Consider the following 144,179-nt stretch of genomic DNA (forward strand, 5'->3'; position numbering starts at 1 on the left):
AGACAGGACATTGAGATGCCTTCCTCTGGGCTACTTATCCATCAAGCACTGAAGGCATTCTACCTTCAGCTTCTAAGTTTTTAATGGAGTTTCAGAAGTGTTTGAGACCTGAAAAAAAAAAATTGTCTCTCAAATACGAAAAGAAAATTGTGTGCTTGATACGCTATGAAGTAGGGTAATGGGGCTCCAGAGGAAAAGTACTTAGAACACACGCAAGTCCTAAGTCAGTCTTGAACCTCTTGGAAATGGACTACCACCTACTTCGGTTTTAGTTTACAGCTTGTTGATTGAGACCACTGGCTGATAGGGCACCATGGAGAATAACAGAGAATTAGAATATTTAATTAGACTGTCTATTCAGATTTTCAAACTGTGCATAAGAAAGGTTGAGAGAGGAGGGCTCTGGTTCACCCTGCTTTTGAACCTCCACCTCCTGCAACTCCCTGCCCTGACTGCTATCAGAGCAGCTCCACTTGGATCTGTCCAGTGTACCAGGATTTGTAAAGTTTTGTTTGGAAAATGAGTTCACTGCTTAGAGTTAGAAAACCACTGATCTATTTTGACTCCTCCATTTTACAAATGAGTGCCCTGAGGCTCAGAGAATTTAAGTAAGTTTTCCAAGGTCTCCCAATAGCTAAGAAAGGGAAATGTCCAACCTCAATTCAGGGCTTTTTCTTTAAGCAGAGATTGAGGTGAGAAATGGAGTATTTCCTGCCATATCAGTAAACAAGGATGTAGTCATCAGTGATTCCAGCCCTCCAAATGTGAATTTCTGAGCACTGAGGGGACCTGGGATGGAGAACAGTACCTACTATCTGGCAGCCGCAAGGCTGAAGCCACTCCCTGTGGTAAACACTGAGGAACTCAGACTGTGAAAAAAATGTGAGATACTGGCCCCGGGCAGCTGAGATGCATATGAAAGGAATGATCACAGTGAGCCCAGACTCTTGCATCTTCCCATACACAGAAACTCAGCAGCTGAAGCTCCAATACTTTGGCCACCTGATGCAAAGAACTGACTCATTGGAAAAGACCCGGATGCTGGGAAAGATTGAAGGCAGGAGGAGAAGGGGACAACAGAATATGAGATGGTTGGGTGGCATCACCGACTCAATGGACATGAGTCTGAGCATTCTCCGGGAGCTGGGGATGGACAGGGAGTCCTGGAGTGCTGCAGTCCATGGGGATGCCCTTGCATCAGACTTGACTGAGCCACTGAACTGGATTCATAGAAAAGTGCTAAATTCCTTAACTTGAGATATCCGGTTTTCTTTAACTGACAATAATCTTTTGATGTTCAGATTACTTGCCCTTTGTTGTAAGACTTCTATATAACCTAGCTCCTTTCCTTGGCTCCTTGGAGCAGTTCTCTAAAGGCTACTTGAGATGCTGTCTCCCAGGCTAAGTCCTGAAAATTTCCATTGAATAAAACTTAACTCTCAACTTTCAGATTGCAACTATTTTTTAAGTTGATAGAGGAATCCCAGATACAACAAGTTTATTTCACAGTTTGGTCCTGACCTTGTGCTGAGAAGGTGTTACTGCCATCCTGGGAAGCATGTGGGTTTTGCTAGGGCAGCTGTGATATGGCTCCATCACCATTTCCCATGTGCATCTTTCAGACCAAGGTCACATTCTGAGTCTTGCAGGAGATATTTTGAAGGACTCAGAAAGCATCTGTGAAGCTAACCAGGGAAATAAAAATCATTTTATCTCATATTTACTACTTTTGAAAGGCACCTCCAGTGAAACCAAACTTAAATAAATATTTATCTGATTAAATGTTTATTTTAGACAGGACAAAAAAGAAAACTTCCAGAGATTTCTGTTAGGCAAAGTCCTGAGCAACATAGGGTCTATCCTATGGGTTATCCTCCGACTTTCATTAAGAAGTTCTTGATTCCCACTGGGGGGAAAAATTTTTTTTTAATCTCTAGAAACAAAGATTTGTTTTTCAAAAACAAAGACTTACAGCTAATAAGAAAATCAATAAGTAAAACTACAACAAAATCAGAGATGTATATGAAGGAGTAAAAGAGTGTGTCTTTGATGGCAAAGTGCCACTATTGACTAGTTTTGTTGTTTATTTGCTAAGTTGTGTCTGGCTCTCTGCAACTGTATAGACTGTAACCTGCCAGGCTCCTCTGTCCATGGGATTTTTCAGGCAAGAATACAGGAGTGGGCAGCCATTTCCATCTCCAGGGGAATCTTCCAGACCCAGGGATCAAACTCATGTCTCCTGCATTGGTGAAGTGAAGTGAAGTGAAATAAACTCGCTCAGTCATGTCCAACTCTTTGCAACCCCATGGACTGTAGCCTACCAGGTTCCTCCCATGGGATTTTCCAGGCAAGAATACTGGAGTGGGTTGCCATTTCCTTCTCCAGAGGATTTTCCCCACCCGGGGATTGAACCCAGGTCTCCCGCATTGTAGGCAGACGCTTTACCATTTGAGCCACCAGGGAAGCCACCTGCATTGGTAGGTGGATTCTTTAGCAATGAGCCACCTGGGAAACCCAAAGTTTTGTTAGTCATCCAGAAAGATGAACTAACCCACATAGTAGCTGCTGAGCATATTAACTACTGAACACTTGAAATGGGGCTGGTTCAAACTGAGATGCTCCAGAGGTATGAAATATACACCAGAATCAAGGCCTAGTATAAAAAAAAAATGTTAAAAGAATGTAAAATTTTGTAATGATGATTGATTGATTGGTGTTGAAATGATATACCCAATGGTATATTGGGTTAAGTAAACTGTATCATTAAAATTAATTTCACTTATTCTTTGTGCTGTTTTTAACATAGCTTCTAGAAAAATGTCAACTACATATTTAAATAGAATGTTTGTGTTATATTTCTATTTGGACAGCACTGGGCTAGAAGTAACTAATTCATGTCCATGGCAACTGAGCTGAGACGTCTGGGGTTCTTTCTAGGAATAGCTTCCTCCTTACCTGATCTAGGTCTGAAACTAAAGGTCTCCATCAGAGAGCAGCTCCAGGCTCTGCACGCAGGCTCTCAAATTATGTGCCTTCAGGGAGCTATAATTACAACTATTTCCATCAGAAACTTGACTTAACTGGGGTATATGTGATTGAACAGGTATTCAGGGTTATGAGATAGCGGCCTAAAGGGCAAATTCCACTTAAGTTGCTTTTTAAGCACCACAACTGTGAAGTTTCAAAACAGAATAGCAAAAATCTCGCTACCATAAATTTCTCCATTTTAAATAGGTGGGACTAGATCTGTTAAGAGCAGAAACATTGAAACCTATGTTGCTCAGGACTTTGCCTCACAGAAATCTCTGAAAGTTCTCTTTTTTTGTCCTGTCTAAAACAAACCTTTAATCAGATAAATATTTATTTAAGTCTGGTTTCACGGGAGGTGCCTTTCAAAAGAAATGCCTGACAGTAAACAAAACTGAAGTGTTTTGTTGGTTTCGGATATACGTCCTCTTTCTTATAAAAACAAAGTTGTGGTCTATGAGAAATGAAGAAAAGAATAATTATGAAGAGCCTGTTAGAGTTATGAAAATAAAGCAACTCAAACAAATAAAGCACTTGTTTTTTTTTAAGAGATAACATGATAAAAAATTCAAATTTGAAGTGGACCCATGAGAGACTGGGCTTCCCAGCAGGCACTGGTAGTAGACGACCTGCCTGCCGATGCAGGAGATGAGAGACGCGAGTTTGATCCCTGGGTCGGGAAGATCCCCAGGAGGGGGGCATGACAGCCCACTCCAGGATTCTTGCCTGGAGAATCCCATGGACAGAGGAGCCTGGCGGGCTGCAGTCCTCAGGGTCACGAAAAGTTGGACACGACTGAAGCGACTGAGCGAGCACACGTGGTGCACTGAGTGATGTCCCTCAGGGACACAAACTTCCTCTTCCCTGGAAGCTGGAAACACGGCCTTCTATTTCGAAAGGGACTTTGCAGGTGTGAGTGAGTAAAGCTCCTGGGCTAGGGAGATTATTCTGGATTATTCGCACAGCACTTAATGCAATCACGTGTCCTTGCAAGAGAAAAACAGAGGGAGATTTGATCACAAAAGAGAAAGTAATGTGACCGCAGAAGCCGAGACCAGAGTGATGTCAGCAGGGGACAGATGACCTAGGGATTCAAGGGTAATGGCAGGCATAACAGGTCCCTTTTCTCCTGGTGAACAGCCAGGAAGTATCAGGAGGTAGAAAGCCTCTAGCTAAGAAATATGCCAGTAAGTGAAGCCTTACCAGTGGAGATACATTCCTTTCGGTTTGGAAATTTTATCTAAATATCTTCCATCCTTCATGGAAGCATTTTTAAACCATTATCAATTAATACTTCAGTTGTTTGTTGTTGTTCAGCCGCTAAGTTGAGTCTGAGTCTTTGTGACCCCATAGACTGCATCATGCCAGGCTCCCCTGTCCTTCACTGTGTCCCAGAGTTCACTCAAATTCATGCCCATTGAGTTGGCAGCGGGGTAAGTTTTCCGGACTCGTCTCTCTCATTCAGCATTCACTGCATGCCTTCTTGTGCCAGACGGCTCCGCTCAGTGTGCTGCCTGTGTGTGGATCAAGGCAGAGGGCCTCTCCCTGCTCTCCTGGAGCACAGTAGTGGTCAAGTGCTGTGAGGGGAAATCACAGGGAGCAAACAAGAGTGGTTCATAGGGTTCCCCAGAATGATCTGGGCAACAGAAGAAGGCTTCAGGGAGGAGGTGGCACTCAGGCAGGAAACTGAACGATAAACAGGAGTTGGCCAGTTAGTGTGTATATAGGGAGGAACTGAAAAGGTGTATTCCAGGTCTGTCTAGAGTCCTAAGGAATTAGCATGCTAGAGGAACTGAGAGAAGTTCAGTGCACAGAGGTTGAAAACGAGGATTGGGAATTTCCCTGGTAGTCCAGTGGCTGAGACTCTGAGCTCTGAATGCAGGGGGCTCAGGTTTGATCCCTGGTCAGGGAACTAGGTCCCATAGTGTTATAACAAAGGGTTCATAGGCACAACTAAAGATCCTGTATGCTGCAACTAAGACCTGGGAGCAGCTATATACATACATACATACATACATATATATATGTATATATGTATATATACACACACACACACTTTTTTTTAAAGTGAGGCTAAAGGAGAGAGGACCATATGGGTAGTAATCTTGGAGGCCCTGGTAAATGAATTTTGACTCTACCCTAAAAACAAACAGAAGCTGTTAATGGATCATAAGCATAGGAGACATAGGCTCAAGTTTGCATTTCAAAAAGATCATCCATGTTTTTGTTTAGAGAGTGGGATTGGAAGTAAATATGAGTGAAAATAACAGAACATTCAGTAGGTGATTACTGGCCTTTGCCAACAAAGGTCCGTCTAGTCAAGGCTATGGTTTTTCCAGTGGTCATGTATGGATGTGAGAGTTGACTGTGAAGAAGGCTGAGCGCTGAAGAATTGATGCTTTTGAACTGTGGTGTTGGAGAAGACTCCTGAGAGTCCCTTGGACTGCAAGGAGATCCAACCAGTCCATTCTGAAGGAGATCAGTCCTGGGTGTTCACTGGAAGGACTGATGCTAAAGCTGAAAATCCAATACTTTGGCCACCTCATGCGAAGAGTTGACTCATTGGAAAAGACTCTGCTGCTGGGAGGGTTTGGGGGCAGGAGGAGAAGGGGACGACAGAGGATGAGATGGCTGGATGGCATCACCGACTCGATGGACCTGAGTTTGGGTTAACTCTGGGAGTTGGTGGTGGACAGGGAGGCCTGGTGTGCTGTAATTCATGGGGTCGCAAAGAGTTGGACATGACTGAGCAACTGAACTGAACTGAACTAGCCTTTGGCAAGAAATGATAGTGGCTTGGATGAGGATGAAAATTTCCTAATTGCAGAGCCTACTTAATCTTTGCATTTACACTTATTTATAATTTACATTAAATATCAAGTCTTTAACTTTTATTCCTTTGGAAAGAAGTAGCGTAATATTTTTATACAAGTAAAGTTAATTTCAGTTTCAAGCTGCATTCTTATAGAATTTGTAAATTTTACTTCAGTGTCTTTAGGGGGTCTTGCCATCTCTTCTTTGGTATGGATCTGAACGTGGAGGGGTGGTATGCTGAGATCTTGCACAGGTGAACAATCTTGTCCCCTTGATGGTGTTCCGCTCTGAGATCCACTGACACATTCTTGGTCTCATCTGACCTATGGTCAGAGGTTCACCCAGGCTTCTGCTGCACCCCCATATCCATATTACTTTACAATGTTGTGTTGGTTTCTGCTGTACAACATGAATCAGCCATAAGTATACGTTTCCCTCCTTCGTGGGCCTCCCTCTCATCTTTGTACCATACTGATATCTCCTTATGCCCACTGATTCTTACACTGTGTCCAAACTGTTCTCCAAGGGAAAATGTTCTGCTTCTTCCCAATCTGGCTGCGGACGACACTCGGAGGCCTCTCGGCCCTGCTATATCAACATGCCACTCTCTTCTGCTCGAGTCATGCTTAGTGTCCAGGACCAGTAGTTTCTTGTTAGGTATTGGGGACAGATTCAAAAGATAATTAGAAGGAAAAATGTTTGTACTTTATGATTTATATATGTTGAGAAAGAAGCTTCAAGAATGACTCCCAGATTTTTTTTTTTTTTTTTGCATGAGAAACCAGATGGTGCAGGAACCTTGGAAGAGAAGCAGGTGCAGAGCAGTGGACTGGAATCACACAGTCACTTTAGAACATGATATGTTTGAAATATTCAAGATAAGAAGTGATCGGTAGTGGGGAGTCTGGAAATCGAGCTTGAAAAAAATTCTGGGGTTGAGAAAATACACAGTTGACTCAGTGGTAAAGAATCCACCTGCCAATGTAGGAGACCTGGGTTCGATCCCTGGGTCAGGAAGATGACCTGAAGAAGGGAATGCCAATTCACTCCAGTATTCTTGCCTGGAGAATCCCATGGACAGAGAAGCCTGGTGGGCTACAGTCTGTGGGGTCACAAAGAGTTGGATTATGACTGAGTGACTGAGCCAACTGGTCACTTGCTGGCCAGAAGAAAGCTCCAGCACTAAATCCATTCTTGCCTTCTATCAGTTCAGTTCAGTCGCTCAGTCGTGTCTGACTCTTTGCAACCCCATGAATTGCAGCACGCCAGACCTCCCTGTCCATCACCAACTCCTGGAGTTCACTCAGACTCACGTCCATTGAGTCAGTGACGCCATCCAGCCATCTCATCCTCTGTTGTCCCCTTCTCCTCCTGCCCCCAATCCCTCCCAGCATCAGAGTCTTTTCCAGTGATATCCAGCTTCAAATAAAACATACCCATCAGCACATTTTCTCTATGTGCAAATCACTTCATTGAACAGAAAACTTCTCTGCTAAAGTGATGTCTCATTATCAGCTTGTATTTTGATATCCAACAGTCTGGTGCAATAACTTTCCACTATACGTTATTTCAAGAGACACCCGTCTCCTTGCAATACAGTGTGTTTTTATATCACAAACATACACACAGCTGAAAAGAGCAATGATAAAAAATAAAAACTTAGGGACTTCCCTGGCGGTCCAGAGGTTAAGACTCTGCACTTCTAATTCAGGAGGCACAGGTTTGATCCGTGGTCAGGGAACTAAGATCCCATATGCTGCACAACACAGCCAAAAATTAAAAAGCAAAACAATACCCCCCTAAAACAATCCAAAAACATAAACACAAAACAACTTAGGTATCTTTTATCAAATATCTTTATTGTCCATTGTATTATTTTATACCATAGACATTTTGTTCCGAAAATCTCTTCTTTCACTTACTTTAGTTCATTATTTTATCCTCAACGGACGTAACTCATGTCTCTACCCTGGGAAGAAGATAGTGAGGAAAAGGCAAGCTGGTCACTGGGATGCTATAAATGGCAATGACACATCATTAGGAACACAGTCATGTAACAGACCAGGCCGAGAATACATCATTAAGAACCCAGACAGAAGATCATCATCTTTCATCATCAAGTGAAATTAAAAAGTACCTCCGCAGGAACTGTTTACTGCTTTGTCTGCAAAAAGTGCTCCGAACAGTAAACCAAAGAGACAAAACATCCTTTAGCGGATTGTTCGAGCACTTAAGGAGGCGTAAATTGTAATTAGCCATATGCTAGACTTTCACAGCCCAATAAGAGAGACGCCTGATGGTGTAAGATCTCTGTGGCCCAGTTTTTCAGGTCAAAAGCAAAGTGGCTGTTGAGTAAGGAATAATCCACCAAGGAAAGTTACAGCACTATTCCATTCTCTGGCTTCAAACACAACAGATGAGAACTCCTTTTGCACGTGTTAGAGACTGCAATCACGTTGCTGAGTTATTATCGATGCCCAACGAGAGTGTCTGGCCTCAGAGACAGGGAGGGAGGGCCCTATTCAGTTAAAGCCCCAACCTTAAAATCGTGGATCCAGGGACACATTTACTCTGTTTACAAAGGAATCAGAGTGCAAATGTGTTAACAAAGATAATATTGTTCTGTATTAACATTTCCAGGTAAGAAAAAAGTGGTTCTGAGATGGGACCTGTACCAGAGAACGGTTTCTGTGAATAAAAACAGACAAAAATCAAAACCAAAAAAATAACCCACTAACTTTGGAGAACGTTGTTTTATGTCCTGCTGTGCCAACTATGCGACTTTCAGTATGTCCCTGAACCATCTTAAACCTATTATCTAACCTCCCATAGCCTTAATTTAACATTTTTATAATGTGGGGAGTGGGCTCTGTGATTTCTAAAAAATGACATTCACAATGTGTGTGTGAGTGTACCTTCTCCAGCGCGCTCATTTTCCTGAGAAAAACCATTAATTTCACTGGGCTTGCACAAGGCCTTGTGACTAAAAAAAGGTAAAGGGGAAAGAATGAAATAATGCTATTTGCAACAACATGGGTTGGCTCAGGGATTATCATACTAAGCAAAGTAAGTCAGACAGAAAAAGACAAACACCATGTGATATTGCTTAGACGTGGAATCTAAAATACGACATACTTGAACATATTTGCAGAACAGAAACAGACTCACAGACATAGACAACAAATGTATGGTGACCAAAGTAGAAAAGGTGCTGGGAAGAGATCAACTAGGAATTTGAGATTAATAGATACATACCACTAAATAGAAAACAGATAAACAACAAAGATTACTGTATAGCACAGGGAACTATGTTTAATATAATAACCTATAATGGAAAAGAATCTGAAAAAGAATATATATATATGAGTCATTTTGCGGTACACCTGAAATGAACATAAAGTTGTAAATAAATTATAATTCAATTTTAAAATTTCTTTATGAAAAAAAGAAACGTGAAGAGAGTTTCCTTAGTTGAAGAATCCACCTGCCAGTGCAGAAGGCACAGGTTTGATCCCTGATCCAGGAAGATGCCACAGGCTGCAGAGCAACCAAGCCCATTCGCCACAACTACTGAGCCTGTGCGCTACAGCCCATGTGCCACAACCCCAAGCCTGTGTGCCTAGAGACTGCTCTGCAACAAGAGAAGCCAGTGCAATGAGAAACTCACGCACTGCAGCTAGAGTAGCCCCTTCTCTCCACAACTAGGTAAAGCCCGTGCAGCAACAAAGACCCAGCTCAGACAAACAAACAATTTTTTTTTAAGGTGAAGGAAGAATCCCAGGGCTAGTGAGAGGGGCGAATAAAACTGATAATACTCAAAATCTTGTGCCGGAACAGATAATTAACAGGAGGATTTGATTTGCTCTGTTTGGCTGAGAATAATATACTCATCTCATTCAAATGAAAACTGATGAAGAGTTGTTTATATAATTTAAGATGCAATATGATCTTCTGGCTCAAATAGCTAGATGCCAGTAATTTAAGGATTCACTTGGTTCTGAAAAATCATATGAATTTATGCACTAATGTAACTTTCTAAGTGACTTTCACTACTGCAGGGAGATAATAAGATTTGGCTAATTCTTCTGAAGGCACATAAACATAGGGAGAAGAGCCTTTAGACTGAAGAAGACATAATGAATGCCATCATTCTTTATAATCTATTTGGTTCACATTGTTATCTTTTGATTTGGAGTCCATCTCACGATCAGATAGTAAAGCAAGGATTCAATTTCCATAGACTACAATTCCTCCTCCTTGCTCTCACCCCACCCATCCCATCCAGTACTGCAGCCAAGAGTAACGTCTTCACTGGAAGGCAAGGGCCACTAGGGAGAGGGAGAGGCTTTGCTGGTTTAACACTGTATTCCTCACACCTTGAACGATGTGCTCAATACAGAGTGGTCGTTCAGAACACATTTGTTGAATGAATTCTCACGCTTAACGATTTTCAGAATGGTTTCAGGATTGGTGACTTCTTTCTGAGACGGAGTAGATTCAGTGGATCACACTTGATTTGCTGAAATCTACTTTGGCTTCCTACTTTCTGAAAACAATGTAAATTTCTGGTTTTAATTTAGAAAGCCCAGTTGGGGGTTCAGGCTGTTAATCTGCAGGTTAACATCATGTTTTTGTGATATTCAATCAACTCTAGTGTTTCAGGCAATTCCAATAGCATCCAGATTTCAAGCCTGTGGAACTTTGGGGCAACTGGCAAATTTTTATCATTCCTCCTGAGTCATAGCCTCAACTGATCAATCCCCATGAGTATGGCAAATTCATCATTTCAGTCTGTACTGCCTTGTTGTAGAACTCTCCTATGTAAGCAGCAACGCGACAATAACAGCAACAACAACCCTGACATTTTCATTAGAGTTGGGCACTCAGGAATGAATCTGTTGAATTAAATGAATGTCCTATTATCTAAGCTCAGTGCCTCTTGGGACAGCATGTAAAACTGGGACTCTTAGCAAGCAAAACACTCCACAATCTAAGTTCAAACATAATTAATGGCTAATTTCCCTCATAGTTCATCTTTCTCTGCCGTAACCTCCTGAATTTTAGTCCTAACTCTATTCATATTCTTTTATTGCTAAGGTCTGAGACATGGAAATGGCCAACTCCTCCATATTAAATTTAGATCTATTTTAGTATACGCTTTCATCCACTTATGGATGGTGTTTGAATGATAGCTGTTGGTTTGGGAGGCCAGATGACAGAGATATGTCCATCTCACTGTTAATTCCGTTTTCTTTTTGCTTTTCCTCCCTTTGTCTTCTTGCTTCTTTCTCCCTCAACTGCCCTCAAAATCTGGATTCCTTGTGATCTGGTCACTCCCATCATATTCACTGTGTTTATACCAACTTAATGTTGACAGAGGTATTTGCCCTTTAGCTATCTTTATTAAGGAATGTTGCTGTGCAATACTAACAGTAGCTATCCAGCATGAAGGTTTAAGTAAAAGGAAAAATGTTCCTCAGATTTTTAAAAAAAGACTCATTCTGGGTACGTTTAGGCTGGTAAACATTAGGCTGGCAACACTGATTCCAAGGATTTGAAGCAACACTTAACACACTTGAAGTCTACTATCTTGCAAAGCAAATTTTAGTAGTCTTCTGGGACATCCAATTACCAAAGAAGCAAAAGGCATGACACAGTGGGTAAGTGTAACAAAAGAAAGAAGGTAATAATATCTGGATATATTTGCTTCAAGGCTTTCTGCAATTTACCGATAAGTTACCTTTCTTCCTCACATTCCAACAACTGTATATTTGATAGACACAGTATTTTAAATATTATTTTAATTTTTTATTATTCAAAAACCCCTAGATGTTCATTACTTCTGAGTTATAAAAGGAAATACAGGTACTATATAAAATTACGGTAGAAAAGAACTTGAGAAAAAGAAAAATGAGTAAAGAATGGTCAGATGGGGAAAATATGCTCTCAAAATGGAACTCTTTGCTAAGAGCCACAGATGCAATACCTTGAGCCTCAGGAGAGCCTTAATTAGGCCAGCTCTTCTTTCAGCGCATGCTCAGAAGCTCTGGCACAGACTGTAAATTAGGGCAAGGAAATCCAGCAGGGGCCTTGGTGGGTTAATGTGGGGGAAGGGCAGGATCTTAAAGGGGCAATGGCCATTTAAACGAGCAATGCCTCTTGGCCCCACCATTTGTCTGTGGCCTTTAGACCTATCACCTCTGTCCTATTCCACCTTCTATTTTCCCTACCTCAGTTAATAATAATACCTCCATTTTCCCAGTTATTGACTTCAAAAACATAAGCATCCTTGCTGATTCCTCTCATACAAGTCTGCAAAATGAATGACTACCAATTTTTGCAGATTTTACCTAAAATTTGACTTCACTTCTCAATCACTATTATCACTGGGTCCTGCCTAGGCCTTTACTACATGCATGCTAAATGGCTTCAGTCGTGTCCGACTCATTGTGACCCCACGGACTGTAGCCCACCAGGCTCCTCTGTCCATGGGATTCTCCAGGCAAGACTACTGGAGTGGATCTTCCCAATCCAGGAATCGAACCCACGTCTCCTGTGTCTCCTGCATTGCAGGAGGATTCTTTACCGCTGAGCCACCAGGGAAATCCCTGGGCCATTACTACACTGTCTCCCCTGGTGTTCTGTGCATTTTCCACTGCTGCCAAATCATCTTTTAAAAATCACACCACCCAACCTTAAAAAACACTTCCGTGGTTGCCCGTCACCTGCAGGAAAAAGTTAAAGCTCCTTAGTACTGTATACCTGGTCTCTATCAACCCACAGACCTCATTTCTGATGCTCCCTAGGTTATATCTTCTGTCCGCACAATAACCAATTGCTTTTAGCATATATGTTCCAATATAACGTGAATTAACACTGAATATATAGAAAAGTTTCTGACTCATTTAAAATATATACAATTTAATTAAGATAAAATAACCCAATTTTACTTAACAATTTAATTTAGCTATGTATCATAAATATTGATTTATAATTTTCATTCTTACACATCATAATCTCAAAAGAAAATTTCAAAAGTTAAAAATATGACTCTTGTACCTATATAGAATGAACCCTTGTCAATGATTTTATTTTAATTGATGAAAGAACAGGTAGGATGGTAAAGCTGGTTCCAAGAGCATTTGACAAACTGGTTATTTCCAGGGGAAAAAAAAAGATTGCTAGGTTAGATATAAAACAAGTTAATGTTTTACAGGGCAATGAAATAATAATCATTATCTTTCCTATTAGACATAATTATTTACATCTCTACCAAACAAAAATCTACAAATTTACATGTAACTGCACAGTATCTTGGAGAGGGAAATGGCAACCCACTCCAGTATTCTTGCCTGGTAAATCCCATGGACAGAGGAGCCTGGTGGGCTACAGTCCATGGGGTTACATAGAGTCAAATTCATAGCAAATAGCCAGGTTAAATACAGGTAAATTTTCCTACTGAATTAAATAATTAAATAATTCTGGGAGTGGGCTTGTTGAATACTGCTTCATTACTACATTGAAAGGACATATAGTCCTCTTCTTGCTTTCTTATTATTTCTAAACACAGGATAATCTTCCTTAACAATAGAAGTTAACACGAACACTTCACATTAGTCTTCTTTATCAGTGTTCTGGCACCACAATAGTCACTTATTGAGTCACCTAACAAAGTTTTCCAAAACATAACATTTTATGTCTCCTATGTTTTCTCAGATAAAGCATTCTTGGAATCTCGGGTAGTTTAAAAAGAGAATAGATATATTAAATAACTATCAACATGGTAGAACAGTATTTCAGTTCTGTAGATGTTATAATGTTGAGTAACTACTAAAATAATAACAATAACTGTGCAATCGGTAGCTCCCAAAAGTAGCAGAAAGAGAGAAGGATCATAAAAAAAACTGTCTTTAAGACTCTAATAGATGGCCAGGAAGTAAAAAAGAAAGAAGATGGTAAATATAAAACAGGAAATAGTAGAAATGAGTCCAAATCTATCATTCACAATAAATATACATAGATTTAACTTACCTGTTAAAAGACCAAGATTACAAAATTGTATAAACAAACAAATTTTAAAAGCTTTCCTTTCATAAACATGTCTAGAATATAACAAAACTGAAAATATGAAATAAATAAAAGGATTACAAGGAAAATAACAACAACAAAAACCTGACATAGCAATATTAACACTAAACAAAACAAAACTTAAGACAAAAAGCTTTAAAAGTAAAAAGAGGTATTTTACCATGATTTAAGAGGAATGATTCAATTGGTACTTTTTATAAACTTTCACAAGTAAAAAGACAACTTGATAAAAACTCAAAAATGATAATCTCTAGGTCACAAGAAAATTCAAATGATTTCTAAGATTTCAGATCTTCATACACAAAGCACTTAAATTAGTAATCAACAATAAAAAGATGGTTAAAAAAGAGCAACAACCTTTAATTGGAAACTAAAGAAATATGAACTAACAAACAGCTCATTGGTTAGAGAGGACATTACAATGTCATGGAATATTTAAAACTAAAGACAATGAAAGCACCGCACTACAAAATTGTGGGATAGAGCAAAGCAGTACCGAGAGAGAAATGCTTAAGTCTTAATTATAGACTAGCAAAAATAAGTAACAAAATTAATTCATATAATCCATAAAACAGAAAACAAAGACATAATTTTTTTTTTAAATCACAAAAACTGGTTCTTCAGAAAATAATAAAGTAGACAAACTTCTAGCAAGACCCATAAGAAAAGGACAATAACAATGAGCAATAAAAAAACGGGGCATAAATACAGCTAGAGCACAATTAAAAACCCTATGAAAACAAGATTAACAAGTTTATTCCAAAAACAATAGAAAAAGTGGATAAAACAGTAACACTTCTAGAAGAAACGAAAAGTGATTCAAAAACAAAAGTCCAAAACATATGTGACAAAAATCTCTCTATCCACCTCTGTAATAAAGAGACTCCCCCTTCGAAACAAGCCAAGCCTAGATGGCTTGAAGTTTTACCAAACACTTGCAACTCATTTCACTAGGCTACAATAATCTTCCAGCCAAACCTAGACAAGGACAGTAACAAGAAAATTATAGGCCTATCTCACTCTCTTATGTGTAAAGTTCTAGATAAAGCATTAGCTAGTCACCTTTCTGTTCAATATCGTATTGGGTGGCATGGCCTGCAGAGTGGAATACTATGCAGTCGTTAAAACCAACCTAGGGAGGTGGAGAAATGAGGGGACTTAAACCAGGTGACCAGTGTCTCTAGGTCCTGTTGCATTTTTCTCCATTGCCAGCCTTTCAAACTGCTGTTTATCCTTCAAACATTTTAGCAGCCATCACGTCCTGTCCCACAAATTAACCTTTCATATTTTTTACCTTGTGTCTATTTACATAACCAAATGTATCTCAGGCTTTTGCAAGAATTTGGTTACCTGTGGCCTGACCACATAGCTAGCAGGGAGCAGGAGGAAAGAAATGTTAAACAGCACTCTTCTCCGAAGGATCTAGAAACCATTTCCACTTCCTGTATTTAACCGATTTGTACAAAAGGACAAATTTTACCACCGGTCACCGGGTCTCCCAACCGTCATTGTGCCCCACAGCCCCCGAAGCAGGCGGCGGGCAGGCCGTGGCTTAGAGGAGAAGGCTGCCCTTCACCTTATTTCTCCATCAGAGAGGATGCCTACACCGGAACCCACTTCCTCTTTCCTCTCGTTTTAAGCCGCTTTAAGCAGCGTTTTAACCCACCCTCTCAGAAGGAAATCTTTAACGGAAAGCCCAGAGGCCCGGGGAACCCAGCATCCCGCCCCAGACTCGCGAGCTCACGCGGCCCTGGGCCCCGCCCGCGCCAACGCGCCGCCCGCGCGCCCCGCCCTGCCCGCGCTCTCACGCCGCTCCTCGCTCCCCGCCGGCTGGGCCGGGCGGGTGCCCAGCGCACCGGGCCGGCCGGGGAAGGCCACGCCGGGCCACGCCGGGCCACGCCGGGGCGGGGGTAGCCGAGGGCGGCCCGGGGCCGGGGCCGCAGCCGGGCTCCAGCTGGGTGCTGGGCGGGGGCCGAACGCTCGGCCCGCCATGGAGGTGGAGGAGGCGTTCCAGGCGGTGGGCGAGATGGGCATCTACCAGATGTACCTGTGCTTCCTGCTGGCCGTGCTGCTGCAGGTGAGTCTCCCGCAGCTCCCACCGCTCCCTCTTCCTGGCCACCCAGCTTGGGGCGAGGCGTACCCCTCTCCCCCCCGCCCCCCCGATTCTCCAAAGCCCGGCCCAGATGCCAGGGCTCAAACCCCCAGGTGTGGCGAGCCTCCCCCGCCTCCACCTGCACCCCGCGCGAGGGCGGCTGTGGGCTAGGCGCCACGCTTTGGCCTGCGCCCGCGAAAGCCAAGGTCGCTGGCCGGCCTGTCAAGCTTTGTCCCCGCCCAAGCCTCGGATCCTCGCCCCATAGGCGCCCAGCTCCCCGCACCTGGAGCAGGGAAGGAATCTGTGGGGAATGAATACTTAATCTGGCGAGCTGGTTAGTAAGAGATGCAAAATCCCCTTGTTAGCTGGAATACGCTGTGACTATGGAAAGGGAATTTCTAACCTGTGGCGCTGTCCCCTTGAAATTTTGAACAGAGAGGGCCCTGATCACCCGCTAACCAAAGGGCTCTGGTGTCGACTTACTATCTTTTCCTAGATTTGAGGGGGCTTCCTGTTCCAGGGGCTTTCAATGCTTCCGGTTTCTTTCTTTCTTTCTGGTTTAAGTTCTGCTGGGTCATTCTGCCCAGAGCCACTTTGGGCTTGACACTCTTTTAAGTCCATAGTACCATGTACAACGGGTGGTGAAAGAGGGAATCAGTTCTTCATGGTATAGAATTCTCCCAGACTGCCTGCACACCACATCCTAGAAATGTGAGTTCTGTATGCTCAAGGTCACTACAAATACACTTTGCCATGCAAAAGTTACTCTTTCTTTGCTTTTTAAAATGGCCCATTTGACATTAATTACTACTCTTATTCTGGTGGCATTTTATTCATAGATCCTTTTTAGTATCTACTATGAGTTGGCCATTTTAGTTTTTCCTTCATTCACCATATAGTGAGTGCCTGCTGTATGCTTAGCAGGGGCTGCGTTGTTTATAAATCGAAGTCTCTTTCCTGTGAAGTTTGCATTCTTGTGGCCTTGGGGTGAAGCAGTGTGTGCTAAGTTGCTTCAGTCTCATCCCACTCTTTGCGGCCAGACACCTCTGTCCATGAGATTTTCTTGGCAAGAATACTGGAGTGGGTTCCCATAACCTCCTCCAGGGCATCTTCCCCACCCAGATATTGAACCCTCTTCTTTCCTGTCTCCCACAGAAGGCAGGAAGTTAAATAATTGCAGTTAACCTGTGATGGTTAATTGAATTAGTTATTCTGAGCTAAGGACAGGGTGGTCATGGATATAAGTATCAATCCACCAGTTGCTTAAACTTTGCATAAGTCAACTGCTCAACAGGAAGATTGGGAGGGTTAGAGGTGAGGACTGACTAAGTGATTCTCTTTTCCACTAAAATGTTTGAAAGTTCAGTTGATTTCTTCATCTGGCAGTAGAACCATCTGAACGATGCTCTCATAGATTAAGTCAGTTCTTTCTCCCGCAAAACAAGTTCTCAGTTCACAAATATGCAATTTTCTGAAGTTCCTTTAAGTGTGTTGTTTTAGCTTTAAATGCAGTTTACTGTGGAGAAAAAGTGTTTGTGCTCAATCATAAAAGAGTATTTAATGCCAACAACAGAATTGTAAGCATGATGCCTGATGGGTGCTCATTGGGTTGGCCAAAAAGCTTGTTCAGGTTTTTCATAACATCTTATGGGAAAACCCAGTATAATATTTTCTCTTTGAGAAAATTCTTTTCCTGTTCTAACCAAGAATTTCAGGAACATGACTCCCTCTCTGAGTAACCTTACGTCCCCATCCCTGCACTCTACCTCCTATGTCATTATCTTCTCACCTGACTAGCCAGGTATTCAGTGACCTTGAATAACTTTGTCTTGAGTGGAGTGTGGCACTAAAAAGGCCACTATTCTTGTGTTCAGGACCTGTTAAATTTCCACCACTTACCTTTTTTTTTGGATTCCCTGGTGGCTCAGATGGTAAAGAGTCTGCCTGCAATGCAGGAGACCTGGATTCGATCCCTGGGTGGAGAAGATCCCCTGGAGAAGGAAATGGCAACCCACTCTAGTATTCTTGCCTGGAAAAACCCATGGACAGAGGAGCCTTGCAGGCCACAGTACATGGGGCTCGCAAGAGTCAGACACGACTGAGCCCATGACTGTTCATTGAACCCTACTTGTTGTGTGGTCAGCATTCATCATAGAAGAACTAGCTCTTAGAGCATTAGGCATGAGTACCTGTTTATCTTGTGAGTATGGGCTGGGAAGGTACCCTGTAGCTGTGCTGATCACAAAAGAGATTAGATGCCCATCCAAGCAGAAGTGAATTATTCATAGCTGTTACCTCTTTGTGAGGACTTAACTACTCCATAGAGCTATATCATCCAAATGGTCCTAGGGTCACTCACTGGATATGAGAGTGGAGCTCCCCAGAGCCTATTCTACCAAGTCTACTTGGTAGACTTGATGATTTGGGCTAGGGGAGCTGGCCTGCAGAGTGTGAGAACTGGAGAGCCCCTTAACACAGTTGTAATGCGATGCTTTCATCATTCAGGTGGGGGTCGCTTTCTCTACCAAAGGAAAAAGCCATTTTTAGAGTTGATTGGCTTTAATGGAAGGAGCTTGATGGCTTGTCTGCTTTTAAAACTGAAGCCCTTGTCTTCCCAGTGCTCAGTGAGGGTACAGACCAATGGTTTAGCAGCCCTGCCTGAGACGGGGAGTCCTGCACATTAAGACTGCACATTGTGGACTGCCAGGGAGAGGGACTGTGGTGGGGGGGGGGCGGGGACTGCCTCAGCAGGAACCTTTTCTGTGTCTGTGGTTTGGTGATGACCAGCTTCATCCAAGAAACACCAAGCTAGAGGGACAAAGATGGAAACCTTACAGACCCTTTTGCATTTTCTTCTTTCTAGGGTCATTAAAAAAAAAAAAACACAACTCCCTGTACTTCAAACACATCCAAGTTAAAACTGAGAGGACAAAACCAAATTATAAGCCACATCTAAAGGTCTTTAGGTTAACTGTTTTCTTAGATTGTAGATACCATCATGTAACTCCTCAAACATTTTCTCAATATCCAATTTCTTTTGGCCAGGAGACCTACCTTCACTTGCTTTGCAAACGCAATCTTTGGAATCCTCATAGTGGTCAGCTATCTGATACCTAGAGAATAAACGCAGGTTTTGTAGATTTCTTATCATCATGATGGGATCACATGCCCTGATAGTAAGGAGGCTTGGTTTTAGTGTCTCCTGCATTGCAGATGGAATCTTTACCCTCTGAGCCATCGGGGAAGCCCACTTTTTCATAAGCAGAAGCCTAGAGGAGAAAAATTGCCTTCTGTGAAACTAGCCGTGTTGTAAACAAGCAATAAGATTTCTAAGTTTTTAGTCAGAAAAATTCTTACCCACCCCCGAAATATACATACCCTCCTTTGTGTGTGCTCAGTCGTGTTCACCTCCTTGTGACCCCATAGACTGCAACCCGCCAGGCTCCTCTGTGCATGGGCTTTTCCCGGCAAGGATACTGGAGTGGGTTGCCATTTCCTTCTCCGGGGCGTCTTCCCAGCCCAGGCTCACATCTCTTACATCTCCTGTGCTGGCAGCTGGATCCTTTGCCACTGTGCCATGTAGGGAGCCTCACCCTCCTTTGGGTAGGAGGTAAATATCTGTAATATTGAAATATGAATAATTCTATTTATTACCATTTCTATTTTCTAGTCGTGATTCAGAATTGATGCTGTCATCACTGTTTTGTGTTTGTGTGTGCTTATTTGCCAGACCATTTGGAGGAAAGTTGGAGTACACATCTTTGCTTCTTGATCCCTTTGGACATAAAGTGGAAAAGGACCCTACTACTTTGTTCTGAGTCAGAGATTTCAGCTCCCTCATTTTGCTCAGGATTATGAATCATAGGTTGTGGTATAATTTGCACAGAATTTAAAACACCCATTAATTAACAGAAACATGTAACCTGTAATAAGCCTTTATTTCACCTGCAGAATTGAGATGCTGCTGTGAACCTCAGCTTAAGATACAGTACTCTAGTGTTTTGGAGTGCAGTATTTTTATATAAACTCAAAAACCTGAACAATACTTTTCAGCTCCTAGAACTGCCAGTATTTTCATATTGTTCATGCAATAAATATCTTTTCATGGTGCTTTAGAAAGTGGAATGACTGAACAGATATTTTGCAGAAGAGGAAACTATAGTAGTCAACATATAAAAAGATGTTTGCCTTCAGTGGTCATCTGGGACAGGCATATTAAAATAACTATGAAATATGATTTCACACTTATTAGGTTAGCAAACATTTAATAATCTAACAATACAAGTGTGATGAAAATGAGAAGTAGAAAGTATCCCACTTTGGGGATACTTTGGCACTGTCTTTGGACTTCCCTGGTGGCTCAGATGGTAAAGCTTCTGTCTACAATGTGGGAGACCTGGGTTCGATCCCTGGGTCGGGAAGATCCCCTGGAAAAGGAAATGGCAATCCACTCCAGTACTATTGCCTGGAAAATCCCATGGACAGAGGAGCCTGGTAGGCTACAGTCCATAGGGTTGCAAAGAGTCGGGCACGACTGAGCAACTTCACTTCACTTCAGTAAAATTACAACCAGTGTTGGACTCCTTGGTATATGTGTGATATCTCTTGAGCTCCTGCATAAGCAGATACGTGTAGGATTTTTATTGCAGCATTGTTTGTCATGATAAAAACTAGTAACCACCTAAATGATTGGTGGCTCAGAGGGTAGAGCATCTGCCTGCAATGCAGGAGACCTGGGTTCAATCCCTCGGTCAGGAAGATCCCCTGGAGAAGGAAGTGGCAACCCACTCCAGTATTCTTGCCTGAAGAATCCCATGGACGGAAGAGCCTGGTAGGCTACAGTCCACGGGGTCCCAAAGAGTTGGACATGACTGAGCGACTTCACTTTCTTTCTTTTCTTTCTAAATGGTTCCCCAAAAGGAACTGGATAATTAAAATGTAATATAAATTTGATAGAATAAAACAGTTAACATGAACACAGTAGGTCTACACAGGACCACATGGATGAATCTTTTAAAGCACAATGTGAAATGAAAAAAAAAACTGATATATACAACGTGAAACATACTCTCATAACAAATTTTTTAAAATTAGGAAACAATACTGTATGTGGCTTATGAATGTATATGAACAGTGTAGAAGCATAAACATGAAGTAGATTGACACACAATTCCTTCCCTCTTGGGAAGGAAGGGAGAGGATGTGAGAAGGGATGGATACAAAGGAGATTTCCTCTGTATCTGTAATATTGTATTATTAGAATCTAAGACAAATATGATAAATTGCCACTAGTTAATTGTGGTGGTGGGTTCATGAATCATTTTATTTGTTCCACTTTTCTGTGTTAAAAAAATTTTTTTTTAGTTAAAATGGTAAAAGAAGATGTGCATGCCTTGGAGACGATGCTACAGTATGAGAATAACAATTCACTCTTTTATTGTTCTTCCTTTAATCCATTATGACTGTGAGTTGTGGTCATTTACTACTCAGGAGTGGGGCTTCCCCTGTGGCTCAGGGGTAAAAGAGTCTGCCTGCAGTGCAGTTCGATCCCTGAGTCAGGAAGATCCTTTGAGGGAGGGCATGGCAACCCACTCCAGTATTCTTACCTAGAGAATCCCATGGACAGAGGAGCCTGGTGGGCTACAGTCCATAGGGTCACAAAATAGTCTGATACGACTAAAGCAACTGAGCAAAAAGCAAATACTCAGGAGGAAGAGTAGGTTTTGTTCGGGATGCTTTATTGAGCTTTGTGTAGAACACCATCCCATCTCATGGCTCCCACCTGCTAGTATTTATCTTTATGTCCCTTCTCCCCAGGAGATTCATTGGAAGACTGCCTTTCCATGAGGTGTCACTGAGGTGGATAGCTTATGGTTCTAACCTCTCAACCATAAGTGAGTGATACAGTCCACATCATAAACCTTAGGGAAGACCTTAATGGACTGCAATCACTAAGACTGTCCCTTAGGCCCCAGGGAATTCTCACCACCCTCTGGCGTTCAGCCATGACGAGAACCTGTGGCATTAGTTAGAGCTTTTGTCAGGACTCTCAAGACGTGGGACCGTCTACCAGGGATCTCTGCTAGTCTGAGCCAGTTTTATAACACACGTACCCTCAAATTTAGTTCTGTCTGCCTTGAGATAATAGCTGAGAGCTTGGATGATAATCTGGGGAAATTTGCCTTCTGTTCCTTCCATCAGTTTAGGGGAATGGGTGCCGGTAGGTCAAGGAGACCGTAGTTACTCTTGTCTCCAGTATGATCCCAGGAAAAATGTTGTCTACAAACAGACACTGCCCCCTGGTGTAAAGCAGAGGAAGCTGCGGATTATCAGACCCTCCTGTTTCCATTTGGGGAGGGTATGGAGATACCAGGAGGCTTCCAGAAGGTGTGAAAGTAAAAGTCGCTCAGTCATGTCAGACTCTTTGCTACTCCATGGACTATAAAGCCCATGGAATTCTCCAAGCCAGAATACTGGAGTGGGTGGCCTTTCCCTTCTCCAGGGTATCTTCCCAATCCAGGGATTGAACCCAGGTCTCCTGCATTGCAGGCAGATTCTTTACCAGCTGAGACACAAGTGAAGCCCAAGAATACTGGAGTGGGTAGCCTATCCCTTCTCCAGGGGAACTTCCCAAGGGAGCTCCTTAGAGCCTGGAGGGTCTCAAGAGCTAGGATGCGCCTTGGGAAGCAACTGACATCATTGTAGCACCCGGCCCCCAGCAGCATGCTGGCCAGGGCTACTTGCAGCTGATTGATACACGCCATGAGAGAAGGTGTTACACTCAAAGACAGCACAGAAAAGTCATTTAAAATATGAAGCCGGGCAGTGTGGATATGACAGTATAGACACTAGACTTGAAGGCTGTGACTCTGCTGAGAGGTGGCTGAGTCAACTCATGCCGCTGACCCCTCAGTTTTCTTTGTGCTCTTGGAAATGGCTGGATCATGAAAGTTCAATTCATTTGTTTTGCAAGGTCAGAATCTCTTAAAGTTGCCCTGTGCCTATCAGTTAGTTGGCATTGTGTTAGTGTTGACTTTGGGATTGTCACAATACTGACTTGATTCATCCCCACAGCTCGAGGCTGCCTTAGAAGAAGGAGCCATCAAATCCAAAGACACACACAGCTCAGAAATCTCCGTTCTCATTTCCTTGACCAAACACTTAAACAGAAACTAATGTCTGCACTAATGGGAATTGTATGGTGCTCAACAAATAGTATATGGTGGCTGTAAAAAAAAAAAGAGAAAATATAGGGAAAAAATTACCAGAACTTCTGCCACCTGGAAGTAAAATATGCTCACCCTTTAGCATATAGATGAGCTTCCCTACTTTGTATTTTATAAATATGTACATTTGTCTTTTGTGCAAAAATTTTTGTCTTGACCTGATTTTGTCTGTCAATAACATTGTGAATATCATGCTGCACTCACAGATTAACAACTCCATATTTTTTAATGGCTGCAGCGCGGTGTCCCAATGTGTGGCCATATCATAATTTGCTTATTCCAGTTCTCTTTTGTTGCAAATGTAGATTGGTTGGTTCCTCTTTTTCAGTGTTCTGGAACTCATGACTTGTGGGTCATCCTTTGACTCAGTCACTTTTTCCAGGCAGTTTTACCACTTTTTTTCAGCCCAAATTTCTGATGATTTGGTTCCTCTCGTTTCCCCCAGGTCTTCTTTGTCTCAGCTTGATGGATGAAATAGAGGTTATGGATGTAAACTTCCTAAGCATCCTTTCCTTTAACTTCAGAATTAATTTTTTATTCTTGTCTATGTTTCTCCACAGTGTCCAAGAGGAAAACATACCTCTGCTTTCTTTTCATGGATATCCTCTCACTTTTGTTCTTGATTCTATATTATTCTACATCAGCTCTTTCTTTTTTTTTTAGCATAGAATTATGTAGACTTTATTTTTTAGAGAAGTGTTAGGTTCACAGCAAAGTTGAGCAGAAGGTACAAAGGTTTCCCCTACATCTCCAGGCAAGAATACTGGAGTGGGTTGCCATAGCCATTGCCTTCTCTAGGGGCCTTCCCAACCCGGGGTTTGAACTCAGGTCTCTTGCACTGCGGGCAGATTCTTTACAGTCTGAGCCTCAAGGGAAGAGCTGAACATACAGCCTTCCCCATTGTCAGCATCCCCCATCAGAGTGGCACACTTGCTACAACTGATGAGACTAGACTGACACATCACCGGCGTGTCTCCAGTTTACATTAGGGTCCCTCTTGGCGTTGGACATTCTATGAGCCTGGGCAAACTCACAATGACATGTATCTACTATTGTAATATCGTATTTAGTCTTTCTACTGCCTTAAAAATCCTTTGTGCTCTGCCTGTTTCTCCTTCCTAAGCCCTGGCAACCACCACATCATTTATTTCCGATCTTGCAGCTTTCTGCATTCTCTGACATCGCAAGGAATGGACTGTGTGGTAGATTTAGGTGGTGTATGGAAATATTATTAAATAGCATTAACGCATAAAATAAGAGGGTTACTCTCTTTTGAATCCTTTTGTTTATTTAAGAAGAAAGTGCTAGCACTTCTCAAAACATTAGCAAATACCTCTTTTAACAAAGGGACTGAACCAGGATTAAGGAAGGTTCAGACTTTGTATAAAAACATTACCTGGTTAGGATTGAACAACATTATTCTGTTTTTATTGCATTTATTATTCATTTTCTTTTCTTTTCTTTTTTTTTTTTTTTGCCATACCACATGGCTTGCAGGGTCTCAGTCTTCCATCAGGTATTGAACCCAGGCCACAGCAGTGAAAGCCTAGGATCGTAGCCACCAGGCAACCTGGGAACTCCCCTATTACTCATTAAAAAAAAAAAAAACTTTCAAAAATTATGAAACATTTCAAATGGAATACAGAGAATAGTATCACAAACACGTATACTTACTTCCAGGTTTAATAAATGCCTGTATTTTGCCATGTTTGTCTGAGGTTGTGTTGGTCATAGTTCAACCAGAGAAAGAGGAAACAGAACTCCTAGAGAGAGATATATGTTTGTATATATGTGTGTATCTGTGTTGTATATATGTATACGATTATATATGTATCAGTGAATAATTTGTTCTGAGGATTTGACCTTATACCATCGTGGGAGCTGATTTGGCAGTCTCTGTAAGGCTGTTGTCTCTGTGTTTGAAGCTGGAGCTTGAAGTCTGCAGGGAAGGCAGCCTGGAGCCCATCAGAATTGATTGGAATCAGTGTCATTCTCACTGCCTGCAACCTTGATGAGGCAAATGCTATCATGGAACTAAACACACGTCTGGCCCAGGAATCAGAGCAGCTGAAGGAGGGTCCAGGGGAGTATAGATCAGAAGCACGTCCAAATGAGGCAAACAAAGATGTAACAGTGGCTGTGAGGCACAAAAGCACTGACCCCAACCCTCTGAGCATGCTCCCTTGCTTTCATGCCTCCCTGCTAAAACTTGCCCCAAAATATCTCTTGTGTCCTACCTTGAATAAAAATATTATAGCTAACACTTACATTGTAACAGGGTGTTTATAGTTACACCTGGATGGTTATATTTGTATTGATATACAATTTTATTTCTCTGTAAGTTCACTTAAGTTAAAAAAATTTGAGTCAACTTAAAAGCAGACCATTAAGTAAATAATAAAAAGCAGAAATGGGCGTGTAGCACTGTTGCAGCTGGGGTTACTCAGGTGACTGAAGTTTGGCAAAAGCTGAGCCTGCCCCGTACTGCTTCTTCAAAGAACACTAAGAATGTGTTCTTTATCTTCCTGGCTCTGACTGGACTTCTTCTTTGGCTTAAGAACTCTTTCCCTGATTTTTAAAAAATAATTTCCTTTTCTATTTTGGCTGTGCTGGGTCTTTGTGGCTGCTCGGGCTCTTCTCGAGTTTCGGCACGTGGGCTCATGAGCTGTGGCTCCCAGGCTCTAGAGCACAGGCTCAGTGGTTGGGACACTTGGTCATAGCTGCTCTGAGGCATGTGGGATCTTCTGGGATCAAGGATAGAACCTATGTCTCCTGCATTGGCAGGTGGATTCTCTACCACTGAGCCACCAGGGAATCCCCCTTCCTTGATTTTTGTTTTGACTAAACCCCTCCCAGTCTTTCCCTGCCTAGCTCAGATGTCACATTTGCAACCTTTCTCTTTATTCCCTGAGTTAGAATTCACATCTGCTTTCTTTATGCTCTCATTAGTTTAATTTCTACTCTGGCTAATAGAGCATTTGCTAAATGTGCCTTATATTTATATTTTTGGGCATATTTGTTGTCCTCACCTGAATGTATGTGCTCAGAAGAAAACAACTGTTTCTTATTCATCATTGTGATCACCCGAGGCTCGTAATACACTGTGTTGTGAAGTGTTGGTGCTCACTAAATTTTTCTTAAAAAGTAAACTAAAGTAACAGAAGGGGGGTGGTCAGGTGGTGGCATTTCCGTTTAATTTGGGAGATTGAGAGTGAAGCAGATGCATATCAAATATGTGTCCAAAATCTTAATTACTGGCTGGTCCCAGAATTACTGGGTTTTAACCCATTGTCATTTTCTGTGCCAGATTATGCAAGGAATTCATTAACAAAATGTATCTTAGACCGTTAGACACACAGTAGTGTGTTGGTTTTCTTAAAAGGATATAGAAGTACAAGTCAGGGTTTCTTCTCTTCAGAAGATGATCAATCATTAGCAAAGGAAAAAGTAACTCTATCTATACTGTTAAATAATGATGCGAAATAATATTTTCCCAGTAAGTAATGGAGAAGGCAATGGCACCCCACTCCAGTACTCTCACCTGGAAAATCCCATGGACAGAGGAGCCTGGTAGGCTGCAGTCCATGGGGTCGCTAAGAGTCGCATGTGACTGAGGGACTTCACTTTCACTTTTCACTTTCATGCATTGGAGAAGGAAATGGCAACCCACTCCAGTGTTCTTGCCTGGAGAATCCCAGGGACGGGGGAGCCTGGTGGGCTGCCATCTCTGGGGTCACACAGAGTAGGAGACGACTGAAGCGCCTTAGCGGCAGCAGTAAGTAATAGAACCATTAAATGCTTTATACATTAAAAAAGAAGGGGACATATGTATACCTGTGGCTAATTCATGTTGATTTTGGCAGAAAACAACACAATTCTGTAGAGCAATTATCCTTCAATTAAAAAATAAATTAATTAAAAAAGAGATATCAGCGTGGTCCAGAGTGATTTGTTGAAACTTCAGAAGAAGGACTGAGCTCGAGCTAAACTTTGAAGGTTGGGTTTAGAGAGAAGCAGGAAGGTCATTTCAGGTGGGGAGACATAGCTTGGGAGAAAGTATAGAAGAGGGCATACCCTAGACCCTTGCTACACAAGGTGTGGCCCAAGCCATCAACACTGACACCACCAGAGCTTGTTAGAAAAACAGAATATCAGGTCCCATCCCGGCCTACAGAACCAGTCTCTGCAAGGTAGAGTTTGGGAGGCTCTGATAGGTGCTATTTGGATGGAGCTATATGATTTACTCTACATTGTTGGCTAAAGAAATATCCCCTTTGACCTTCAGAATAGGCTAGCTAGATATGAATGAGTTAGATAAAGATGTAGTGCCAATGTCCGGTCTTACTAGAAGGAAACATGAAGTTTAGAAAGGTTTTGATTTGCTGGAAATTTACTAGAGCTGCAGTTCAGACTCAGGTGTACAGATTGCATATGCTTTTCACAGCACACCGTGAAAAGTCCTGTTTGGGGAATTCAACAGGCTGGTTCAGAAAGCTCGAATGTGGATAAGGTAGCCGTTGTGCCAAGTGGTGGAGATCTGGATGCTAGGACATCTGTTATTTACCCAGTAATATGATCTAACCAGAAGGGTTTCATGAGGACTGCATCAAGGAGACCGATCTGGTGGCATTATGTAGATGAGAGTCGGGGAGGAAATGGGACTTAAAGACACCAGTTATTTAGAGCATAATTAAAATTTTTGAACACAAAAAATAGTGTCAGTGGGACTTCCCTAGTGGTGTAGTGGTTAAGAATCTGCCTGCCAATGTAGGGGACACAGGTTCAACCCCTGGCCCGGGAGGACCCCATATTCCTCAGGGCAGCTAAACCAGTCCACCACGACTACTGAGCCCGCGCTCTAGAGCCCACACTGTGCAACAAGAGAAGCCCCCGTAATGAGAAGCACACGTGCAGCAGTGGAGACCCAGTGCTGCCAAAAAATAAATAGTATCAGGAAGTTCCCTGGTGGCCCACTGCTTATGACTCTGTGCTTCCAGGGCAGTGGGTACTGTTTCGATCCTTGGTTGGGGAACTAAGATCCCACAAAGCTGTGTGGTGTGACCAAAAACAATATTATCAGTAAGTCCCCCACAGATATTTATTGAACACCTACTTTGTGCCAGGCCATGGGCATTTAGTGCTGCCTTCGTGATGTGGTCATGCTCATATAATGCTTTTGGTTGAGTCAGTTAGATGACTGAGTACTAAGTGCGTAAAATATTCACAGTGATGACCACCATGAAGTTGCCTTTGTTTCCCCTCTCCCAACTTTTTCTCTGAAAAAAGTTCTGGCCCCAAAGTTAGGTGGCTCCCAGTCTCATCCTGGTTTTGCCATTAGTGTGTTACATAATTGCCCTGTGGCTCATCTTTCCTACTTACAACATAAACATCACATTTACCATGATGTCACAGCACAAGATACTCTGATGAGATAATTTATGGGAGACATTTTTCATTTCCTGAGCATGATAAAAGCTTATAATGCTGTTAGTATAAAATTACTTCTAAAACGTTCACTTTTTGAAACTTTTAAAATTTCAATCCCCCAGTGCATCTTAGTCACTTTTCTAATTATAATTATACCGAGAGGGAAACAACAATCCCACCATCTGTGGCGCTTGTTTTCCTTCCCTGGAGGTAGCACTAGTGAGGATAATGATTTATTTGAGACGTTGTTAGTCCCACTCCGAAGGAGAGTGGATGGTGGTTTTTCATCATGGCTTTAAGGCCCATCTGCAGATGGGTGTGATTCTCTGGACGAGGCTATACGGTGAGTGTGCACGGTGTCACAGCAGCGGGAGGGTAGGAAAGTGTTTGTCCTCGGTGGAAGAAGCAGGATGAGAGCTCTGGGACACTGTCACAGCTGAAGAAGGCAAACTGGGGAAAACCACCCTGTGTTGTTGTGTAGGTGGCACATCCCTCTGACTGGCTAAGGGCTAAACTGTCTTTGACTTCATGGGACCATGTGTCCCGTGTCTGTGGCTCTGGTGTAAAGGGCCTAACAGTAATCTGCATGCAGAGTTCAAGCATCTCCGCTTTTGCCTAACCCTGGTCTCCCTATCACCTTTCCTAGTTAGCTTGCATCGGGCAGTAGCATAGTTGCCAGGCTACCCGGTCCGTTTTATCCTTAGCAAAGCCAGGTGGCCATCTGTGTCAAAGACGGAAAGGCTGACACCGTGCTATGCATAAGGATAGTGCAGTGAAGCAAATGATATGGGTTCCAGGAAGGGTCTAGGTGGATCTTTAGGGGGTGAGCAGAAGCAGGAGGGGCTTCCGGAGGAACTGGAGGGAAGACAAGGTGGTGGGAGGTGGGGTGTCGGCAGTGGCACTGAGGGAAGAGCTGCAGGTTTCTGACCCCTCTGGTGACACAAAGCCGTGGCCCTGTGTGTTCCCTGAGGCGGGTGTATGTGTGCGCATGGGGGTAATGAGAACATTGCGGCGTGGTAGGAGGAGGGCAGAGAAAGTGGGAAAGGACGAAGTATTTAATCAACCTGCAGAATGGTAAGAATGATACGGGTAATACCAATTATCTAGGTTTTACTGCCCCCTGTGTTATTTTCCTGTGTTATGTATCAGCTCCACCTCTTTTGTTTTTTAACTCTTTTCTAGACATTGTAGTTTCTTCCAGGAATGATAGTCTCCACAGTGAAATATGCCTCAGATTAGAGGATCCTTTGGAGGATTTCCTCCTTTACCTAGAACATTACTTATACTAGAATGATCCAGATAAAAATAAGATGCGTTAATATATTTTCAACAAACACTTATAATGGTGTCTTTTATATAGTTAGAGAAGTGCTTGCTGCTGTTATTAGTATTCCCATTCTGGTCATTCATTCATCCATTGACTTGTTGAATGTGTGATATCATCTATTTGGGCCCTTAGTTTCTTGCTTCGGGAACCTGAAGGTGAATCTGATGTAGATCCTGCCCTCAGAGAGTATATTTCAGTAGAAAAACCTAAAGCAAGTAAATACATAAATGTATAGTGCAGTGAAGAAAATGATATGGGTTCTGAGAAAGGTCTCGATCAAGTTTTCAGAGTGAGTGGAAGCAGGAGAGGGCTTCTGGGGGGATGGAGGGAAGGTGGTGGTGGGTGGGGTGAAGGAAGGGTATCTGAGTTACATCTCAGAGGTGGGGAAAGAGTCAGACATTGACAGCAGGAGGAAGTGCTTTCCAGGAAAAGTCAGTGGTACAACCAAAGCAGAAAAGAGCACCTTTAGAGAGAAAACACCATTAGTTAGCTTTGCTGGGTTGAAGGCTGTGCGTTTACCAGAACGTGTGTTCTGCCTCATCTCCTGAGTTCCCTTTGCTGTATTTTTTTCATTTCTTTACCCATGAATTAAATTTCAGCAGGTTGTAATCAGGAAGGGCAGTTACTAAAACGGGTGCAAGTGGCTTTGTAATTATAGCTGCTGCTAAATGCTGTTCTTGCAATTATTAAGGTTTTCATTTTTGTAAGCTGATTGCCTCCTGTTCTGAAAACGTCCTTAATAATATACAAATAGAGGCCAAGAAGCAATATAAGTCTAGAAACATGTTTTCTTTTGCATTTGACAGTAAATCACACACACAGACTGACCTGTGGCGACTTTGCATCTCCAGAGGCCCACAGTCATTGGACTCACAATAGGTTGGGACTGCTTACATCCTTGCAGCCTTGGCAGACAGGGGAAAAATCACATCTTGGGTTTTAGCTTTCTGTTATGACACACACAGTGTCATGACTTCTTTTCTCTTTCCTTGACAGTAATTCCATCATCTGCTTGTGATAAATTACTCTGCCTTTGGTGCTTCAGCTTATCCACTTAACAGCTGAATATGCCCCTCCAGAATGGTGTGGAAGGAGCTGGGAGTTCCCTGGCAGTGGAGATAAATCTGTGAGCAACTCTTTCCACCTTTTTATGCCTTGGTCAACTCATCCATCCAGTTAGGTGTTACTAGGTACTATACAGAAATCATATACTTTGTGTTTTTTAAATGCTTAATTTGTTTAAAGGTATTTTAAGACTTTAAGTTCTAAGTTAATAGCAATAATTTTTTAGCTTAAATTTTTTTAAGTTGTGTTAATTTCTTAGAATAAGATTGTTTCACAATGGAATAGACTTCCTGTATTTTCCTAATAAAATTTAAACGAAACAATCATCACAAGAGTAATATAAAATGGATCTATAGTGTCAGGTAGAGAAGGAGAAATATAAGACAATCCTTATATGCAGAATCTGAAAAGAAATTATACAAATGAGCTTATTTACAAAACAGAAACAGACTCATAGAGAATGAACTTAACGGTTGCAGGGGGAAGGATTGGGGGGAAGAATAGTTAGGGACTTTGGGATGGACATGTACACTCTCTTATATTTAAACTGGGTAACTAACAAGGTCCTACTGTATAGCACAGGAACTCTGCTTGATGTTATGTGGCCTCCTGGATAGGGGGGGAGGTTTGGGGGATAATAGATAGATGAATATGTATGACTGAGTCCCATCCCTGTCCACCTGAAACTATTACAACACTGTTAATCAGTTCTACTCCAATATAAAATAAAAGGTTGTTAAATGGAAAAAAAATTAAAATGGATCTATAGCATAAAAAGTTTGCACAGGGCTCAACAGCTTACAAACCCAATATGGCTTTGTGAATAGCCATAAAGCCCAAAACATTCAGTGAGAAATGTCATATATGCTCAATAAATAATCATTGATTGAATGAATGAGATATTTTTTCTTTAGAGGGAAGCTCTGTTTAGATTAAACAACAATTACAGCTAAAAGCCTGGGTGAGCAGCTAGGATTTTGAGTTGTTTACATCTTGTAAGTTGTATACCTACTCAAGTGCATATAAAGCTTCCTTGCTTTAACAGAGCATGCTTCCTTCCTCCCCCATGTGTGTGTATGTGTGTGTACACACACACACATAGACAACAGCTTATGGTAAACGGTGATCAGTGCTGCCGGATTCGTGGTCCCAAGGAGAAGATTTAACTCCAGGACCAGAGGCAGTCTCAGTCACTCAGAGCTTTGTGTAGATTTTATTAAAGTAACAGGGATAGAGGCACTGGAAGTGGGCGGGAGAGTACCTGCCTCACTAGTTTAAGTGGAGCCTTCTATACTTTTCTGCTAGCTGCTGAGAATAGAAAAGGAAATACCTCAAGGCTGTGAAAATTTTGCCCAGACCTTCTCCCATAGCGTGGGATTCCCTGGTGCCTCAGAGGGTAGAGCGTCTGCCTACAATGTGGGAGACCCGGGTTCGATCCCTGGGTTGGGAAGATCCCCTGGAGAAGGAAATGGCAATCCACTCCAGTACTCTTGCCTGGAAAATCCCATGGATTGAGAAGCCTGGTAGGCGACAGTCCATAGGGTCGCAAAGAGTTGGACATGACCTACCTACTTCACTTCACTTCTCCCATAACGTACATCCAAAGCTCAAAAAAAGGCATGTACTTGAACAAGAGATACTGCTGCCCATGAGGCCTACTTGTTTAAGGCAAAAGAGTGTTTACGTCCTCATTAAAGGGGCCTTAGGCTTGGACTTCTTATCAACCTGCCTGAGTTAACTCTCTCATATATATATATATATATATATATATATATATATATATATATATACACACATACACACACCCACCACACACACACACACCATCCACCTGGAGTCACTTGTTGTGTGATCTAGTTGATTTATATATATGTACACACACATACTGTTTTTGGAAACATTAACTATGCCACAACATGTTTTCTTGTTTAGATCATGAATCCAAGACCAAGACACTCCTGTGCCCTGGAAACTGCTTATCTGAACTAATGTGTGGTGTTGAGAAAATAACTAGAATGTTAGTTTAAGTCAGAGCAGGTAATACTCCCTGCGAGTCTGGAACCGTTCTATGCTGTGCCCTCAGATCTGATGTATCTCAAATGCAGGAAAAAACCTTTGAAGGAAGTACAGGGTGCTTTACAGATGCGATAGCTGGGTTCCGTTTGTGGTAGATCAGGAAGCTTGCTTCCATTTTCTCCTCTGTTTCTAAAGCGTCTCATTTCTGTAGCTCCTACAGACACAAAAGCGAGACTGCTCATTGAAGGTTTGTAAGCTTGCTAATTGCATTTCCAGCCTAGATGGCTCTGTGTGTTTCCTCTTTCAGCTCTACGTGGCCACGGAAGCCATCCTCATTGCGCTGGTCGGGGCCACACCGTCGTACCACTGGGACCTGGCCGAGCTCCTGCCCAACCAGAGCCACAGCAACCAGTCGGCTGGTGAAGACCAGGCCCTCGGGGCCTGGCTCCTGACGGCCAACGGCAGCGAGATGCACAAGCACGTGCACTTCAGTAGCAGCTTTACCTCCATCGCCTCCGAGGTAACTGCAGGAGGTGGGAGCGGGCCCTCGTGACCACTGCATGATCCACCCGGAGCCACTGTGTGGTCTGCTTGATTTAAATTTCAGCCCACCTTCAAATCACTTTCTAGTAAACTTGAGAGTTAAAGAACATCCTTTGAAAACACTTTCTTCTTCCTTCTTACTACAAATGGGAGAAGCGTGAGTCCTAACCAAACTAGTTGGGTTAAGTAAGACACGAACAGAAGGGGCCTCCCAGGTGGCACTCGCTAGTGGTAAAGAACCCACCTGCCAATGCAGGAGACATAAGGGATGTGGGTCTGAGCCCCTGGAGGAGGGCACGGCAACCCCCCTGTATGCTTGCCTGGAGAATCCCCACGGACAGAGGAGCCTGGCAGGCTACAGTGCATAGGGTCACAAAGAGGCGGATCTGACCGAAGCAACTGAGCATGCACACGCGAACTCTAGAAGAACCCCAATTTGACTAGTGTGTCCCTTAAAGAAAAGTGAATTAAAACTTTCATGTCTTTTTCTTATATCCACAAAAGCCAACAGAGTACAGACAGGAGTGCGGTGACTCACCTTTAACACCCACAGTTCATGTTTAAGTGCAGTCCTGCGTGTGCACCACCTGGGGGCTCCTCGCCTGTACAACATCAGATACATACGGTGCCACCCAGTGTGGGCAGGAAGCCTCATCTTCAAGGGGATTTTGGTAGCCAGAATGTTCTGGTAGGCAGAGCGCCTTCTGGGCCAGCCTGAGGTAAATAAGCTGAGTCTACATAGGTGGGTGAGGGCTCCCCTGGTGGCGCTAAGTGGTAAAGAATCACCCAGCCCATGCGGGAGATGCCAGAGATATGGACAGAGGAGCCTGGTGAGCTACAGTCCATGAGGCGCAAAGCGTCGGACATGACTGTGTAACTGAGCCCACAGTCTGGTGCAGAGAAACTCCGGAGTAAGAGGCGCAGGGCCCGGACACAGCTGGTTGTTACAAAGTTGAAATCCTCAGTGTCATTTGCCTGGTCCCCACCAGCTATCCATTTGCCTGCTGACACCCTGGCCTCGTGGGGTTTTCATCACAACAGTCCAGCACCCCTTACCCAAAAACCTCCAGTGGTTCTCCCCCCCCACACAGTGCAACCCTATATGTTTCATTCAGGCCCTGTACCCTCCCCAGCTTGGTGCTGGGTATGCTTTCCAGCCACATTGTGTATTTCCCTCCGCCTCCCCTGCTTGCCACACATGCCCCAAGCTCTCAGACTGCACCTCTTACCTCGGTGAGGACAGCCCCACCATTCACCCGCTCCTCTCCCCGGGGACATCTTGGCTTACCTCTCCCGCTCACGTGACCATCGCCTTCCCTGATAAGTCTTTTCTGGCCAGCTGCCCAGAAGTAAATACACTTTTGTTTCCACCCCAGTAACGTTTTGTTTGCACTTACGTGACACACTGTAGTTTATGGTTCATCTCTATGGTTTTAAATCCTTTGAGCTTAGAAACCTTATTTTGGTCACCTTTGTGTCTCCATGGCTTCCTCGCCACCACAATAACTACCATCACCACGTGTATCACCGCTACTCACCTATAACAATAATGAGTAGCCTTGTGCAGTGACAACAATGAGCCAGGCATTGTGATGTTTTACAGACCTTGTTTCGTTTAACTCTCAAAATAATTTATGAAGTAAGCATTATTTCTCTCATTTTATAGATGAAGAAATTGAGACATCTTGAGGTCAGCTAATAAGGGCAGAGCTAGGATTTCAACCCAAATTTGTCTTAACCCAGAAGCCTATGCTCTTTTGTACTTTTGTACAAAAGCCTATTGTACTTTTTAGGGGCCTGTCCAATTTAAATCACTGCAGATGGTGACTGCAGCCATGAAATTAAAAGACGCTTGCTCCTTGGAAGAAAAATTATCACCAACCTAGATAGCATATTCAAAAGCAGAGACATTACTTTACCAACAAAGGTCCGTCTAGTCAAGGCTATGGTTTTTCCAGTAGTCATGTATGGATGTGAGAGTTGGACTATAAAGAAAGCTGAGCACTGAAGAATTGATGCTTTTGAAGGTGGTGTTGAAGAAGGCTCTTGAAAGTCCCTTGGACTGCAAGGAGATCCAACCAGTCCATCCTAAAGGAAATCAGTCCTGAATATTCATTGAAAGGACTGATACTGAAGCTGAAAATCCAATACTTTGGCCACCTGATGCTACGAACTGACTCATTTGAAAAGACCCTGATGTTGGGCAAGATTGAAGGTGGGAGGAAAAGGGGATGACAGAGGATGAGATGGTTGGATGGCATTACCTATTCAATGGACATGGGTTTGAGCAAGCTCTGGGAGTTGGTGATGGACAGGGAAGCCTGGCATGCTGCAGTTCATGGGGTCGCAAAGAGCCAGACATGACTGAGTGACTAAACTGATTGATCCTATCTAAATTAGTCTCCACATCTTACTTCTTTTTGATTGGTTAACAAAAGCTGAAGGACTTTAAAATTATTTTATTTGGAAATAATTTCAAACTGTCAGAACTTTCAAGAGTAGTGTAAAGATTACCCTTATATCCTTTAGTTTCATCTGTTGTTAGTATTTTACCTCACTGGTGCTATCTGTTTTTCTTAATTTTTAAAAGCCACTTGAAAGCTGCACGTATTGGTGTTTTTTTTACAATCAAATGCTTCAGTATGTGGGCTTCCCAGGTGGCTCAGTGGTGAAGAATCTGCCAGCCAGTGCAGGAGACACAGGTTCAATCCCTGGAGAAGGAAGTAACAAGCCCCTCCAGTATTCTTGCCTGGAAAATCCCAGGGACAGAGGAGCCTGGGGGGCTGCAGTCCATGGGGGTCCTAAAGGGGTCAGATATCGGATGTAACTTAGCAACAAAACAGCGACCACTTCAGTGTGTGTTTCCTAAAAATAAGCACGTTCTCTTCCAAAGCCATAGTGCACTTACCAACTTCAAGAAAGGCTGATGTTTTCTCACATCTGCTGCCCGTACCCAGTTTTCCCACTTGACCCAGTAATATCCTTGATAGTGCTAACTTTCCCCTCTTCCACTGAATTCAGTTTAGGATCACATAGTACATTTAGTTGTCATAGCTGTTTAGTATCTTCAGCCCTTCTTTCATTTTTATGATATCGATACTTTTGAAGAATACATGATACCTCCCTTTTAAATAGTTAGGGTGTTCTTCACTTTCAAACTTTCTGATGATTCCTCATTCAGGGTGCGCATCCACAGTTAGAAAAACACAGAAGTAATGTTGTGTCCACAGGGGATCACATATAGAGATACACAATATTCATCTGCCCTTTTGGGGTGATGTGAAGTTTGTCCATCTATGCCAGATATTACCTGATTTCTCCCCAGTACAGTTACTGGTTTTTGTGTGTGTGTGTGTGTGTGTGTGTGTGTGTGTGTGTGTTTTCATTTCAAGAAGTAAGCAATCTATGCAGAGCTGAGTCACTAAGATTATGCTAATTTGCTATTCTGTATCGGAACCCCTTCCCTCCAGTTTAGCATCCATTGCTCTAGCTTCATAAGCCAAGCTAGAGTATGATGGTTACAAAATGATGAAGTCTTAACTCTAGTGCTTCTTCCATCTTTGCCAGTTGGGTTTTTTTTTTTTTTAATTGAGGTACAGTTGACATTTAACATTATGTTAGTTTCAGGTGTGCAACATAATGATTCACTATTTCTATCACTGTGAGAAGATCGCCGTAAATCTTTTTGGATTCTACTGTAAATAAGCCGTTTTCTTCTTCCTTGTCCATCTGTCTGCTTGTCTATCTCCATTTCTCTTTATCATTAGTATATACTAATGGCTTCCTGAAAGAAAGTGAAAGTGTTAGTCACTCAGTCGTGTCTATACTCTTTGCAACCCCATGGAGTCTTTTCAACTATTTATAATTTATTATAGCCTTCAGTTATTTTGGTGCTCAAATTATTCCCAGTTTACCAGTGGGAACCTCTTTGAGGTGGCTCTTTAGTAATTAAAATTTTTGAGATAATTGTAGATTTACATGCTGCTAAGTTGCTTTAGCTGTGTCCAACTCTGTGCGACCCCATGGACATGAAGTTGCAGAAAATAATACGGAGAAATTCCATGAACGCTTTACCCAGTTTTTCCCAATGGTAGCATCTTTTAAAATCATAATATAATATCACAACCAGGATAATGATGTTGATATGGCTAAGACACAGAACAACAGACCCCACAAGGGTCTATATATATATTTATATATAGACATACCGACTTTCCACCCTCCCCAAATGCTATCCAGTTTCCCTGGTAACCACTGATCTGTTCTCCTATACTTAAATGTCCTCATTTCAAGAATATTATAAAAATGCAATCACGCATGTAGCCTTTTAGGATTGGCTGTTTTTCACTCAGCTTACTTCTCTGAAGACTCATCTAGGTTTAGTTATATTACTTTGGTTATATGATAAGTCTTTTATGCAGATAAATTGGTTTCTCTCACTTTATTCTTTTTCAAAGGTTGCTTTAGCTATTTTAGTTCCTTTGGCTTTCCGTGTAAATTGTAGGATAACTTTTTTTCTGTATCTGCAGAAAATCTTGCGATTTTGATAGGAGCTGCATTAAACCTGTATATCAGTTTGAGGATAAATGGCATTTTTACTCTGTTACATCTTCCAATACATGAACACTGTATGTATTAGTTAGGGATTCTTTGATTTCAGTGTTTCGTAGACTTTAGCTTATAAGTCCTGTACATGTTTTGTTAGATTTATCCTAAATGCTGCTTTTGTTTTTGTTGTTGTTGTTGATCGATTGTAAGTGGTATTGTATTTTAAATTTTGATGTTCGTATGTTCATTGCTGGTTTGTAGAAGTACGGTTGATTTTTGCGTGTATAATCTATGTAGTTATGAACTCATTAATTCTAGGAATATTTTGAAGATTCTTTGGCGATTTCTAGATAATTTTATAAAAAATAAGGACAGTTGTATTTTTCCCTTGCAGACCGCATGGCTTCTGTGCTTTGTTTTGTTGCTTTATTGCTCCTCCAGGACTTCTAGCACTCTTGTGTATATGGCATCCATACACTGTTCCCAGTCTTATGGGGAGGCTGCAGTCTTTTACCATTAAGTTTAATGTTAGCTGTTGGTGTTTGTAGATGTTTTTTTTTATGTTGAGGAAACCCCTTCATTCCAATATAATTTTTTTACCTTGAGCATGTATTGAATTTTATCAGATATACCACTTTGTAATTTTCTACATAAGTTGCGGTGATCACGTGGTTTTCCTTCTCCACCTTGTAACGTGGTGGGTTGCACTGTTTGATTTTCAAATACTGAACCAGCCTTATATCTCTGCGTGGTAGATACTTCTTTTTGTGTATTGCTAAATTTTAACTGCTAGTAATTTCTTAAGGATTTTTGCTTCTGTATTCATTAGAGATATTGGTCTCTAGCTTTTTCTTGTTTTGTACTGTCTTTGTCTGGTGATGGTATCAGGATGATACAAGCTTCATAAAATGAACTGAAACACATTCTCTCCTTTTTTGTTTTCTGGAAGTGAGTGTGTAGAATTCGTGTTAGTCCTTAAAGCATTTGGAAGAATTCTTCAGTGAAATTATCTGGGTCTTTAGTTTTCTCTTTTGGGAGTTTTAAAATTACAAATTCAGTTTCCTCAAAAGATACAAAACTTTAATTAAATGATCTACATCGTATTGTGAGTTGGGGCAGCCTGTTATTTTCAGAGAATTGATCCATTTCATCTAAGTTTTCAAATGTATGTGTATAGAGTTGTTCATTGGATTACTTTATTACCCTTTTGATGTCTGCAGAGTCTGAAATGATATCCTCTTTTGTTATAGTATTGGTAACAAAATATCAGTATTGGTGATTTCTGTCCTTTCTTAATTACTTGTCATGATAGGATTTTGTCAATTTTATTGATCTTTTTAAAGAACTAACATTTTGTTTTATTGATATTTTTTTCTGTTTTCACTTTTATTAATTTATGTTCTTTTGTTTGCTTTGAGTTTCTTTCTCTTTTTTCTTTTTTCGGTTCTGGAGGTGGTAGCCTATTGATGAGAGCCTTTGTCTTTGCAAATATAGGCAATTAGTAATGGAAATTTCCCTCTCAGGACTGCTTTAGCTATGCCCCACAAATTTTGATGTATTTTCATTTTAATTTAGATCAGTGTTTTTTTTATTTTCTCCTTGAGATTTCTCCTTGAGGTTTGACCCAATGATTATTTAGAAGTATGCTCCTTAGTTTCCTAAATGTTGGGAGATTTTTTTGTTAGCTTTCTTTTTTTGATTTCTAGTTTGATTCTTTTATAGTCAGAGGAAACTCTCTGGATAATTTCAAGTCTTTTAAATTTGTTGAGGTTTCTTTTATGGCCTGGGATTTGGTCTCTCTCGGGTGTATGTTCCATTGTCACATGAACCAAATGTATATTCTGCTGCTTTGGGATGGAGTACTTGATAAATATTATTGAGATCCTGTTGGTTGATGATATCGTTGAGTTCTTGTGTATCCCTGCTGATTTTCTGTTTTGTTTTTCTATAAACTGTCAAGAGAGGAGTGTTTATGTCTTCAATTATAATTATGGATGTGCTGAGTTCTCCTTTTACTACTCTCAGTTTTTGCTTCATAATTTTATAGTTCTTTTGTTTCTTGTATGTATGTGGATTTATGATTGCTATGTCTCCTTGAATCCTGACCTGAAAGATTGAACTTTTTATCATTTTATAATTTCCTGATCATTTTCTTGTTCTGAAATGTGGTTTATTTGATATTATTATAGCCACTCCTGCCTTCTTTGATTAGTTTTGGTATGATGTATATTTTTTCCTCCTTTCACTTTCAATTTGCCTATATCGTGATATATAAAATTAGTTTCTTATAGATAGCATATAACTGGATCAAGTTTTAAAATCCAGACTGTCAATCTCTGTCTTTATTTGTATATTTAAACAATTTACATTTAATGCAGTTCTTTGTAGGGTAGGGCTTACCTCTTTCTCTTTATTATTATTTTGTTCTCTGAGTTATTGTTTATTTTTCTCTTTTATTTTCCTTGCCTTCTGGTAGATTGCTTGAACATTTTTTAGGATTCTTGTGACTTATCTACAGTGTTTTTGACTGTATGTCTTTGGCTAGCTATTTTAGTGATTGCTGTTTGCATTACTGTGTGTGTGTGTGTGTGTGTGTGTGTATACATACACACACACGCTAAAACTTACCACAGTCTACTAATGTCAGATCACCAGTATGAGTGACAAACAGAAACTTTACCTCACCTTATATCCCTTTGCCCTCACGTTTATAATTGTCTTAAATATTTTTCTATATACTTGTAGAACCATATTACAGTGTTATAATTTTTGCTTCAACCATTAAACTTAATTTAGGAAATGCATGATGAAAAGAAAAGTCTATTATATTTATCCCCATCTTTTGTTACATTTTTCTTTCTTCCTGATGTTTCAGAATCCTTTCTTTTGTGTTTTTTTTCCTTTCTAGAAAATTGCCATTAGCTGTTGTTTTAGGGTAGTTCTGATGGTAACAGATTTTTTTTTTTCTTTATCCAATACTATCTCTTAGAACAATTTCTTTTTAATTGAAGGATAATTGCTTTACAATATTGTGTTGGTTTCTGCCACATATCAGCATGAGTGAGCGATAGGTATACATATGTACCCTGCCTCTTGAACCTCCTTCCCACCTCCCACCCAATCCTACCATTCTCTGTTGTCACAGACCCCTGGTTTTAGTTCCCTGAGTCATATAGCAAATTCCTACTGGCTGTTTTATGTATGTTAGTGTGTATGTTTCCATGCTACTCCTATCCAAGACTATCTGGATTTCTTCTTCATCTGTTATTTTCACTGGTTAGAAAACTCTTGGTTTAGAATCTTTTTCTTCTGCATTTAAAATTTCCTGTGCCACTTCCTTCTAGCCTTTATGGTTTGTGATGGAAAATATGGTATTATTTGAATTGGTTTTTTTCCCCTCCTGTATTCAGTTCAGTTCAGTTGCTCAGTCGTGTCTGACTCTGCAGCTCTGTGGACCATAGCACACCAGGCCTCCCTGTCCATCACCAACTCCCAGAGTTTACAGAAACTCATGTCCATTGAGTCGGTGATGCCATCCAACCATCTCATCCCCTATCATCCCCTTCTCCTCCTGCCTTCAATCTTTCCCAGCATCAGGGTCTTTTCAAATGAGTCAACTCTTAGCATCAGGTGGCAGAAGTATTGGAGTTTCAGCTTCAACATCAGTCCTTCCAATGAACGCACAGGACTGATCTCCTTTAGGATGGACTGGTTGGATCTCCTTTCAGTCCAAGGGACTCTCAAGAGTCTTTTCCGACACCACAGGTCAAAAGCATCAATTCTTCGGCACTCAGCCTTCTTTATAGTCCAACTCTCACATCCATACATGACTACTGAAAAAACCGTAGTCTTGACTAGGTGGACCTTTGTTGGCAAGTATCTCTTGATACTTTTAAGGTTGTTTATTTTGGGGGCTTTACCAACTGAGCCACCAGGGAAGTCAATATTTAGAAGTTAGACTGTGATGTTTCCTGACGTTGATTTCTTCAGACTTACCTTACTTGGGATTTACTGAGCTTCTTGGATCTTCAGATTTTTATCTCTTGACAGCTTGGAACATTTTCTGCTGTTATTTATTCATGTACTTTTTTTTTTTCTTTCTTTCTTCTTTAATATTTCCTCCTTTCTCCTTTCCTTCTAGAACTCCAATGACAGAAATATTAATTCTTTTGTTTTAGCCCCAGAGACCCCTGAATTTTTGTTCGTTTTTTTTTTAGTCTTTTGTTTTCAGATTGAGTGTTTCCTATTGTTCTGTTTTCAAGTTTACTGATTCTTTCTTCTATCTCCTCTATTCCTCTAGTCTGCTGTTGAATCCATTCATTGTATCTTTTAGTTTAGTTTGGATTTTTTGGAGGCTTCATTACCATGACCAATTAAATCATTGGCTGTTGGTGATTAATTTAAATTTCATCCCCTCTCCTCTCCCTGGAGTTTAGGGGGAGGGATGGAGGTTGAAACTAAAAGATCTAACCCTCTAATCACAGGGTTTGTTTTCTCAGCAACCAGCTTCCACCCTTGTGTGTGTATTAGTCACTCATGTGTGTATTAGTCACTCGTATGTCCATGTATGGAGAAGGCAATGGCACCCCACTCCAGTACTCTTGCCTGGAAAATCCCATGGACGGAGAAGCCTGGTGGGCTTCCGTCCATGGGGTCGCTAAGAGTCGGACATGACTGAGTGACTTCACTTTCACTTTTCACTTTCATGCATTGGAGAAGGAAATGGCAACCCACTCCAGTGTTCTTGCCTGGAGAATCCCAGGGACGGGGGAGCCTGGTGGGCTGCTGTCTATGGGTTCGCACAGAGTCGGACACAACTGAAGTGACTCAGCAGCAGCAGCAGCATGTCCAGGTAAGTGGACAAATCTTTGCGACCTGATGGACTGTAGCCTGCCAGGTTCCTCTGTCCATGGGATCTCCAAGGCAAGAATACTGGAGTGCCATTTCCTCCTCCAGGGTGGGACCCAAAAGTCACCTTCCCTGAAGCATTTTTCAGGAATGAAGGACAAGAGACGATTACTCCATTACTCTTATACTAAGCTCAGGAATTCCAAGGGTTTGAGAGCTGTGAACCAGGAACTATGAATGAAGACCGAATATATGTGACAGATATACCCGCATTTGGTCATCTGAATGACCAAATATATGTATGTTCCTATAAATCACAAAATCACTCTTTGTTTACTCCATCTTCCTGGAGCTGAAAATCCTGTGTCCTTTTGATGTGCCCACTTTTTTTCTTTTATGAGCACTTTAAAAATTTTTGGCATAACAAGATAGTCTGGGTTTATCTTGCATCTTCCTAGTCTAGTGGTGGGACTAGGCATTTCTCCAAAAAGCTCTGGTTCTATTTATTGCCCTCATAGGATTTTGAAATGGGTGAAAGCCATAAGTCTGCTCTCCAACAAATCCATTAACCACATTATAGTGAAAGTAGATCTCAGACCAGATTCACCACAAGTATAAATGAACTTATTAACTTATTAACTCAATTCTTATTCTCAGAGAAGTTCAAAATAATCTTTCTTTCAGGCTTTAAAAGTCTGAACTCTGGTTTTATAGGTGTTCTGTACATTGCTTACATGGCAGGTCACTACAGGCAAACCCCAATTTTCCGTAGTTTGGGTACAGATACCCACCTTCCCACAGTTCAAACATAGAGAACTTTCCAGAGTTCATACTGGCTCAGGACCAAGCAGGGGTTTTAACCTAGGGCATCACCTCTATAGAGTACAAAACATACTGGGTTATCTGAAAAATTCATGGAAGGTTAGTGAGTATTTTTAAAGTATGTTGAGCTAATCTGTGTATCTTGACTGTCTAATTTCACTAGGGATGGCCCATTTTTTATATTCATCATTGCTATTCAACAGGCCACTATTTTAATCAAGAATAAGCAAAGCACCCTTTGTTGATAGAGACAATGATGGAGAATGGGCTTTCTGAAGAGAAGGCCAGCTGACCACCACTGGACAATGCAACCTTGATGAGAATGCTCGTGGTACCAGGGTGAAAGCTTGACCTAAGTAATACTGATGCATAATATCCCACTGAATGTGCTTAATACTTTAAAGTAAATTAGATAACAAGACATGCAACAAATTTCAGTGGAATTGAATTAAATTACTCCTTAGGAAATCTGTAATTAGGAGTCCTTTTAGGTATCACTTGAGGGACACCATTCTTAGAAATGTCGTTGAGCAACTACTGCATGCCTGATGCCAGAGATACGAAGAAGGAGAGTACTGTTGGACCGTATCCTCTAAGACAGCAGCAATGGCACTTAGTCAACAGCTGGTCTCCTGTGCTGGCACCTTGGCTCTTGGGAAGCTCGCCTATAGCACAGCTTGACTAGAGACCGAATAAGAAGGGAAGGGATCCCAGAGGGCTACGATTCCCAAGACAGAAAGTTGGTAGATGCAGGAGAAATGGAATTACATATCTTCCCCTGGAGAATCCCAGGGACGGGGGAGCCTGGTGGGCTGCCGTCTATGGGGTCGCACAGAGTCGGACACGACTGACGCGACTTAGCAGCAGCAGCAAAGTGCTGAAGGTCTTTAGAGCAGCTTGGAGAAAGAGGAGATAAAGAGCTGACTGAGGTGGCCCTTTACTTTACCTTCCGGTGATAGCAGCTTCAGGTCCCTCCTCTTATCACTGCTTGTGTCTGTGAGTCATTATCTCTCCTGCCATCTGTCTTTGTCATACTGTAACTCTGTCTGCTTCCTGCTTTCCTTCCTTCCCGTCTCCTTTTCTCTCTCCTGTTTCCTGTATCCCTCTGTCTCTGTCATTTTGTCGTTCTGAGTCCCTCGGTACCCCCACCTTTCCCATCTCAGTTTCTGTCTCTCTGTGTGTGTACCATTTCTTCGTCTCTGCCTTTGTCTGTGTCTCTGTCTCACCGGCTGTCTCTACTTGGCTTTCAGTCTCTCTCCCTGATGTCTCTGTGTCTTTCTGTGTGCATCTCCATGTGTCTTTCCCTTTTCACTCTTTCTTCCCTGCCCTCTCTCCCTCTCGCTGGTCACTCACCAGTCCTCTTTCCCATTCCCACCTATGTAACTCCACTGAGATGTACATACTAGCATATACCATTACCCATCCTGCTTGTACATATATCGTTGTAGATTTATACACAGTACTTTGCCCCATGGTATAGAAGCATATATTTGTTCCCATGCTGTTGCCAAGCTGATAGAAGGTCAGAACGGTTCTCTACCTCAGAAATGTGTCTCAAGGCACAAACATCCCCTGGGCAGAAAATGACCTTCAGTCTCCACCTGGTGTTCCAGAACTATTGGGTGGGGGGTGGTTAGGCAGGAGGTCTAGCCAGCTGCATAGCTTGTTGGTACCAATATACCTCTCCATGTGATTCCCAGGGGATGTTCCATGGAGACGGTGGGGTCATGGTTTAGGATGAATTCTCTGAGAGCATCTCAGATGCTCAGCCTGTGCTCCCAGCCTATGTGAGTTTGTGATGCTTTCAAGGGTGGCTGTGGCCTGCCTGCCCTGGTGATGGAGCACAGGTGGCATCTCTGGCTGCACAGTGAGACAGAAGTCCACTGTCCCCACAGGCTCCTCAGCTGCAGCAAGACTGTTCATACTTTGCAGGGAGTTTGTGGGTGAGATGATGCGTCTTACAAGGTTTAGTAGGTAGAGGGGAGTCAAGAGGCAGATAACCCTGACTACCTTCCAGGGCCGTGTCGTGTGAGAGGCTCTCTCCCAGGAGCCTTCCCTGTGTGCTGCTTGTTTACTCCTGCCAACAGCCCCACCCTGTGGATTCAACAGCTGACATGGAGACAATTTTTTAAATTAGCCCTGTTTAATAAGCCACTGATCTGGGGACTCAGTGAGCCAGCCCATATTCTTCCCATTGTACCAGTGATCTCCAGACTCCTTTTTTTTCCCCTTACAAAACAGAAGGCTTTCATTTTTGAGTGGCATCTCAGTTGACATTTCAAGATTGAAAAGAGCTGGGTGCTGTGCTGTTGCATTAAAGAGGAGCAGAGTCCAGGGCCCAACGCTCTGCCGCCGCCAGCCAGCCCTGCCAGTGCTACAGGCAGCGGTGAGCAGGGCGAGAGCTTGGCTGTGTCTGGGAGGAGGGGTGGGAGTGTGGGTATGTGGGGCGTTGAGAGAGCAGGGGGCCCTGGGCGACAGCACATGGTCCACACGGGTGGGACTGAAAGCAAAGTAGATTCTCATCTCCCCCAGCTGCCAGTCGCCCACTTGAAATGGCCTCTGACAGAGTAAATTCTAGGGGAGAGAGCAAACAGTTGTAATGTTTGTATTGTGGCTGGCAAATTAAAAATGAGAGTGCACAGGTTCAGAGTAGCAGGGCGACTTAGCGTCACAGTGGTGAATGGAGGTGTGTGGCCACTGATTTTCTGTGGTCTTTCTCCAGTGGCATGTGACAGAGGCAGGGAGTCAGCCCACTTAGGAATCTGCCACGGTCTGGCTTTCCCTGAAGTGATTTGGCTATCGGGATATTTGTATCTAGTTCATGAGGAGCCTGGCGAGTGGTCCCACACAGACAAATCACACAAGTACTACAGAAGTAGTAATGATCCCACTCAGCTTTCATAATTGTCAAGCCCCAGTAAACTTACAGGTGTCCTGATCTAACAAAAAAATCTTGAAGAATCAAATAAAATGAGCAACAACTCCCGTGCCACTCCGCCATTCACCTGCATGCTCAGAACTCAGCGCCTGCTGCCCTGGTGTTCACGGGGTCACCCCATCTCTTTGCGTGTGTCCACATAGTACCAAGATGAGGCATGTCTGCTGTCTATTTTTAGTGCAGAATCTCCTATTTTTCCTGAAGTCATTTGTTTCGAGGTCCAAAGAAAGTGCCCCCCATGCACCCTCATCTCCAGCACCCAGAGTGTGTGAGTTCCATGTGGGTTCACATGCTCCACTTCTGCCTTGGGCACCGGAGCCCTAGCCGGGTGGTGTTCCAAGTTTTGGAACAGGAGCAGGTGGTATGGGTGGCGGCCAGTGTTCTTGCTTCCTCTCCCAGCATGACGAGAGTTAGCTGAGCAACAGCAGCAGGGGCAGAATGATGAGATGATGATCGGGGGCAGCGGTGCCAGGAGGGACGGCGGTGGCGACCACTCTTCAGCCAGCATCCTGTAGAAACTGCTGTTCTCTGCACTCACTCCGAGGTTCATCCACAGTTACAGTGGTGGAGTGCAACCCCAGCCAAGCACTCCACATAAAGGCTTAAAATCACTTTTTGTTCTTGACTGCCAGTTGGCATGTGGGATCTTAGTTTCCCTCTTTAGCATTACTTTAGTTTCGATTACTACTCTAGTTTTCCAGTTATTCTTCCCAAACTCCAAAGTGATAATATTAAAAGCAGCACCCAAACTTTGCCAGTTAGTTGGTAAATATCCTTGCTATACAGTCTGTGTTTGTAGACAATATATAGTACATATTGAAATTATTTGGTATAAAATGAGAGTTTAAAAAGCAAATAGAGGTACTTCTCTGGTGGCTAAGTCCAGTAGCTAAGACTCGGGGCTTCCAACGCGGTCCCCCGCAGTTCAATCCCTGGTCAGGAAACTAGACCCCACATGCCGCAACTAAAGATCCTGCATGCTGCAACAAAGATCAAACATCCGTGTGCCTCAACTGATACCTATAGCTCAGCCAAATAAATAAGTAAATAAATATGTAAAAAAGCAAGTATAAAGTCTTTTTGTCTTTTCATATAAAATACTTGAAAATAAATACCAAGGTAGAGTCTGCAGAACTCGAGTTTAGGGAGATTGTCTTAAAAACACGCACCTGAAGACTCCTACCCTTATTACATTCAGGTCAGGCTTTGCAGAAGTTATTCATGGAGGATTTTGAGGAAGGGTGAATAAAAGGTTATGTAGATGTGATTAACTTGGTATTAATGCAAAAAAAAAAAAACCTCTAATCTAGGAGTCTTGACTACTTTAAAATGAGCTAATAGCCATCGGGCTGAATTTATGTAGCAAATTGCTGTCTGCTGTATTCAAATTATTCCCCGAGCTCTGACTCATTCAGAAAGCGCCAAATATCACGGAGACACACAATTATCATGCTTAATTAATGTTTGCCACCAAAAAGAGTAAGGTTGGAATCTTTAATATCATTGTAGATATTGAAGAACTGAAATTGACTGATTATTATCTGGAGATTAATATATTTTCCCCAAGCCATACCCTGGGGTCAAAAGACAGAGTGTTAAAACTATTGGAAAAATTCACTGCAATAATTGCTTTAGGGGCTAATTTTTTTTTAATGTCTTGCTTCCTTACGCCTGTACTACTGATTGTTATCGGCTACACACTTCACCCATTAAGTGGTAATTCAGAGTGACAACTACATTGAAATGAAGCAAGTTAGTTAATCACCATGAAACTGTTCCTGAACTACCCTGTCCAAGCACTCCCTAATCACAGGAGGCCCCTGAGGACCTGACTTCCTACTGAAAGGAGATTTTCCTGTGTACACAGCCGTAAATATTATATTTTTGTGGGATATACAGGACAGCAGAGGGCTGAAGTTTGGTTGGAATTTTTACCAGAACGGTTAAGAATTTTTCTCAGCATGGTACCCAGCACACCAGTTGTGCTGAGCCCTGGGGGACGTGCTGTAATGATGCAGGGGAAGCCGCTGTCTGATTCAGCCCCACAGCCTGGAAATACTGACAAGTGAGGGGCCAGTCTGGGTGGGGCTGTGGTGCTGGCAATCTGACTTCTTTGTTCTTCAGTTGCTAGGTCATGTCCAACTCTTTGTGACCCCAGGGACTACACCACACCAGGCTTCCCTGTCCTTCACTATCTCCCAGAGTTTGCTCAAACTCATGTCCATTGAGTCAGCAAGGCTATCCAACCATCTCATCCTGTTGCCCCTTCTCCTCCTGCCATCAGTCTTTTCCAATGAGTCAGCTCTTTGCATCAGGTAGCCGAAGTATTGGAGCTTCAGCATCAGTCCTTCCAGTGAATATTCAGGGTTGATTCCCTTTAGAATTGACTGGTTTGATCTCCTTGCAGTCCAAGGGACTCTCAAGAGTCTTCTCCAACACCGCAGTTTGAAAGCATCAATTCCTCGGTGCTCTTCTTTATGGTCCAGCTCTCATATCCATACGTGACTACTAAAAAAAGCATAGCTTTGACTCTGGACCTTTGTCAGCAAAGTGATGTCTCTGCTTTTTAATATGATGTCTGACTTGGTTTCACCAAAGCAGGACTTTGGGTGCCAGGAGCTTGTGCCCGGGGGGTGATCAGTAACATGTGCCCAGTCTTGTTTGGCCACCCAGTCAGCCCGTGGAAGCTGCCTTAGTCTTAGGTTTTCTTTATGGTCAGGCAGGCTGTGTCCCCAAGTAGCCATGGGTTCATTTTCCTTTCTGGGGAAAGCTACATTGGACTAGTGATCTCCTCTGGGCTAGTGAGTGAGTGTGCCTTTTGAAAGGGACAAGCAGCCAGGTGGGGGGCTTGAGTGCCTCTCTCTGTCCTGCTGAGGCCCCTGCCTGGCTTGTGGGCTCGTTGACTTTCTGTGTATTACATACGGCACAGTTCTAATGGCTTTGTGATCCATGTGCTTCTCTCAGAGGGGTATCTGTGGACCAGGGAAAGTGCGTTCAGGGCTGTACTGCTTCAGTCGCTCGGGCATTGGGAAGTAGATGTTTCAGTGGCAGATTTTGCCTTGACAGCTTTTTCAGCCAGGTTTCCAGTACACTGCCATGCTTACATTTCTCCTTAGCTTTCTTTCTCGTTGATGTAGGGCTAAGCTGAAACCAGACTGTTCCCTGTGTCAGATTGGTGCTAGGAGAAAAGAAAACCCCTCAAATCCCAAATCTCTCTCATACACCAAATCTTTCCTCCTACAAGAAAGCCATTCATTCAGTGGCTCCAAGGAAACGATGACAAGCTAGGTGGTTCCCCACCTGTCCATCAACTTAGAACTTGATGCTTGAAGTCATGACTTTGAGACAGTGTATATGAAGATGCCTATAAGATTATAACATTTCATGAGATAGTGTATACGAACTCCTATTATATAGATAATTCATCAGATAGTTAATTTGTGCTGGTACTGTCAGTTAAGCACTTGGGATATAACTATGCACTTAGGAGACTCACAGCATCATAGGGGAGAGACAAGTAAACCAGTAACTCACCATACATCCATCACATGCTAAGTTGCTTCAGTCATGTCTTGACTCTTTGTGACCCTATGGAACAGAAGCAAAAATAGGAAGGAGATGGCAGAGGGCTAGAGTGGTCAGCCCTGCTCCTACAAGTCAGGCACGACTTCCCAGGAGGGAGGAAAGATGAATAGGAGCCCACCAGGGGACCAGGTGGGGCTGGGGGTGGGTATACGAGGCAGGGGCACAGCCCGTTCTAAGGGTAGTCAGTTTCTCTAAGGTGGCAGGCTTCTCGGCAACAGTGGAGTGAGTAATGTTTGTTTCCCCTTGGAGAGCTGTGCCCTCCCTGGGCACCTGCAAGGCTCGGTCCTACATTATTCATGTGTGGCTAGTGCAGAGTCATTCATCCACCAATGGCCAAAACAAGGAGGACCGGAAGGTCACAGCCTCCTCGGGGAGGTATATGACCCACGCTCCAGAAAGCTTAGGGGAAAGGGCTGTGTTTACCATGCACCGCCCCTTCCATTAGAGTGGTCTGTGGTTTCAGCACGTTTCTCAACCCTTGTTTCATGAAACGTCACTATACATTAGTGGGGAGAAAGGGGCAGCCCAGGTCACAGGAGGAAGGCGGACAAACTCGGGACATTGACAGCCAATGAGAAGCCTCAGAGCAGAGGCTGGTGGTGTGTCTAAAGATCCTTCTTGCTCTAAAGTCTTCCTAATATGTGTAACCAGTTTAAGAAACATCTCTTATAATCTCATTCTAGGCCAGTGAGGAAGGTTAAGGCAGCACAGCACTATTCCGAGGAGGGAAGACAAGAAGGCAACCTGGGGATGGTTGGTTTGTATCCCTGTGGCTATACCAGGATGTCAGACAGTGTGTAAAGGGTAAAAGTTCAGCTAAAAGTTAGAAATTTTATTAAGTATCTGTATTTAAAACATGCACTATAGAACGAGCTAAATCTAGTCTTAAAAAAATAAACGAATAAACAAAACCAACTTGGAAGTTGATTTTAAAATGAGCTATTCCTATCTCCTCACCCCCAGCCTTCTTGTCATTTCCCAAGTAGCCAGGCCACAGAACCTCCACTCCAAGTTTGACATGCCATCTTCCTTCTCTACCTTTTCCCTCTCCTTTCTGCCAACCCCTGGTGCTGTTACCCTAAGCCACAATGACCTGCTTATTTCTAGTATTCCTTCTAATGATCAGTTTATTTTTTCCATAGTTTCTGGAATGAAACACATGCTAAAAAATAGCCTTCACCCAGCATGTTGTAATCTCTGTACTTGTCATTTAACACGCTCAAATGCATCATTTTATCACTAGTTAGCTCCAGAATTCTAAAACTTGTAAGTAATTTGAGCATATAATGCTCAAGGAAGATTTTGAGGCAGATATCTTGGCATTAGGACCATAATCCACTGCCCTCTCTAATAAGATTGTGTCTGAGCTGCAGTTGGGTCATCTATAAAATGGAAATAGCAAATACCTATTTTAAAAGGTGGTTATTTGAGATTAGAGGAGAATATTATATAAAAGTTGGACGGTTACTCATTATCTAGTTGTAAGCAGCATGCCCCCATTTGATACATCTTTTTTTAATTGAGGTATAATTGACCTTCAACATTATAGTAGTTTCAAGTATGCAATGTAATGATTCAATATTTGTGCAATAATATTGTGAAAAGATAACCACAATAAGTCTAGCTTGCATCCCTCACCATATATAGTTATAAAAAAGTTTGTTTCTTGTGATGAGAATTTTTAAGATATATTCTCAGCAACTTTCACATGTGCTGTCTAGCGTTAACTGTAGACATCATGCTGTGTATTACAGTCCCGTGGCTTCCCTATTTTATAGCTGGGGGCTTGAGCTTTTTGACTCCCTTCACCCATTTTGTCCCCCCCTCCTCTGCTGTCTCTGCAACCACTAATTTGATCTCTGTATCTATGAGCTTTTTTTCTGTTTTAGAGTCTTCGTATAAATGAGATCATACAGTATTTGTCTATCTGTCTTTCTCTGTCTAACTTACTTCACTTAGCATAACACCTTCAGGTCCCATCCATGTTGTTGCAAATAGGAGAATTTCCTTCTTTCTCGTAACTAAATAATATTCACACGCACACACACGCACATATATATCTCAGATTTTCTTTATCTGCTCATCTACTGATGAATATTAGGCTGTTTCCATACCTTAGCTATTATAAATAATGCTACAGTGACTATGGGGCTGCCGATGTCGTTTCTAGTTGGTGGTGGTTTAGTCACTAAGTCGTGTCTGACTCTTGTGACCCCACGGACCGTAGCCTGCCAGGCTCCTCTGTCCATGGGATTTCTAGTTAGTGTTTTCATTTTCTTCAGAAAAATACTTAGAAGTAGAATTACTGGGTCATATGGTAGTTCTGATTTTAATTTTTTGAAGAACCACCATACTGTTCTGCACAGTGCCTGTAGCAGTTTACATTCACCACCAGTGCATAAGCGTTCCCTCTGCTTCACATCCTCACCAACCCTTGTTTCTTGTCCCTTTGATAACAGCCATTCCAACAGGTACGCGATGATAGCTCATCATGGCTTTGATTTGCATTTCTCTGATGATTAGTGGTGCTGAGCACCTTTCAATATACCTATTGGCCATCTATCTGTCTTTTTTGGAAATTTGGCAGATTGTCTGCCCAGTTTTTGACTGGATTGTTTGGGGGTCTTGCTGTTAGGTTGTATGAGTTATTTATATAGTCTGGATATTAACCCTGTATCAGATATATGCTTTGCAAATAATTTCTCCTGTCCAGTACATTGCTTTTCACTTTGTTGGATTGTTTCCTTTGCTATGCAGAAGCTTTTTGGTTTGATATAATCCAACTTGTTTATTTTTACTTTGGTTACTTTTGCTTTTGGTGTCAAATTCAAAAAATTATCACCAGGATCAATGTCCAGGAGCTTATTAATGTTGTTTTCTTCCAAGAGTTCTATGGTTTCAGGTCTTATGTTCAAGTCTTTAATCTGTTTTGATTTTTTGAAAAGATCTTTGTATATGTTGTAAGATAGAGGTCCAGTTTCATTCTTTTGTATCTGGTTTTCTCAACATCATTTATGTAAGAGACTGTCCTTTCCCCATCAAACATTCTTGGTTCCTTTTTTGTAAATTACCTGACCATATACATGTGGATTTATTTCTGGGCTGTCATTCTGTTCCATTGATCTGTATGTCTGTGACATATCTTTGATATATATTTTATTACTCAGATATTAATTTTGTTCTTAGGATTATGTAAGCATGCAATCCATTTTAAAGCAATAATTTATTTTTTCAAATTATATTTCTGCCATGTCAAAAAAAATGATTGATGTGATTTGTGATGGTCCCTTAAGGCATAAGGTTTGATGATTTCAAGGGAATTTCTTAAAACATATTTTGTTACCACCTTTAAAACTTATCTCTAGTTCCATTCAGTTTGAGGTTGATCTCATTCAAGCTAATGGTATCAGATAATACTTGTTCATGGATGAGTCAGCCTAAGCATTTCCAGCTTGAATCTGTTCTCTTCTCTGAGATCTCCACCTTGTCCAGACTGGCCTGGACCACTGCAATGACCTTGACAGGTCTTTCCATACCCATGCTTACTATCAATCTTCCATTCTTTGAATTGCAGCTAAAACAATTTTTAAAAAAAGCATTTTCTTGAAGTATAGTTGATGTACAAAATTGTGTTAATTTCAGCTGTATAGCAGAGTGATTCAAAGTGAAGGAGAGTGTGCATACTCCCCTTGATATTCTTTTCCATTATGGTTTTTCACAGGATATTGACTATAGTTCCCTGTGCTGTGTACAGTGAAAGTGAAGTCGCTCAGTCGTGTCCGACTCTTTGCGACCCCATGGACTGTAGCCCACCAGGTTCCTCTGTCCATGGGATTCTCCAAGCAAGAATACTGGAGTGGGTTGCCATTTCCTTCTCCGGGGGAATCTTCCCGACCCAGGAATCGAACCCAGGTCTCCCGCATTGCAGGCACACGCTTTAACCTCTGAGTCACCAGGGAAGCCTGTGGCTGCCGTATACAGTAGGGCCTTGCTATTTATCCATTCTGTATGTACATAATAGTTCAGCTTTTCTTGATGTACACTAATACTTTATCCCTTTTTGAAAGGTGCCATTCTCAGTCTCTAATTAGTAGGAATCCTAATATTAAACACAAGACCTCCCAGACGCTTCCTTAATGCCCAGTCAGTGGTTACTGTCTCAACTCTTCACGTCTGTCTACCTGCCTTTTTACCCTCTTTGAGAGCTGGAAGGCCTTGCCTGCCACCTGGCCCTGGACTTAAACCCATACTTACTGTATTTTTGTTCCTTTCAAGGCACCTGCTGTTGGTGCCTGTCCCCAGTTGTGCCCAGTTTTCTCAGGTCTGCTTTCTTTAGATAAGTGAATGATTGTACCAGTGCTCTTAATGCCAGGCCCCTTAAGTCCTTTTTCAAAATACAGTGTTATTAACTTAAGAATGCAATATAGTGATTGTGGTAAGCATATGAACAGAAATACAGATGTTGGTTATGAAATAAAAATAGGTCAAACTGATGAACTGAAAATGTCTTAATTTTACATTCTTCCTTTTCTGTATGATAAAAGAAAAGTAGATTTCCTGCTTTTTCAATTTGCAAGTGATTTTTCAATTTGAAATGAATTAGTATAGAAAGGAATATTCTGTAGCTTTAGAATTTGGCTTGTCATTAAAAATGAGAGGAGAGTCATCACTTATAATCTCTAGCCAATTAAGGGTTTGAGTGACTTATAAATTTATGATTTTTAAAATTTAAAGCCTCATAAAGAACACATTTTTCAAGAATGTCACAGTCATCATATTTAGGATTTTTATAGCTTAATTTCTGATACCTTGGTTTGGGTTTTGCCTTGGTACTAAGTATTGACCAAAGGGCAAGAAAATAACCTAGTAATTTAGTCTAATTTGGTGGGTGACCTCTTTGGTCAGTGGTAAAGAATCCACCTGCCAGTGTAGGAGACACAGGTTCAGTCCCTGATCTGGGAGGATCCTGCGTGCCATAGAGCAGCTAAGCCCATGTGCCGCCACTGCTGGGCCTGTGCTCTAGAGCCCGGGAGCCGCCACTGCTGGGCCTGTGCTCTAGAGCCCGGGAGCCGCCACTGCTGGGCCTGTGCTCTAGAGCCCGGGAGCCGCCACTGCTGGGCCTGTGCTCTAGAGCCCGGGAGCTGCCACTGCTGGGCCCACTGCTGCAGCTGCTGAAGCCTGAGCGTGCCAGAGCCTGTGCTGCACAACGAGAGAAGCCAGCACAATGAGAAACCCGCGCATCACAACCAAAAAGTGCCCCCGCTCTCCACAGCTAGAGAAAGACTGCGCAGCAACAGAGACCCAGCACGGCCAAAAATAAATAAACAAATAAATAAAACTGCAAAAGGAGGTCATCTCCTGATAAATTTTCTCAAATACTGCGGGGATCACTCTCCCAGTGTATTTTGTCTGTGCTTTGACAAAATAAAACTCTTTAGATTATAGAGTAGGTATGTAATAAGCATGTAAACTATATTTGGAAAGTTTTTAATATTGAAAACAGGACCAAACATTCAAACCAAGATTGCGTAAGTTCAGGGGACAGGGAATGAGGAAAACTACACAAGTTTATAAGTCGTCCTAAGCGCTTGAGTTGGCATTCCTGAGTCAGCCACCCCTAGTTCACCTAGATTTGTCAGTGGGATTTCCCAGGTTCCAGTTGTCATGTTCTCTAATTTGCTTTTAAAAAATCTGGCAGTGCTTTTCAATTTTTCTGTTGGTTCCTAACTGTTTCCCAGAGATGTAGGAAGATGCATTAGTCTAGCCAGCATTGACCTGAAGAAAAATTACTTGAAATTACTTTGACAATTAGAACTAGCAGCCTGAGAATTAGAATTTGAAATTTGCTGGTGAAACATCCCTTGGGCCATGTCTTCCTAAAACTGCCATTCAATCTGATAGCTGTCTAGTGGCTAGAAGGTTAGTATTACAGCCTTTTTGATGAGTTTGAGAAGTTCTGCAAATGTGGTTGGCAGCCATGTTGGTCTCTCCTTATTGATTAAACGCAAAACTGATCAACGAAGTCTGAACCTCTTGGCCATATAAACAGACCAGCAGAATTGAAATTCAGGATAATCAAAGCTAAACTTGCAGGCCAGATTTTAAAGGCATGAAAACACCAAAACAAACACCGAGCATATGAAAGACATAAAAGCACGTGTTTGAACTCCAGGGTGTTAACAAGACCTGACTGCACTTGTTTTTTATTGGCCATTGTAAGAGAAGAGATATTAGCCCTGTAACAAATGCAGCCCTTTCTTCTCTAATCAACCAACCTAATATTTAATATTTGATTCATTTTTCAACTTGAAAATTGTCCCCCTATGCATTCCTTATAAGTTGAGAATTCTACCACAGAACTATCCATACATCCAAAATAAATTAATTTTTCACAAAACAGAATTTCTCCTTCAAATTCCAAAACTTGTAGTCATTTTATGTGAAGCTTCAAAATGTATTTACTCATTCCTTACAGATCCTTAAATCAGAGTTTCTTAACATCACTTAATTTTTTTTGATCAGTCAGGCCATGCTTCCTAAAGTATTTGGCTAACTGGAGGTCTTGAAGAGGCTGAAGAATGTTTGAAGTAGGGGCACTGGAGGAAGTGGCTGGAAGTCTGGGGAATGGTGGTCTGAGACTGGAATGTGCATAATCAGGATTTTAGAGGTGATGCTGTTGCTGAGGATGACACAGTCCAGATGAGGGGGTTAGGGGATTCTTAACCCAATTGCCTGTGAGAATCATCCGGAGAACTTAAAAACGTGCAATGCTTGGGCTCCACCGCAGTGTTGTTGGGGGTTCAGCTTTTGACTTCACCATCACTAACATGCGACCCTCTTCATCATGGACTCAGGTAGAGTGCCAGCTTTCATTTCTTCTCCTTCTTTTTTGCATACACACATTACCTTTTTTATTTTTAATTGTAGTTGATTTACACTGTTGTGTTAGTTTCAGGAATACTGCACAGTGATTCCGTTATATATATACACACATATATATGGGCTTTCTAGGTGGTGCTAGTGGTAAAGAGCCCCCTGCCAATGTAGGAGGCATGAGAGACATGGGTTTGATCTCTGGGTAGGGAAGATCTTTTTTAGATTATTTTCCCTTGTAGTTATAACAAAATATATAGCATTCCCTGTGTTATACAGTGGATCCTTGTTGGTTATCTGTTTTATATATAGTAGTGTATATATGTTAATCCCATCTTCCTAATTTATCCCTCCCCCTTCCCTGGCAGCTCAAACAGTAAAGAATCTGCCTGCAATGTGGGAGACCCGGGTTTTATCCCTGGGTCAGAAAGATCCCCTGGAAAAGGGCATGGCAACCTACTCCAGTATTGTTGCCTGGAAAATCCCATGGACAGAGGAGCCTGGTGGGCTATAATCCATGGAATCGCAAAGAGTTGTATACGATTGAGCGACTAACGCTTTCTTCTTCCCCTTTGGTAACCATAAGTTTGTTTTCTATGTATGTGGATCTATTTCCGTTTTGTAAATAAGTTCATTTGTATCTTTTTTTTCAGATTCCACAAATAAGTGATATCATATGGCATTTGTCTTTCTCTGTTTGACTTACTTCACTTGGTATGATATCTCTGGGTCCATCCATGTTGCTGCAAATGACATTATTTCATTCTTTTTTATGGTTGAGTAATATTCCATTGTATTTATATAACACATCTCCTTTATTCGTCTGTCAGTGGACATTTAGGTTGCTTCCGTGTCTTGGCTGTTGTAAATAGTGCTGCAGTGAACACTGGGGTACACGTGTCTTTTCAAATTATGGTTTTCTCCAGATATATACCCACGAGTGGGATTGTGGGATAATATGGTAACTCTACTTTTGTTTTTAGAGATCTAGCTTTCAAATAGACATTCTAAGTAGACTAGTAGAAATAAAGAAGGGACAGAGGACAGATCAGCCATCTCTTGAGACCATTTCCTGGACACAGCTACGTGATGCTTCCAATTATGTTCATTGTGCAGAACTTGATAGTGTGGCCATCCTAATTATCAGGAGATTGGGAAATTTAGCCTTTCTTCTGGGGAGCCACATGCCCAGCTAAGCATTCTCTTCCTATGAAAGAAAGGAAGAGTGGCTGTTTCAAAACAGGCTAGATTCTCTGCCCCAGAAAGCTACACAGTCTAATGATGTGGTCTTCAGACAAGCTGATAATTTTGGAATTTGGTTATCTGCTCGCATCTCAGCTTCTCAGGTCCTTGGGTAAAAAGGAAAAGCAGCCTCCAGTTGAGAAGGACCTGGTTCAGTGAGTGAATTTCCTCTGTGGACAAACAGAGTTCAGTAAGATCAAGAATGGAGAGTACAGAGGAGTTAAAGAAGTAGGGGATTTCCTGAAGGTGGGACATTCTTTCACCACCCATCATCCCCCTATGTCTTCCTTTTCTCAGCATAGATTTTGTTGTTATAGTAAACAGTCCTTTGCAAATCCCCATAACTTCCTGGTGCCTCGTTCTCTGTGTAATACTTCTGGGAAACCCCTTGACTCCTCTGCGCCTTCTCTGCACACAGTGAGTAAGAACAGAACTCAAATGTGCATTCACCGTGCCCTGTGACATTTCCTTTGAATGGGTCATGTCCCCTTCTGAGAAGGGCCTGTCTTCTTCCTCCTTAAACTTTAAGTTGCCCCTCCACTCACACTCCCTTCAACCGTCAGCCTCACTTGATATTTCAGTGAAAAAGAACTGAAGCAATCCAGCAAGGTCCCTTTGCTGCCTGCTTCTGAATCCACGTTCTGTCTTCCTCCTTTTGCACTGGAAGTTCCTCACATCTGTGAAAGGGTCCCCTCTCTACTTTGTGCATTCAAGACCCTTCCTTCTTGCTTTTCCAGGTTTGTTTCTCCTGAGGTGGCGTCAGTGGTAAAGACCCTGCTTGCCAGTGCAGGAGACGTGAAGAGATGTGGGTTCCGTCCCTGGGTCGGGATGACCCCTGGAGGAGGGCATGGCAGCCCACTCCAGTATTCACGCCTGGAGAACCCCACGGACAGAGGAGCCTAGTGGGCTGTAGTCCGTGGGGTCACAAAGAGTCAGACGTGACTGAGCATACCCTCTCTACTTTGTACCTTCAAGCCCCTTCCTTCTTGCTTTTCCAAGTACTTCTCTCCTACAAGGATATCTTCTCTACTGTCTCTCATTAATGCACACACATGTCAAAAAATACACCAGTTATCTCTGACCCCCACCTTCCTGTCCAGATCCTGTCCTGTTTCCTTACTCTTCTTCACAGCAAAACTCACGGAACCCATTCTGTGCACATCTGCGGCCTGCAGTTCCTTAAGTTGTCCAGTTCTTCAGCCCTCTCCAACCCAGCTGCCTTTAGCACTCTACTGAAATTGGTTTTTAAGTGTCCATTTTGTTTCCAAATATAACTGCACACCTCTGTCCTCATCTTAACTTGACCTCTAAAGCAACATTGGATATACTTGATTACCCCCTTCCTCCTTCAGTCACATCTCTTCTTGTAGTGATTGTGACACCACCCTGCCCTCTGTTTCTTGCTCTCTCTGCCCCCCTACTGCTGCTGCTTCAGTCGTGTCCGACTCTGTGCGACACCATAGATGGCAGCCCACCGGGCTTCCCCAGTGCCTGGAATTCTCCAGGCAAGAGTACTGGAGTGGGCTGCCATTGCCTTCTCCATTGACCCCCTACTAGTAGTGAGTTTTCTGTGGTAGTTCCCTTCTACTCAGCCACCAAATGTGGAAGTGTACTGGGCTCCTGTCCTGAGCCCCTTCCTTCGTCTCTGTTCTCATAAGCTCTCATTTCCTCTCCCTTGAGCTCAAGACACATGCAAATGCTCGATGAGCATTTCAGTATGAATGTTTTTATAGGCATCTCAGTCTCCATCTCACCCTCAAAATGTGTCTAAACAGAACTCTTACTTTCCCACTATGTACCTGATAACCCTTTGGTAGCTTCCTCTACCTCAGAATGTCACCACCACATATATACAATGGAATATTACTCAGCCATAAAAGAAATGAATTGGGTCGTTTAATAGTGATGTGGATGAACCTAGACTCTGTTATACAGAGTGAAGTCGGTCAGAGAAAAACAAATATTGTATATTAACATATATATATGGTACTGATGAACCTATTTGCAGGACAGGAAAAGAGATACAGACGTAGACAGCAAACTTATGGACATAGTCGGGGAAGGAGAGGGTGGGACGAGAGGGTAGCATTGACGTGTATCCACTGCCATGTGTGCAACAGACAGCTAGTGGGAAGCTCTGTGTAAGACAGGGAGCTCAGCTTGGTGCTCTGTGACGACCGAGAGGGGTGGGATGGGAGTGGAGGGAGGCCCAAGAGAGGGGGATATAGCTATACTTATAGCTGATTCACATTGTGGCACAGTAGAAACTAACCCAGCATTGTAAAGCAATTGTCCTCCAATTAAAAATATATATATCCTCAATATAAAAAAAAATAAAAATTTAAAAACTGTCCCCGCCATCTACTGAATGGCCAAAGTTAAAAACCTGGGTTGAATCCCTCACTCTCCCTTTCTCTCCTCCCTGCTCGACATCTCATTCATCAACAAGTCCTGCTGCCTTCAAGATCCCTCCCACATTCATGTGATTCATGTAATTTCCATCACTCTTGCTTTCATCCAAGCCCACATCATCTCCTGGACTATTGTAGGAGGTTCCCTGTTCCCACTTTCCCTGTTGTATTGCATTCTTTAAGTGTGAATGCTGAGCTTTAGAAACGTTAAGTCCAGGAATGCACGGTCTTCCCTCTGCACTGGACTAAAATCCCAGCTCTTTCCTGTGACTCAAGGGCCTGCATGACCTGGTGCCTGCCCAGCTCTCTGGTCTCATTACATCCCACCCTGCAAAAGGCGCTCTGACATGTCTTCAAGGACCTTATGGCCGTTGCACTTATCCTCATGTTCCCCAAACAGCTTTTCAGTGCTGATCACGTCCTCATCATCCAGGTCGCAAATGTCCCTCCCCAGAGAAGCCTTCCTGGGTACCTTATTTAAAGAGATTTTCTTCCAGCCTGTCCCTGTATGTTTACTTGTTTAATGTCTCACTCTACTGGAACTTACACTCCATGAGGGCAGGGACCAAGTCTAGCCCATTTGCATCGGTATTCCCAGTGTTTAGAATAGTTTTATTAACCTTTAGTAGAAACTAATCAAATACTTATTAAATACTGGGATGAAAAAACCTGGAGTATAGTTCAGTTTTTGGTCATAGAGCTTCCATCACTCTCTCATTTAAATTACGACTGCCACTGAGAGCAGTAGCTACCTGATTACTATTTTTAGGGGCAGTAGCACCCTAGACTATTACTTCTAATCCATGAAGGGCTAGGAAAATAGTTAATTAATCTTGTTAAGAACTGCATGTGAAGGACAGAAGAACTCAGAAGTAGTAAAGCACAGCATTAGTGAGGGGCTTCATCCTTGTTTATTTTCCAGTGCCTAAATGTTTGTGTGTGTTGTTGTTGCCTAAAGATGTCTTGTCAAGACCTTTATCCATCTGATCTTGCAGGAAATACAAGAGAAGGAGAGAAGTTAGATGTGCTTTGGGCTGTAACAACTGGTTGTCAAAGCATGGGACAGGAGTGGTTTGATGGATAGAGAAGGGACAAGTAAGGGGTGTCTCCATGCGAGTTTTCAAGAAGGGGCTTTCTTAAATTTGTCTTTGCTGAGCCCAGGAAAGGGGCTGTGGAGGGGAGAGATGAGCAATCTCTTGGTTCTCTGAGGTCACATCTGAGACACCAGTTGGCTTTCATCTCTGTAAGCAAAGGTCACTGTAACACGTCACTGCTGCTGCTGCTGCTGCTAAGTGGCTTCAGTCGTGTCCGACTCTGTGCAACCCCATAGACGGCAGCCCACCAGGCTCCCCAGTCCCTGGGATTCTCCAGGCAAGAACACTGGAGTGGGGGTGCCATTTCCTTCTCCAGTGCATGAAAGTGAAAAGTGAAAGTGAAGTCGCTCAGTCGTGTCTGACTCTTCATGACCCCATGGACTGCAGCCCACCAGGCCCCTCCGTCCATGGGATTTTCCAGGCAAAAGTACTGGAGTGGACGTCACTTGCTAGGTCTAAAGATAATGGCATTTTAAGTAGAAGGTGATTACTTTCTCTTTGAGCTTATAAGTTTCCCTAATGGTAAAGAATCTGCCTGCAATGCAGGAGACCCAGATTCAATCCCTGGGTTGGGAAGATCCCTTGGAGAAGGAATGGCAATCCACTCCAGCATTCTTTTCTGGGAAATCCCATGGACAGAGGAACCTGGGGGCTACAGTCTATAGGTCACAGAGAGTCAGACACGACTGAACAACTAACACACACAGTACTCCAGGGATTATTTTTTATTGTGGCAAAACATACATAGCATAAAGTGTGTCATTTTAAAGTGCACAGTACAGGGACATTAAATACATTCACATCCTTGTGCAAACATCACCGCTCTCCACCTCAACAACTGTGTCATTATCCCGCACAGGTAGCCCCTCACTCTCCCAGCCCCTGGTAACCAGGGTGCTACTTTGTCTCTGGGGATTTGATTAGTCCAGGTGAAGGAAAAACACTCCTCCAGCGTGTCCTCTACTGGCAGCTACTTCCCTTCAGACACTTCTGCCGACAGATTCGTGTGGGTGGGAGTTAGGGGGCAGGGTGGGGCTCCCACCTCAGGCTGTTCTGCCGTACCAGCAGGGTGTACTACAGTTTGGTTCAGGCCTGATACCGTCTACCTGAGTTAACATCAGGTCCCACAGGTCAGGGTTCCATCCCACAGGACTGCCCCACTGCCCCCCTTCAGACACCAGTCACAAGTTCAGCCTGTTTCCTGTGCTTTTGATACGCTGATTGTAAATCAAAGGGTCCTCTGACCTCCTCCTTTGGTTGGATTAATTTGCTAGGGAATTTCCCAGAACTCAAACATTTTATTTACTAGATTACTGGTTTATTATAAAAAGCTGTAACTCTAGAACAGCCAGGTCGCAGAGGTGCGCAGGACAAGGTGTAGATGGATGGAAGAGAACAGAGCTTCCACGCCCTCAGAGCTCAACTGCCCTCCCAATACCAGCACAAGTTCTGTGACCTGGAAGCTCTCCAAACCACATCTTTTTGGATTTTTTGGCAGCTTCATTATGAAGGCATGATTGATTAAGCCTTTGGCCATTGGCAGTTGATTCAACCTCCAATAGCTCACCCCTGCCCAGAGGCCTGGAGGGAGGGACTGGAAGTTCCAACCCTCTTTACGTGGTTGGCTCCCCTGACAACCAGCCCCTATCTATGAGGCTTTCCAAAAGTCACCTCATTAACATAATAAGCTCAGTGTGATTGAGAGGGGCTTGTTATAAAATAATAAAAGACACCTGTTTTAGCTGTATTGCTCTGAAGCTTTTTTAGGAACTGGAAAAATAAATCTTACAGAAAAAATATACCCCCTGAGGGGAAAGTTAGGGAGTTTGGAATGGACACGCACACACTGCTATATTTAAAATGGGCAACCAACAGGAGCCTGCTGTACAACACGTGGAACTCTGCTCAGTGTTACGTGACAGCCTGGATGGGAGGGGAGGATAGGTACGTGTACATGTGTGACTGAGTCCCTTCTCTGTTCACTTGAAATTAACACAGCATTGTTAATTGGCTCTACCCCAATATCATATGAAAGGTTTTTTTTTTAAAAAAGATACCCCTGTAATTCTTACATAGGAAATTACAAGGGCTTCAGGAGCTATGTTACAGGAACAATGGTTGAAAACCAAATATATATTTCTTATTATAAATTGCAGTGTCACACTCATAAATGTAATCACACAGTATTTTTCCTTTTTGTCTGTTTCTCTTAGCATAGTCAGAGTTTATCCATGTTGTAGCTTGCTAGAATTTCATTCCTTTTTAAGGCTGTATAATATTCCATTGGATGTATATATCACATTTTGTTTATCTGTTCATCTGTGAATGGACATTAGGGTTCATTCCACCTTTTGGGTGTTATAACTAATGCTGCTATGAACCTTAGCACACAAATATCTGTCTGAATCCCTGCTTTCAGTTCTTTCGTATATATACTCAGAAGTGGAATCACTGTATCATATGGTTTGTTTTTATTTAATTGCGAAGTCATGTCCAACTCTTTGCAACCCTGTGGACTCAGCCTGTCTCCTCTGCCCATGGGATTTCCCAGGTAAGAATACTAGAGTGTGTTACCAGTTCCCCTTCTGGGGAATCTTTCTGACCTAGGGATCAAACTCAAGTCTTCTGCATTGCAGGATTCTTTAGCACTGAGCCACCTGGGAAGCCCAATCATATTGTTATTGTATATATAATTTTTCAAGGAAAATACTCAAGGGATTTAAAGCCCATTAATTTATTGGAGAAAAGGACCGTTCATTTTTGGCCTCATATATGTCATATAGTATGTTAGGTGTCAGAGAAACAGACACTAATGGCTTACAGCTCTTCCTGTCTAGAGATGCAGGGACTTGGAGTGAAGGACATAGTCAACAGACGGGTAAGTAATTAGCTATGACATCCTGTACTGTGTTCAGTGCTGTCGCAGGATGTTTATAGACTACTGTGGGAGCACATTGCAATAACGGTTTCTGAAGACAGAATCTCCTTGGGTGTTGTCCTGGATGGATGTTCTGTTGAATTCTGGTTAACAGTGGTAATGCAGTGGAGAAATTCTAGTATACAAGTTTTTGTTGTACATTTGCTTTTTTTAAATAGCTAACTCCATCCATCTTTTCTGTGACTTAAATGTCTCCTCTTTGTTTTTTTTTTCTTCCTCTAGTGGTTTTTAATTGCCAACAGATCTTACAAAGTGAGTGCAGCAAGCTCTTTTTTCTTCAGTGGAGTGTTTGTGGGAGTTATCACTTTCGGTCAACTCTCTGATCGCTTCGGAAGGAAGAAAGTCTATCTCACAGGTAATCTGTTAGTGTTCATGAACTGAGTAAGAGAAGTTATTTTCCTAAGATTCCCAGAGAAACAGTAAGGAGACCATTTTCTTAAGTTTCTCAGGGAATTGCTGTATGGACCCAGAACTGATTTTTATTTCACTGGTGAGAGGTCAAGTGCTTCTGGCTAAGCATTTTAAAGCATACTTGGGGAAAGCCAGGTATTTGCATTATAAGCGTTTGCTGGTGGTGCCTTCTGTAATCCGTGGATTCTAATTCATGCCATGTTTCTAAGGAGAACAAAGGTTGAGGCGGTTTGCTAGATCCATTTCCTTGTATCTTGTGTGTTGATTCATTTCAGATGAGCTCCACAGGACTCAGCATAGTTCACTGGTCAAGCTGAGCACAAACTAGGAATTTTCAATTTTCAGCATTATTGGGAATAGTTGAAAACTGCGCATGAGGACAAAATCAACTTGTAACAAAGAAAACCTCAGTTTTTCTTGATAATCTTTAAGAGAAACTGATTTAGAAACAAACAAACCATAGCTTAGAAAATTTAAGTTCACAAAGATTTATCTTTACAAATTAACGCATATATTACATTCATCAAGTGTGTTTTGCCTCTGGTTTATTGCATACTGTTCTTCTCTTTCTAGGTTTTGCTCTTGACATCTTGTTTGCTATTGCAAATGGCTTTTCCCCTTCATATGAGTTCTTTGCAATAACTCGCTTCCTGGTGGGCATGATGAATGGAGGAATGTCACTAGTGGCCTTTGTCCTGCTGAACGAATGTGTGGGCACCGCCTACTGGGCACTCGCAGGTACTGCTTCAATCCAGGCCGACTTGGAGATGGGGAGTGGCTCCAGAGAACTATGCAGGAACCAGCTTAGCCCTCATGTCTAAAAATGCATCTAGACTTGAGGTGCTCTATCCAAATACTAGATTTGCTTTCTTTCTTTCTGTTTTTGTTTGTTTGTTTGTTTTTCTTTTTTTTTTCACCATATGGGCTCTTAGTTCCCTGAGCAGGGATCCAACCTGCATTCCCTGTCTTGGAAGCACAGTCTTCATCATGAGACTGCCAGGGAAATCCCTAGATTTCCTTTCCTGAGTTCTGTGTGGCCTTGAATGAGTCATTAGTCATTTTATTTTATTCGCCTATTGGTAGTCTCCCCTGGGGCCTACAGATGGTGACCTTGTCCCTATACTCAGATTGCCTGAAGGTATTTGTTAATTGCTTTTTTTACCATAAAGTGAAAAATAGTGCAGAGGAATACTAGAAACTCCTTTCTCAGTGCCTTGGTATTGTACTTTATTAAATCTTTGTCTCATAGGCCTTTTTACTGTTCTCTTCAAATCAGCAGGTAGTACTCTTCTAGTATTTCTTTAGTGATGTTTTAAGTTTCCAGATGGAGGCCATGTTCTGTATTACTTTTAACCATCCCATTATGTTTTCGAGAAGTGTCAATGATTTTAAAAGCATCCCTGACTTCATGTCTTGGGAGGGCGATTGCACTAAGATTCTACTTTGTGGACTATAGGTTTGCAGTGAAGAACTTTGTTTTGCTTTCCATTCATTTAAACGTTATTGAGCACTATAGATGCTCTTGTACTAATAGGGGAGCAAGTTGATTGTGCAACTGTAGAGATGAGTCTGCATGAGCATGTAGGTGATAGAGTGCCAGCTACCATTTGCTGAGCATCTGTTATGTACCAGGAACCAAGCTCCGCATCTGGCCAATGCCTCTAATATTCCCAGAACCTACAAGTTAAGAATTTCTACCTTCATTTTACAAATGAGGACACTTCACCACTGAAGATGTTGCAGGAAGGGGAGCCCTTCTGGAACCCGAGAATGGGCTCTTCTCTAACACTCAGAAGTGAATTGTCGGAGGAGACACACGTGCTGACAAAGCAAGAGACTTTACTGGGAAGGGCGCCTGGGCGGAGAGCAGCAGCGTAAGGGAACCCGGAGAGCTGCGCTACCACGAGGCCCGCAGTCTCGGTGTCATGGTGATGGGATTAGTTTCCGGGTGGTCTTTGGCCAGTCGTTCTGACTCAGGGTGCTTCCTGGTGGCACATGTGTTGCTTAGCCAAGATGGATGCCAGTGAGAAGAATTCTGGGAGGTGGTCGGACACAAGGTGTCTCCTTTTCACCTTTCCCAAACTCTCTTGGTTGCTGGTGGCTTGTTAGTTCCATGTTCCTTACTAGGACTTCCTATCATAAAATACTGCAAATGATTACTGGTGCCTGGCCGGAGTGGGTGGTTTCAGTCAATGTGTTCCCCCGAACGAAAGGAGAGGTTGTGTGCCTGTTTTCACACAGCTCATGACGGACCAAGGCTTCCCTGGTGGCTCAGAGGTTAAAGCGTCTGCCTCTAATACAGGAGACCTGGGTTCGATCCCTGGGTCGGGAAGATCCCCTGGAGAAGGAAATGGCAACCCACTCCAGTATTCTTGCCTGGAGAATCCCATGGACGGAGGAGCCTAGTGGGCTACAGTCCATGGGGTCACAAAGAGCTGGACACGACTGAGCGACTTAACTAACTAACATGATGGTCAGGGCTTAGATGATGCCAGGCCCATGTCATCCCACTTTTCCCTGAGGACTCCCCTCTGTATCTTCCATTTATTGTTGTTCAGTCACTCAGTCATGTCCGACTCTTGTGATCCTATGGACCGCAGCACGCCAGGCTTACATGTCCTTCACCATCTTCCAGAGCTTGCTCAAACTCATGTCCCTTGAGTCTGTGATGCCATCCAAGCATCTCATCATCTGTCACCCCCTTCTCCTCCTGCCTCCAGTCTTTCCCAGTATCAGGATCTTTTCTTTTCTTTTAATTTAGTTTTTTATTTTTTAAATTTTAAAATCTTTAATTCTTACATGCGTTCCCAAACATGAACCGCCCTCCCACCTCCCTCCCCACAACATCTCTCTGGGTCATCCCCATGCACCAGCCCCAAGCATGCTGCACCCTGCGTCAGACATAGACTGGCGATTCAATTCTTACATGATAGTATACATGTTAGAATGCCATTCTCCCATATCATCCCACCCTCTCCCTCTCCCTCTGAGTCCAAAAGTCCGTTATACACATCTGTGTCTTTTTTCCTGTCTTGCATACAGGGTCGTCATTGCCATCTTCCTAAATTCCATATATATGTGTTAGTATACTGTATTGGTGTTTTTCTTTCTGGCTTACTTCACTCTGTATAATTGGCTCCAGTTTCATCCATCTCATCAGAACTGATTCAAATGAATTCTTTTTAACGGCTGAGTAATACTCCATTGTGTATATGTACCACAGCTTTCTTATCCATTCATCTGCTGATGGACATCTAGGTTGTTTCCATGTCCTGGCTATTATAAACAGTGCTGCGATGAACATTGGGGTACATGTGTCTCTTTCAATTCTGGTTTCCTCGGTGTGTATGCCCAGCAGTGGGATTGCTGGGTCATAAGGTAGTTCTATTTGCAATTTTTTGAGGAATCTCCACACTAAAAATATGGAACGCTTCACGAATTTGCATGTCATCCTTGCGCAGGGGCCATGCTAATCTTCTCTGTATCGTTCCAATTTTAGTATATGTGCTGCCGAAGCGAGCACAGGATCTTTTCTAATGAGCTGGCTCTTCACATCAGGTGGCCAAAGTATTAGAGCTTCAGCTTCACCATCAGTCCTTCCAACTAATATTCAGGGTGGATTTCCTTCAGAACTGACTGGTTGGATCTCCCTGCAGTCCAAGGGACTCTCAAGAGTCTTCTCCAACACCACAGTTCAAAAGCATCAGTTCTTCAGCACTCAGCCTTCTTTATGATCCAGCTCTCACATCCGTACATGACTATTAGAAAAATCATAGCTTTGACTATATAGACCTTTGTCGGCAAAGTAATGTCTCTGCCTTTTAATATGCTGTCTGGCTTGTCATAGCCTTTCTTCCAAGAAGCAAGCGTCTTTTAATTTCATGGCTGCAGTCACCGTCCTCAGTGATTTTGGAGCCCCCAAAATAAAAGCTGTCACTGTTTCCATTGTTTCCCCATTTATGTGCCATGAAGTGATGGGACTGGATCCCATGATCTTAGTTTTTTGAATGTTTAGTTTTAAGCCAGCTTTTCCACTCTCCTCTTTCACCTTCATCAAGCAGTGCTTTAGTTCTTCTTTGCTTTCTGCCATGAGGGTGTTGTCATGAGTCACCTCATATGAATACTAGTCGCTTGGCCCTTTTTTGTCAGTGGTCTTGTCTTCGGAGTTAGTAAAGGCTGATGTATTGAATTGGAAGACAGAGGCAAAATAAGCTCTGCTGTATTATGTCCACCGAACTGCTGTCCAAGCTGAACGACACAGAGGGTTGAACAAGTTAGAACTAGACTAGGAGGAGGAGACACCAGTTCCATCCTTGCAGGACAGGCTTCTTGCCTGCTTCTTACACATCATGCTTCATAATTCACTTTGTCTATATTAGCTTTCAGAAAAGCCATTAGAGGTGGGCTTTTTTTTTTTTTTTTATTCCTAGCCCAAGTCCTAAGTTAGGATCAGTGAGAAAACATCTTTGAGTCTTCAGTTTGCATTGAGACTGTTAAAGTCATTTTTGCAAGTAGTGGGTTCAGACTTGCTGGGACTTTGCCAGAAATGAGTGATGATGGTATTCATGACCACTCACATTATCCAGGGGAAGACACACAAACACCCTCTCCTGGGGTTTTCGTTTCCCTGAGTCCAAAATCTTGCTCATACAAAGCATCATGAGTACATGTTTTTCATCTTCCTGGCACATTCATCTATTAAAATATTCATATTTGACTCTAGTTGTTCCATGAAGAAGATGCTTTCTTACAAAACATGTATACTTCCCCCACCCTACCAAGTTCTCTAGGATAATACCTGTCCCGTTGCCTACCTTCAGCAAAAAGAAAGACCTCTTGGTCTCTTGCTCCCTTTCCAGTTTTCTGAAGCCAGTGAAGCCTGGTAGGCTGCAGCCCGTGAGGTTGCTAAGAGTCAGACACGACTGAGTGACTTCACTTTCACTTTTCACTTTGATGCACTGGAGAAGGAAATGGCAATCCACTCCAGTGTTCTTGCCTGGAGAATCCCAGGGACGGGGAGCCTGATGGGCTGCCGTCTGTGGGGTCGCACAGAGTCGGACACATATGAAGCGACTTAGCAGCAGCAGCAGAAGCCAGTGAAAAGATCTCTGTTAAAGCGCTTTCACGTTCCGTTCTTGTCCTTGAGGCTGAGTTAAAGTAAGACTATTAAAATTTCTATAGCAAAGGGAAAAAGGGGAAAAAAACTGCAACAGTGGTACCAGATGGTTGCCAAATTCAATGTGAAATTCAGAAGGAGCTTGAGAGAGTTCCTAGAAGGCCAGTGCACTTGACCTGCACCCAGGACAGAAATAAGTTTCTGCTGTTCCTAAAACTCTTTTGTGAGGAGTTTCCTCCTTCCCTCTCCCATGAGCAGTCTTCCCCTGAAGTTTTGTCCTTGACCTTTCTTTCCAGGCTGTTCTTTCCAGTACAATTTAAAAAAATAAAACAAAACCTTTTTATTTTGTTTTGAAGTATAGCTGATGAACAATGTTGTGATAATTTCAAGAGAACAGCGAAGAGTCTCAGCCATACATATGCATGTATCTGTTCTCCCCCAAACTCCCCTCCCATCCAGGCTGCAGCATAACATTGCAGCATATGCTATAGGGTACATCCTTGTTGGTTTTCTGTGTTAAATGTAGCAGTGTGTACTCGTCCATCCCAAACTCCCTAACTATCCCTTCCCCCACAGCAGTCACACATTTGTTCTGTAAGTCTGTGAATCTCTTTATGTTCTGTAAGTAAGTACATTTGTATCATTTCTTTTTAGATTCCACATGTAAGGGATGTCATATGATATTTCTCTTCTATCTGACCTCAGTCAGTGTGACACTCTCTAGGTCTGTCCATGTTGCTCTCCAGCACGATTTTATATACTCCTATAACATCCAGTACACTCAGAGCTGAAAGGAATTGAGGGGAAAAACCTAAATGATTCACAGGAGGGGATTAATTGGAGGAATCCCATGGACAGAGGAGCGTGGCAGGCTCTGCAGTCCATGGGTTGCAAAGAGTTGGACACTACTAAAGTGCCTTAGCATGGCACGGCACCCTGATTGTTTAGTGGTAAAAATAATTTGTTTTGAAAAATTATGCATGATTACAAATAATATTTGCAGTATGAATAAAATACTATATAAAGTACATATAACGAAGTATAAGTGCAAACTGAAAACATCCATTTCTAACCAGTTGCCGTGTAGTGCTTAACAAGAATAAGTAAAATTGATTGAAAATTTTTGAAAGTAGAAAAAGTAAAATACTAAAGCTATGAAAAATGTCACATTAATATATTTGTTTTTAATTTTCTTATATAAATACCTTATAACAAAAGTTATTGATGTTCATTGTAAAAAAAAAAAAATCAAGAAACATATAGAAGTGAAACATAAAGAACACATATAGTCCTGTTCATCCAAAGACCACAACTGTAAACAGATTGCTGTGTGTCCTTCCAGAGCTTCTCCTTTGCATATCTCTTCTGCAACATTCATTTATTAAACAGACCTTGCCATGTACCAGACACACTGTTTTTTAAAAAACTTTTCATGGGAATATCGTTGATTTACAATGTTGTGTTAGTTTTAGGTGGATAGCAAAGTCAATCAGTTATATATATCCGTATATCCACTCCTTTTTTAGGTTCTTTTCCCATGTAGGCCATTACAGAGTACTGAGTAAACTTCCCTGTGCTACTCAGTAGGTCCTTATCTGTTTTATATATTGTAGCATGTATATGTCAATCCCAATCTCTTAAGTTGGCCTTTTCCATTTATTATTTTTTTATTGGAATATAATTGCTTTACGATGTTGTGTTAGTTTCTGTTATGAAACCGAGTCGGCTGTATGTGTACGTGCATCCCCTCCCTCCCAGCGCCCCCCATCCCACCCCTCTAGTCATCGCAGAGCACCCAGTTGAGCTCCCCGTGCTATACAGCAGCCTCCCACCAGCTCTCTGTTTTACACATGGTGGGTATACGTGTTAATGCTATCCAGATGCTACTTTTATAGACAGACACTTGGGATATAAGAGTGAACACGCCAGGCCTGGGTGGGGGAAGGTCCTTGCTCTTGTGGAACTTATGTTTTAGTCAGGAGAGGCATAACCAATGTGAAGTAATTTCTGAAAACTTTAAGTGCAGTGAAGAAAATTAAACAGGATAATAGAGTAGGCAGTAAGTGCAGGAGACAGTTACATTAAATAGGAAAGTTAGAGAAAACTTTGATGTAGGTATTTAATCAAAGATGTGAAGGATGCGGAAGACCTAGGGGGTGTGGTTTTCTGAGCAAACGTTCCAGTCGCATGGAGTGGCAGGAACAGGCCCCTGAGGGCAGGAATGAGCTGCTCTGAGCACCTGAAAAGATGCAGTGTGGAAAAGGCAGGAGGAGGCTGGGCTGAGATCAGGCTGGAGGGGCTGAGTGTTGTAGGGTGCGTGATGGGCCAAATTAGGGTTGTTTTTTGTTCTAACTAAAAATACAGTGAGTTGCCAGTGACTGAATTAAAGAGAGGAGCCATAGAACCTTGCATACAGAAAGATCACTCTGGTAGGTGTATGCAGGCTGGATCGTAGAGGAGCAAGAGTAGAAACTGAGGGGCCATTCAGGAGGCTGGTGTGGTTACCCCTGTAGAATCCGCAGATGTTTTGAAAGAGGAGGAAAGTGCATGCGTGGTGACCTGCTAAAGAATCAGCAGAGAAGGCAAGAGAAAAAGGGATCAAGGGGGCTTCACGGCCTTCTGCTTGAAAGCTGCATGGACCGTTGGTGCTGCTTATAAAAATGAAGTCATCACTGTACATTATCTTCTCACCTGCTGAAATTTGACTTTTGCTAGTGCAAACTGACCAGGGGTTGCAGACTTGAAATTAATTAAAAATAAGCAGAAAAGAAATCAGAAAAATAGATGTAAATAACCAAAGACCATGGGTGCATGTGTGTGTGCTCAGTTATGTCTGACTCTTTGTGACCCCACGGACTCTGCCAGGCTCCTCTGTCCATGGGACTTCCCAGGCAAGAAAACAGGAGTGGGTTGCCATTTCCTCCTCCAGGAGATCTTCCCCACCCAGGGATGGAACCCAAGTCTCCTGAGTCTCTTGCATTGGCAGGCAGATTCTTTACCAGTGTGCCACCTGGATAGGCCCATAAACAGCTACAAAACCACCTATGGCATTCCAGAGCTACAAAATGCAGAAGTGGTGATTTGAAATGTTCATTTTTTTTAAATTAAAAATTTTAACCAAATAGCCTAGAGCCTTACCACATCTTTATCTCCTCACCTTATTCCTGTTTTCATTTCCGGGCACATGTGTGCAACTTCTGGCTGGGTATCACATGCAGATGTCTGTTGACCCCTCAAATTAAAGATATTGCTTTCGTTCACCTAAAATCTACATCCTTGTCTGGGACTTCTATCTATTGCCATGTCATCATGGTATTTAAGTCATGAAACTGGAACCTTTGAATCCTTTCCTCCTGTTTACCATATCCAGCTGATAGAGATATCTCTTTCTGTGATAGAGATTCAACTGTGATGAGCTTAGATACAAAGGGGAATCACTTAGTTAACACATGCAAACCAAGAAGAGCCAGGCCTTGGCAATGCTTAGAACAAGGAAGTTAGATGCGTCTCATTTCTGTTTCCCGTCGTCTCTGAGAAACTTCCCCTGCTCAGTCAGGGATGAGGCCCAGCAGGTCATTGGTTTCACTGCCAAGTTCAGTATTTGAAAATCCTGAAATACTGGTAGGAACTCTGATTGTCCCAGCTGGGGTCACCATGGGGGAACCACGATTGACATCTCCCCCTTGAACCACAGGGATGAAATATGGGAAGGTCATCTTTCCAAAAAAAAAAAAAAAGGAAAGGATTCTTGGAGTTAGAAAGAAGTGCTAAGTAGGTAATACTTTATAACAGACATTCACCAGGGGAGGCTTCCAGATGGCATTTTTGGGGACGTTAATAGATATAAGGGGCTATACCCTTTTTACAGTAGGACCGTATAGCTAACATTTGTACATCATGCATTATTTCATTTGAAACTAATGACTATACTTTTTGAGGTTTGTATTATTATTTCTCTTTCATTTATGAGAAAACAGAGACTCAGATATTTAGGGATTTTCCCTAAGTCATATGGCAGTGTAGAAGAACTGGGGTCTGAACTTGGTCCCGCTGAAGTGGTCCCGTCCTGTGGTCCTTTGTCTTTTTGCCCACGTTGTTGTCAGTGGATACCGAGTACTCGGAACTGTTCGGAGCAGTGACAGAAAGCCTTGTTCTTGGAAACCAGGTGCTATTTGGTGCACTGTAATGAATCTGTAATAGCTATTGATTATCTAAGTTTCTAGGGAAATCACAGGGAATGGAAATCCCATTCCCTTACTTAGCAGACCACATGCCCTGACTGGTTTTCTGTTCATGCTGAACTGACTGTCACATTAGCCTTCCCTTCTGCATCCCCTTTTTCCTCACTAGGGCCGACAGCAAACAAGTCATTGTGTTTTGTTATAGATTGATAATCTGTGTGGACAAGAATAAGAGAAATGTTTGTCTTGCAGGATTGTTGTAGAAAATTCCTGTAACAAAGTTGTGTTGCTGTGGGATGCCCACAGGAGCCCGCCTTTCCCTAGAATAGTGACAGGGGACAGGAACGTTACCGAGTGCAGGCTGTCCAGTCAGACCAGGGGACAGTGCCTCCTGGCTGGGCCACATGCAGCCCCATGTCTTAGACTGCAGCACCTAACTTTCTCTGAGCTATTTCCTCTGTCTGTAGATAGCTAATAGTGGTACCGGCTTTATAGGACAATGTTGATAAAGTCTGCTGCTAAGCTGCTGCTGCTAAGTCGCTTCAGTCGTGTCTGACTCTGTGTGACCACATAGACGGCAGTCCACCAGGCTCCCCCGTCCCTGGGATTCTCCAGGCAAGAACACTGGAGTGGGTTGCCATTTCCTTCTCCAATGCATGAAAGTGAAAAGTAAAAATGAAGTTGCTCAGTCGTGTCCGACTCTTCGCGACCCCATGGACTGCAGCCTACCAGGGTCCTCTGCAGTCTAATACTCAACAAATAGTAGCTATTATATAAATAAATAGTGATAGGTGTACTTTACTACTAATAGTAGCAGTTTTAGAAAGCATGTCAGAGGTACAGAATTTGCAAGTTTACTGGGCAGCACAGTGGGTTTGTACTCATTTGCTATTTATTTCAAAAATCATAAGATCCTTAACAACCCTATGGTTGATGTTTTTACTGTCAGTGTGCTGACAAAAATTCATGCTTTGTGGAACTTACATTCTACTTGGAAGAGAAAGACAAGAAACAAATGTAAAATGTCATGTATCTGGTGGTGATAAATGGGGAAGGACAGTATGGAGAACTGGGGAATAGGCTGTGATTCAAGATAAGGATTTCAGGGACAGCCGCTGTGATGGAGATGCAGTCCCACCACTGCCATAGTCTCATGACCTAAAACCTCCCACCACGCAGCAAGTAATATTTCCAAGCCTTAGCCACAAGTTCAGGCAGATGTCAGTGCAACATCAATGCAGAAAGCACTTGGCCAGCTCTTGAAATTTATCTTGACCACATGTGGTTTGTATTTTTCATCTGTCCTTCCTTCTTTCCCACTGATTTCCTGGCCTCTCTTCTGGTTTTATCATCTGATCTTCGATGATATCTGTGTAGGTTTTTCTTTCTGCTGACATCTCAGAAAGAAAGGATTGGTTCCGTGACCTGGGTTGGAAATGGGGTTGCAGATGGTTCTTTCTCCAGTAACAAGTCTCTTTTCCTGAATTAGGGTCAATTGGTGGCCTCTTCTTCGCAGTCGGCATCGCCCAATATGCCCTGTTGGGATACTTCATCCGTTCCTGGAGGACCCTAGCCATACTGGTTAACCTGCAGGGAACAGTGGTCTTTCTCTTATCTTTGTAAGTAGTTTTTCCTCTTAGACTTTTAATTTAATAAGCAGAAGGAATGTCTTAAGAGGATGCGGGTCAATGAGCAGCGTTATTCCTTTTCAGGAGTTTGCCTGAACTGACTTTGGTGAAGAACTAAATTCCGCAAGCGCTCCAATGCTTGGCAGCTCCTGGGAAGAGAGATGCTTAATTAATTCAGAATGCAGGTATCCCTTGTTTAAAGTAACCTCTCAACCTCTGCATTTTAACCTTCCAATTCTCTAGGGAGGGTACTAGTTTCTTTTTTAACCTAATGTCTTAAGCTTAAAAATCTTCAGACTGGATCAGATCCCATGCTAGGGGTGTGACTGAAGTATGATATTATAGACCAGTCTATGCACATTGAATATATAGTGATACCTCCTCATTCCACAGATGACTGTCATCTCAGGGCCTCTACAGGTGGACATGGGAAGATGCTCAGATATGGGAGAAATCCTTAGAGTGCATGGATTCAAAGCAGTACAAGGGTGATGCCCTGGTTAAGGCAAGATAACATACCATGCTCCTCTTAAGGCTGTAAAATGAGCCACCAACTTAGGTCTGTTTCTCCAGAAGTTTTACTGTGCTTATGAAAGGTTTTCTCCCCTTAGATATCAGACCTTTAATCCAAAACATCAAAATCTTTGGGATAAATAAAATTTTCAGCCAGTGGTGCCAGCTTTCTTCTGCACTGTAAAGTGAGATACCTGTAATAGAATTTTCATTGAGGTAGCAATTCGATTTAGTAATTCTTTATATAAGTTCTACTTATTGAGATTTGGTGGGGATTGAGCTGAAATTTGTTTTCATTCTCTCTTTGAAATTAAGAGAATTGTTAAGTGCAAAAATGAATATAGTAGAAATAGTTAACCTGTATTTATTGATGTCTAAGTCATATCTGATTCTTTTGTGACCTCATGGACTGTAGCCCACCAGGCTTCTCTGTCCATGGGATTTCCCAGGCAAGAATGCCAGAGTGGGTTGCCATTTCCTTCTCCAGGGAATCTTCCCTACCCAGGGATCGAACCCATGTCTCCTGCTTAGCAGACAGATTCTTTACCACTGAGCCTCCAGGGAAGGCCCCAAACTATATTAGAAAGGTAAAATTTATGAAATGCATTCAGTTATGTGAACTAGAGTGAGATAATTTTATTAGAAAGGAAAACTAGCCATATTTTATTAAGCTGTGTATTGTAAATTTTGGGGAAAAAAACGGATTCCTTGAATTAATAAGCATTCTTATTCATATTAGTAAATAAATGAATTTTCTTTTTAAATATTTAATGAACTGCCTCCTTCTTAGAGCTTTCCAGGTGGCACAGTTGGTAAAGAATCTGCCTGCCAATGCAGGAGACGCAGAGACTATGGGGTCACAAAGAGTCAAATGCGACTGAGTGAGTGAGCACGCAGGTATACTTCTTAGTCCAGGCTGGTTCTCATCCCTCCTTCAATAGTAGAGTGACTTCACGGGTTGATCCAAGGCATTCTTTTAGTTTTCAGAATGTATATTCTGTTTGTTACCACTTAGTACTCGGTGGGGACTTTGACTTGATTGGAGATTAATTCGGGTCATGAAAAATGGGAAATGGAAGAAAGCACGTAAAATCACACTACATGTGTATTCCATCAAGCCTGGAAAGTAAGGCTTACTGCAGTCAGCCTCCAGTTTCTCTCCTATCCCATCTTGTGTTCCCATCAGCATACTAAGCTGCTCACTGTTGCGGTTTACACCTTAGGCTGGTCTGCCCTGGTGCCTCCTACTCAGAGCTATGGCCAGCTCCTTCAGTGCCCTTCTCGCCATTTCTCTTATTTATTAGTAGCCTTCCCAGTTTGCTTAAAAGCCACCCGCTCCAAGCTTTTCATGGTCAGATACCCAGTCATTCACTTTTTTGTCTAAATTCTGCAGCACTCACCTGGCGCCCTTCCAGTGGTCCCTCATTTCTGCCTCACACGGAGCCTAACCTCTATAAAGCAAGCTCTGAACAGCCCCGGCTCTTTGCTCAGCTGCATTTCCCAGCACCGAAGCCCTGGGCCCTTCCATAGACCAGATGCCTCCTGTCCATTGGACAGATGTTAGCACAAAAACCTTTAGAATTAGCCTTCATTAACTGTCAGCAACATCAGAAACAGTCATGTCATTTTAGAGACATGCCTTGTTTGTTTTACTAGAGATCTTGTTACTTAGCTCAAAAATTCCTCATTTTCACAATACTTGAATTAGAAACAGTTTTATTTTAGAAATCAGTGCCCCCTTAATTTAAAAAGGTTTTCCAACTTGAAAGAAATTCACAGGACATTTTCTTTTTTTTTTTTTTTTTTCACAGGACATTTTCAAGCAGAGGCCTCAGTGTTAAGTTAGCAATATAGCTTCTAAAAGTGATCAGGACACTGTGTAGAGGGCAGCACATTCAAGGGCCTCCTTTTCCTTTTAGAAACGTGCCCCACTGTTCTCTGGGAATAATCAATTCGCGTTAGAACTCATAGGCCTGAATCTGTCCGTTGGCAACTGGGTGGGGCTTCGTTGTTGAGAAGCTTATCGGCATCTCAAAATGTGGAGACATATCAGGTCCTAAATTTAAATCATCCAGATAAATCCGAGTAGAAATAGTTTTATTAACACAGAGTCAAATTTCTAAAACCTGAGTATCTCTCAAATACCATCTTTAAACATGATTTATAAAGTTTTAAAAGTGACTTTATTGCTTATAAGCAATTCTGAAAACACAGAGAACCTTAATAGGAAGGGGGGAAATAAATTAGTCAAAGATATAATGATAGTGACTGCTAATATGCTGACTGTGTCCTTGTTGGTTCTTTAGCACTCCTCTAGTCCTCCTCAGTTTAATGTTAACTATAATAGAGTTTCTGTTATTTCAGTTATATTTCTATCCCACGTATACTCTCCATATTCACCCCACCAGTCTTATGTTCTTTTTATTTGTATTTAGGCTTGATCAGATAGTTTTACATTGTACCTCATATATGGCCCTGTGGATAGGACCGGTTGATCAGATGATCACCATCGGCTGGCCTAACTTCCAACCAAATGGCATTTTACTTGGCTATTTACTTGTGTATTAGTAACAGTAATCAGATAGCAGTGAGAAGGTGGATAAAGGAATTTTTTCAGGAGGTTGTAGAAGCCTTTGTGCCTGCATAGTCTCTCCCCCGAGCAGAACTCCTGGGAAAATGCCTGCCTTTTTTGGTTTTCATTGTCTTCCCTCTCAGCGCTTATTACATTGCTCATGCAAAATGAAAGTGCTCAAATGGTTATTGACGAACTGGCTCTCCAGGAAGTTACAAACTGTGTGGTGTTGGTTGCCCTTCACTCTCCTTACTGAAAGGCATGGAGAGTTCTAGAAGGCACTTTAAATATCCTTCAATTAAAAACAAGTACATCAAAGAAAAGTAAATGCATACAAGTTTCATTTTAGTCAAATAATATCAAATTAGATCAAAAGGGTTGATGCTGTGTTTTATAAACAGGGTGTCCATGTTCCTGCCACAGTTGGTTTTGAAAGGTCCCCTAAAAATAGGCAGAACTGTGAAGAGGAGAAAAGATGCATGGAAGAGAACTGCTGTGGCAATAGACATGTTCGATACTTTATAGCTATAGTGAGAAACAGCTGTTGTTTTTCGGAAAGGAAACTCAACCAGAAAATAAGCTTTGTTTCTTGAAGGACTTGGGAGATCAGGAAATATCCTCAGGACATATTAAAGTGAGTGTGTCAGCTGACTGGAAAATATTAAAGCTTTAAAAGCTCTAGAGCTGCTAAAATCTCATCACTTCTTTTTCATTTTTACATGTAGTCTTCAAATAATCTCTACCTCTTAAATAGCATCACTATGTTAAAAGCACTTTAAAAATTCTTTTCTGATGTATAATAGAGATTTTAATCTTTGTGAGGCTTTTTCAGATCTTTAAAAACTCTGTATTATGTTTATGAATATTATTCTAACAACACTTGACCATGATTTGGAGTCTCATCTTTGATGCATGTTTTATGAAGAATTACTCAGTATTGTATTGCTGTTTATATATTATGTATATAATTTATAATTATAAATTGCTATTAATATATTAAAATTTTCTGAAAAGTAAATGCGTCATGTTGATGTTTGGTAGTAGCCGACACAATACTGTAAAGCAATTTTCCTTCAGTTAAAAATAAGTGAAAAAAAGTAAATGCATAGTCTGCTTTTTTCGCTGCAGCTTTGGAAGCATGTTTTTGGTTTCCATTCATAAAAGAGGCCATTATTAACGTTGGCAGCTGTTGACAGCTGCCCTCTGTAGCCCTCTCTCTCCCGCATGTCATTGGGAGAGTCAAGCTCTAAACTAACATGGAATCCACTTGTGGCCTGGGGACCATGTCCTGCATGGGGGATCTGTCTCCTTCTGGTGCGTATGTACCTATATGAATGTACAGCCTTTGATGGCGTCTCTTTCAGATCCATTCCTGAGTCGCCTCGTTGGTTGTACTCCCAGGGTCGGCTGCGTGAAGCTGAAGCCGCCCTGTGCCTCATCGCCAAGAGGAACCGGCAGCTCAGGCGCAGCTTCTCACTGGCACACCCAGCCGACGGGAGCTGCGAGGAGGCCGGCAGCTTCCTGGACCTGTTTCGTCACCGGGTGCTCCTGGGGCACACGCTGACCCTGATGTTCATCTGGTAATTCTCTCTAAGAGCTCTGCTGTTGATCTGCAACCCAGGTTATTGATAATCTCTTCTTTCTTCAGGGTTACAGAAAATTTCACTCTTGCGTTCAGCATGAGATTGTTTTCAAAAAAACAACCCTCCCCTGCCTCCCTTAGGCATTGTGCTCACCTGAGCTTTCTCAGCATCCTCCCTTTCAAGGAGGAAATAATGGTGCCTGCCGGGAGGTTTACTGAACTTATAGATGTCAGAAACACATTTTTGCTTATGAAATATCTAATGTAAATTTTAAATCCCCCAGTTCAGTTCAGTTCAGTCGCTCAGTCATGTCTGACTCTCTGCGATCCCATGAACTGCAGCACGCCAGGCCTCCCTGTCCATCACCAACTCCTGGATTTCACCCAAACTCATGTCCATCGAGTCAGTGATGCCATCCAGCCATCTCATCCTCTGTCGTTCCCTTCTCCTCCTACCCTCAATCTTTCCCAGCATCAGGGTCTTTTCAAATGAGTCAGCTCTTTGCATCAGGTGGCCAAAGTATTAGAATTTCAGCTTCAGCATCAGTCCTTCCAGTGAACACCCAGGACTGATCTCCTTTAGAATGGACTGGTTGGATCTCCTTGCAGTCCAAGGAACTCTCAAGAGTCTTCTCCAACACCACAGTTCAAAAGCATAAATTCTCAGTGCTCAGCTTTCTTTATAGTCCAACTCTGACATCCATACATGACTCCTGGAAAAACCATAACCTTGACTGCTGCTGCTGCTGCTAAGTCACTTCAGTCATGTCCAAATCTGTGTGATCCCACAGACGGCAGCCCACCAGGCTCCCCCGTCCCTGGGATTCTCCAGGCAAGAACACTGGAGTGGGTTGCCATTCCCTTCTCCAATGCATGAAAGTGAAAAGTGAAAGGGAAGTCGCTCAGTCGTGTCTGACTCTTCGCGACCTCATGGACGGCAGCCCACCAGGCTCCTCCGTCCATGGAATTTTCCAGGCAAGAGTACTGGAGTGGAGTGCCATCGCCTTCTCCGTAGCCTTGACTAGATGGACCTAAATCCCCCAACCCTCCTCCTTAAAAAAGAAGGAAAGCAGCAGACAGACCAGGGACAGAAGAGTTTCTGAGGACTTTGAAGCACCTCCCCTTGGTTTTGGCCTCAGGTAGGTAGCACATTCTAATTTAACATTCCCACTCACTGACTCAACAAGTGAGCTAACTGTTATCCCTTCTATGAATGAGATCCTAGGAGTGCCACATGACAGCCTCAAATAAGCCTCAAAGCCCGGGTGCCAGTCAGTGAATGAATGGGTTAGCACCCTCCAAACCTGATTTTCTTTTATTTTTTTATTTATTATTATTATTTTTTTTTTTTTCAAACCTGATTTTCTAGTTTGGCTGATTCTGACCTGCCCTCACAATGTTCTTAGCATTAATTTAGATTGCACTGAATGGTTCAAAATGGTTCCATTGAAAGAATAAAATTGTGGAAAAAGGAGAAATGGATAATCCATATGTAGAATTTGTAGAATACCAATGTGTTTTAATAGTCATTCCATTAAAGTGCCATAAGTGTAATTGGTCCAGGATTGGACATGAACATAATATTTACTGGCGTAAAGGATGGTTGTGCTGTGGTTTGCATGTATTTGGCAAGAAGGCTACGTAGAAACTTGTATTTTTCACATGGGAAGTCATTTTATATGAAGTTAATCATATATATATAAAGCTGAAAAGAACAGTAGATTGAGAATAAGAAGCTGCAAAGATAGTTTTCTATAGCATGATTCTTTTTTCCCACCCAATCAAACCCTGGCTATCACCTAAATGGTTAGGGGCCAGGTCACACCAGCTCACTGAGCCAGCTTGCTGCTGGAATATCATGGATACATAAGAAATGTTGAATGAAGGATGCAAGCTTGCAGGCATGGGGATTAAGGGAATAAGGGAACCTATTTTTAAAACCATCAATTGATTAATTAATTTAAAATTTTTATTGGTGTACAGTTGATCTACACTGTTGTGTTAGCTTCAAGTGTGCAACAAAGTGAATCAGTCGTGCATATACATATATCCGTTTTTTTAAGATTCTTTTCCCATATAGGCCATTATAGAGTTTTGAGCAGAGTTCCCTGTGCTATACGGTAGCACAAGGAAGGACTGTCAGTTATCTATTTTATATGTAGTAGGGTATGTATGGGGGCTTCCCAGGTGGATAACTTCGATCCCTGGGTTGGGAAGATCCCCTGAAGGAGGGCATGGCAACCCACTCCAGTGTTCTTGCCTGGAGAATCCTATGGACAGAGGAGCCTGGAGGGCTACAGTCCACAGGGTCACAAAGAGTCAGACATGACTTAGCAAATGAGTTCAAGCACACACTGCAACCCCCCCCCCCCAACGCACACACAGTGTGTATCTGCCCATCCCAGTCTCTCAGTTTGTCTCTCCCCCTTACCCCTGATAACCGTAAGTTTGTTTTCTACATCTGTAACTCTGTTTTGTAGACAAGTTTATTTGTACCCTTTTTTTGATTCCACATATAAGCAACATCACATGATATTTATCTTTCTCTGTCTGACTCACTTCACTCAGTATGCCAATTTCTGTGTCCTTCCATGGGAGCTACTAATTTGAGGTTCTATCAATTGTAAAGGAAATACTGACAAAGTATGTTCAGGTACTTTAAGGCTCCATAAAACTGCATTTGTGTGTCATGTAGAGAGTCAATCAAACCCTCTGCCTTGAAGGAAGCATCTGCTTTCTTAGGGGTTACTTACTTAACAATTTTAAGGTTTTTTTTTTCCCAGGAATATTAATTTTGGGGTTCTGGACTTCAGGGGATTAAAAAAAATAGACAAACAAATAAATTAGACTCAGAGTCAGGGAGAATATTCCTGTTTATTTTGTGTCTTACACAGCCAAAGGAGCTCTTCTCAAATAAACTTCTTCCCCCAGGGCTCAGAATGCTAAAATACACGATAACAGAGACAGTGTCATTCCACATAGTGCCATTCTTTTTGAAGATGCTATAAAATTCTTAAATCTTTTCTGTGGATCTGTCATTGAAGAAAGCCTTAACTGGGGAGTGAAATTATACCTCTGTGTTGAACATCTGTTCTTTTGGTTATTTCCCACAGTAGTGCGGGATAATAATTCCATGATGCCCTAAGTATACTGTTAAATATTATGCAAGCATTTAAAATTTTTGTTTGGGTCCCATAAACAGGATTGAAATGATTTTAATAGCTGTGATTATGCATCCAAACGACCACTCTACCATCAAGGAAATTTGTAGGCGAGGTCCCCATCTCGGGACCAGGGGCCTTGCAGGTTCTCCCGATTTTCTCTTACCACCAGCTAAGCTAGTGTCTTGAACCGGCTTTGTTTGTTTGTGCCCTTCTTACTACCTTCACAGCCTGAATTAAATATGTATGTGTATTTCTATGTCTGGAATACTTCACTAGGACTTTTATTTTAAATGCAGAATAAATACATACCAACACATACAATGCATTAGGAATAGCATTAAGTAAGAGAAGGGTCTCGTCCCCACTGCAGATGGAAAGGATTTAAAAAATATTTTAGGAAGGGGATTCCCCTGGCAGTCCAGTGGTTAAAACCCTGTGCTTCTGATGCAGGGGACACAGGTTCAATCCCTGGTTGGGGAACTGAGATCCCACAGGCTGTGTGAAGTGAAGAAAAAAAGATTAGGAAAATATTTCAGTTTGCTTAGCTTGCTGCTCACAGCAAAGTACTAGCAGGCAGGGAAAACAGACAATTCACTGTTGCCTTGCATCCTTACCCATGATGTCCCAGCTGTGACTCTGCTCATCATCCATAGTTTATGAATGACAGCTCCACCTAGGACGGAGTAATGGGAAGTAGCTGCTGCCGGAGCTCATTTGCCAGAGAGGGATGAGTCACTCAGCAGGCCATCTCCAGGGACCTCTCTTCCCTCGCCTTCCCTCTCCTTGGTTCCTGTGGCCCATTCTTAATAATAACCTAGGGCACTTGGCCCACTTTGCGTTTTTGGCAGAGATGGAAAGAAAGCTTTCCCTTTCCTGTTGATCTCTTCATAGTTGTAGCTTATTGGACTTTTTCTAAGGAAAAGGGATGCAAGTGGGAGTTTCCTCGTAATTAACACTGTCAAAATGAACTGTATAAACGTAAAAACTAATGAATTTCCAAAACCCAAGTGTTTTACTGTTGTATAGAAATTTTTAGTTTACAAAATGCATTCATATTTAACAAAGCCAAGTTTCAGGGTTTATTTATGTTCTGTTCTAGTTCATTTTATTTTTAATAATGCAGTTTCCTAGGCACAAAAGGTTTTGCTCTCTGTGGTTTCAATTACCTGAGGTCAACTGCAGTCTGAAAATATTAAATGAAAAATTCCAGAAAGTAACAACTCATAAGTTTTAAATTGCGTGACATTCTAAGTGTATGATGAAATCTCATACGCTCCCACTGCATCCCACCTAAGGCATGAATCATCTCTTTGTCCAGCATATCCTGCTTGTTAGTCACTTAGTCACTGTCTTACTTATCAGATCGACTGTCCGTATCGCAGGGCTTGTGTTCACATCACCCTTATTTTACTTAGTAATGACCCCAAAGCATAAGAGTAGTGATGCCAGCAATTCAGATGTTCTCTTACTGGGCCCAAGATAGAAGTTAAACCTTATCATAGGTATGGATGTCTAGGGCAAAAAATAGTATATAAAGGGTTTGATACTAACGATGGTTTCAGGCATCCACTGGGAGTCTTGGAACGTATCCTCTGTGGATAAGCAGAGAGTGCTGTATTCCCTTCAGTCTGGAAGAAGTTCCTGTTACTCCCCAGTTTGGAGTTTCAAGATGGCCTTTTCTCCAGCATAGCTTCTGGGCTGTAAGACCTAGGCTCCACGCCTGGCACAATATCTGCCACGCAAGGGGTGCTGCCTCAATGTTTCTGCAATGCTGCGCAGAAATCAGTGACGGGCTTTGATAGTCCTAGAGGAGCCTGCCTCTGCCACGGCCTCGTCTTCTCTTCCCTGTTCTGGCTGTCTGCAGCATATGCACCTGCTGAATGCCAGGAGGGGTTGAGACTCTGGCCAGATGTTACAGTCCCTGTCACTCTGGCCTGCAGGCCACCCACTGGCAACTCAGGCACTTATTAGCATGTGTTCTCAATACCATCCCCTGTTGGCTTGCTCCCTAGGAGTTCTTTTCTAGAGTCATTTTCATAATATTACAATGACTGCTTAGGGCAAGTGTTTATAAATAGTTGAATTAAATAAATTTAAAATAGAGTCGTTGTCTTCTAATAAATGCAGAAGTGTGTAATGAGGGCACTAACGACATCTCTCTCAGGACCTGGCGACTCGTTTGCTTTATAGAGCATCTAGATGTTGCTCACATCATTGCCAAGGCCCCTTTATTTTTTTAATTTTGTCCTAGTATAGAAATTCTACTAGGATAGAAAGCCTAGTGAGGGAGCCAAACTTACTCTTTGAGACAGAAGGCATTACTTGAACCAGTATTGTAATCTTTTCTGACAAATTCTTACAGACTTTCCATTGTCTGTCTTGTCTTTCACCCCCAATCGCAGGTTCGTGTGCAGCCTGGTGTATTATGGCCTCACTCTGAGTGCAGGTGATCTAGGGGGAAGCATTTATGCCAACTTGGCCCTGTCTGGCCTCATAGAGATTCCGTCTTACCCTGTCTGCATCTACTTGATTAACCAAAGATGGTGAGTATGAGTGGACATGAAATGTACTGTGTAGAGGACACATACACTAACATGCATAAACACCCAAATATTATTGTCTTTGTCCATATGCAGTATCTGCTAAGTATTCCATGGTGATCAGAATTCTTTTCAGACCAAACACAGTGAGAATTCATTTTTTAGTGCATTATTCCTTGGGTTTCAAGCTTATGAGTCATTCTGTAGATTTTTTTTTTTAATTGAAATATAGTTGATTTACAGTGTTGTGTTAGTTTTTGGTGTATAGCAAAGCCACTCAGTTATACATATATATATATATATATATATATTCTTTTTCATAACACTTTTCATTATAGTTTATTACAAGATATTGAATATAGTTCCATGTGCCATACAGTAGTGAAAGGTTGTTGCTGAGCCATGGAAGACACCAGGATTCTTGGCCTCTGGAGGAGAGGAATTCAATCTGGGGCCAGTGACAAGGCTTGATCACTCAGAGCTTTTGTGTGATAAAGTTTTATTAAATTATAAAAGAGATAAGACAAAGCTTCTGACGTAGACATCAGAAGGGGGCAGAAAGAGTGCCTCACCTGCTAGCCTATGGTTGGTATATGTTATATACCTATCAGCAGGCTGCTACGGAGAAGGCAATGGCACTCCACTCCAGTACTCTTGCCTGGAAAATCCCATGGACGGAGGAGCCTGGTGGGCTGTAGTCCATGGGGTCGCTAAGAGTTGGACACGACTGAGCGATTTCACTTTCACTTTTCACTTTCATGCATTGGAGAAGGAAATGGCAACCCACTCCAGTATTCTTGCCTGGAGAATCCCAGGGACAGAGGAGCCTGGTGGGCTGCCATCTATGGGGTCGCACAGAGTCGGACACGACTGAAGTGACTTAGCAGCAGCAGCAGGCTGCTAATTAGAGAAAGGAAATGTCTCAAAACTCAGAGTGGCACCAGGTCCCTCACCCATAACATGCATTTTGAGATAACATTGCCACAGGGTGAGTCAGTTTATTTCAGTCCCTCAGTTGTGTCTGACTCTTTGCAACCCCGTGGACTGCATGCAGTATGCCAGGCTTCCCTGTCCATCGCCAATTCCCAGAGCTTACTCACACTCAGGTCCATCGAGTTGGTGATGCCATCCAACCATCTTATCCTCTGTCGTCCCCTTCTCCTGCCTTCAGTCTTGCCCAGCATCAGGGGCTTTTCCAGTGAGTCAGTTCTTCGCATCAGGTGGTCAAAGTATTGGAGTTTCCACTTCAGCATCAGTCCTTCCAATGAATATTCAGGACTAATTTCCTTTAGGATTGATTGGTTTGATCTCCTTACAGTCCAAGGGACTCTCAAGAGTCTTCTCCAACACCACAGTTCAAAAGCATCAATTCTTGGGCACTCAGCTTTCTTTATAGTCCAACTCTCACATCCATACATGACAATGGGAAAAACTATATCTTTGACTAGATGGACCTTTGTTGGCAAAGTAATGTCTCTGCTTTTTAATATGCTGCCTAGGTTGGTTATAACTTTTCTTCCAAGGAGCAAGCGTCTTTTAATTTCATGGGTGCAGTCACCATGCAGTGGTTTTGGAGCCCAAAAAAATAAAGTCTGTCACTGTTTCCACTGTTTCCCCATCTATTTGCCATGAAGTGATGGGACCAGATGCCATGCTCTTAGTTTTTGGAATGTTGAGTTTTAAGCCAGCATTTTCACTCTCCTCTTTCACTCTCATCAAGAGGCTCTTTAGTTCTTCTTCGCTTTCTGCCATAAAGTGGGGCCATCTGCATATCTGGGATTATTGATATTTCTCCCTGCAATCTTGATTCCAGCTTGTACTTCATCTAGCCTGATGTTTAGCGTGAGGTACTCTGCATATAAGTTAAATAAACAGAGTGACAATATACAGCCTTGACGTACTCCTTCCCGGTTTGGAACCAGTCTGTTCCATGTCCAGTTCTAACTGTTGCTTCTCAACCTGCATACAGGTTTCTCAGAAGGCAGATCAGGTGGTCTGGTGTTCCCACATCTTTAAGAATTTTCCACAGTTTGCTGTGATCAACATAGTCAAAGGCTTTGTCGTAGTCAATAAAGCAGAAGTAGATGTTTTTCTGAAACACTGAAAGATGAACTCCTCAGGTTGGTAGATGCCCAGTATGCTACTGGAGATCAGTGGAGAAATAACTCCAGAAAAAATGAAGAGACAGAGCCAAAACAAAAACAACACCCAGCTGTGGATGTGACTGGTGATAGAAGTAAAGTCCGATACTGTAAAGAGCAGTATCGCATAGGAACCTGGAATGTTAGGTCCATAAATCAAGGCAAATTGGAAGTGAATCAAACAGGAGATGGCAAGAGTGGACATCAACATTTTAGGAATTGGTGAACTAAAATGGACTGGAATGGGGGAATTTAGCTCAGATGACCGTTTTATCTACTACTGTGAGCAAGAATCCCTTGGAAAAAATGGGGTAGCCATCATATTCAACTAAAGAGTCCAAAATGCAGTACTTGGATGCAATCTCAAAAATGACAGAATGATCTCTGTTTGTTTCCAAGGCAAACCATTCAACATCACAGTAATCCAAGTCTATGCCCCAACCAGTAATGTTGAAGAAGCTGAAGTTCAATGGTTCTATGAAGACCTACAAGACCTTTTAGAACTAACACCCCCAAAAGATGTTCTTTTCATTATAGGGGACTGGAATGCAAAAATAGGAAGTCAAGAAACACCCAGAGTACAGAAAGAAGTCAGGAAACACTCCAGGCAAATTTGGCCTTGGAGTACAAAACGAAGCAGGTCAAAGGCTAACAGAGTTTTGCCAAGAGAATGCACTGGTCATAGCAAACACCCTCTTCCAACAACACAAGAGAAGACTCTACACATGGACATCACCAGATGATCGACACCAAAATCAGATTGAGTATATTCTTTGAAGCCAAAGATGGAGAAGCTCTATACAGTCAGCAAAAACAAGACTGGGTGCTAAAGATCATAAGGGTGGTAAGGATCATAAGGATGAGGAACTCCTTATTGCAAAATTCAGACTTAAATTGAATAGAGTAGGGAAAACCACCAGACCATTCAGGTAAGACCTAAATCAAATCCCTTATGATTATACAGTGCAAGTGACAAGTAGATTCAAGGGATTAGATCTGATAGAGTGCCTAAAGAACTATGGACGGAGGTTTGTGACATTGTAGAAGAGGCAGTGATCAAGACCATCCCCAAGAAAAAGAAATGCAAAAAGGCAAAATGGTTGTCAGAGGAGGCCTTACAAATAGCTGAGTAAAGAAGAGAAGCTAAAGGCAAAAGAGAAAAGGAAAGATATACCCATTTGAACACAGAATTCCAAAAAATAGCAAGGAAAGATAAGAAAGCTTTCCTCAGTGATCAGTGCAAAGAAATAGAGAAAAACAATAGAATAGGAAAGACTAGAGATCTCCTCAAGAAAATTAGAGATACCAAGGGAACATTTCATGCAAATATGGGCACAAAAAAAGACAGAAATGGTATGGACCTAACAGAGGCAGAAGATATTAAGAAGAGGTGGCAACAATACCCAGAAGAACTATACAAAAAAGATGTTCATGACCCAGATAACCACGATGGCATGATCACTCACCTAGAGCCAGACATCCTGGAATGCGAAGTCAAGTGGGCCTTAGGAAGCATCACTATGAACAAAGCTAGTGGAGGTGATGGAATTCCAGTTGAGCTATTTCAAATCCTAAAAGATGATGCTGTGAAAGTGCTGTACTCAATATGCCAGCAAATTTGGAAAACTCAACAGTGGCCACAGGATTGCAAAAGGTCAGTTTCATCCCAATTCCAAAGAAGGGCAATGCCAAAGAATGTTTAAACTACTGCACAATTGCGCTCATCTCACACTCTAGCAAAGTAATGCTTAAAATTCTCCAAGCCAGGCTTCAGCAGTATATGAACCATGAACTTCAAACTGGATTTAGAAAAGGGAGAGGAACCAGAGATCAAATTGCCAACATCCGCTGGATCATCGAAAAAGCGAGAGTTCCAGAAAAACGTCTACTTCTGCTTATTGACTGCGTCAAGGTAAATCATCCCGTGCCGTAAAATGATTGATATGAATCTTGAAGAAAGGCAGGTTTCCATGCAAATATATAGTTTCATTAACATAGATTAAGAGAATAATTGTATGAGTAAAACATACTGGTTTGTTGAGCCCGTATGGGTTCTGTGTCTTAAACAGAATTGACTTGAAGAAAGACAGAGTCTAGGGGTAAGTACGTAGTTCATTAACATAGCTTAAGAAAAACATTTCCATAGAAAAATGCAGAGGTTAGCTCAAGGTTTGGGAAAAGTTAAGTTCAGGTGGAACCAGGTGTCATCACGGCAACACAGAGTTCTAAGAGAAGCCTCCTTTTAATTTTGTATAGAGAAGGGAAAAAAATCTGAGACTTGGAGTTTGTTTCCTCCTGCCACTTAAGAGAGACACGTCTGACTCTTGCAGCCTGTTCCCTCCATTTGGAGACCCCTAGCCTTCGTGCCCGTTACCCTCTCTAGGGCCTTGCTGTTGATCTATTTTATATATAGCAGTTTGTGTCTGCCAGTCTCAGACTCCTGTAATTTATCTCTCCCCGCCCTTCCCCTTTGGTGACCAGAAGCTTGTCCTCTATGTCTGTGTTTCGTGGATAAGTTCATGTGTGCCATATTTTAAATTCCACATGTAAGTAATAGCAGATAACAGATATGTTAATATGTTAATAACAGATATGTCTTTCTCTAAGTAACTGGCTTCACTTCGTATGATAATATCTAGGTTCATGTTTTATAAATAAGCTCATTTGTGTCATATTTTAGATTGCACAGATCAGTGATATCATGATGTTTGTCTTTCTCTAAGCGGCTTTACTTCACTTAGTATGATAATCTCTAGGTTCATCCATGTTGCATTATTATGCTCTTTTTTATGCCCGAGTAGCATTCCATTTTATTTATGTATCACATCTTTATCCGTTCATCTGTTGATGGACATTTAGGTTCCTTCCATGTCTTACCTACTGTAAATGGTGCTTCTGTGAACATTGGAGTGCAGGGTATCTTTTCTGTTTTTCTCCGGATTTATGCCCAGGAGTGGGATTGCTGGATCATATGGTATCTCTATTTTTACCTTTTTAAGGAACTTCTATATTGTTCTCCATAGCAGCTATACCAATTTACATTCCCACCAGTAGTGTGGAGGGTTCCCTTTTTTCCACATCCTCTCCAGCATTTATTGTTTGTTGAGTTTGAATGATGAACATTCTGGCTGGTGGGAGGTGATATCTTGTAGTTTTTATTTGCATTTCTCTAATAATTAACAATGTTGAGCATTTTTTCCTATGCTGATTGGCCATCCACACGTCTTCTTTGGAGAAATGTCTATTTAGGTCTTCATAGATTTTTAATCCAATATTAAAAGACCTTACCACCTGACTGTTTTTGAGCAGGCTGTTTGTAATTTGTTCATCTCAACACATGGGAATATCAGCTCTACATACATAGAACTCCCTGACCCAATCAGAATTTCATGACCCACTCACAGTCATTTAGAAGCTCTCACATAAGACAAAGAACTGGAGGAATGAGAAAGACTTTTCTTTCCTTTTAAGTCCCACTGGACTTTGTTGATGGGAAGAATAGATCCTGATTTTGCCAGTCATAGTCAGTGAGCACAGTTTTGAAATATTTTTTAAAAGTTCTTTTATAGAGCACTCATTCCTTGGCTTTCTCAGATTCCTTCTATTACTAAACCCCTGACCAGGGCAGTTGGAAATTGTGAGCTAGAAATCAATTGGCTTATACCATTTCTCATTTTCTAGAAGTCATCATTTTTATTTAAAAAAAACATCATTCCTTTAACATGTACTGGATGCTGTCCTTGTGGGTGTTGAGGTCAGCTTATTTTAAAGGGCAGTTTTAGATTCCATTCAGTTGAAGGGCTTTTCTCTGGGGACTGGTCCCAATTGCCTCTGCTGACCCCTCTCTTCACAACTGAGTGTACTCATGGTCCAAGGGCTGAGTCAGGGAACGTATTCAGAAATCTGTTCCAGACACCCCTCGGGTGTTCTTCCTGTTGTAGAGTGGTGCCCCACTCTGACAGCCATGTAAAGTGTCATGAGGACATAGTCCATGGAGTGTTCTGTGTGTCTTTGAATCCCTAATGCCTGCCTTGAATGATGCCTATCATTTGAAAGACATTGGATGCTGACTGTTGAATTAAGCACAGTAACCTGGAGACTAGCATGCTTCCCTGTCCCCCAGCCACCACCACTGGAGTCAGGATTAAAACCTGAAGCAGAGGGAAGGAGCACCACATTGGGGTCAGGCAGACCTGTCTTAGCCACGTGTTAATTTAATGACTTTGAGAAGTTATGTTCTTCGATGTGTTTATCCTTAAACCAGGGATTATGAAAGTCCCCTGGAAAAATTATCATAAAAGTACCAAGTGACATTGAAGCTCCTTGCAGAGGACCTCGCACATTGCCTAGTAAAGGAAGGCTTATGAATGTTCATATCTTTCTTTCAAGTCTAGAGCTCTTATTTGAAAATTATTTCTCCCAAGAAAGTGTGCAATGAATTTCACTTAATTCTGATACACTAACAAGAAATTTCCTTCTGTTTGTCTTTTTAAGAGAAAAAGAGGTGTATAAAATTTTAACTGCTTAAGATACAAATAACCAGAAAATGAATAAATGAGCTAAAATTCTCCCTGTTTCAGTTTTCTTTTCTAGAAGATGGAGAACCTTTAAGCCCATGTCTTAAAGACTGATTATTAGCATTAGCATTTCCGATAGTGCCTAGAACGTAGTAAGCACTCACAAAAGTAGGTGGGATGATTCTCTGTTCTTGTCCCACACACATCATTTAATCCTGCCATCCAGGTGGTTTTCCTTTGCTTTGTGATGGTTGCTTAAGTCATGTCTTAGTCAGTCACATTTGCTATCCACTCCTTAAGAAAAGATGAACATGTAATAAAAGTGGGGACATTTAAAAAGGAAGGTTGGGGGATGGAGGAAATGAATGTGTAAGTTTCTCTCGAGAGACATGAACTTCTTTGTTTTGTTTAGGTTTGGTCGGAAGCGGACATTGGCAGCATTTCTGTGCCTCGGAGGACTGGCTTGTCTTATTGTCATCTTTCTTCCAGAAAAGAAAGGTATGCCTTTTCAATTTCTACATGGGGGTTTTGAACAGCACTTTTATTACAATGAATCTCAATATAGTGGAGAGATTACCATATGCCATGCTTCATTTCTGTGATTGCATATTATTTAGCAATAGTGTAGGGTATAATGGGCCAGATTCTTTCCATTGCCTAAACTATTCTCTGGGTGAATAATGTGCTTAGAGGTGCACTATTAATTCTTTCAGGCGATTAAGCTACCATCTGGGGTGTCTGGACTGCAGTACTGGTGTTGTTAGAGTTGTTTATTTGATGATGATGAGGGCCATTTAGTTCTGCACAGAAGGAAACTCTGTCCAAGGCTGCAGATTGCCCTCCTCGGTCCAGCCAATCACGAGACTGGAGATGAGAGGCATTGGTCCTCCACGGTGGTTTTGGCACCCCTCAGCGTCTCCATCAGTACTTCCAAGGCACCCTGATAATAGCAAGAGCAGAATAAGAATAATATTGGTGATGATTGACCTTCTCTCAGTCTTTTGTAAAGTGTGAATAAAACATCCTTAGGAAATGTTGCTAGTTTTATATTTGTCGTGTTGCTATGTAAACACAGCTTTAAAGAAAAGTCCCTTTGGCATTCATTTCTAACATGATTTCTGCCCTTCTGTAGAAATTCTATAGATAATGCTGTTTCTCAATTTCCTTTTTGCAGTAGCACACCTGAGGCATGCCCTCTATTGCATCGAGAACTGTGGTTTTAGCAGTGATTTTCACAGATAAGAAATGGGTCATAATGAACTCTCTGCTTCTGGGGCATAGGGTACAATGAAAACCCTGTTTTAGAGGCTTTTGGATTTTGTTAGGGCTTCATCATGGAGCTTGTTCTTTAGGTGAGGATCATTGTGAAATGGTTTAACATAAATGCTTTTAAGGGGGTGCTAAGCTGGGCAGCTTATAGGGTCTTAGTTCTCCAACCAGGAATTGAACTCAGGCCCAGCAGGTTGGGCTTCCCCAGTGGTTCAGTGGTAAAGAATCTGCCTGTAATTCAGGAGCTACAGGAGACATGGGTTCGATCCCTGGGTTGGGAAGATCCCCTGAGAAAGGGCATGGCATCCCACTCCAGTGTTCTTTCCTGGAGAATCCTATGGACAGAAGAGCCTGGAGGGCTACAGTCCATAGGGTTGCAAAGAGTCGGACATGACCAAAGTGACTTAATGTACAAGGGCCAACAGTGAAAGCTCTGAGTCCTAACCACTGGACTGCCAGAGAACTCTCTAAAATAAACTTTTTTGTGTGGTTGTTGCTTGAAAGTAATTCTATTTTTTTTTAACGTTTTATATTATATTGGAGTATAACTAACTAACAAAGTTGTGATAGTTTCAGGTGGACAACAAAGGGACTCAGCCACACATATACATGTATCCATTCTCCCCAAACTCCCCTCCCATCCAGGCTCACCCTAACATAAAGTTTTGATAACTGCTAGAAATGCGGCTGGAGAATTCCTTTGCTGTCAGAGCATGTCATGTATTAAGTGCTGCTTTGGTGATGGCTTCTCTTCAGGGGTCACCGAAGACGCCAAGGCCACATGCCCTAGTTCTGTAGCCCCGGTACACCTGCTGTGCTGTTGGCTGCTGCCTGAGGTTCTGTGCCTTAAGACCAGAGCACTGTTGGTTCTAGTTAGGATTTTACTCAGTATTTAGATCAGCCTTATAGTGATTTCCATGGAATCCTGGAAACTAGAGAATGCAATACGTTTGCCTACTTCTCTCACCTCTAAGAAAGTTGTCACCTGTGCTTCTGCTAGCGAAAGGTGAAACTTCTCCACTGTTGCCCTGCCTTGAGCTTGCAGAACTAAGTGCCCAGTCCTGTTTGTCTGGAATGACGCACTGATGGGCTTCAAACCATTGCAGTGTTCAGTTCAACAGATTCTGTTTTTCATAGACAACCTGGAAATTCAGGTGTTTTCTACCTGTAGTCGTCTCTTATAGAGAGAAACTTTTCCTCGTTACTCTAAATGCATCTGTAAGCTGTCACACCTTAGGCAAGCCTGGCCACTTCATGTCTTTCCTCTCTCCCACATATCTGAATTCCAGGTCACCCACATGGTGGGACTCCACACACAGCCCTTTCTACACAGAGCCAAAGGGAATGCAGATTTGTGGTCTCTGGGCTAGACTGGTCATCACTGTCTGCTCACTTCCTATCTGTCCTAAGACAGCAGCTGAGCCCCTCATGGATCATGCCCTTGGTGGACGCTGAGTAACAAACGTAACAGCAGAGTCTCACACACCCACAGATGCGCCCTGGGAATAGGATTCCTATGACATACTTAGAAAAGTGGATGTTGTCTATTTTTGAAGATTTCCAGAGAAACACATTCCGTAATGTTCCTTAGCAAATTGTCTCTATTTTTAATAGCCATTACAGTGTTAGAATGAGCCTCTTCCACTACAACTGAGCCCATTTCCTTTCGTTTTATTCATTGCTAGAGATGGTGAACATATGGTCACCCCTTTTTTGCATAATCCTTTCTGTCTTTGCAGGGAGTCATCTAAGTTATTCTTGAGTCTTCTCTGCTGCTGCTGCTGCTAAGTCTCTTCAGTCATGTACTTTGAGCTAAAAATATTTGTTCCTTAAACTTTCTTTGAACCTTTCATATTTACTCTTTAAAATATTCTGATGGCTTTCTTTTAAGGCTCAGTTTTTTCCAAAGGGCCGAGGTTTAGGCTACCTATTATGAAAGTTCCAGTAAATGTATGTGAAGAAAGAGACCTGGCCATTCAAAGACTTGCGTTAACATCTTGTGCATGAGCCTGGTGACCACTCACTTTCTTACTGCTTTTCTGCTCATTTGCCCTCACTTTTCCTTATTAAGCATACATTCACTCTTTCCTTGCTGCCAACTTAGGTGGCCCTCTACCTGCCAGCTCTTTTTTAGCATCTGCGTATGATCGTGGTGCTCAGTGTCTGAGGCACAGACATAGGTGTGCCTCTAGGAGAGACAGCCAGGAAGCTAGAAAATAGATTGCTTGGCGTTCCTTAGCCTGTGTGTCTGTTCAGTACCTATTTGCACCCTGGTTGGCCTCTAAGTAGATGTTCCCCCCTGGGGGCAGTGTTACCAAGTAGCCACTAATTTAGTCCACGGATTGGTCGTCATACATTTTACCTGATCGCTATCCTTGATTGAGGGCTTCCCTGGTGGCTCAGACAGTAAAGAGTCTGCCTGCCAAGCAGGAGCCGAATTGAGAAGATGGATAGTAAAGCTTGGGAAGGCCAATATAGCTGGAATTTTCTGGGCAAAATCCCGGAGAGGAGTAAGATCTATTAGGGAGAACCCCAGAGATCTGCAGAAGATCTCTGAGCCCTTGGCTGCTTTCGGATCTGGCGTGCATCTGAGGCAGCTTCTGGGGCTGGAACAGAAGGAACAAGTAGAACAAATCTTGGAACGTAGGGCCATGCCTGGTGTGTGTTCTCTAGCCAGATGTGGAGCGTTGGGCGGGACTTCCTGGGCCAAAGTAACCCAACATGATAGGCTATTCTGCTATAGCAGAGCCTGCTCTAAAAGCACTTCAAACACTCAGAGGTAAGGTGATTCCAAGTCACTTAACTGCATTCGAGGAAGAAGAGCATCAATATGTAAAGGAATATGACCTAATCTAGCACTTAACAGTGTAGCCAGTGGCATAACCTATGGCACCAGTCAGTGTTAGCAGGTGTGCAGATAAGCAGGAAAGTATCTCCCACAACAAGGGGAAGTGTCAATAGAAACAGAACCACAAATGACACAGATAATAGAATGAGGAGGCAGGAACCTTGAAATCGCCATTATAAGTATATGCCATATGTTTACAAAGACAGAAGAAAGCATGATCATAATGGGCAGAGAAATAGAAGATAGAAGAAGAGGCACACGGTACATCTAGAGATGAAACATACATTATATGAAAATGAAAGCAGTGACTGAGATGAAAAACAGAAGGAAAGATGAATGAGGAGGGGACTTCCCTGGTGGCCCAGCAGTCAGGAGTCTGCCTGCCAGTGCAGGGGCACAGGTTCAATCCCTGGTCTGGGAAGTTCCCGCATGCTGCAGAACAACTAAGCCTGTGCACCACAACCGCTGAGCCCGTGAGCTGCAGCTACGGAGCCCACACGCCTAGAGCCCATGCTCTGCAGCAAGAGAAGCCGCCATAATGAGCAGCCTGCTCACCGCAGCCAGCGAGAGCCCCAGTATAGCAGTGGAGACCCAGTGCACCAAAACAGTTAAATTCTTTAAAAAATCAGTGAGGAAGACGTAGCAAAACACACTCCAGAATGAAACAGAAGTTACAGGACAACACCAAACCCAACATGTATGCAGTTGGAACCTAAGAGGGGGAAAGTTTAAAAAAAAAAAAAAAGATACTTGCAAAAATTATGGTCCACTACTTTCCAGATTTGATGAGAACTATAATGCTTAATGAAAAAGTGGTCAGTTCATCAGAAAGATATTACAGTTCTGATTGTGTGTGCATCTGATAACAGAATCAAAGTTCAGGAAGCAAAATGGATAGAACTGAGAGGAGAAATAGACAGATTCACCATTAAAATTGGATATTTATAATGACTCAATGATTGATAAAAAAAGTAGACAAGAGAATTAGGATATGGAGACTTAAACAGCCAACATGAACTAATTGACATTTATCAAACACACATCCCTAAAACGGCAGAATATGCGTTCCGTCTGGAAAGTGCACCCAGAACAAGTACCAAGAGAGACTATGTTCTGGGCCATGAAACAAGTTTCAATAAATTTAAAAGGATGGATCTCTTACAAAAATGAGTTCTTTGACCAAAGGGGAATTAAACTAGAAGTCACTAGTAGAAAGATATCAGGAAATCCTCAAATCCTGGATTTTAAAAACCGTTCTTCGAAAAAAAACATGGGTCAAAGAAGAAATCACAAAGGAAATTAGAAAGTATTTTAAAGTAAACAAAGTACAATGTATCAGGTTTGTGGGATGCAGTAAAGCAGTGTTTGGAGGGAAATTAGTGTAGTTAAAAAATGTATCAGAGTGGACTTCCTCATGGTCCAGTGGTTAAGAATCTGCCTGCCAATGTGGAAGTCATGGGATCAATCCCTGGTTCGAGAGGATCCCACATGCCGCGGGATACTAAGCCCGTGTGCCACAGCTAACTAGCCTGGCGTGCCTAGAGCCCATGCTCCAACCAAGAGTTATCCCGGCTCACTGCAACTAGGGAAAGCACACATGCAGCAACGAAGACCCAGCACAGCCAAAAATAATAAATTTTTTAAAAGGAAGTTTTCAAATCAGTTATCTAAGCATCTCCCTTAAGAAAATAGAAGGCAAATTAAAAAAAAAAAAAAAGACAAACACAAAGAAAGCAAAAGAAAAGAAATAATAAAGTAAAAATCAATAAAAATATAAACAGGAGAATAATAGAGAAAAACCAATGAAACCGAAAGCTGTTTTTTTGAGATCAATAAAATCAATAAACCTCTAGCTAAACATCTCTTTCTGCTTCATTGACTATGCCAAAGCCTTTGACTGTGTGGATCACAATAAACTGTGGAAAATTCTGAAGGAGATGGAAATACCAGACCACCTGACCTGCCTCTTGAGAAACCTGTATGCAGGTCAGGAAGCAACAGTTAGAACTGGACATGGAGCAACAGACTGGTTCCAAATAGGAAAAGAAGTACGCCACAGCTGTATATTGTCACCCTGCTTATTTAACTTCTATGCAGAGTACATCATGAGAAACGCTGGGCTGGAGGAAGCACAAGCTGGAATCAGGATTGTCAGGAGAAATATCAATAACCTCAGATATGCAGATGACACCACCCTTATGGCAGAAAGTGAAGAACTAAAAAGCCTCTTGATGAAAGTAAAAGAGGAGAGTGGAAAAAGTTGGCTTAAAGCTCAACATTCAGAAAACGAAGATCATGGCATCTGGTCCCATCACTTCATGGGAAAGAGATGGGGAAACAGTGGAAACAGTGTCAGACTTTATTTTGGGGGGCTCCAAAATCACTGCAGATGGTGATCGCAGCCATGAAATTAAAAGACGCTTACTCCTTGGAAGGAAAGTTATGACCAACCTAGACAGCATATTCAAAAGCAGAGACATTACTTTGTCAACAAAGGTCCGTCTAGTCAAGGCTATGGTTTTTCCAGTGGTCATGTATGGATGTGAGAGTTGGACTATAAAGAAAGCTGAGTGCTGTAGAATTGATGCTTTTGAACTGTGGTGTTGGAGAAGATTCATGAGAGTCCCTTGGACTGCAAGGAGATCCAACCAGTCCATCCTAAAGGAGATCAGTCCTGGGTGTTCATTGGAAGGACTGATGTTGAAGCTGAAAACTCCAGTGCTTTGGCCACCTGATGCAAAGAGCTGACTCATTAAAGACCCTGTTGCTGGGAAAGATTGAGGGAAGGGAGAGAAGGGGACGACAGAGGATGAGATGGTTGGATGGCATCACTGACACAATGGACATGGCTTTGGGCAGACTTCGGGAGTTGATGATGGACAAGGAGGCCTGGCGTGCTGCGATTCATGGGGTCGCGAAGAGTCGGACACGACTGAGTGACTGAACTGAACTGAACTGAAACTAATAAAGGAAAAAGAAAGAGGACACAAATTACCAATATCAGGAATGAAAGAGGGACATCACTATAGAAATTGTAGGCTTGTATAAGGAGATATTTTTGGCATAAATTGGCATAAACATTTTTATGGCAAAAAGTTCGACTTAGGCAAAATGGATAAATTCCTTGAAAGATACAAACTACCAAATTGTACAGAAACAAAGGTAAGCTGAATAGCCACCTTATCCAGTAAAGATATCTAATTGGTAGTTTAAAACATTTCCACAAAGAGAATTCCAGGCCCAGATGGCTGGAATTATGAAAAACATAATTATAAACACTGATAAATTATGAAACACATAAGGAAGAGATAATATAATTCTACACATTCTTTCAGAAAATAAAAAAAAAAGAATACTCTTCCAACCCAGTGTGTGAGGCCAGCAGTTACCCTGATACTAAAACCAAACAAAGACTTAAGAAAACTACAGGTCAGTATCTCTCATTAATATAGATACAAGAATCATTACCTAAATATTAGCAAATTCAATTCAGCAATAAATAAAAAGGGTAATGCATTATGATCAAGCAGGACTTATCCCACAAATGCAACGTTGGCTTAACATTCAAAAGCTAATCAGTGTTATTCACCATATTAAAAGACCAAAAGGAAAAACAAACCATATGATCCTTTCAATACAAGTAGGAAAAGCACTTATGAGACTTCAACACCCATTCTTTACAATATGGAAATAAACACAAAAATAAACAAATGGGACCTACTTAAACATAAAAGCTTTTGCACAACAAAGGAAACCATAAAACAAGATGAAAAGACAGCTCTCAGAATGGGAAAAAAATAATTGCAAATGAAGCAACTGACAAAGGATTAATCTCCAAAATATACAAGCAGCTCAAGCAGCTTAATATCAGAAAAACAAACAACCCCATCAAAAAATGGGCAGAAGACCTAAACAGACATTTCTTCAAAGAAGTCATACAGATGGCTCACAAATACATGAAAAAAAATGCTCAGCATCACTTATTATTAGAGAAATGCAAATCAGAACTACAATGAGGTACCACCTCACACTGGTCAAAATGGCCATCATCAAAAAAATCTATAAACAATAAGTAGTGGAGAGGATGTGGACAAATGGAAACCCTCTTGAACAGTTGTGGGAATGTTAATTGATATACCCACAATGGAGAACAGTATGGAGATTTCTTTAAAAAAACTAGGAATAAAATTACCATATGACCCAGCAATCCCACTGCTGGACATATACCCTGAGGAAACCACAATTCTAAAAGACACATGTACCCCAGTGTTCACTACAGCACTATTTACAATAGCCAGGACATGAAAGCAACTTAGATGTCCATCAACAAATGAATGGATAAAGAAGTTGTGGTACGTATACACAATGGAATATTACCAAGCCATAAGATGGGACAAATTTGAGTCAGCTCTAGTGAGGCGGCTGTACCTAGATCCTGTCATACAGAATAAAGTAAGTCAAAAACAGAAAAAAAACATCATATATTAATGCTTATATATGGAATCTGGAAAAAATGGTGCCAATGAACGTATTTGAGGGCAGCAGTAGAGACACAAACAGAGAACAGACTTGTGGACACAGTGGGGAAAGGAGGAGGCACAAGCTGACAGACCAGCATGGAAATGCACGCATTACCACGTGTGAAACAGATGCTGCACTGTGCTCAGTCGCTCAGTCGCGTCCGACTCTTGGCCACCCCATGGACTGCAGCCTGCCAGGTTCCACTGTCCTTGGGGATTCTCCAGGCAAGAATACTGGAGTGGAAATTTGCCATATGAGGCAGGGAGCTCAACATGGTGCTCTGTGATGAAGGGTGGTATGGGGTGGGATGGGGGTTGGGAGAGAGGTTCAGGAGGGAAGGGACGTATGTGTACTATGGCTGATTTATGTTGATATAAGATAGAAACCAACACAGCATTGTAAAGCAATTATCCTCCAATTAAAGATTTTTAAAAATGAATAAAAAGACAATAGTATGGTGCAAATGCAAGGGGAAAAAAACTCACAGCAACTAAGAAGTCTACTTAGCCTGATAAAAGAAAACCTATAGCTAACATCACATTTAATGGTGAAAAGCTAAATTGTTGTTCCCTAAGATCAGGGAACAAGGCAAGGATTGCCACTTCTTTGGAGCATTTTACTGAAATTATGGAAATTGCTAGCGAATACAGTGAGGCAATTAAAAAGAAATTAGGGGGATCCAAATTGGAAAACAAAGAAGTAAAATTGTTATATTCGTAAGACTACATGATTGTCTCCATAGAAAATACTAAAAAAAAAAATCTATTAGAATAAATAAATGAATTTAGCAGTCTTTGGTGCAGTTTTATTTCTGTATATTAGCAATAAACACGGAGAAGGCACTGGCAACCCACTCCAGTACTCTAGCCTGGAGAATCCCAGGGTCGAGGGAGCCTGGTGGGCTGCCGTCTATGGGATCGCGTAGAGTCGGACATGACTGATGTGACTTAGCAGCAGCAGCAGCAGCAATAAACAAAAAATTGAAACAAAACAATACTATTTTGAAAAAATAAAAATATTAAATATCTAGGAATAGAATTTTAAAAATATGTATAAAACCTATATAAAACTATAAAATATAAAACATTGAGAGAAATTGAAGAAGGCTAAATAAGTGGTAATGGTGATAATAAAATAAACGAAGAGTTTACCATACCCAAGGATCAGGAAATACTATGTAAGATGTCAAGTTCTCCCCACATCAATTTATCTTCAGCACAATCCCAGTAAAATATTTATCAGGCTTCTTTTTGTTGATACATATTGACAAGTTAATACTAAAATTTCTATGAAAATGCAAATTATATCCAAAACAATTTTTAATCAAGAAAAATTAAGTTGGAGGATTTTATCCTACCTGATTTTGAAACTTATTACAAATTTGTATTAATCAAGACAACATGGGGGATTCCCTGGTGGTCCAGTGGTTAAGATTTAGCGCTTTCTCTTCAGTAGCCAGGGTTCAACCCCTGGTTGGGGAGCTAAGATCCTACACACCACGGAGTGTGGCCTAAAAACAAGAAAAAGAAAAAAAAAAAAAGCAACAACAGTAAGTATGGTATTGGCATAAGAGTGAATGTTTAGGACTTTCTATATACCCAGTGGAAGCAGAAGCATAGATCCACGAAAGGACTTTGGTAAAAATGTTCCTAGTGTATAATAGTTCCCAAATGCACCCCAGCTGAGGAATGGATAAACAAATTGTGTTATATCCATACAGTGAATTACTCATTACCAACAAAGGAAGAAACTACAACCTTCTGATACATGCAGGGTCATGGGTGAATTTCAGAAGCATTAGAGCTCTCTGATAGATTTTTAGCATATCCACAAATAGTAGAAATTTACTGTAATCATCCAGTGAATGAAGTGGGTGATCAAGTTGAACTTGTACTCTTTGGGTCAGCGCAATGTGACTGTAATATACTGAGATACGTATTCTGGTGACCCCAGTGGACTCTGAGAAAACTTCAGATAACTAGTTCTGAAAATGACATCCTTAGTAGCTATGTCATTGGAATTAACTTAAAGCCTTTTAAGTTCATTACTTTGAAGGATATAAATGTTTTGAAAATTCTCTGTTTTTTCTCTCACAAAGATAATTGAGCTTAATTTTTCCTTTTAAAACACTCTGTTTTCTCAACAGTCACTTTGAACATTTATAAATAGCCAATAATATGTGATTTCATTTTCGGATAAAGAACCAAGGTCAGAAATCCAGGGAACCAGCCCAGTGGCTGCAAAGCCTGCCTCATCATTGACTCACGATGACCAACAGCCGAGCAGCTCCACAGGGAAAAGGCTAAGAAATCATTTTGTAGTAATCAGAGCTGTCTCAAATTGACATGGGCTACTTTGGGGAAAGTGAGCTTCCCCACGTTCAAGTGGCCACTGCAGACTCCATTGGCAGGAACATAGAGGGGAAGTTTCAAGCAGCAGACGAGGTGTCAGGCTGATGGGAGCACCTGTGGGTATGTGGCTGGACCCGGGCTCCCCAGATGGACCATGGCTAAAAGTGTCCTGAACCTTGCCAGGGAGACGTCTTTCAGCTTGGGATCTTGTGGGTGTTTAGATGTCGCCCTCTGCGACATATTATTTGAATTTAATTTTCAGGATGACAGTCCCCTAACCTGTTTTAAAGATGTTCTGAAAGATGCCATCCTGTGTGGGTTGAAAACAGTCCCAAAGATCATTTGCAATCAAGCAAATGTGCACATTTCTGGTTGCTTCAGTGCCACTCAAGACACTTCCTGACTTTCCCGGTTTCCTGAAAAATCACTGATGAATTTAATTTGCCCTCATTATTGGTTTACTTGAATTTTTTAGATATCAAAATCCAATCCTATACCTTGAACATGATTCTTTTTCCAGAAGCAAGCACCTCATGGCTTGAAATAATATATTCAGTACTTAAAATCGCTGACATAGTCTTCCAAATAGCCTGGCAGAAGAGAAGCAGGCCCCAGATGGTCGAGTTTGGCAGTGCTGGGCCACTGCATTCAGAACATCATCTTTAGAACGCCATCTTTAAAGCAGATGAAGATTTATTTCATAGTCAAGCTGGGAATGTGAAACTTGTATTTTGGAATGGGGTGTATTATGTGCCTCCCTCTTCAGATGTTGAGAGAGCATGAACACAGATGCTCTTCACTTAAATTAATCCCTGTCATAGTGTTTACACTTATCCATTCATTAAATATTTAGTGAGCACCTCTGTGCATCAGACTATGGGAGGTGCCATGAGGGAAACACAAACAAAGCCTTAGCCTCAGAGAAGTCAAAATATATTTGGGGCAGACAAAATGGAAAAGTAAGCAACTACAAGAGAGTGTCTGCAACATGCCAGTTGTGTGGATTGGGGAATAGGGGCCATGAAAGTCAAGGGCAGGAGAGGATATTGCATTTGAGTTATTTAAGGGAAGAGTGGTTTTGATGAACCACATATGCAGTCCCAAGGAAGGGACAGGCATGTTCTATTACACAGAAATGTCAAGGAGAATGAGAAGCAATTACTTCGGTGATCAGGACATTGCTGTTGACCTTCAAGAATAGGAGTTTCAGGAGAGGGTGGTATTGGAAGCCACATTGTAGTGAGTCACAAGGCAGGTGCATTTGAGGAAAGGGAGGGTCACTCATTGGAGATGTTTGATTGTGAAGTGAGGAAAAGTGCAATGGAGCCAATGAGAGTTTTTGGTATTTTTGTAGAAGGAAAAATGTGTTCTTTTGAAGGTGGAGGTTAGTGGGTTGCTGAAGGGAAGAGGTTAAATATTTTTGAGGAGTAATTACATTGTAAGATCCCAGAGAAGATAGTATTAATAAAAAGAAAGAACCACTGGACAATTGATAGCATTTTAGATAGGGAAACGAACTGGCATAAACTGTGTTTTTGCACTGTGTGTTTAAAAAAAAGGTTACATTAGGAAACTCAAATATCATTATTGATTAGTAATCCAAGTAAGAAGTTGGGGAGGAGGAAGGATGAAAAGTAGTTCCATATTTAGAATCTTGTTCTTTAAGGAACATTAATGTATATCTTCTGGTAATAGTTTAGTGGGATTATTCCTTATCTTTGCAGTGGAACGCCAAGGAATACAAACTGAAGATTGGAGTTTGGGGGAATTTACTCCTCTCATGTATCAGGGCTTCTCATGCTGATCTGCCTTTTACATCACTGCTTGTTGAATGAGGTTGGGAAGAAAGGAGAGGCAGGTAATACCCGTAGATAGGTAGAACTTAGGACTTCTGTGACACTTACTTGACTCCAGTACAGACGTTTTCAGGGAGCTCTGTCGTTAAGGAGTGAGTGCAGGTTGTTTTGTTTTTTTTTTTGCCTAATTGACATATAGTTGATTTACAATGTTGTGTTCATTACTGCTGTATAGCAAAGTGACTCAGTTATACATATGTGTTCTTTTTCACATTCTTTTCCATTATGGTTTATCACAGGATATTGAATACAGTTCCCTGAGCTGTAGAGTAGGACCTTGTTGTTTATCCATCCTCTATATAATTGTCTGCATCTGCTAATCCCTAACGCAGCTGAGACTGAGCACACACACAGTCCCAGACTCCCAAGTCTCCCCTCCCCCACCCGCATCCTTGGAAACCACAAGTTTGTTCTCTGTATGTGAGTCTGGTTCTGTTTTGTAGGTATGTTCGTTTGTGTCGCATTTTAGGTTCCACATATAAGTGACAACATATGGCCTTTGTCTTTGTCTGACTTAGTATGATCGTCTCCAGGTCTACCCATATTGCTGCAAATGGCATTTTTGATGACAAAGTAATATCCCATCGTATATATAAATATATACACACATAAACACACACACATATATATCTTCTTTATCCATTCATCTGTCGATGGACATTTAGGTTGTGCAGGTTTAATCACCCATCATGATAGCCACTGTGAAAGATTTCCTGGGGCTGGCCAAAATGCTGAGAAATATTTTTTTTGTGCCGTTTATGATGACTAAACTTTTTGCATGTGTGTCCGATTATACGACCGCTTTGCTACTTGACATCACCATGAATGTCTCTTACTCCTTCAGAATTAAGTGTGTCATTCAGAGGGATTTTTCTCCACTGAAGACCTCACAGGTATGGCGCTTGTCTTCCTCAGACACAGGTGTGTTTGCAGTGGTGAACAGCCATTCCTTGTCCCTGCTGGGAAAGCTGACCATCAGCGCGGCCTTCAACATTGTGTATATCTACACCTCGGAGCTATACCCCACAGTCATCAGGTATGCCTTGCACTCACCCTTCTCCTTCCTATTTCCTGTATTTGGTTGTAGATTTTTGCATTGACAGAGGCGTGGTCCTCACTTCTAGAGCACAGCTGGTGGGGGCCAGCAGCAACACAGTAAGCAATCATGAACCAGGGCCTGTGGAGGCTCAGTCTTGCCCTATTAGCTGAGGAAAATATTGCTTTATCTGTGGCTGAATTCTCTGTCCATCTTGTGAGAGAATTACTCTACACTAAGCGTATCCCATCACCCAGATAGCGCTCGTATGTTGTTTTCATTTCAGTCACTTGAGTGACTCAGTACGCCTCCCTCCTGTGTCAGGCACACAGTGGATCAGAGAACAAGGTCCCTGTTACCATAGAATCTGTATTTTAGCACAAAATATACATATTTCAAAAGAGATAATCCTTTACAGTTATAAGTGAATATTATATTTATATGTTAAAAGTAATTTTTAATGAGAAGGACATGCTTATATCAAAAATAACATATTCAAAAACAAACCAAGAAAAGCCTCAACATATTTCTTTCCAAGTTTCTCCTCATAAAACAAGTTTGAAAACAAGAAACCAAACCTGATTTGAAGGGCAGAGATGCAGCTTAGTCTTTGCAGAACTGGCTCTGTGTGCTGGGTCTTGGTTCCCCATTTAGCATTTTCCCAGTCTTTTTTGAGGATCATTCCAAATGGATCCTTCTGTTTCCTTCATCCATGCAAGAAGCCTAACGGTTCTGTCTGCCTTTTTCCCAGTAAGAGATCAGATCATCCGCAATTGGCTTGTCATTCCCTGGTTATTCCCAGAAACTGCTTTCTCTGGCTGTTGCCTGTAAAACTAGGATGGCCATTTGGTTCCAAACTGGGACACTTTTTAGAGTGAAAGTGGACTTGTTAACAGTTCAGCTGGGATAGCAGGGTGCTATATGATCACACTACTTATAATTATTATCATTTTCATTTCCTCCCCCCTCCTTAATACCCACACTCCCAAAAAGATAATGTTCTTGGTTTCCTGAGAAAATATGTTCAGCCAGTTCCTATTTATATGCCTGATCCTTCTGTAGCTAATTAGTTGAGTTTAAAAGAATGGACAGACTTTTCAGACCACAAAGCCTTGGCTTTTCTTTGACTATATGAACTAATAGGAGACCTAAAACATGAGAACATTTAACAAGAAATATTCACATGCTCATTTTTTCACCAGCCTCTATAGCTGCACTGTCCAATCTTGCATGTGGCTATGTAAGTTTAAATTAATTAAAAGTGCAGTTCCTCATTCTTACTCACGTCGAGCACTGAGTAGCTGCGTGTGTCTGGGGGCCTCCATGTTGGACAGGGAACTTACAGAACATTTTTAGCATTATAGAAAGTTCTAATGGGCAGTATTGCTTATAGTATCCTGTACTTCCATTTTGGGATTTGTTATTCTAAGCCCGCTATCCCTTAGAGCCTTAAAATTGTCTCCCTAGAACTTACTGGGTTTTTTTTTGTTTTTTGCTTTTTCTTACACCTTACAGGAATGTTGGGCTTGGAACTTGCTCCATGTTCTCCCGAGTTGGTGGGATCATTGCTCCCTTCATCCCCTCACTGGTTGGTTTGTACCTCCTAGTTCTGTTTTTCTTGATTGTCTGCTTTGTAAATGTTTGTGCTTTTGAGTAGAAAGAGGCAGCAAACAGCTGCCACGGAAGACCAGCCCGATGCAAACGTGAACCTCGTGCCTTTTAGATTAAGGACCTGTCAGTGCAGGTGACCCTCCCCTGGGATCGACTGTGCTCACTGCAGTCAGCTAGTGCCGACCGGAACCTCCCTGTCCCTGTCTGTAAGTTAGCAGATTAGTGAGCATTTCTGAAGTTTCTGTTGTGTGCTGGGCTCTGTGCTAAGCCTCTTACATACATTATCCCATTCAGTCTTCACTATGACAGTATGTGCTAGGCATTGGTACCCTGTATTAAATAATGAGGAGAACAAAGCACACCACTTGGAAAAGACAGTTACAAGCGAAATGTGTGAAAGGGAGATATGAATATTGTAAATTCCATCCCATCTTCAAATGTCCATGTTCTGCGAAAGATCCCATGGAGCCCCCCGGGCACGTCTCTGTTGGTCTTCTCTAGGACTTTCCCAGCCAAGACTTGTTGAAACATGACTAGGTTTGATGTGAGGCTGTGAGCCTGTTCTATAGATAACCGCTCATCACTCAGGCTACGACTCACCACGCCCTAGTATAGGATATTTCTGAAGTGCCATTGTAGCCTTTTCTTTTCTTGAGGAAGCGGGATACACTTCCTTTTTCTGAGCATCTCTGTTACTGAGTCCAAGCTCTCTCTGCTTGCTGAGTGACAGGCCAGTTAACCACTGCTGTCTCAATAGAACCATCTTGTCAGAGTCTGAATCTAGGTCCTCTCATAGAACACAGAGTCAGAGGAGATGAAGAAATGAAATAAAAAGGCCATTAATCTTGCAGATATCTCCCGGAATGGCCAGCCTGGAGAGGGGATGTGTTGATCTCTTCTTTCTTGCCGCAGTTCACAGGTGGGCAGGGTCACATTATCTTTCTGTGAGTTGAACGATGGCACTTTAACCCTCAAGCAAGGTTCTTTGTGTGCTGCGTGCATGCTAAGTTGCTTCAGTCGTGTCTGACTCTTTGCGACCCTATGGACTGTAGCCCGCCAGGCTTCTCTGTCCTTGGATTTCTCCAGGCAAGAACACTGGAGTGAGTAGCCATTCCCTTCTCCAGGGGATCTTCCCGACTCAAGGATCAAACCTGTGTCTCTTACGTCTCCTGCATTGGCAGGCAGGTTCCTTACCGCTAGCGCCACCTGAGAAGCCCAAAGTTCTCTGAGGCAGGCCATTATGTATGATTATAATGACAAAAGCGATGAAAAGCAAGTCAAAGAAACAGATCCAACATGAAGTGAGAATTGACTCTTCCCTGGGCCATCCCTCCATGTTTCACACTCAATTTTAGATCACAAGACCCTTCTTATAGGTCTTACTAGTTCCAGTCTGCAAAATGTGTCCGACATTAGGTGTTTATCATTAAAGATGCCTGGTTTTGGATGGCTGTCCTAGAACGTTATAAAACCCAACACGGTGTTTCCCCCTGAGTCCGGCTAAGTTGAGAAGAGGCGAGTGTTCCCCTTGGTTCAATCACACACCTGCAGTGTGGTCACGTGTTTGCATGCAGAGGGCCGGAGTCCTCCTCTTCTCCTCCCCGTGCCTCCCTCTTCTCCCCCGTCATGTCATCACCTTTGAAAAATCAGGAAAAGATGACCAAAGCAGACATCCTAACTAGCCACAGAATTTAGAAGCCCAAACCAGGGATGACAAAACTAGGTGGTTCCCATGCAGGAATTTAGGAATGATAATCAGTTCAGGAATCTCCTGGAGCCCAGTCCTGCAAGGACCATAATGTTATCTTTGAAATGATATGTTTGTATTTAAATTTTCCTGAGAATGTCTTTCGGATCAGCCTGCTAGCATAGCAAAACCATATGTGTAGGTTTCTCTAGGCTTTTCTCTTCCTTTTCAGGGTGTTCAGTTCAGTTCAGACACTCAGTCGTGTCCGACTCTTTGCGATGCCATGGACTGTAGCATGCCGGGCTTCCCTGTCCATCACCAACTCCCGGAGTTTACTCAAACTCATGTCCATTGAACAGCAAGGAGATCCAACCAGTCCATCCTAAAGGAAATCAGTCCTGAATATTTAAGGGTGTTTACACCTTTAACCCCCAAGCCTCTCAGTTCTGGTGCTTAGGGAATCAGCACACGTGTATGAGACTATTTGGCCAGTTCCAGGGTTGGGAACTTTAAAAGTTCATTTGCAGTGTTGCCTGCATGTGGAGATCACCGTGTCACAGGCCACTCGCCTGAAGTGCAAGCTGAGTGTCTGGCTCACCATGCACCCTGGCCATGTGTCTTCGCTGCCCCTACCCCACAGCCCCCACCCCGAGCATAAAACAGTCTGCTGCTTCTGCTCCACAGCCAGAAGTCCTTTTTATCTGCTCAGTTGCATCTCTGTGCCTGAGGACTGGCTCTAGTTTCCCCCAGTAATTCTCTATAGGAAGAGAAGGAAGGCTTCTCTTGGTGTATTCTAGTAGGAAAGCAGGACCTGGACAGTAAACGTGTCAGGTCCTTAGTCATGAGACTGCTGATGTCATCTGCTAGGAAACTAACACTGAGTTTTTGTTTGTTTTCATTCCACTCCCTGTCCCCACAGAAGTATGTGCAGTGGTCTTTACCCTTCATTGTCTTTGGAGCCACAGGGCTGACCTCAGGCCTCCTGAGTTTATTATTGCCAGAAACCCTTAACAGCCCATTGCTGGAGACATTTTCTGACCTTCAAGTATACTCATATCGGAGGCTAGGGGAGGAAGCATTATCTTTACAGACCTTGGATCCCCCTCAGGTATGACACAGTTGTTCTTAATCATTCTGGTTTACTACATGATGACAGTTTGGGGGTAATAAAAAGAAAGAATGTCTGGTTAGAGTAATGTGTGTGTGCTCAGTCACGTGGACTTTGCAGCCCCACAGGCTGTAGCCTGCCAGGCTCCTCTGTTTCTCCGGCAAGAATACTGGGATTTCTCAGGCAAGAATACTGGAGTGGGTTGCCATTTCCTTCTCCAGGGTATTTTCCCAACCCTGGGATCCAACCTGCATCTCCTACATTGGCAGGCGAATTCTTTACCACTGGGCCACCTGGAAAGCCACCTGGTTAGAGTAATAGACCTGAGCAAAAATGCTGGAAAACAAAGGTGGGATCTAATTGCAGCTAATTTTTAGGGAAAGAAAGATGATTCATTACCTTTCTTAGAACACTTTAGGGACTAATTCTTAGTGGAATAACTATCATCAGAGTACCTTTGTCAGTTGAATGCTAGACAGTAATTTAATTTTAGAAATGTCATGACACCATTTCCCTGCCCTTTTCTTCTCTCCTGCTTTAGTCTGTGGACAAGGAGAGCCCTTTAGGGAGCGAGAGTGATGAAGAGGAAGAGTTTTACGATGCGGATGAGGAGACTCAGATGATCAAGTGAGAGCCCCAGGTTCCTCCTCGGAAGCCGAGGATCATCTTCTGTGGCTCTGTCGAGGGCAGGTGCTCCTGGGAAATTGCAGAGAGCTGTGGAAAGAAAGGCTTGAACAAACAAGGTACTCAGTGTGGCCTGATGTTTTATAGGCACCAAGAAAGTTGGAGAAGAGATTTCCGTGAACAGGACATCACTGCTTTGAGTGAAGAGCTATTACTTTGCCTACAATTGAGATATAGTGCAGAATCATGACCTTTGGCCAGATTGCTCAATTCTGCATGCCAGAGTGGTAAACTCAGTTGTTTCTAGACATTTGATTATGTTGCCTTTCAACTTCATTGTGACCTAAAGGCAAATATGTAAAATTTCTTCTCACCATTAAGATGGAATCTGTGTACCAGATTTGACGTCTGCCTGTCTGGATTGCTCCTCACCAGGAATCTTTGGAGGCAAGTTGATGTTAGCATTGCATTCATTTTTGTGCCAGAAGAAAAGCATTGTGAGATTGTTTGTGTGACCGGAGGCCCTCCAGCTTTACCCCAGGAGATGAAATCTGGGCCCTCAGCTTGGTCCCTGGTTCAGTGATTGGTTCCAGCTCCTCGTGTTAGTCCGACAGATGACCCACTAGAGAAATCCAGCTGCACCAAAGTAATGTTCAGAGTCCAAGGTGTGGCTGCACCCCCACCCCCCACCCCCAGCAGCTCCCTTTGATACGTAAATTTCCATCTCAGATTCTAGTACCAGCAAAACTTCCAAACATGCCCAGTAAATGATGACATTTTATAGAGGGGAAGGGAAGTTAAAAAGTAATATGCTGAGCCCTTTTGTTGAGCCCTTGGATGTTTAAAGAGGAGAAAAAAGATGCCGCTTTTAATAAGGAGGAAAAGAACGTCATCTTTCACAGTTTTCCGTTTGTTTTGTCTTCAGTGTTGTGCAAGGAGGAACTTGGGCAACCTTTAAGGACTTGAACTCATTTAGTCCTAGGTCAGCCCCAGCCTGTTTAATTTAGCTAGAATGGAAGGCGCAGGAATTTCCTAGGAAATGTTGGTTTTCATTAAGTACCACTGGCTTTCAAATAAAATCAGTCATACTGTTTCCTCAAATTGTGCCAGAAGTGTTTCCTGTGAAACTCGAGTGTTATCTCAAAAAGAAGTGTTATCTTGGAGTCAATAAGCTTGGACAGCATTGCTTTAGGTCAGTTTCCCAACTGGGACTGCTTCTGTGTTTTCAGAATTTCCATTTCTGCTAATCTCTTGGAGAAAAAGAAACTTCATTAGAAATAGAAGTCATCACTGTGTCTGTTTCTGGAAATCTTGGAGGACTCACCTCGAGTTGGCTCCAGCCCTCTCCTGTCTTCTTCCATTTGCCTCTTGGTTTGTACTATACTAGCCTGTACCTTTGTATTTGTTAAAGTGTTTTATATCCTTCATGCCCTTATGTATTGGGCTCTTTATAAATAGGAAGCATCTCTGCTACTGTTTATTTCTCTCCGCTGTGCCCAGAACACACTATGTATTGCTGTTTCTAGCCATCAAGGAAGTTGTAGAACTCCTGCCAGTATCGTTTTTGGCCATCCCAGGCAAATCTGACCCAAACCCCCAAACTGTGGAATCTTGGCATCTTTCTCTGGGCGATGGAGACCCTGCCCACCATCAGGAGAAGAAGAAAGAAGAACTTAGAAGGACACTTAGAAGCTCTTTGTTGTGACGTTAAAGGGAAAACAACCGGCTAACATATGGTGATTCTTGTCTGGTTGTCAGCCTCTTTGCATTATAAGAGTAATAACCCCATTATCAAAAAATGTGGAAACTAGAAGCTAAAAAAATGTATTACTCATAGACTCAACACCCAGAGACAGCCAGTGTTGTGGCTTTGTTCTCCTTGAAGACCGACTGGTAGCCCATCTCTTTTGCTGGCACTGGGGTTCCCTCTGCCTCTGACTAGATGAATGAGCATTCCATTAGTTCTGTCCCTGAGTGTTCTCTTTTTCCAGCTCTAGGGGAGAAGAAGGGAGGGAAGGAAACACAGTTGGAACATATGTCGCTAAGGCTGGACTTCCAGCTGCCTGTGTCAGATGTGCCACTGTGTTTCTTTAGTGTTTCTTTCTTGATGGTCTTTTGGCAAAGTTTAATAATTTGCCTTTTATAGAAACAGATTTTGTTTCCTTTTTGCTGTTAACTGTTGAAAAATAGTGATTGTGGAGATTGTGCACATGAGTACATTTGTGTTGATTAAATTATTGGAAAACTCCTAATTATAGATAACATATGTTGTTTGTTCAGATGATTTGTAAAAGGTTTCCTTTTAAATGTCTATATTGTATTCAAAATTAAATTTCTTTTCTCCAGAAAAGCAACAAGAAAAATGTAAGACACCTGAGAAATCCCAGGGCTTCCAGCATCTAAGATCTTATCAACAGCTTGTCCAGAACTTAAGCACCATACAGATGTCTTGAAAGAAACTGTGCTGTAGTTTTCTGATCAGTAAGTTAAAAACCACTGCCCATTGAAAATGCAGTATTTGTCATTTGGCTGATTTCAAGTGACAACAGACATTCTTTAGTATCTAAAAATAAAGAAAAAAACACAAATACAATAAGTAAGAAGCAAATAAATGTTCCTGGGACACTGCCCAAGTAAATTTGATCTGGACAAGTATTTTTATAGAGGTCAAATTGATAAAGATACTTCTAATAGATTTATATTCTTAACAAAAACATTGCAGTAATTCTCTCTACTAAACCAGAATTAAAATGCAGCTTTCTAATAGAACTGAGTCCTCCATTACAATTTTTTATTAGATCATTAGTTCTTAAATTGGACATCTATAAACGATTTTTTTCAGTAAATAAAATGCAGCTTTTTTGGCTTCTTATGAGTTTGATAGAGAATTGTAAAACATAGGCTTTTTCTTTTGTTCTTACAGAATATGTCAGGGTGTATGCCGTAGCATCTTTGACAAATGGAACAAATATAGATTACGCTAGTAACTGGGTGGTTTGTGGGACAGGGGCTATAGCAAGTTTAAGGAGTTGGTGGAAACAGAAGATAACTATAAAAATATATCTAGAAGGAGAAAAATGCAAAGATAGGGCATGGTTAGAGAATTTATCTGTGTAGTGTATTAGAGGGAAAGACCTTATGGTTATCTCAATAGATGTTCTTAGTTGCTCAGTTGGGTCCGACTCTTTGCAACTCCATGGACTTAGCCCACCAGACTCCTCTGTCCATGGGGATTCTCCAGGCAAGAATACTGGAGGGGGTTGCCATGCCCTCCTCCAGGAAATCTTCCCATCCCAGGGATGGAACCCAGGTCTCCCACATTGCAGGCAGATTCTTTACCATCTGAGCCACCAGGGAAGCCCATCTCAATAGATACATGAAGATTCTTTGACAAAATTCAACACCTATTTAAAATAACAGCTACTAGCAGACAAGGAATAAAAGGAAACTTCCTTCTCAGGATGAGGGGTATCGTAGTACATAAGGTTAGTTGGGACATAAGATCTTGTCACCTTCCCAGAACTGTGGCCTTCAGACTTTATTGATAATGACCACAATAACAAATGGATTCTTTCTCTTCCCTCTTCTTCCACCGCTTTCTAATCTCTGTGTCTGTTTCAATTTCTCTTTCTTCGTGCCTTACAAATGCCTACTAGATGAAAATATTTAAAATACATTAAAATATGTATATAAAACTTTAATGAAACATGTTTATTCTTAAGATATCTTATATTCTGTCCCATTTTGTCTTTTGAAATGCCATTTGTGACCCACTAAACCAGTTTTATGACCTGCTATAACATAAAAGTCCATGGTCCTTCTCTGTCTTCTTGTACTGCAAAGGCTTTAAAGCTAAGATGTACATTTTCCAAACACCCTTTGCAGCTAGGCTTCTAGGTGCAATTAAGTTTCCGTCACTCAGATTCAGATGGAATTGGAAATGTGGGAGTGAGGTGGAGGCCGTACTTGTGGTGGATCATTTTTCCCTACTGGGGTCTACAAAGATGGAGGCATTTGGTTTTGCTGAGGCAGTTTCAGCAGAAATGTTGACAGTCAGGGGCAACACGTATTAAAACCTTAATAAAGTTTTTTTTGTTTGTTTGTTTTGTTTTTTTTTTTTTTACACAGAACCTGGAAAAATAACTCTAGTTAAAGAAAAGTAAAACTTCAGAAATACTCAACAATCCCAAAAATATAAGATGAGCAAGAGACTTGACTTCCCAGATACTAAAACTTTTTGAAGCTATGGTATGAGTGTAGTAATAGGTAAGCAGATCAGTAAAACATAATAGAAATCTCAGAACAAGACAAAGGATATATAACAGTTTGGCATTTTTTGAAGATGGTATGACAACTCAGTGGGGAAAAAACCTGAATTATTCAATTATTGTTGTGGCAACTATTGGGTTTCCATATCAAAAATTAAAGAATTACACCCTTTCTACATACCATAACAAAAATTCCAAATGAATTGAAGAACTTAATGGAAAAAGGTAAAACTTTTAAAAAAAATTATAAAATGATATAAGAGAATGTTCTCATGACCTTGAGGGATAGATGGATTTTTCAGACAAAAAGTAAAAATCACAAATCATTTTTAAGAAGATAGGTTGATATGTTTCACTACATCTAAATGTAAAACTTCTTTCTATATGACTAGGTACACCACAAAATTAAAAGCAAAGCAATAGATTGCTAATGCTAAGTCACTTCAGTCGTGTCTGACTCTGTGCGACCCCATGGGGAAAAGAATATTGGCAACTTCTGTAAAAGACAAAGATCAGTATCCAGAATATAGAAAGAATTAGTGCCGATCAGAAAGAAAAATAAAGAGGAAGCTTATAAAATATATTTTTAGGTAATTTACAGCCTCACTAGAGGATCAGAGAAATACAAATTGAAACAATGTTAAGTTATTCAAAATCCATTAGATTAGAAGAAAAGAAGAGTTCTAAAACAACATTTTGAAGATACAAAGAAGAAGAAATTTCTCTACATTCTGATGGAAGTATAAATTTACTTGTCTTATAAATCTAGTTAGATTGTCAATAGCCAGTGAGGTTGAAAAATGTAAACATTCTGTGACACTTCTGTATCTATTAATATGTCATGGAAGAGTTTTCAGATATTTTGAAGAAAACCGTTTCACACTGTGCCACACATAGTACACAAACCTACATATACATGTCCATATGTACATATATGTCACCAGTCATTTTTTATAAAATAATACCATTACTAAATGCATTGTACTGTATTTTCTATGCTATTATATTTTACTTTAAAATGAAAAGAATATTGGTGAAGACACACAAAAGTGATTAAAGCATGCAGTTGCAAGAAGTGAAATATAATACCTTTCATATTTACCTTAGTACTTGCCTAGTGTGCTTGTCTGCAAGTAGATATGTACAGAGATGTCCATTATAGTTGTAATGAAACAATGAAATTAAATACCTTCAGTAGGGAAATGTACAGATACCATTTTATATTCAGGAAATGGAATTAAACCTGGGACTTCTATGCACTGAGGTGGATGGATGTTCAATGTTGAATCAAATGTTAGCTAATCTTTTCTAGATCAAAGTTATTTCATGGTTAAATTCTTTAGTGAGTGACAGGAGTATTTGCCAGTTAAAGAGATCCAAATGCTTTTTAGGCCATACTTTACAGTCAAGACTGTTGATATTCTGTTGCAGAAATACAAGTCTCACCATTATTCCTACCCAAATGAAGAGTTATCCCCCTTCCCTCTATGTCTGAATTTTTCCTGGAAAAGAGCTTTGCATCTGTGAAAACATTTAGACTGCTTCTCAACCGAGACCCTAGAGCTCTGTAATATAAATCTTAGAAGAGATTAGTTATTTATTGAAACACATCAGGGGCAGATGTAGCCAAATGAGTATTAAAATAACCGGTCTAGACCTTGCAGAACAACCAATTTTGAATAGACTAGATTCTGATGGAATTGCTTTGCTTCAAAATCTAACTGGGTGAAATGATTGTGTAAGATAGGTAAAGATGTACACTCAACTTGGAGGTGAATTTAACAATAAATGAATGATTCGCCAGTATGTGGGCAGAGCTTCCAGAAACCACAGAATAGATGGCAGTATGCAGAAGGAAGCCCATTGATACAGTCTGCACAGGTCAGCCTCCTAGGCCCAGCACAGGTTGAGGACTGGATCCACAGAGGTCAAGTGTTCAGCACTGGGAAGCATTTGAGAGCTGGTAAATATCTGTCCCATCAGATTAGGGTGTTTGAATTGTAGAAGCTACGATATGTTTGCTGGTGACGATACAATGGATTCATTTGCTTCCTAGAGCCACTTTAATTACTATAGTTACCTTTCCCCATGGATAGGATGCCTGCTTCCTATTTGCTGTAGCAGGTGGCATGCATCCATTTAGTCGTGTTGCAGGACCCAGTTATATGTGTGTGAATGTAACAGAAGAGGGACTGTAACAGCACGATTCACTTTCAAATAAAATCCTTCCCGTGGTATGTGGCATCATTAAGTTTTCCATTGTACTTTTCTCTGAATATGTGCTATAATCAAGGGAGAAGACAACGAGTATTTTGCTTCTACAGGTAGAATAGCAGCAGAATACACTGGTGGTTAGAAAATGTCGATCAAATTAACTTTTCCATAAAGATTCCCAAGACTCCTTTTTAAAAAATATATATTTATTTATTTATTTGTCTGTGCTGGGTCTTTGTCACTGTGTGGACTTTTTTCTGGTTGTGGTGAGCAGGTGCTACATTCTAGTTGCAATGCCCAAGCCTCTCATTGTAGTGGCTTCTCTTGTTGGGGATTGGAGGGTCTAGGGCACACAGGCTCAGTAATTATGGCTCCCCAGGGCTTCCCTAGTAGCTCAGATGGTAAAGCATCTGACTGCAGTTCAGGAGACCTGGGTTCGATCCCTGGGTCGGGAAGATCCCCTGGAGAAGGAAATGGCAATCCACTCCAGTATCCTTGCCTGGAAAATCCCATGGACAGAAGAGCCTGGCAGGCTGTGCAGTCCATGGGGTCACAGAGTCGGACACGACTGAGCGGCTAACACACACAGCTCTAGAGCACGGGTGCAGTAGTTGTGGCCTGTGGGCTGGCTGCTCCACGGCATGTGGAATCTTCCCAAATCAGGGATGGAACTGGTATCTCCTGCATCGGCCAGCAGATTCTTTACACTGAGCCAGCAGGGAAGCCCCCAAGACCCTTTTTAGTTTACATAGGTAATTGGATGCTGTATTAGTTTCTTATTGCTGCTGTAACAAAATATCACAAACTTTAGACAACACAGATTTATTCTATTACATATTTGAAAGTCAGATGACAAAGTGCATTTTAAGGGGTTAAAATGAAGATGTCATCAGGGCTGTTTTCCCCCCTTAGTTTTCAGGGGGAAATCTGTTCCTTTGTCTCCTGCAACTTCTAGACAGCGCAGCGTTCCTCAGGCCTGGCCACAGCACCCCAGTCTCTGCTCCTGTTGTCTAACATGGCCTTCCACTCGCTCTGATCTTCTGCCTCCTTACTAGTACATCTGTGGCTACATCAGGCCCTCCCAGATAATTCCAACTCCTCTCTCCGTTTCAAGATCCTTATCTGCAAAGTCCCTTTTGCTGTTAAAGGTAACATTCACAGGTTCTGGTGATTAGCATGTGAATATCTTTGGGGGCCAGCAGTCAGCTTATTATAGGTGTCTCAAGTGTGTGTCACTGAAGTTTTCTAAGTGGACAGGACCTGCTCGCATCATCAGCGTATGCTTGTAAGTTTTATGGGAAAACCTGATCATCATCAAGATAAGCTGTACTCAGACCATGGGTAACAGCCACAAATCTACTTTTCTTAATGAGTTTATAGACACAGTTGGCTAAACTTGAAGTCTCCCAGTTATTGTTTGAAAGAATAAAGTGCTTAGAAAAGAATTTAAACCTACTAAGACTTTGTCTCTGAGTTTTATTTGTTGCCGTGTCTTAACTTCCAGTAGTTTTCTTATCAAAAGCAATTGTTCTCTCTACCTTTGTTGTATATTCTTAAGCATCTTGTACTTTTCCATAATTGTAGTATTTATTGTGTAATCTAATAAATGATGATGTCTTCCCTCTTAAGCCATGAGCTGTATGAAAACAGGGTACATGTCTATCTTTTTTTCCTGCTAAATGCCCACCCATAGCACTGGACCCAGTGTGTTATTAGGCATTCAGGCACTTTTTTTTTATATTGGAGTATAGCCAATTATAGCCCAGGTGGCAATAGTAAAGAACCTGCCTGCCAGCACAGGGGATATAAGAGATGTGGGTTTGATCCCTGGGTTGGGAAGATCTCCTGGAGGAGGGCATGGCAACCCTCTCCAGTATTCTTGCCTGGAGAATTCCATGGACAGAGGAGCCTGGTGGGTTATGGTCCATAGGGTCACAAAGAGTTGGATATGGCTGAAGCGACTTAGCACACATAGCTGATTAACGACGTGATAGTTTCAGGTGAATAGCGAGGGACTCAGCCATATATATACATGTATCCATTCTCCCCCAAACTCCCCTCCCAACCGCTCTGCCACATAACGTTGAACAGAGTTCATGTGCTATACAGTAAGTCCTTGTTGGCTATCCATTTTGATAATAACAATTTGTACATGTCCATCCCAAACATTCAGGTATCTTTGAGGATTCCTCACTACTCTTTCCTATGAGCTCTGTCACTACACTGAACTCAAAAGCAACCAAAGAGGCTGTATCTTACTCAACTTAGTACGTCTAACAACTAGCACAGTACTGGGGACACGGTAGGCATTCGTTAAATTTTTAAATGAGTGAATACCTAGACACAAGGGATTCAAGATTGGCTTAACTGACCTATCAGCTAGTGTTCTTAAACAGGATATTCTTCCCCAAGATCAGTTTGAAAAGAAGGTCTGTGGAGTGTTTAGCTCTGAGAAAGCTACTTATAGGTTCCTTAAAAAAAAAAAACAAAAAAAACAACCTTCAGTCCATATTAACCTTCCTGTTACCTAAATCACCATTGTGAGCAAAGTTAAAGTTGGGATTAGAGTGTGTTCAAGAGAGAAATGATCCCTTTTAACAAGGTCTAAAATGTCTACCCTGAAAATAGAAGTAAGCGAAGAAGGATTAATTATTAAATAATGATCTTATCCATGTATTAATTTATTGGTATATAATTGCTTTACCATATTGTATTAGTTTCTGCTTTACAACAACATGAATCCTGTATACATAACCCTCTCCCTCTTGAGCCTCTCTACCACCCCCGTCCATGTATTTATATACCTATTACTAAAACACCATTCATCCTATTGAGTTATAGAATAAATCAATTTAGTGATTCTTTTCTTCTCACTGAGGCCTCTCCCAGAGGATATTCTTTGGGGAAGTTTTTGGTATAACCATCAATGTTATAATAATCAGCTCTCCTAATATAATTCATCTAATGGAAACAACGTGTAAAAGTTTCAGAAATGCTGTCAATTCGATTCCAGGCATTTGAGGGCTCAGCCCATTAACAAAAAAGTTGTTAGGAATTGGATCAATGTCTTGATTTTCCTGTTTGCTAGGTGATTCAGAAGCTGGCTGTCAGGTGTTGACTATGTTTCCCTTAATTTATCAGAGGAATGCAAAAATACCTGAAAACATCTCAGAGTAAAGCCTAAGGGGAAACCTGGATAGTTAGGCTAGTTGTATTTACTTGTCCATTCTGCCATGTGCAGAAAGTATTTATTATTGGTAAGCAGATTCCAAACTATCTTGAATTCAAGGCCAGAAAATGGAATCAGATGCTTTTGGGTTATAGAATTCTATAATGATTGATTTGCCAGTATCAAAGCAGAGTCAGAACATAGCAGATGCGTTTCCAACAGTAAAAGAATTTATTATCTTCCCAATCCAGTCCATCAGGAGAGAGATGAGGCTTGATAAGGATTTAACTGATTAAGAATGACTAGGTAAAAAGTTGGAGACCTGGACAACAGCGGAGAATGTGGGGAAAAAAAACAGAACAAAGAGTGTTGTTTTGTCTTGTGGAACAAAATGTCCAAGTTAAGCAGAGGAATAGAATCATTAACAAGTTTTGTTGACAAAGGTGTCATAAAATGACATCCAGTGAAAAGAGTGACCATCTAGGCTTTAAATGTTTACGTTCAAACCACCCAAGATAGCTTCAAGATTATCCTAGGAAGATGTGCACAAAATATCAAAAGATTTCCTTAACTAGTTTCTTATATTCAAGAGGAGAAGTTACGGGGAAAATAATTTATTCCTAAAATATTTAGAGTGCCTACTGTGTGCTGTGTCCTATTCTTCGTGCTGGGTTAAGAGGGAACATGTATGAGAATTATTCTAAACAGTTTCTATTTCTTGGTATATACAATCTTCAGAAGAAAACTATGAAATGTATACTATGGATCCCATTTTATAGGTGAGAAAACTGAGGCCCTAGTTAAGGACCCTAGGTCAGACAACTAATTGTTGGCAAAACCTGGATTATCTGGCTTCAGAAGTCACTTCTTAAGTGACTAAGCTATACTGCTACAATTCTAAAGTGACGAAAGTGAAAGTGACGTAGCTCAGTCGTGTCCAACTCTTTGCGACCCCGTGGACTGTAGTCCACCAGGCTCCTCTGTCCATGGGATTTTCCAGGCAAGAGTATTAGAGTGGGGTGCCATTTCCTTCTCCAAGGGCCCTTCCAGGGTTCTTAAATTTTAGCAGGCCTTGTGTTTTCCAGGTGCTGTTTGATGATGATGGTGATGGTGTTTATAACTACCATACACTGACCACCATGCATCCTGGCATCATGTCACCGTGTCTATGCAGTCTGTGATTATGTCCTAAGATTCTCACAACAACCCTGTTAGGTAGGTGCACAACAACCAAGTTTAGGGGCATTATGTAACTCTCAATATCACAGCTGGTAAGAGGCACTGTTAGCTCTAGATCACATTTCGCCAAGGCCCAGACGTTTTGATTAGGCTCTTTGAGGAGGCAGAATATTTAAAGGATTCTAATTAGTTAATGATTCTCCCTGTATTTTAGAACCATTAAGTTTTTTTTTTCCTTTCCAGAATTCAATCAATAAAGGAATATAATTGTCAGTCAAAAATAGGGATTGAGAAGCTCATTAAGATTCATATGGCTCATTAATGGATCAAATCCAGTTATGCTCCCGTAGAGAAGATGGAAAAATTCTCCATTTCTGAATAGTTTTGGGGGTTACTTTCATTGTTCACTTTAGGGCAACTATTAAGCTACCTTTCCACCAAATATATTCAAGAAAAATTCACTGAGTACCTACTGTGTACCAAGCATTTTCATAAGCTTGGAGTTGTCAAAGATCATTGAGGTGGGTTTCTTAAGCTGTGAGCCTTCCCAGAGTCTTTGGTCTAACTGGGGGGGATTTAAGTCCAACAAGTTGAAAAGGACTTAGTGAAACTGAGAGACCTTCTGGGATCCAAGTTTGGGAAACTGGCTGGTGACTGAAATGGATTTCTTTTTCAATGAAGAAGTTCTTGAGAGGTGAGGTCTCAGGCTGAGACTTTTGATAGTGGTTTCATTTGATAGTGGTTAATTATGCCAACAACTAACAGGCTAACTAAAGCCTGTTATCTGAGGAGAGTAAGCTTGCTGCTATCAGCAAAGGGACACCTAAACATTTCCTCTTGTAAACACTCTTTCCCTTTATCAGATTAGCCACATTTCAAAGTCCTGTGCAAAGACCAGGACTGCCATCATTTTTTTTTTTCATTTTCCTCATTAAAATTCTTTATTTGATAACTTAATAACTTTTAACTTTGGAGTAGTTCAACATGCTCCCAAAAGATATTTTAAAGACCCTCTGAAATCTTCACAGTATTGTAAGAATACAGTTTTAAAATCAGATTTTCTTATTTTATTTTCCTCTTTAACATGTAATATTAAGACATCATATGTCCCTGTTCTGATTACTGAGTAATGTGTATATAAAACAGCTGCCAAATAGGAGAGCTTCAGTAAATTCTACCTAGAAACTGCCAAAGATTTTTAAACAAGGATTTAATACACACCTTTTAAAATGCTTCATTTTATTTTCTTGGCCACGCTGCAAGGCTTGTGGGATCTTAGTTCCTGACCAGAGATCGAACCTGCACCCTCTGGAGGAGAAGCACAAGGTCCTAACCAACTTCTGGACTGCCCCCAAATTCCCAAAAAAAATGTTTTAAAGAAAGTTAACTCTCATGGGGCCATTTTTTTTTTTTCCAAAATGAAATTTACATTGAATGTTTCAAGAAAACATGTTTTCAATCTGACCCAGTTCATTTGCCACCTAATCATGTAAATGAGGAAATAAGGCTTTTGTAAGACCACTTCCTTTTTCTCTATCTTCCTTGAAGATCTGGAAGCTCCCTTCCCCTTTTCCCCTCCCACTTTCCTGAGGAATCCGGGTTTGGGGAGGAGGCAGTAGCCTCCCGGTAGGAGGAGAGGAAGGACTATAAAACCCATTTCTTCTAACCTTGGACCCCAGATCTCTCTTTCCCTTTTGGAAGCAGCTTGGAAGGGTAAGTGTGGGAGAAGAGTCCTTGGGAAAGTAAAGGAATTGGGAAGTGTGTGTTTCCCGCCTAGAGCTCCGCAAGGGAGCCGGCGAGAGGAATGCTGCTTGCACCGTTCTCTGGGTCATAGAATGATTCTTGAGGATTCTTTCTGTCTATAGGTGCACTCATAAAGAGTGGTCTGGTCAGAGTGTCACCTGTGATTAAATCACTGAAACTCCAGGGAGCCTCAGGTGAACAAACAGGAAGCAAATTCAGTTACAATATGTGGGCCACACTTAAGGCTGATGAGCAGGTCTTACTGTTCAGAGAACAAGCAAATATTTCCAGTCATTCGTATCTAGTTGTCCGCATGAGTTCTATTCCTTGCCCTTTTCACCTTGTATACTCTCCCTGAGCAATCTCTACTGTAAATACTGAATTTCATTTATATCTTTTCTCTGATTATAAAAATTTCAGTATGTTAATTATAAAAAAAAAATGGGAAAAAATCTAATATGGAAAGTAAAAATTTAATGCACTCCCACCACCCAGAGAAGACCACTTTTATTTCACAGGTAATGCTTTGTGACCTACTTTTTTCTGTCAATAATGTCATAAGCATTTTCTTGTTCTTAAATAATCTTTACTGTATAATTTTTAAAGGCCACAACATCTTCCATCATATAACTCTATTATAACTTATTAGCCCGTGTCCAATTTGTATTTAGTTTGCATCCTTTGTTTCCTGTTAAAAATGAGTTGTACGGAGAGTTGGCATACCGTTCAAGCTTCTTTCATATAAATTTTAAGGTGCAGAGTCATCGAGTTAGTGGGCATGGTTCTTAAAATTTTGATAAAAATTTTCCTGTCAGTTTACATTGCTGTTGTCAATATATCAGGGCCATATTCCCCACCGGCTTCTAAGCATTATTACCTTTCTCTAATTTTTGCCAAACTGTCAAATTAGGGGAGGGACCAGTTGAAAGAATATCTCATTGTTAGAATCTAATTTACCTGTTTCTGTAACTAGAGATGTAATAATAGTTTGGGAATTTTTTGTTTATTAATTGTCTATATTTCTTCTTCTATGGATTGTCTTCTCAGATTCTCTGCTTATCCCTGCATTGTGAAATTATGTTTTCTGATTTTGAAGTTTTGAATTTTTATCTGACGTTTTCAGGCCCTTCAGCATATGTTCTTCATATACACAAGTTTAGGTAAATGTTGGCCTCCTGCCTCCTTTTTCCTCTGGTTCCTTTTGTGATTTGTTTCTGTATGTAACTCTTTCATTTACTTGGAATTTATTTTGCTGTATGAGGAATATGGGCTTCACCGGTGGCTCAGTGGTGTAGAATCCGCCTGCAACTCAGGAATGCAGATTTGATCCCTAAGTGAGGAAGATCTTCTGGAGAAGGAAATGGCAACCCACTCCAGTATTCTTGCCTGGGATATCCCATGGGGAGGAGTCTGGAGGTCTATGGTCTGTGGGGTTGCAAAGAGTCAGATAGACTTAGTGACTAAACGACAGTGAAGGGATACAGGGAACTGGCTCTATTATTATTATTATTTTTTCTAAATAGCTGAGCATTTTTCTTTCATCTCAGTGGTTCGTATTATCCTCACAGATTAAAAGCTTCACCTTTAAAAAGAAAACAGCCTGTAAGGATCCAGAACTCATGCATGGTCAGGATTGTTAAAGTGGAAGAAGGGAAATGGGTGGGAGGGAATGGGGCTTGACAAAGGCAGTCAGTGAGAAGACTTCCATTTTATGAGAATTATTGTATCAATTACACTTTATAAAAAAAAAAAGATCAGTAGCAAAAGTGACAAATGTTTTCATTTGTAAAGTCTGGATATTTGGACCTAGAAGTATTTTCTATGTTTTTCTGGCACTCTGAAAAAATTTATGGGAACTGTATATTTCCTGGAGTCACCAGTAAATGGAGCCTGGCATCTTCTTAACAATTTTATTATTTCTCCTATAGTGGTTGCCCTTAAAATGTTCTTACTTCTTTTGAGTTGATTTTCCTTGTTAATTTTCTGCTAGGACTTCATCTACTTTATTTCAGATGTTGAATTAATTAGCATATGGTTTAGAAGAATAATCTCTTTATACCTGTGACTGTATCTTTCTGATTTCAATTTTTCATACTGTAATTGTCTTTTTATTTGATGAGATTAACTGAAGTATCTTTGTGTTTCTGTCGTTTTAAGTTATTTTAAAAAAAATTCCAAGTAGGTGGAATTATTTTGTATATAATCATTATTTTTTGTTGTTGTTTTGCACTGGTCAAAAGATGTAGTCAGTACAGTTTCTTTTTAGAATATTGAAAATTCTCTTTGTCATGATTTTCTATATCTTTTGTGAGCATTTGATAAGACTGTTCATGTTTCTGCTTTAATTTTTACCTACTTGATCTGCCAAGGACTGAAAGAGGTGTGGTAAAGCTTCCTATCACAGTTGTGTTTATGCCAGATTCTTTTTGCACTTCTAGTAGCTTATGCTTTTTGTGATTATTCTTAATATTAGTAATGGTTCATGAAGATTCTTGCTTGACCACCACATATTCACAGTGCCTATTGAAAACAGCAGAAAACTGAAATAACTGTGTTCCATACGAGAACCTATAGGGAGTTTAACCCACTGATATTTATTGTCATAATTGCTACTTTGGACTTCTGTCATCTTTTCTGACTTGTATGGTTTCTTGCTATATTATTAATTTTCTGTCTTTCTCTATGTGTTGTATTTTTCATTGTGATAAAATATACGTACCATAAAATTTACCATTTTAATCACTTCTAAGGGTACAGTTCTGTGGCATTAAGTACACTCACATTGTCGTACAACCATCGCCTCCATCCATCTTGAGAAATGTTTCGTCTTCTAAAACTGAAACTCCGTTTAATAAACACTAAACCTCCATTCTCTCTCTTCCCAGCCCCTGGGAACCGCTTTTCTGTGTCCCGACTCTGTGAATCTGACTGCTGTAGGTACTGTGTACTAGTGGATTTGTACAACATTTGTCCTTCGTGACTAGCTTATTTCACTCAAAATCTCTTCAAGCTTCACACACGTTGTTGCATGTTGTCAGAATTTCCTTCCTTTCTAAGGTTGTGTGCCATTCCATTGTTTATGTAGACTCTTTTGTTTATCCATTCATCTGTTGATGGACATTTGGATTGTTTCTGTCTTTTGGCTGTTGTGAATAATACTGCTGTGAACATGGGCATGCAATACCTGTCCAAGTCCCTGCTCGGATTCTTTTGAGTACAGTACCCACAAGTGAAATCACTGGATCAGGTAGTTACTATAAGTTTAATTTGAGAGGAAATTAAATTTAAATTAAAATTTAGAAGTTAATTTAAAATTAAATTTGTGATACCATTTCTCATAGCCAATGCACAATTTTACATGTCCAGCTGCAATGTACAAGTGTTCAAATTTCTCTACATCCTCACCAACTTTTGTTATTTTCTGATTTTTTTACATTATAGTTGTCCTAAACGGTGTGACGTGGTACTTTATCATAGTTTTGACTTGTATTTTCCTAATGATTAATGATGCTGAACATGTTTTCATGTGCTTATTGGCTATTTGTAGATCTTCCTTAGAGAAATGACAATTCAAGTCCTTTGCCCATTTTTAATTGAGTTTTTTTGTTGTTTCTGAGTTGCAGAAGTTCTTTATACCTACCTACGATAACATATATCCCATCCTTACTATCATTAAAAGCAATTGGCTCCTGGTGCCTTCCAATTTGTGTCCCTCTGCAGGTTGTGACAAATGGATAATATCGCCCCTTAGTTCCAATGTGAATTAGAAAACAAACATATTTTTCTTTTTCATTGGTCAGTTCAGTTGGCTTGAGGCTGAGAGTAGGGGAAGATTTTTGATACATGGGCTTATTTTGCATTTCGCTGCACGTCTATGGTATTCAGTGCCTCCTAACTTAATATCTCTATTTTGTTGCCATCTTTCTGACCTCAGAGGGATTTATTTATAGATGCAAAAGTTATCATTTTATTCCCCAGTTTAAAAACTCTCAAGGGTTCCCCAGTACCTACAGGACAAGGTTCAGACATCTCTTCATATTAGGCCCAGCCATTCTCTGGACACTGATGACCTCTAGGGTTTCCAATCAGACCACTCTTCTTTCCTTACCCTAGCAAGAAGAAATTCATTCCAGTTGCTTAAATACCTTAAGCCTACTTTATGCTAAGTGTTATGCTAGACTCTGCAAAAACAAAGTCTTTCTAATAAATTCTAATTTTAAGGATCTTATAAGACTGGGTAAGGAGACAGAAGATTGTATCAGTTTGATTATCAATCCAGTTTTGAGAATTCCTTTTGTGTAGGTTTGCAGGAAGCATATAGAGAATGCTTTAGGGAAGTTGTTATGACTCCATGTTTTTTTACTAAGATGTAATTCACGTACCATAAAATCCACTCTTTTAGAATGTATGATTCGCTTTTCAAAGTATATTCACAAGGTTATGTAACTATTGCCACTATCAAATTCCAGAAAATTTTTTCATCACTCCAAAAGAAACCTTATACCCATTGGCAGTTGCTCCTCATTCCAACTTGTCCTCAGCCACTGGCAATTACTAATCTCGTTTCTATCCTCATGGACTTACTTATTACATATTCAATAACGACTTCATATAATTTGTGGCTCTTTGCATCCAATTTATTTCATTTAGCATGTTTTCAACCTTTATTCATGTTGTAGCACATATGTATCAGTATTTCATTCCGTTTTTATTACCAAATAATATTCCATGGTATACATACACTGCATTTTATTTATTCAAGGACAATTAGGGTTGTTTCTACTTTGGAGCTATTAATAATATTGTTATGAACATTCAGGTACAGATTTTTGTTATGGACATTTGTTTTCATTTGTCTTGGGTATGTGCCTAAGAGCGCTGGGTCATAACTCTCTAATTAACTTTTCAAGGTCCTGAAAAATTGTTTCCCAATGTGGCTGCTCCATGTTACATTCCTACCAGCAGTTTTGAAGATTCTGACTTCCCACATCCTCCCAACATTTGTTCTTGTCTGTCGTTTGATTATAGCCCATTCTACTGAAAGTGAAGCGGCATCTCTTTGTGGTTTTTTCTTTTTGTCTTTTCTTTTAATTATGAAAATATGATAACACATTTATAGGGGACTTGGAAAATATAGAACAAAATTGCATATAGTTCCACGATATATTACAGTTGTCTGTTTTAAGTAGATAAATTGTTGTGGTTTTAATTTGCATTTTCCTAATGACTAATGGTACTGAATATCATTTTGTGTGTTTATTGACTAATTTCTATGTCTATTGAAATGTGTATTCAGATCCTTTGCCCAGTTCTTAATTAAGAACTGTCTTTTTATTATTGAGTTTTAAGACTTTTTGTAGATTCTGGATAACAAACTATCAGAAATATAAATTTGCAAATATATTCTCCCATTCTGTGAGTTATCTTTTCACTTTTAAAGATAGTGATCTATAAAGCATGATAGTTTTTAATTTTCATGAAGTCTAATTTATATTTCTTTAATTGCTTGTGCTTTAGGTATCATGCCCAAGAAATAATTGCTATTTCAAAGTAGATCAGAAAACATAAGTCCTACTTTGTTCTGATTTTTCAAGATTCCTTTGGCTATTCTTTGCCCCTTATATTTGCATATATATATTTCAGAATCAGCTTGTCAGTTTCTGCCCCAAAAGGTAGCTGGAATTTTTGTAGGGACTGTACTGAATTTGTAGACCAGTTTGGGGAGTATTTCCATCTTAAGAATAGTAAGTGTTCCATTTAATGAACATGAAATATTTTTCTGCCTCCTTAAGTATTATTTAAATTCTGTCAGTGTTTTTCTTTTAAATTTTAAGTGTACAAGTCTTAGGCTCTTTTGTTAAATTTGGTCATATTTTATTCTTTTTTATGCTATTATAAGTTGAATTATTTTCTTAATTTTATTTTCACATTGTTCATTTCCAAGTGTGTGTTAAGAAAACTGACTTACCTGTTTAGTGTACTGATTTTGATTTTACATCCATCAACTTTGCTGAACTTGTTTATTAGCACCAACAGATTTGTGTGTGTGTGGATTCCTTATGATTTTTTTATATGTCATCTTCAAATAGAGATTATTTTACTTAAACTCCCTCATAGAGTCTTTTTCACCTTTCAAGTCTCAGTCTAAATATTCCTTCTTCACTGAATTTATCCTTAACCTGCCAGGCAATATTGATGTTATTTACTTTAGCGCAGTTAATGGTCTTGCTCATGCTTATCACTGTTGTACATACTATTGTCCTGTATTACAATTAAGTGTCTGTGTTTCCCTCATCATTAAGACAGGCCCTTTTGTTTCCCTTCCATGAGTTTGGAACTCTTCAGTGTGGTGTCATGTTCAATGTAGAGAAAAGTGTCCTCAGTGTCCTACAGTTTAATTTAAATGCACACAGCTACCCTCAAAGATTGTACTTAAACCTTTAAAGTAGACAATACAAAGTTCACTTATTAAGAGATGAAAACCAGCTTATCAGTAGACCTCCAAATGGCAGACATATTCATCAATTATGTGTTCTTCTATACACTTTACATAGCAGTGTTGGCTTTTGTTCAGTTCAGGGCTGCAAACTATATGAAGAATAATTACTCTGCCCTCAGCTTGTGGAGAAAAGCTATTATAATTCCCTCATAATTACAGCCATGGATTGTTCTATCTTTAACTGAGTCATCTCAAATAAACTGAAATATTTTTAACAGATATTTTGGTTTAGGAAGCTTCTAGAAATAGTTCATCAAAAGTAGTTATACTGCACTGGGCACCCAAGCTGAGGTTTAAAACAACTGCAGACATAGTTGGTGTCTATGATATTGCTTTCATTTTCTTTTTGATAAATCCTATGTGTGACTAATTTGCTGCCTAGTATCATTCAGCATTGCTTTTTATTTGAGATCATTTTAGTCTCATTTAATGATTGAGCTATAGTTGGATTTAGCTGGGAAGCTGACGACTTATGTAATCTTACCCTTAATTGGATATTGAAAAGGAAATCAGAATCTACGGAGTTTTTGGCACCAAGAGCCCAGAAGCCCTTGTATCTCTCCAGTGTTGATGACTGGCTACTTGATGTTGTAATAAGGCAAGAATTTATACTGAGAAACAAGATCATTATTTGAAATAAACCCACATGAGCTGAGGATAAAGGCTTACGCTTTACTTCTTGGTTGATAGTGTTCTGGCTGCTTATGACTGATGGGGGTTGTCATGGTGATGAGAGCATGAACTGGGTGGTGGCTGGGATAGACATTGCAGTGTGGGAGAAGGGGGCTTAACCTACATATCCTTTGTTAATAGGTCTTTGTTATAGCCTTCCTTTGAAGAGGGCTTGTAATATCATGTTGCCTCTCCTGATGCTGGAGTGTGAAATGAGGACAGTAAAAGAATCCTGTGGTTCTGCAAATCAGATTTGTCTCTGTGTTCACTCCATTATCCCATGACCCCCAGGAGGCTTACACCCTGAGGCAGAGACTTGGTAGTAAGAAAAATGTCACTGTTTATATGATGGAGCAAAATGTAAAAGAGTTATTTCAGGAGGTGCCAGTCATTTGGCACTTTGTTCGACCATTTTTTTTAAATAAAATGTTTAATAATAAAGACTCCTTGATGTTGATGTATCAAACTTTATTCATTCTTTTCTATTCTTGTTGCTGTTTTCTCTGACTGGGTTGACCTTGATCACTTTTATTGAAGAAACATATGCCCAAAAGGCCAATTTTTATTTTCTCAACACTGATTGTAGATTATAAACTGCCATAAACATATGGTAAAAAGCTGTGTTTTCCTTGTCATTTTGTTTCCTTAATCATGTTTCAAGAACAAATATTGTGGTTTCTGACTAGTGAAGCAGAGAAGTGGGGTCTGAGTGTTCATTTTGGTGACAAAACCTCTGGCAGGCACTCTGAGAGGTTTTACCTTTCTCAAAGAGTGAGCTTTCTGTGGTCTTAGGATTGAAAAATCCTAAGGATAGAGAAAAGATAAAGCTGTCCCCAGCTTCTAGTAGAGGTGGAAAGAGTGGCAGAAACATGACCCAGAAAAGTAAGAAACTCACCCTTCAGAAGACACTGGCTGAAAGGTTGTTGCCCTTCCTGGGGCAAACAGTTGACTGACATCATGGAGGGAACAAAGGGTGGTGCCTCTAAGCAGCCTGGATAGCCCTGGGGAACTCACTGAGCTCTTCAGCAGAGATACACTGCTGTGCCGTGGGTGCTGGAACGAAATACTGCGGACTGGGTGGCTTAACAATGAAATTTATCTTCTCATGGTCCTAGAGGTTAGAAGGCCAAGATCGAGGCGTCAGCAGGTTTGATTTCTCTTGAGGGCTGTCCTCGGTTTGCAGGTGGCCGCTTTCTCACTCTGTCCTCACATGGCCTTTCCTTTGGTCACGTGCATCCTTGGTGTTTCTCCCTCTTTTCGTAAGGCCACTAGTCAGATTGGATTAAGACCTGCTCAAATGGCTTCATTTTAATTTCATTACCTCTTTAAAGGCCCTCATTCAAAATATAGTCACATTCTGAGATACTAGGGATTAGGAATTCAGCATAGGAGTTTTGGGGGGGATGTAATGAAGTCCGTCGGAGAAGGCAATGGCACCCCACTCCAGTACTCTTGCCTGGAAATTCCCATGGATGGAGGAGCCTGGTGGGCTGCAGTCCATGGGGTCACTAAGAGTTGACACGACCGAGCAACTTCACTTTCACTTTTCACTTTCATGCATTGGAGAAGGAAATGGCAACCCACCCCAGTGTTCTTGCCGGGAGAATCCCAGGGATGGGGGAGCCTGGTGGGCTGCCGTCTTTGGGGTCACACAGAGTCGGACACGACTGAAGCGACTTAGCAGCAGCAGCAGCAATGAAGTCCATAGTAAGAGGAGACAGTAAACTCCATCATTTGAGGAGGGCGGTGAAGAAGGGGAAAGCCTACCAAAAAAAAAAAAAGACTTGTAATTGTCTTGGCAACTAAAGAACATCTAAGTATAGTCAAAAGAGCTGAGACCTCTGGGGGTAGTTGGGAACTTTATCCCGACTTATCTTTCTCCCACAGCAGGAGAAGGAGACAGCAACAGTGGTCCTGGTAGGAAAAATGCTAATACTGCTGGAGAAACCAGGATTAGCAACTTATCCAATCAGCCAGAGATCATTAGAGCACTCAAGAGACGGCTGAGAGGTAAAAGACAGTCTCAGACATCAGAGAGCACAAAATCCCATTAAGGTAGAAGTAAGGCCATGTGGAAAGTTCCTAAATTCAGAGAAATGATCCAAGCACTTTACCAAAGTTTTTGTTTTGTTTGTGAGATCTCTGTGTGTCCAACCCTGGGCAAGGAACTGGGAATTCACTGAGAGCCAAGCAGAGCTGGTTCCTGACTGCTTGTGGCTCCCACTCTAGAGCGGGTAACAGACGTGCTCTGTCCACATATGTACATGCTCTGCGTACACATTCCATCTCAAACTGATAAGAGCTCTGAAAGCAAAGGACAGTGGGATAGGATTGAACGTGACAGAGAGAACGCATTCTGATCCAACTGGAAGGAGTCCTGAGGAACTGACGTGTAAGTTGAGCTCTTAAAGATAAGGAAGAGTTAGCCAGGCAGAGGATCAGAGGAGCATTCTTCCAACAGGGAACACTGAAGAAAGCTTGGGGAAAAAAAAAAAAAAAAAAGATAATGTAAAAGTTTTTTTCTGATTATATAAACAATGACAATTTTTCATTATTTATTTATTCATTCATTGATCATTTCTGGTTGTACTGGTACAGGTGCACACAAGCTGTACAGGGGCTTTCTCTAGTTGCAGAGAATGGAGGCTACTCTTCCTTGTGGTGTGCAGGCGTCTCATTGTAGTGGCTTCTCTAGGCGCACATGGGCTTCACTTGTCATGGCTTGCGGGTTCTGGAGTGCGGTCTCAGTAGCTGTGGCATAGAGGCTTGGTTGCTTCCCAGACGAGGGATCCAACCCGTGTCCCCTGATCAGCAGGCAGATTTCTAGCCATTGTACCACCGGGGAAATCCCATGAAAATGTTTTTTACATTTAGAAAATTTTTTTTTACATTTAGAAAAAAATTTTTTTAACCCAGGGATCTATAAAAACTTACCTGAAATTTCACTTCCTTGAGATAATTCCTATGAGAATATATGCTGTTTTATATGGTGAAGAGCAGCTATAAGCTTCTTTTCCTTTTTTTAGCTTCTTCCTATCTTCCCTCTGCTTCCTCTCTCTGTCTCCCACTTATGAACCATTTGTACCCCATTTCTTAGCTAATGTGCGTCTATTCCTGTATTTCTTTCATGTTAACATATGTGCACCTTTCCCAGGTGTTACTGTGTGTTATATACGTGCAGTGTGTGCTCATTCATGGTGTACTCCTTGTGACCCCATGGACTTAGCCCGCCAGGCTCCTTTGTCCATGGGATTCTCCCGGCAAGAATACTGGAGTGGGCTGCCATGCCCTTCTCCAGGGGATCTGCCCAATCCAGGGATCAAACCTGGGTCCCCTGCATTGCAGGCAGATTCTTTACCGACTGAGCTATGAGGAAGTCCTAGTACTTACTTTATCTCCTAGTTATTAAAAATCATCTCAGGTCTCCAACATAGTTTGGAATATGACCTGTCCCAGGAAGTAAGCCAGAAGTATAGAGAGACAATCCACTTAGACCCTCTCTGGTACATTTGAATTTGGTAGGAGTATCCTTTCTCTACCTGGCCTTGACCATCCCCCCGTCTGACTGCATCAGGGCTGGGTTTGCTCACCCTACCTGTACATTCAGTAAATAAGGAATGTAGACAGAAAGACACTCAGTCTCCCACCTTCCTCTTCGCTGACCCTTGTCCTGTCTCCCCATATCCTGCAACAGAGTCAGGAATCAGATGGAATCAGGGTCAACACTTCCTGGATTTTGTGGACCTGAGAGCAGAAGTCAAATACATCCTCAGCGCTCTCCAAGGCATGAGTGACTTCATCAGGTGCCTTTTCCCCAGGAAAACCAAAGACACAGAGAAAAGAGCAGCCCTGTGAGGGAGAAAGGCAGCAAACACAACTGATGGACAGTTAGTTTTAAGCTAGACCATTTAGATGGCCCAGTGGAGGATGGGCAGCAATTTTCACTCTCTGAAACAAATTTCATCAAATATATACCTATTTCAATGTCTTCCCTGGTGGCTCAGATGGTAAAGCATCTGCCTACAATGCCGGTGACCTGGGTTCAGTCCCTGGGTGGGGAAGATCCCCTGGAGAAGGAAATGGCAACCCACTCCAGTACTCTTGCGTGGAAAATCCCATGGACAGAGGAGCCTGGTAGGCTACAGTCCATGGGGTTACAGAGAGTCGGACACACTAAGCGACTTCACTTTCACTTTCAAACATTATATAACTTCTCTTGCATCATCAACAGTAGGGTTAGAACCTGAGAGTGTACCCTCCTGTCTACTCTCTACTGTAGCCAAAGTCTTGGGTTGCAAAGTCCTAAGTTTAAGCCCAAAAGCAGCACAGAGCAAAAGGCACCAGTTCTGGGGTCAGAAAATATGTGTTCTCATGCCACTTCCCAAGTGTGGAAACTTGGACAAGTCAATTACACTCTATGAACTTCAGTTTACCAATCTAAATACAGGTAAAACTTAGACTTGCTGAGGTTGGTTATGTTACTGAAAAATTAGTATGTTATATTTACATATATAGACATGTACCTCGTTAACGCTAAAGTTCTCTTCAGATATTGTTATTATTCATTTTTCTTAAGGATAAAGGTTTAAGCTGGGAGTGTTTTTTCCTGGCAAAAAGTTAACTCTTTCAAAGAGACAGTAAACACTGAAGTTTGGCACTTTCACTATTAGTCCCTTAAAAAATGACTTCAGATGCTGTTTTCTGTAAGAAAATAGTGCATAGTGAATAAAAGTCAGTGGGGTAAAAATTTGAGTCTGTGTATGTTGTATCCTGATAAAATGCAAAAGAACAGTAAAATGCCTCAGTTTCTTCAACCCTCTCCGAAAAGAATCTGACCAAGTACATGCTTAGTCACTATGTCATGTCTGACTCTTTGCCTGCCAGGCTCCTCTGTCCACAAGATTTTCCAGGCAAGAATACTGGAGTGAGTTGCCATTTCGTCCTCTAGGGGGGTTTCCTGACCTGGGGATCAAACCTGTGTCTCCTGCACCTCCTGCTTTGGCAGGCAGACTCTTTACCACTGAGCCACCTGGGAAGGCCATCTGACTAAGTGTGCTCAGATGCACACACGTGTCCGACCCTTTGCAACCCCATGGACTGTATGTAGCCCACCAGGCTCCTCTGTCCATGGAGTTTTCTAGGCAAGAATACTGGAGTGGGTTGCCATTTCCTTCTCCAATCTGACTAAGAGTCAGATTCTAATTGGCACTAGGTTCTGTTGTGATGGTGGGGCAGGGGATTGGCGGGGGGCGGGGCGGGGGGGTGTGTAGCCCTGAGTCCAGGTCTATGAAGAGACTAAAGGGACTGAATGGAAGATTGAATGTGGGAGGTGAAGGGTAGAAGTTTAAAGATGACTTTAAATTTGGGATAATGATGATGGCTTCTTTTTCTGATCTTCATAAAACTGGACAAAGAGCAGATTTTGGAGAAACGTCAAGAATTTAGTGTGAAAAAAATGAAAATAATTATAAAGAAATATGATTATATAAAAGTCCGTGGCAATAAACTTGAAAATTTAGAGGAAATGGATGATTTTTGACTCAAACATAAACTATTAACATTGACCCTAGAAGAGGTAAAAAAAAAATTAAGCATATCAATAGCCTCGGGAGATGTTAAAAAATAGATTTCTCACTTTGAAAAGGATCACGCCAAAATGCTTTGGCAGCTGAGTTGTATCTAAGCTTTGAAGAAAAGACATTTCTTACATTATTTAAACCATACCATACTCTCAAAAAAATATAAATGAATTGCAGCATTGTTTGTTTCCAGGTAGAAACCTCAAAACAAAGGGAATGCCCAACAGAAGTGGAGTAAATTATGACATGATTCTCTAACTGTTTTAACAGTGAATTCTGTCTTTAGCAGTAAACATGGCAGGGCAGGGGGATGGGAATACCCACTCTGTATTGTTAGACAGTGAGATGCAGAGGAAGTGTATATAATATTATCTTATTTACTCATCAAGCCACAGAACTTTGTGAGGGGTGCTTCTTCCCAGATCTTTTTCACACAGATATGGTCAGCTCACCAAGCATTGGCCTTGGAGGACTGAGTCTACCCAGAGGGGCCACCCTTTCTGCTTTGCACAGTGGTGGTGAAGCAGCTAGAATCAGCCCTGAGTGTGGTGACGTCAGTGAATCAGGCACAATCTATGCCTGCAAGGCTACAGATGGATAGAGATGGATAACACCGTAGTACAAAATAAATCACTCTAAAGAACAGTTTCTATCTTATCAGTGCATGTTCACAATCCTTCAAAGGCTCTCCATTGCCTACAAAGAAAAACCAAAGTACCTTAGGCTTGAACTCAGCATCTTGTGTAATCTCTTCAAACTAATCAGGCACTTGTCAGGTGTGCTACTTTGACCACAGTTCCTGGCTACTTCTCTATGCCTGTTCCCAGCGGTTATCCCTGGCTTAGGAAACCCCTCCCATCTACCTCCCATTCCTCACCTCCTCGGTGTACGCTAAGCCTTCCTTCCCATGCTTCTCTACAGCAGTTCCAGTCTGGGCCAGCTGGGATTTGACCCTTCAGTACAGGGCTGGTGATACCACTCTTTATCCTATGGCCTCCACTCTCTAACTTTACCTAAGAGAGAAACCTATGGAATCTATAGGATCTTTGCATTTGGGGCAGCCAGCATAGGACTTGTACAAAGCAAGAGGGCAATGAGTTTGGGCGTATCATCCGAAGATTCTTTTAAAATTTCCCAGTGTACTTGCAAATATTATATGTTTGCCCTTGAAATTGTGTAGCTACCTTGAAAAGTTAGATGTGTACTGCAAAATGATTTATGGATCATTATGGCAGTTCTCTTACTGCCTCTGACCTACGTATATTTTTGTTTCTTTTTTTGATTATTTATTTCCTGCCTCAGCATGATACAACTGATAAAGAAAGTCAACACAGAAGTGTATACTTTATAGTTGAGTGATAGTATTTTCCTACTTTTTAACATTTATAAGATTGATGTTTTCTAGTTATGCAAAACAATGTTAGCAAAACTGGAAAGCAAATATAAAAAGAAGCACCAAGAAGTGAGTTCATTTTGTTTTTAAATACCATTTGTATTATTTTTACCTTTTTTCTGATTATAAATAGCATATGCGTATTGTAGTAAATGTATACAAACCAATTCACCAAAAGAAATAAGCTTGTAATTGTTCCACCATCCCAAAATGACAATCATTAATTTTATTGCATATTTTCTCCACTTTCTCTTTCTTCAGCATGTTCTTAAATATTTATTGTTGCTATTTAGTCGCTAAGTTGTGTCCGATTCTTGGCAACCCCGTGGATTGCAGCATGCCAGGCTCCTCTGTCCTCCATTATCGCCCAGAGTTTGCTCAAACTCATGTCCATTGAGTTGTTGATGCTAGCTAACCATCTCATCTTCTGTTCCCCTCTTCTCCTTTTGCCTTCAATCTTTCTTAGCATCAGAGTCTTTTCCAAGGGGTCGGCTCTTTGCATCAGGTGGCCAAAGTATTGGAGCTTCAGCTTCAGCATCAGTCCTTCCAATGAATATTCAGGGTTGATTTTCTTTAGGATTTGGTTTGATCTCCTTTAAATTCTTTAAAATGTTATATGTTTATTAAAATATATTTTCAGAAAGGCCACTATCCAAAGCGGTAATAGCACATTTACATATCCAGAGTGACCTGCCTGATCTTTCACTCGTAATATTAGACTTAATTATTTAAATCTGACTTGTTAGCCATCTTTTTTAAAATTTTAAATTATTATTAGTATTTTAATAATTAGCAGTATTTGAACTCTAATAATGAGAATTCAAAATAACACCATTGGATGTCTGGTCTCTGGTTCCACATGTAGAGCTTAGAATTTGCCATTTGATCCTCACAACAGTACAAAAGGCTGAACAGACTGAAAAGTCAACAACTCTTCTTGGATTTGTAAGAGAGGAGGTAACACAAGGTAGCCACTGTCTCCAAAATTGAAGAGACAGACAAGCAAATACAGGGAGACACGGAGCAGAGATCTGGATGTAGAAACCACCAGGGAACCAGTACCAAGGTAGAGAGGCCTGCACTGTAACTGATGGATTGCTGGAAGCTCAGTGCAGAAAACTCCAGGGACTTGGTCATGGGGGGCCGCCACAGTTTTGTGAGATTTACCTCTAGGTTCTCCACCAGATCCTCACAGTAAATATCAGGAGGGAGAAAAAAGCCTGTGTGCTTCCTGCAAGGGAGAAGAAACGAGCCATTTTTAAATACACCAGATCAACGTATTCTTCTTAGCAAGGCCTATCCTCAGCAGAAACTGGTCAACAAAAACCTAGTCTGCTGCTATATTGTCAGGCCTGGGAGAAGGGAAGTACCCAACTCTAGTTAGTAGTACCCTCTAGCCTTCTACAAGGGAGAAGGAGAATAGCCAACCCCAGCTCACTCAGCCATCCTGTCCCAATTCAGGAGAGAGGAAAAAAAGGAAGGCTGAGAAGCACTAGTGAGGGTTATGGTCAAAAGCACAGGCTTGCTAAAAGACTGATCTTTTAGTCATAGGACTGGGCTTCTCAGGTGGCACTAGTGGTTAAGAACCCACCTGCCAATGTAGGAGACTCAGGTTCCATCCCTGAGTTGGGAAGATCTCTTGGAGGAGAGCATGGCAACCCACTCCAGTATTCTTGCCTGGAGATTTCCACGGGTAGAAGAGCCTGGAGGACTACCTGGCAGTCCATAGTGTCGCAAAGAGTCAGACATGACTGAAGTGACTTAGCATAGCACAGCACAATCATAGGACCATAGAATTGCCCCCTCCCTGCCCGCCAACCACATTACAGGGGGCAGTGGTGAAGAATCCACCTGCCAATGCAGGAGATGCAAGAGACAGGGGTTCAATTTACATCAGTTCCTTACACCCAGTACATAATGACTGACAAGGAAAAATGACATGAAAAAGCATAAGACAAGACAAGAAACAGTTTGAATCATACATGGCAGAGATGTTGGAGTTTTCAGATAGGGAATTTAAAACAACAATGATTAATATTCTAAGGGAGTTCCCTGGTGGTCTAGTGGCTAAGACACCAGGCTCCCAATGCAGGGGACCTGGACTCGATTGCTGGTCAGGGAACTAGATCCCATTTGCTGCAACTAAGACTGACACAGCCAAATATATAAATAAATATTTTTAAAATATGCTAAGGTTCTATTGGATTAAATAGCATCTAATAACAGATAGGTAATGTAAGCAGAAAGATGGAAATCCTTGAAAAAAAAAAGAGATAAAAAAAAAAAACAGAAACAGGAATGAAAATGCCTTTAATGGACTTATTAGTAGAATGGACATGACTGAGAGAAAAAAATCACTGAGCTAGAGGCTATTTCAATAGAACCCTCCAAAACTGAAAAATAAAGACAAGAACTGTAAAAAACAAACACTTAAGGGCTGTGGGAAAGCTACAAGTACACATAATGAATAGATCAGAAGGAAAAGAGATAAACAATAAATATTTGAAACAATAATGACTGGGAATTCCCCCTCAATAAATTGTAGATACCACACCACAGATGAGGAAGCTCAGAGAATACCAAGCATAATAAGTGCCATAAAAACCACACTGAGGCATATCATATTCAAATTATGGAAAATCAAGGAAAAAGAAAAAATATCTAAAGAAAATACACCTACCTATAAGGAAACGTGGAGGAGGACATGGCAACCCACTCCAGGATTCTTGCCTGGAGAATCCCCATGGACAGAGGAGCCTGGCGGGCTACAGTTCACGGGGTCACAAGGAGTCAGACATGACTGAGCAACTAAGTGCACATAAGGAAACAAGAGAAAAGAATTATGGCTGGTTTCTTAGAAATGATGCAAGTAATAAAAGGGTGGTGCGAAATATTTAAAGTGTTGTGAGAATAAAAACCACCAGCATAGTATTCTGTACCCTATGAAATTATTCTTCAGAAATGAAAGAGAAAAAAAAAAAAAGAAATGAAAGACTCTCTTGGACAGATTAAAAATTGAGAGAATATGTTGCCATTAGATTTGCCTTGTAAGAAATGTTGAAGTTCTCTAGAGTAGGAAAATAAGTCAGAAAATTGCACCTTTATAAAGAAGAGCATTATAGAAGGAATATATGAAGTAAAATAAAAAATTATTTTTTAATTAATTGATCAAACAAAAGTTTGTTCAACATAATAATGGCAAGAATGAATTTGATTATGTATATTTCTGTATATTATATACGTGCATCTAATTATAATAAATGTATATATACACACATTTATGTTTGCTTATATATAATTAAAATTAATGATGACAATGATACAAGGGATGTAAGGAGTAAGAGGAAGGAATTAGGATTATTTTGTTATTATAAGGTACTCACACCATCTGTGAAGTGGTATAGGGTTCTTTGAGAATAGACTTGAGTTAGTTATATATTGCAAACTCTAGATCAACCACTAAAATTAAAAAAAAATAAGTTAACTGACATTCTAAGAAAGGATAGAAAATGATATCATATAAAATGCTCAGTTAAAACCTCCAAAGGCAGAAAAAAGAGTGGAAGACAAAACAGCCACAAAGAATGAGAGCAACAAAGAGAAAACTGTCACCAACACGATAGATATCATCCAACTATATCAATAATCACTTTGAATGTCAATTGTCTAAGTTCACCAATTAAAAGCCACAGATTGTCAGAGTGGATCAGAAACTAAGGCCCAAGGCCCAACTATATGTTATCTATAAGAAACACACTTTCAGTATAAAGATAAAAGGTAAATAAGTGGAGAAAATACTCCATGAAAAGCAAAAGTGAAAGTCGCTCAGTCACATCCGACTCTTTGTGACCCCATGGACTATACAGTCCATGGAATTCTCCAGGCCAAAATACTGGAGTGGGTAGCCTTTCCCTTCTCCAGGGGATCTTCCCAACCCAGAGATTGAACCCAGGTCTCCCACATTGCAGGCAGATTCTTTGTCAACTGGGAAGCCATGCTAACTCATAGAAAGAAAGCACAGGTAATTATATAAATTTCAGACAGGGCAGACTTCAAAGCAAGGAATGTTACCAAGGATAAAGAAGGACATTGCATCATGATAAAGGAGTCAATACTCCAAGAAAACAGAGCAATTTTTAACATTTATGTACCTAACAACATAGTATCAAACTACATGAGGCAAAAACCAATAGAATTGCAAGGAGAAATAGATGACACCATTATCATAGTTGAAGACATCAATAACCCTCTATCAGAAATGAACAGACCCAGCAAACCGAAAATCCGTAAAGACATAGTTAAACTCAACAGCACCATCAATACGAGATATAATTACCAGAAAAGAGGGAAGTGAAGGGGGTAAAATAGATGAAGGGAATTAAGAGTTACAAACCTCCAGTTATATAATAAGTTACAGGGAAATATCAAAAACCTCAGATATGCAGATGACACCAGCCTTATGGCAGAAAGCAAAGAACTAAAAAGCATCCTGATGACAGTGAAAGAGGAGAAAGATAAAGTTGGCTTAAAACTCAACATTCAGAAAACCAAGATCATGGCATCCAGTCCCAAAACTTCATGGCAAATAGATGAGGAGACAATGGAAACAGTGAGAGACTATTTTGGGGGGCTCCCGAATCACTGCAGATGGTGACTTCAGCCATGAAATTAAAGGATGCTTGCTCCTTGGAAGAAAAGCTATGACCAACCTAGACAGCATATTGAAAAACAGAGACATTACTTTGCCAACAAAGGTCCATTTAGTCAAGGCTGTGGTTTTTCTAGTAGTTGTGTGTGAATGTAAGAGTTGGACTATAAAGAAAGCTGAGCACCGAAGAATTGATGCTTTTGAACTGTGGTGTTGGAGAAGACTCTTGAGAGTCCTTTGGACTGCAAGGAGATCCAACCAGTCTATCCTAAAGGAAATTAGTCCTGAATATTCTTTGGAAGGACTGATGCTGAAACTGAAACTCCAGTACTTTGGCCACCTGATGCAGAGAACTGACTCACTTAGAAAAGACCCTGATGCTGGGAAAGATTGAAGGTGGGAGGAGAAGGGAGCAACAGAGGATGAGATGGTTGGATGGCATCACCGACACGATGGACATGAGTTTGAGTAGGTCCAGGAGTTGGTGATGGACAGGGAAGCCTGGCGTGCTGCAATCCATGGGGTCACAAAGAGTTGGACACGACTGAGCAATTGAACCAAACTGAGCTGAACAGGGATGTACTATTCAACATCAAGAATATGGTCAACATTTAT

The 144,179-nt window shown here is 41.4% G+C and overlaps 1 protein-coding gene across 3 annotated transcripts; it reads left to right on the forward strand.

Annotated features, from left to right (window-relative positions):
* SLC22A15 (solute carrier family 22 member 15) lies at nucleotides 15,844–115,405 on the forward strand. Of its 3 annotated transcripts, XM_013962511.2 has the most exons (13): nucleotides 15,844–16,006; nucleotides 33,390–33,602; nucleotides 65,147–65,279; nucleotides 65,909–66,073; nucleotides 76,122–76,251; nucleotides 80,710–80,925; nucleotides 86,494–86,634; nucleotides 93,702–93,787; nucleotides 107,050–107,170; nucleotides 108,686–108,758; nucleotides 111,388–111,576; nucleotides 112,118–112,203; nucleotides 112,348–115,405. In XM_013962511.2, the coding sequence occupies exons 1-13, from the start codon at nucleotides 15,920–15,922 to the stop codon at nucleotides 112,448–112,450; spliced, it is 1,743 nt and encodes a 580-aa protein (XP_013817965.2). In that variant the 5' UTR covers nucleotides 15,844–15,919; the 3' UTR covers nucleotides 112,451–115,405. The 3 variants fall into 3 exon arrangements, with proteins under 3 accessions (XP_013817965.2, XP_005677882.2, XP_017901443.1); XM_005677825.3 differs by having other exon boundaries at nucleotides 112,118–115,405; XM_018045954.1 differs by lacking the exons at nucleotides 112,118–112,203; nucleotides 112,348–115,405 and having other exon boundaries at nucleotides 108,686–108,762; nucleotides 111,388–111,570.

The sequence above is a fragment of the Capra hircus genome, chromosome 3 (genome assembly GCF_001704415.2).
Source record: "Capra hircus breed San Clemente chromosome 3, ASM170441v1, whole genome shotgun sequence".
Classification (NCBI taxonomy): Eukaryota; Metazoa; Chordata; class Mammalia; order Artiodactyla; family Bovidae; genus Capra; species Capra hircus.

Bases quoted from the DNA above. Each gene is read 5' to 3' on its own strand.
- SLC22A15 (XM_013962511.2), top strand. From the start codon at position 15,920: ATGGAGGTGGAGGAGGCGTTCCAGGCGGTGGGCGAGATGGGCATCTAC. The intron at 80,926-86,493 runs GTAATTCTCTCT...CCCCAATCGCAG, and splicing joins CTGACCCTGATGTTCATCTG to GTTCGTGTGCAGCCTGGTGT. The intron at 86,635-93,701 runs GTGAGTATGAGT...TGTTTTGTTTAG, and splicing joins TACTTGATTAACCAAAGATG to GTTTGGTCGGAAGCGGACAT.